The sequence below is a fragment of the Apodemus sylvaticus genome, chromosome 10 (genome assembly GCF_947179515.1).
Source record: "Apodemus sylvaticus chromosome 10, mApoSyl1.1, whole genome shotgun sequence".
NCBI classification, from domain to species: Eukaryota; Metazoa; Chordata; class Mammalia; order Rodentia; family Muridae; genus Apodemus; species Apodemus sylvaticus.
In genome coordinates this window covers 10,983,897-11,128,075 of record NC_067481.1, presented here as the reverse complement: position 1 = coordinate 11,128,075, position 144,179 = coordinate 10,983,897, and positions in this window count along the sequence as shown.

Below are 144,179 nucleotides of genomic sequence, written 5' to 3'. Positions count from 1 at the left end.
ATGAATTGACTACGAACATTTTTGACAAGAGGATTCATAAATCAAGTTTTCTAAAAAAAAAATGCATGAAGTTACAATCTATTTGGAGCCTACTGGTGACTTTTGTTGTTGTCGTCTTTATTTTGTTTTGTTTATTCTTGTTTTGTTTTGTTGTAGGTTGCTGTTGTTGTTTTTCCCAATACCAAAATTTAATAATTGTTCTCCATACATGTATTTTTCCACCTATTTGATGACAACTGACTCACCCCAGTCATTGTACTATCATGTACATGTATGTATTTTTCCAATATTAATTGTAATGATTAATAAGAAAACAGGCATCCCATTATATAATGTCCATGCTTTTAAAAAGTGATATGGATTAGAATGCCTTATAGATGTGACTGGAACTCATAATTCAAAGTGTATTTGAAAATTCTAAGCAGATCCTTTTTATTTTTTTCTCTCTTTGGGAATGTCAAACCTTAGTGGCTGTGTATCTCTGATGAGCTGCCCCCTCATCCTCTCCATATCTTTACCTCAGACATAAATGTTTTCATAGATGTATTTGCATACATATTCCATTTCCACCCCAGGCAAAGCTTCTGCCATCTTTCAGCCTTCTCTCGACCTGCAGAGAGACTGTCAGCTTCTGCCACTCACGCTTAACCTCGAGTTTTAAGAGCGATATTAGCATTCTTCTGCTTGAGCAAATAGATTCCCAGTTTCATACATTTTTCTATTTTCTCATTTGCACATTTTCTGTATTCATTTCATTTCATTCTTTCACACACATCTTAGAATGAAAGGGGAAAAAAGCCTATCTCAGCTGATTCTACTTCAAGCACTATACTTGCCAATAAGACACTAAAAACAAAATAACACTCTCAAACTGTGGGATATTTTATAATCACAAATTTGCTCATTCCCATCGTCCTCAGGGGGATAGAACACATATTATTATTCCATTATGGAAATGAAGACTCGCAGAGCCAAGAAATCCCCTCTTCAGCTCCGTCGTCCCATTCCCATGTTCTAAAACTTGCTCTGCATAAATAGCTCACAATCCTTGTTAGCCATAATCATGTGACTTACAAAGGATTCTCACAGGTCTTTCCAGCAAGAACCATCAGTGGGCAGTCCAGGTAGGGACAATTTCTACTCTCTTTAGAATTTAATTTGCTGGGTTGGACTTGTCTACCATCTGAGGTGTATCTTATATGTTTGCCTTATAATGATGCTCAGAAGAATTTACTTGCTGTTAGAAATAGCCAAATTTCTAACACCGACAGTGAAATTTCTCTCCATGAATGTATTACGTTCTCCAATACCTTTTGTCCTAGAGGCTACCCAAATAAGCAGAAGGCAAAGTAAATGGTAAAAATAAAGAGGTCAAGTAAGAATGTATTTTAAAATACTATTATTTTCCAGTGAATGTAGTATAAAAGAGGGCCTTTTGATTCTTCCGTCTTTCATTTATGGACTTATGTAGGCAGAATGGATTTTTCTCACCACTCCAACATAAAGTTGACCAAAGCCAGAGGACCCAGTTATGTCACTGCTGCCTTGAATTGGATATTTCATCCAAGATTCTGATCCAAAGTACATATTGAGGTTGGATTTGTCTACACAGTTGCAAAAGAGAACATAAGGAAATCAACAAAATTATTTCAAGCTACATGCTAGTAACGTCTTTCAATGTCACTAGCATCATAGAGGAAAATTGAAAAGTTAACAAAGAGATTTATCTTCTCTTCCTGTCTCCCATTTGCCAAAATTGGAAGTTCACATGGAATAATTATTGAAAACAAAACAAACGAAAAACAGAAAAATAACTGTTTTCAGTTGTTTATATCTGATTGTCTTTATGATTACTTTTTCTTTGCTATAATCCAGTCAAGGCTTGTGTGCTGGCTAGATTATTGTCAGCTTGACACAAGTTGTCTTCATCTAAGAGGAGGGAACCGCAGTTGATAAAATGGTTTCAGAATATTAGGTTATTTGTGGGTGGTGCCATCTTTGGGTTAGTGCTCCTGGTTCTTATACAAAACCTGGCTGGGCAAGCCATGAAGAGCAAGACAGGGAGCAGCACACTTCCATGGCCTCTGTATCAGCTCCAACCTCCAGGATGCTGCCCTGCTAGAGCCTGTATGGAAGTGTCAGCCAAATAAACAGTTCTTCCTCAAGTCGCTTTGCTCATGAAGTTTCATTCTACTAACAGGAACCTGAACAAGCAAGTTGGTGTTTACAACTTCCTGATCCCACCAGCACGTGACATCTCTCCAGACTGTCTTTTCTTTCATGACCTAGGGTCAGATGAGTGGTAGTTTCATGCTAAATTTTTCTCAGTTTGACTGCAACTGATACTTTTTCAAGTTTAGGACAAAAATAGGCATTTGGGGAAGTATACTTATAATGGGACATTTTGTAATTTTTGTGAATCATATTAAGAAAGCCTGCACAGATGTCATGAGGTAGCCATACAATTCCAACGTTGTCGCAAGGGATTCTAAGCCAAGATGAATATACCAGTTTTCTTAAGAACAAATATGCTCTTCTTTCTTTATTGAACATTACATCCAGAGAGAAATGCCTTGAATACATGCAAGTAGATTGTGTGGTTTTCCTCACACTGGTTGTAGCTCCCATGATCATTTTAAATATTTTTACAGTACTTTGAAATATTTATGCTTTACTATATTAGTTGTATATCTTCCAATTAATATTTTGTATTTAAAATACATAAGTGCATGTGCATTTTATAGTGTTTGTGTGCAAATTATTTGCATTTGTTGCTCTAGCATCTGCCAATGTGGAATTTCTTAATTCTATGATTTTTAACCATTTGAATTGGTACTATTATTTTTAAAAAAATTGACACATTTCACTAATATTTTTGTACATGTGACTTTTTATGTAGGGGATGTGGGCACACGTGTGATATAAAACTTGCATGGAACTCAAAGAACACCTCATGTGTGCACTTTCCTTCTGCTATGTGAGTCCCAGTAATCACAGGAATGTCATTTGGCTTGGCAGCCAGCAGCTTCATCTACTGAGTCTTCTCACTGACAATAATTGTTCATTTTTATGGGATCATAAAGTATTCTATTTTCTGTGACCTAGTCCTGAACATATCCTCCACATGGCCCATGATCTGGCCCTGCTGTTGGAGAATGGCATTAAAAGTCAGTGCCTTTGTGATAGACTAGTGCCCAGGTCAGTCACAGTACAGAACATATGCAAACATGCTAATCTCTCTATGACTCATTCATATGAAAAATGACAATCTCCAGGCAGACTGAAAGCAATGGTGGTTTCCCATTTCTGTTCCCATTAGCAGTTCGAATATTTCATCTGGACTCACGTCAAATTACTTGAATAATTAAAAATCCAGCTAACTAATGAGCACATGGTTTCTTTTTAATGAATTTGGCTTACTGAAACAGCTTTCTTTGCTCTCTTAAGTAGAAAACTACGATCTATCTCTCTTTTGTTATGCTTTTCTGTCGATTTATTTTACCTTGTTTTTGTTAATTTTAATTTTAAATGAAAATATAGTCGTATCGTCTACCCCATTCTTTTTTCTCCCTCTTACCCTTCTGTTGGATCCCATCTTGCTCAAAATCATGAACTTTTTTCTTTAGACACACACACAAACACTCACACCTAGATATATTAATACAACCAGTTTGGTTCTTTTAGTGTTACTTGTATGTATGTGATTTCACAGCTGACCACCTTGTATGAGCAATTAGAAGGCCCATTACATGTGGAGACTATTTCTTCCACTAAAGGCCGTGTTAGTTGCCTGTGGTTGTCTATGGGTGGGACCTCACGAGATTCCCCCCTCCTATGATAACCTGTCTATGGGTGGTGTACTTCTTCAGGTCTTGTCTGACCAGGTGTACTGCTGAGGCATCATAGGTGATGCTCCCCTGTTATTTCTAGGAGACACAATCTCACGGTTTGTTCGTTTTCCTGGCTTTTAAAATACTTCTTCCTCTTCTTCTCAGATGTTCCCTGACCCTTAGCTGCACATTGTATTGTAAACGCAGCAGTTGGGGCTGGGCACCCTACCATCACCGGTTTCCTGTATTTTCACAGGTTGTGGTTTTCTGTATCCGTCCCTGTCTGCTGCAAAGAGACATTTCTTTAATGATGGGTGAGAGATAAACTTATTCTGGGGATTGAGGGTGGGTATTTAGAATGTGCTGAGACATTATTCTCTCTCGTCTGTGGTTCCCAGTTCTAACTCTAAAGATGTCGGTATAGAACCTAGACTAACGACCACTTCCCTTTGCTTTTTTTAAACAATTTTATGTATTACTGTGATTTTCATACAAGTATACAGTGTATTTTGATAATATTCATTTCTCATCAGCCTCTTTCAACCTGTTCTGGCACTCCTTATATCCCTTGCATTTCCCTGCCACATTGTTGATATATATGCATATGCACGACACTTAGTGGGCAGGGGGCTGCTCAGAGAAGACAAAGAAATATATGGGAAAAAGGATAACACCAAGGATAGTTGAAAAAATCAAAGCATAGGCACACAATTTTAAGACTCCCGACAAATATATTCAAAAGAACTTAAGTGCGATTGTCTGACATAGGGCACTGCAATTCTTCTAAGTAGCTATAGGTTATCAAACAAAATACCTAGTGCCAAAGATACTCCCTTTGGGTGGTTGGACAGGAAGATCCCAAAAGCATCCCCAAGAACAGTACAAGCTATTGGCATTTCTCTTGATTTCCCAACAGGACCTGTGGTCACACCCTATTCATAAAAGACATCAAACTCTTTAGTCACAGGATATGGAAAAACCCCTTCCTCTCTACTGGTGAGTTTCCACAGTGCTTGGGAGGTTCTATAAAGGCTGGAAGCGGGGAAAAAAAATGAACAGTGTTGCTCAGCTGTGAACCATAAAAGCTATGGTAATGATCAGGCTGGCAGGATACGTGAATTGGAGCCACTGTGGCATGATTTTTATGGGTGTGACCAACCACGATTCTGATTGGAATGAAAGCCCTTTCCAAAGGAGGAACCTCATGACTAAAGCCAAGCTAAGAACCTGTAAGCAGGTAGCTCATACGCCCTAGGGGAGAACCTACTACTGTTATTGTGTTAAGTGTACATAGTATCAAACTTCCTTAAATGTAGTTGCCATTATAACCAAGGATAAGTATAGTTTTCATTTCTGACCAGAGAGAAGCTTCACTTTGCAGTGGAGAGTGACTGATTTGGCTATCATTTGAGGGATTAAATTTCTACCAAGCACATTACCAAGTAGGAAAGATTCCCTCTTTCTAGCATCTAACCTTCAAAAATCTATACAAATTCGAGAGGAATATATCAACAAGCTCAAATTTTCCAGTTCTCTGTAATGAGAAAATAATGGCAGATGTGTTAGCAAATTGTTTGGAACATTTTTTTTAAAATACCACAAAATTTAATAATAATCCAATTTCCATAAACCAATTCTCTGGTTTGTTATACAGTCTTTCATCATTAAGAATGATTTAAAAAAAAAAAACTTGCAACAAACACACACTGGCAATTAATCAACTCCACACTAATTTACATTTTTACGTTACAACTTTTATTTTAACTCAAATCTATCATTGCCCATATGGTCACGGGTAGTATTTATTTAGGAATAAACCAATGTAATTTTAATTTTGAATCTGTTGTTGATGCTGAAGTCAGAGACCTAAAATAGCTTCTTTCAGCATATGGTAAGCCCACTGGCTCTGTGAAACACACCTGATTCTACAGAGTCCTTTGAAATTTTCTTTTTTAAAGTTTTTTAATTGGATATTTTCTTTATTTACACTTTGAGTGTTATCCCATTTTCTGGTTTCCCTCCCCAACCCATTTGGAAACCCCCTATCCCATCCTCCCACCCCCTGCTTCTATGAGGGTGTTCCTCCACCAACCCTGTTCCTACCTCCCCACCCACTGGGGAGATTCCCCTACACTGAGGTATCTATCGAGCCTTCATAGGACCAAGGACCTCTTCTCCCATTGATACATGACAAGGCAATCCTCTGCTACATATGCAGCTGGAGCTGCGTGTACTCCTTGGTTGATGGCTTAGTCCTTGAGAGCTCGGGGGTCTGGTTGGTTGATATTGTTGTTCTTCCTACAAGGTTGCAAAGCTCCTTTAGTACTCTCTCTAGCTCCTCCATTGGGCACCCATCCCTCAGTCCAATGGTTGGCTGCGAACATCTGCCTCTGTATTTGTCAGGTTCTGGCAGGGCCTCTCAGGAGACAGCCATATCAGGCTCATTTCAGTAACCATTTCTTGGCATTTATAATAGTGTCAACGTTTGGTGACTGTATATGGGACAAATCCCCAGGGGGGGACAGTTTCTGTATGGCCTTTCCTTCAGTCTCTGCTCTACATTTTATCTCTATATTTACTCCTATGAATATTTTGTTCCCTTTCTTTGAAAAACCGAAGCACCCACACTTTGGTCTTCCTTCTTCTTGAGCTTCATGTGGTCTGTGAGTTATATCTTGGATATTCTGAGCTTTTGTGCTAATATCCACTTACCAGTGAGTATATACCATGTGCTTTTGTGATTGGGTTACCTCACTCAGTATGATATTTTCTAGTTCCATTCATTTGTCTAAGAATTTCATGAATTTATTATTTTTAATAGTTGAGTAGTACTACATTGTGTAAATATACTACATTTTCTGTATCTATTCCTCTGTTAAAGGACATCTGGGTTCTTTCCAGCTTTTGGTATTATAAATAAGGCTGCTATGAACATAATGGAGCATGTGTCCTTATTACATGTTGGAGCATCTTGTTGGTATATGCCCAGGAGCAATATAGTTAGGTCCTCAGGTAGTACCATGCCAACTTTCTGAGGAACTGCCAGACTGATTTCCAGAGTGGTTGTACCAGCTTGCAATCCCACCAGCAATGGAAGAGTGTTACTATTTCTCCACAACCTCTCCAGCATCTGCTGTCATCTGAGCTTTTTATTTTAGCCATTCTGACTGGTGTGAGGTAGAATATTTCAGGGTTTTGATTTGCATTTCTCTGATAACTAAGGATGCTGAACATTGTGTTTCTCAGTCATCCAGTATTCCTCAGTTGAGAATTCTTTGTTTAGATCTGTACTCCATTTTTAATAGGGTCATTTGATTCTCTGGAGTCTAATTTTTTGAGTTCTTTGTATATATTGGATATTAGCCCTCTATCAGATGTAGGATTGGTAAAGATCTTTTCCCAATCTGTTGGTTGCTATTTTGTCCTATTTACAGTGTCCTTTGCCTTACCAAAGCTCTGCAATTTTACGAGGTCCCATTTGTCGATTCTTGATCTTAGAGCATAAGCCATTGGTGTTCTGTTCAGGAAATTTTCCCCTGTGCCCATGTGTTCAAGGCTCTTCCCCACTTTTTCCTCTATAAGTATCAGTGTATCTGATTTTGTGTGGAAGTCCTTGATCCACTTGAACTTAAGGTTTGTACAAGGAGGTAAGAAGGGGTTGATGTGTATTTTTCTATATGCAGACTGCCAGTTGAACCAGTACCATTTGTTAAAAGTGCTGACATTTTCCCCTGGATGGTTTTAACAACTTTTTCAAATATCTATTTCTTATCTTTCCACATAGAATAAATAGATCAGCAACTTCAAGATGCTTTCAATTTCTATTTAGGATGTTCCTGTGTTTACTTGATTCATAAGTCATTTCTCAACATGAGACCTTTTTTGCAGCAAGCATTTGTCAATAGCTTTCCTTGCATGGTGTGTGTGTGTGTGTGTGTGTGTGTGTGTGTGTGTAGTTCAGAGGTTGATGTTGGGTCTTTCCCTTGATCACTTCCTACTTTGATTTTTCACACAGGGTCTCTCACTCAATGCAGAACTTACTGATTATGTTAGACTGGATTGGCAGCAAGTATGCGGGCTTCTCCTACCCTCCTGTCCCCAGGACTGTGATTACAGGCTCTTGCTATTGTGCTTAATATTTTGAGCTTGCTGGGAATCCTAACTCACGTCCTCCTGGTAATGGTGCATGACTTTACTTATTGAATCTGGGGTCTCTCTGCCTCCTTTTAATAGTTTCTGAAGCTAGTGTGTGGGGCAAACTATCTTTATAAATGAGAATTTTATTTCACTAATTAAAGCTTAATGATTTATATTACAGATATACCAAACTTCTGTTTCCTTTATAATTCATGTGAAAATACAACTCAGTCCTCTGAGAATCATAGAAATGTGTATCTAAGGTGAAGATTGAATTGGTTAGTTAGTATCTAAGTAACAGGCAATCTTCAAAAACTGTACACTGGCATTCCCTTCTCTCTCTCTCTCTCTCTCTCTCTCTCTTTCTCTCTCAATATTTTCTTGTCTTCCTTTCTTTTTTATTATTAATCAATATCTAATTCATAATTATTATCTATAATTTATAAATCGATAAGTAATCAATTAATAATTGATTTTATAATTAATTAATAATTAATTATATCAATTAATTGTTTAATTGATTGGTTGGTTGGTTGATTAATTATTTACATCCAAAATGTTGCCACTTTTTCTGGGTTCCCCCTTGCAGAGTTCGTTCTTTCCTCTGAATCGTCCTCCCTTTGGCCTCTGAGAGCATTACTCTCTAAGTGTCCCCTACCCTGGGGCATCAAGTCTCTACAGGAATTGGTGCATCCTCTCCTACTGAAGTCAGACAAGGCAGGCTTCTGCCTACATACATGCCATCAGGCTTCTTTATTATGTATGCAGTGCTCTGCCTACATGTATACCTGCATGCCCAAAGAGGGGCATCGGATCCTAGATGGATGCTTGTGAGGCACCATGTGGTTGCTGGGAATTGAACTCAGGACCTCTGGAAGAACAGCCCGTGCTTTTAACCTCCTACCCATCTCCGTAGTCCTTGTCCCTTATTTTTAAATAAACACACATGATTTTTTCTGAGTCTCTCAAAAGTAAACTAGAGCCAAGCAACACTTCACTAAGGGTAAAAGATGAGAAGTACTAACAGAAAGGTAGGACTTTAAATTTGCAAAAGGCGATCTTATTTCGACTCAGGTACCAAAAATGCTTGATATTTAATGTAACACAACAAAACCTCATTTACCTGAAGGTTGATAATTCTACGTTTTGAAAAGCTTGACACTCTAAAGGCATCTGCTGAAATTAACTTCTGTAATAATCTATGAAAGAGAATACATAAAGAAAATTAAAATCAGGGACGTGACAGCTCGGCGGACACTGTAATTTCTTTCCTCTATTGTGACTGCTTAGTTTCCTAATTAAAAATCTCTCTTATCTACTTGCTGAAGCGTTCACAAACTCAGAATAACATCAAGGCTGAGTAAGCTCCCCCTATGCCAGGCTCTGCGCAAGAACTGGAAGACAACGCTCTGCAGAGAGATGCTTTGAACATTCCTTCTTGATTAACACAATGACACAATGTACCTTTCATTTCTTTAATAGAGTTGCTCACTCAGAGTTCTGAGTCTATGGATTCTTTGTCACCTTGCCTCTGGGGTCAGCGGGAATATGCAAGGTATTTCTGAAGACTCTAACAATTAAAGAGTCTACAAATACAACTTTTAATCTTAAAGTTTGCCTTGTTGTTACTTAGATGATCATGGAAGAAGGGTCTAAATTCCCTGAATGGCTAGCATGTATAAGGCTTATGCAAAAAAGTTCAGATATATATCATGCCTGTTAGAATTTCTCTAAAGTAACACCTCCTTTTTGCAGGACAGCAGCAGCATAGGAAGGTCAGGTAGCCAGTAACTGACTGCTTTGGATTTGAATGCCCATTATTTTGAGCACTTCCGTGTTTATAATTCTTCAGAGAATAGTTGAAATAGTCTCTACTTCCATGACAGAGAATAAAAACAAAAAGAGGTTCATTATAATAACACTATCCTCTTAAACGTTAACCTTTGAAGAAATGGAAAACGTGCTACTGAAATGCATTCATTCTTTTCACTTCTTGATACAAACTCTTTCTTTATAGTCCAGGCTGGCTCTTAACTCCTTGTGTAATTAAAGATCACCTCAATCTAGTGATCTCCTGCCCCAGCCTCTTGAATGCTGTAATGGCAGCCATACACAATCCCTGTAGAGAACATAGGTTCTCGATGTTTTCTTCCTAATAATTTGTTCTCTGGGTAGTACTGAGGTCATTGCTCCCATTATCCCCAGAGACCTTTCAGGATACAGCAAAGTCCCTGTATTGCATTTAATGTCCTTTTCCCCAATATTCAGTAAAGAGGCAATTGGAAGAAGTGAGTTCAATTGCAGCCTGATTCTGGAACTCCTTGGACACTCATGATGTGATCCTTGTTTTTTCTTTTGAAGAAACTCATTGTTCTTGTCATCATTCCCACTGAGAGAGAGACAGAGAGACAGAGAGACAAGAGAGAGGGAGGGAGGGGGAGAGGGAGAAAGAGAGCGAGGGGAAGGGGATGAGAGAGAGGAGAGGAGAGGAGAGGAGAGGAGAGGAGAGGAGAGGAGAGGAGAGGAGAGGAGAGGAGAGGAGAGGAGAGGAGAGGAGAGGAGAGGAGAGGAGAGGAGAGGAGAGGAGAGGGAGAGGCAAGGAAAGTGAGAGATATTGGGGAAGCATTTCAGCCAGGATTTATTTACTCTTATAAGTATTACTTATGGAAATTGAACCCAATGTAAATCAGGATACTGGCTATATAGTAGGGGCAGGACACTAAAACAATAACAATGAACACTCTATGTCACTGAGAAGCATCAGAATAGGGTGTGTCTGCAGCAGATGCAGACAAAAGCAATACATTTAGCCTGCTTGCTTACATTCTGTCATCAAGGATACCTGCACATTCCTGTGTTTTTCTGTTGTGATTTCTTTTATACTCTGTTCTCTCTAAGCCTGTGAAAGCTCATGATAAATTTTTATGTTTACTCGTTTCCCTGCATAGCCTCACAGAGCCTTTTCTCGATTTGTTAAAACAACAAACCAACAAGGGAGAACAATACTTTATTGTGCCTCGTCCTCTCCCTTAAGAAGAGAATAGAAAGCACTTTGTTTTGGAATGAATAGATGAATGATAATGCGCTTCTCAATGGGACACTGTTTCAAAATCTTTTTTATCTCTGGAACCAGAATTTCATTTGTTTCCCAGTCAGCTGGTCGACCAAGGGCAAGTGCCAGGCTTGTCCAACAATAGAGTATAGAAGAGGTGCCTTGAGATCTCAGGAGGATAGCAGCTGCCGCATAGTCCCAAAGACAGGTGAAAAGCCCAGAAACTGACCCAAAATAAATGATTTTCATATGTCATTGAAACTATGCAAAAGAAGGTTTACCCCATTCATTCACAACTGTTTTAAATCCAGTTTGTACTGAAAAAGTATTTTGTGTATTTTATCCATAGTATTTGTTTTACAAAATGATCCTTATATTCCAAGGTGGAAAAACAAGCTGACAATTAGTCACTGTGTATACTTTATATCAACCTAATCTGGTCATTTCTCTTAGTAATAATGTTAGCTTAACCCTTTGTTTAATATGAAGATAAATCTGAGCTAAGAAACCAGTAAGTTTACAATCAGTTCCCATGTGTTTAGCAATTAAGATGCCTTATTCTATTAGAATTTGTTCTCCATTGTCTTTGTCCATTTCCTGATAGAACAGAGTACAACAGACCTGCTGGTTTATAAGGAACAGAAATGCCTTCAGCTCTGGAGAAGTCGCAGCACACAGTGCCGGCCCCTAGTGAGAAGCTGCCTTCTGTCTCATTCCAGGCTAGAAGCTTGAGACAAGACACAGCAGAGAGAGCAACATGTAAGAGGGCAGTACTAAAAATGCTTCATTGAAAAAAAATGCCCGAAGACTACAAACATATTTTGTCAAATAATGCCATGGTTCAGTTCATGAAGTTGCTATAGGTATCTTTCAATTGATCTTGCTTGATGCCTTCAAATGCCCAGGTTTTGATTGACTAGACCCCATGGTATCTGCGTTCTGTCTTGTGAGGCTCCTTTATACTCATTTATACAGTGTCTAGGCAAAGTTGCAGTCACATCAAAATGTGTTAAGATTCCTTTACCCACACCCTTATTAGCATGTCCTTTTTTTTTTTTTAAGATTTATTTATTTTATATATGTGAGTATACTGTCACAGTCTTCAGATACACCAGAAGAGGGCATCAGATCCCATTTCAGATGGTTGTGAGCCACCATGTGGTTGCTGGGGTTTGAACTCAGCTTCTCTGGAAGAGCAATCAGTGCTCTTAACCTCTGAGCCATCTCTCCAGCCAACCCTTTTGTTTTCTTGGTGATAGGCACCCTGATTTTTCTCAATAACATTTTCATTTGAGTTTCTATAGTGACCAAAGACGCTACACATTTTTTCACATCTTTATAGACCATTTGCATTTCCTTTTTAAATGAATGTCTGACCATAATTGTTTCATCATGGATTGGTCCTGGATATTCCAAAACTCTTGGGACAGTTTTAAATAGAGCAACTTTGAACCCTTCCTAACATCTATAATATTCTTCAAACGCATGTACCTGAACATATTTTTTTTCTAAGATACTACAAGAAGACCTACAGAGTCACCTAACTTGGATCCATGGGGGTTCACAGAGACTGAACCACCAACCAAAGAACGTTCAGGGACTGGACCTAGGCCCCCTACACATGGGTAGCAGATGTGCAGCTTGGTTTTCATATGGTCCCTTTAACTATTGGAGTGGGGGACTGTCAGACTCTGGTGCCTAGTAATGGATTCTCTTCCCCTACCTGGACTGCCCAGTTGGGACTCAGTGGGAGAGAATGTGCTTAGCCCTACTGGGTCTATATGTACCAAGGTGGGGTTGTACCCAGTGGGAGCTTTCCCTTCATTCACATAGAGGAAGGAGGGGTCTCTGATTGGGATGTAAAGTGCATAAATAAATAATTTGTGGAAAAACACAATTTAAAACTCACATGTACTGAATTATAATCTAGATTTTAATAAGACCTTAAGATGATTTGCATGAATAATACATTTAAAACTACTAATAAACACCATATTATATTTTGTTTTAAAAAATGAAATGGAAAAGAAAAAAAAAGACTAGAACATTGGAAAATAGCCATGAATACAAGCAACTAGATGTTTGACTGAGCAAACCCAAATCCCTTTTCCTGGATTCTCATTCTTTTTTTAGTCTCAGATATGAGCTTCAGTGTCAATTTTTCTCCCTTTCATTTACTTCATCTTAAAGCAGAAATAGTAAATAACAATGCTGGTTATTTTAGAATGATGATCATCAGCCCCACTCCCAACTACTTAAACTAATCTCCTCTGAGCATCAAGAAAAATCCTCCTTCAGTTCTCAGTGGCCTCTAGTTTATTGATTTCCAGCAAGGAAGCTGGTATCAGCAGCCCCCAGGGCGGAAAATTATTTCTTCCTCCCTGACTTAATCCAATCCTCCACCGAGCTTTAATTTTTGGTAGCTCGTTCAGTGAATGAAGGGAAATGTGCAACATAAAGACATTTTCAAATTTCTAAACCTTCCTCTGCCATCATTTTTATTTTTAAAGGATAGCATTTTATTTAATATTTGAATATTTCAGCATGGCACAGATACATATTTTAATCATATCCAACTCAGACTACTCCTGTCCAGTTCCTCTATGCCTGTATTCTAGTACAGTGTCTCCTAACCCCATGATTTTTTAAAATAACCCACTAAATCTAGTTAGTGATGTTCATATATGCATGGATACCAGGTTATGCCCTGAGGTCTGAGTAACTGGTACTGGTAGCCACTTTTCAAAGGAAAGACTCTCCTTCCTTTAGCAACCATGAACTGTCAAAATCTTTGGAGGTCCCACCCTAAACTGAACACATGTATTTTGTAAAGTACATTTATAATGGAGATGATATCTAGAATTCTCTTATCAATGAAAATGAAAGAAAAACTAATGCTGTGTAAGACTTAGGCAAGGGCATTATTTTCCTTCTCTGGACCACGGAAGTTATGCCTAATTTAGAAGTTCTTTTAATTTTCATGATCCTTTTGTTAGCGGCTATGCAGGGAAAACTCCTAAATAAACACACCTTCAAGTATTCATTTCATCTACTTTTAAACCAAGAACTATTTGAGAAGGTTAAAGATGATCAGAGGTTTCTTGCTGTGCTTAGGTTGAGTATGTCCTCCGTGCAGCCTGACATGACTATGAACGCTTCTACCTCCTTTTTCATTCTTGAATTATGACCTTATATTGGCTGTGATCATACTTAGGAAAGCAATCCTTTACTGAGCATGCTCAGGAATGTGTCACACCCAGATGGCTTTCCTATAGGAGGATACCCAAGTGAAAACCACAGTCTTTCTTTGCTCCAGAAGGAAGTGGACCCATAAATAATCTCTGAGCTTTCCTTACCTGCTGCAGGTGATCACTTTTTCCACTCTTTCATTTCTTAGCTATGTTCATTTTGGCTTTGCAATCATCAAGATTAGAACCCACTGTTCTTGTTTATACGTTTGCTGCCATGGAGAGCTAGCGAGGAGAGACACTTGCAATAAGCCCACCCTCTCAAACGCCTTCTCCCCCACTGCATCATGCTCCTCTCTCCTTTCTCCTCCTCTCCCTTTTCTCCCAGCCTATATCAGGCCCGCCACCCCCTCTAAGAATGGCAGAGAACTCTCAAGCCATGTATATCCATGGTTCTTTATTTGGTTTATTACCAAATAAGTGCCTAATTTATTTACATTAAAGACCTGATTTCATTAAACAGGAAATAAAACTAATATTCAATCCAGGAACAAAGAAAGAATATATTAATTAATAGGGTGGATAAGAGTTCAGATAGGGCTTGCAGACAGAACAGTCACCAATTATCTTCTTTGCTAATGCCATGAACTTGGAGAGCTGGCACATTTTCAAAGACCCACTTTCCTTTGTTTTAGCCACAATACCTGGAGGCACTCTTTATCTGGGAACCTCCTAGCTATGCTGGCCTTAGAGTCAGGGAGGCTATCTTCATTGCTCTTGCTGTTCTCTAATGCAGATTCCACAGGCTCATCTCCAGCCTTTGTGCAAACCATGTGCAAGGGCTATCCATCTCTCTCTGCCTCCACTCCTTTGGAGAATTCATGGATACTCACAGCAGACCCAGATTCCCTCCTTGCTCTGGACCCTCTCACCACCTGCCCCCTTATAAGGGTAAGTCTGGAAAATGTATGGTAAGTTAGTTCATCTCAATTTCTTTATGTCAATGCCTAACATCTGAAAACACAGTCTACCTGTGACTCCCCAACTTTCAGTATCCATACCAGACAAGGACTCATTACCAGTCAATCCACATCCACCACATTCTCCTAAAATCCAGAGAGGATAACAAAAACCAAGGAACAAAATGTTTATCCAACATTTCTTCATATTTATTTTTGGATAAGCTATTTAACTTGTCTTTGTGAAATAACAATGAAGGGACAAAAAAAAAGGATGGAATCTATACAATCTATACAAGCTTCATTGAGAATATTCTTTGGAAAGCTTAATCTAGTATCATTAAATGTATGGTAAGTCTGGAAAAAGAGCACACCTATAGTTGGGTAGAGCAATAAACATTTTTGTGTGGTTCCTTGGGTTCCTCCAATATCAGCCTGATCTCTTACTACTTAATGATCTCCAAGTAGCTAATGTTTTGTCCCAGATGACACTGAAATGGTTCAGAAGAGAATAATAAATGAAGAGTCTCTTAGGGGACCATTACCCAAGGCATCAAGTTTTCACACTCTTCTCCATCACATCTGTAACCACGTCCAACAGTCTGGGCACTAGACAAAGAATAAATGACAGCCTTATAATCCATAATAAAAAAAATTCCCATAAAAATTCTAGAAGGGAATTAGTTCAAATATTATGATCCATGTGTTATGTATGTTGAGTTTGGTTATTCTTATAAAGCATATTAGCATCAAAAGTGCTAATTATCAAACTGTCTTTTCTTTTACTAATTATGAATTTCAAATCAAAGACTACATACAGAGTTATGTTCTTGTACATACAGATGTACATGCATGTACTGTGTAATATGCTCAACTGGGAATAAGCTTCTTACAAATGGACTCTGATATGGAACATTTTTTTATTGTCCTTTTGACTGTCTGTCTTCCTGTCTGTCTGTCACCATCTATCTCTTATCCATTCATTTACCTACCTACCATCTATCAGTTTGCCTACCTATCATCTACCTATATATTATTTGAGAATTATATACATGTGTAAAATATGTTTTGATCACTTTGACTCTCTCTCACTCAACTCTTCCCATAGCATCACCTTCACAGTTTTGCATCTTCCTTTTCAGGCCTGCTAGGTCTAATAGTTCTGGCCATGTGTACATGCATATAGAACCATCTACAGAAGCTCTAGAAACATATCAGTGACCAAATTTTTTAAAAAAAAGAACTATCCCTCCTGCAGATAGCATTCAGTAGTTCCTCAAATAAGGGTGAGGATTTAGGAACCCATCACCACCCATACAGAAATTTTATTTGCTTTGAACGTGCATATTTCTAGGTTGTTCCTTATAGCTGAGCACTGTTTTCTGCATTTACCTAGTATATTTATAAAAATATACACAGGCAAATGGACAACTATGAGATACTCAAATTCGTTTTTAGCTATACCACTCACATTGAAACAAAGTCATATTTTCCAAAGCAGAACTGACCAGTCATTATCGATAAACCTAAAGCCAATGATCTGCTGACCTGCTTTGAAGTGGAATTTTCTACTCATGAAAGCTGCCAATTGCAAAGGCTACAACCTTTGGAAGCAAGCCATGGGTGTTGGCCTAAAGAAATATCTGATAGTGAATAAAGATCTGGAAGGCTTTGTTGGGTAAGTCATGGCAACTGTACAGAGTTACTCGATGACAGATAAATTATGTGTGAGGGACAGACAATACCTAAAGGATAATTGTGTGTTTTGAAACAGGAAGAGGAAAATACAGAGGAAGAAAGCAAATCAATCCTCTGAATTCTTAGAAACAATAGACGAAATATGGCACCTACTACATCACATATAACAGATTTAGATAATACTACCATCTTTTCTTTTGCTTTTTGCCAAATAAATCCATGATAGTACTAGAATAAATTCAACATGTGCTCAATTCATCTATAAAGTCTATCAAATCCAAAGTCCCTACATCTCAAAATCAGCTCAATGGCCAGTTTTTTTTTCTTCTTCTTCTTGTTAAGAAATAAAACAGTTGCCTCTGCATTTATTTTAGACAGGAGGAATTCTGTATCAAAAATTTTGAAGTTGGATTGGTGACCCCATCTCTCCCCTGGGGGCCCTGTCTATCTCCCTGAGGTTGTCTCTTCAGGTCCCAACTGTTGAACATTTCACCTAAGGTCACCGCCAATGAGTCCTGAGACCTTTTCACATTGCAGGTCCCTTGGAATTTCTAGAGATTGCCCCTGCCCCTCACTCCCAGAAGTTGCATATTTTTATTCATTCTCCTGGCCCTCTAGGCTTCTCTCTTTTTTGTCTCCCCCATTCCTGCTCCTCCCCCTCCCCTTTCCCACCCAGATCCAATCCCCACTCTGCCTTCCTTGATTATTTTGTTCCCCCTTCTAAGTGGGATTGAAGCATCGTCACCTGCTGATTCCTTCTTGTTAAACTTCTTACAGTCTATAGATTGCATCATGGGTATTCTGGATATTTTGGCTAATATCTACTTATCAGTGAGTACATACCATGCATATCCTTTTGGGTCTGGGTTACCTCACTCAGGATATTTTCTAGTTCCATCCATTTGCCTGCAAAGTTCATGATGTCCTCTTTTTAATAGCTGAATAGTATCCCACTGCATAAATGAACCAAAAATTCTGTATCCATTCTTCAGTTGAGGGACATATGGGGTGTTTCCAGTTTCTGGCTATTATGAATGAGGCTGCTATAAACATAGTGGTGCATGTGCCCTTGTGGTATGGTGGAGCATCTTTTGCATGTATGCCCTGGAACAGTATAGCTAGGCCTTTGGGTAGAACTATTGTCAGTTTTCTAAAGAACTACCAGATTGATGTCCAGCATGGTTTTACCAGTTTGCAACCCCACCAGCAATGTAGGAGTGTTCTCCTTCTCCACATTTGTCACCAGGTCCTGTCAGTTGAGTTTTTTAATTTTAGCTAGCCCGATTAATGTAAAGTGGAATCTCAGGAGCAAAAATGGAGCAGAGACTAAAGGAAAGACTATCCAGTGGCTGGACAAACTTGGGATCCATTCTACAGGTGGGTATCAAACCATGACACTATTATTGATGCTGTGTTGTGCTTGCAGACAGGAGCCTAGCATAGTGAGTCTGTCCTCTGAGAGGCTCTACCAGCAGCTGACTGGGACAGATACAGATACTTAGAGCCAACCATTGGACTGAGGTGGGAGACCCCCATGGAAGAGTTAGGGGAAGGATTGAGGAGCTATAGGGGATGGCAACCCCATAGGAAGACCAACAGTGTCACCTAACCTGTACTACCTGGGAGCTCCCAGACACTAACCCACCAACCAAAGAACATGCAAGGACTGATTCAAGGCCCTGATACGTATGTAGCAGGGGGCTATCTTAACTGGCCTCAATGGAAGAGGCTGTGCCTAATACTATAGAAACTTTATACTGCAGAGAAAAGGAATGACTGGGGGCAGGGGGAAGCACTCTTTCAGAGGCATATGGGAGGTGGAATGGGGTAAAAAACTCTGGGAGAGGACACTGGGACTGAGGGCAACATTTGTAATGTAAATAGATGTAATAATTTTTTAAAAAAAAATTAACACAGTTGCCTGAAACAGAATATAAAGTCCCCCCTTCACAATCTCTACAGTATTAATGTGCGGTATGTGGGTTATTTAATAAAGCAATTGTCAGTCACTGGAGGAAAACACATAAATAAATTCTCATGTCTGAAATTCAACTTCTATGAAAGACGCAATAATGACAACAGACAAACTGGTAAACAAATGTTAAATTCTGTGAATTTCTGCAAAAGCTTGACTTTCCTTTCTTCACTATCAGTATACCTATTTCTTTATACTGAAGATTTTTCAAGTTGGACTGCTGTCTTAACTGCGTTACTGGGCAAAATGTAGCAATCTGGCCAACCATTCAGAAGGCTCTGTTTGTATCATCTAGATGGGCATTTTTAAAACTGAGTCCTAGTGACTTTTCTCTAGAATTCAGCAATTGTTATACTAGAGTAGGCATTCTAGTGTCTCCCACAGAGGATGCCTTCAGACATCCCAGGATGGATCATCATGCCACATCGGGCTTTCGGTGTCTCTCATTGCTTTTCCTAACCTATAGGGCTCTGATTAGACATCCTGCGTGGATTTTCCTGTTTTCTCAAAATCTTACCCAAAACCAAATGTGACTTCTCTCAATATTCTAGTGAAACGGAATGATGGAATTACAAGAGGAACTCTGACCTTCCCTGGTTTAGTGTTTTACATGTTGAAATCGTCATACAACTGAACCTTCTACTGGATTTGGCTTTTTATGCATAGTTGGGGAAAGTTTATGGATATCATCTTGTTAATAAACAAACAAACAAAAACATTGTGGGTCACTGTGGATAAGTGAATACGATTGTGAACTTCAGTTCACCATGACCATCTTTGTCTTTTGGATAATTTCAGTGTTTATCCAATGTGAATATATTATATGCTTTCAAAAATGAAAGTGAAACAGATTACTATGGATTTAGCTTGCAAAGTCACCTCCCACCTGCACAGGACTGACCACTCTCGGTTTGTTTGTCCAAAGTTAAACTTCATCTTCTCGGTTTCGTGTCCAATCTGACTGGACCAGTACCACTGGTTTCCTAGGAAACTTGAAAACCAATCTTTACATAACTGCCTGTGCCCACTGTTGGAATCCAGCCACTTCTGGGGACAGGCAGAGCAGCTGGGCCTCTGCCTCATAGCAACACTTCACAACAGCGTGGGAGGAAGACAAAGAGGAGCAATATCCCTAAATTAAACCGCCCTGGGGAGGGTGAGGGACAGGGCAGGAGATAACAGTCAACAGACTTGCCCAGAAGGAGAAAACGGTGAATTTTTAATGAACAGAGAGAAGCAGTCTGTGGTTTCATCTTCTGCTACAAAAGCTAGGCTGCATATTTAAATACCACCCTGTCAGGTCTTTCATTTTAAACACACTACCAGAGAAGTAATTATATTTTTAATTTGATGGCTTTTATTTCGGAACGAAGCAATAAAATAGACCACTAATCGCAAAGAATAAAAGTCACTGTGTTATGCTTTTGCATAATTTCTATTTCTCCCCAAAGTCTGTGACATTTCAGTCAACCACCACTTGTCTGGCATTGCCAAAACAGAGATGATAATAAAGATGCCCTAGTCTCTCTTTAACACAGAAAGAAGAAATGCATTATATTAATAGCCACCGTTCTTTGAACCGCGATTCACAAAACATGGGTTAGAAATAAGAACAGTAAAGTCAAACTTTCAAGTAAAGGGGAAACAGAATAAATGGAATTGAGAGCTGTGCAAGGTGCTGTCATTTGTTTTGCATAAATGCTCCTACATCAGTGGACAAAAGGGAAATTGATCCTCAGTTGAGCTCTGAGATCTCCACACCCGGGATATTGGCCACCATTTGCCATAAGGGAGGGTACTCTTCCCCCCCCCCAGCACAATGGCGCCACCTGTCGGCCAAACCAATCAGAAATGTTTTCATTTGTTTTGGGTGTTGTGGAGCACCTGAAAAAAAGCCACTGCTTTCCTACTGAAACTCTTTCATGGGATGTGGATTCTAAGAGAATCTCACGTACAAAAACATAAATTTTATTAAACAAATACTAGGGCACGCTCCAAGATTTGTAGGGACTCAACAAAAGATGAAAATTGAAATCTATACTTCTAAGAGCTGAAAGTGATATTAAGTTATTTGTGTATAAAACATTTCTTTTCTTTTGCTCAGTGACATCTTTCAAAGTGCCAGTGGCTTTTGTGTTCTCGAAATAAATTGCCATTGATTTGCTATACTTTTAGTTTTAATAAGTTACAATGTATAATTATCATGAATTATCTGATCAACTGTGTTTAGCAATGCCAATTTACAAAGTAAGGGAACACTTCACTGTGATTCTAAATCCCTGTATTTCCTCCTTTAATTGATTATTTAGAAGTAAAAATAAAAAATTAAAAGAGTTTTCATTCTGTTAAAAGGGTTTTTATTTTTTAAGATTTATTTATTTATTATATGTAAGTACACTGTTGCTGTCTTCAGACATCCCAGAAGTGGACATCAGATCTCATTACAGATGGTTGTGAGCCACCACGTGGTTGTTGGGATTTGAACTCAGGAACTTCGGAAGAGCAGTCAGTGCTCTTCACCACTGAGCCATCTCTCCAGCAAAAGGGCTTTTTGAAGTAAAAGAAAGAATGAAAAGAATTTGAAGTGTGGATAGTGTTTCCATCTCTGTGGTTATTTCAGAATTACTGGTTATCTGGTACATGGAAGAAAGCAATGCCTAAGGAAATATGGGATGTGAATCTTTGCCCTTTGTGTTTTCTAGAATGTCATAATTTGTTTCCCTGTGCTAGTTAACGACGTCTGACTATGCTGCAAATCTGGACTTTAAGAAGGTAGGAAGATCCATCCTACCCTCTACGTCTTGTACATTCCTGAAGCCTTCTCAACCTCAAAGGCCTAACTGGGTACTATATTCAGCGCTCCTTCCCTCTGTAGTCTGAAGAGCACTACTTGAACTTCCCACATCCTAAGCCATTGCCTATGTTGCCCCCTAGCAGCGCAAGGTAAGTCCCTCTAGCCAAAGACACCATGTACTTCATACACAGGACCTGAGCTGGATCTGAATTTTAAGTCTCTTCCCCCAGTACTAGCCTCTATGCTACTAGAAGCTTCCATGCAAGCTATCAAGCTATCAAAACAACCAACTTGCCTATCCAGATATCAAACCTATAAACTACAATGACCAGCAATGTACTATAACCCTATGGGTGCAATAGTGGTATGTATTTCTTGGGGGGGGGGGGTAACCAACAGCTTTCTAATGGGACTTAAAGCCTGGTCAACAAGAAAGAAGTTGTGTCTGGTACTGGAAACTTAACTACTCATGTCTAGTGAGGTCATGGATCTTGGAGAAGAAACTACAACTATCACTTTACTAAATGAGAGTAATTCCTAACTGCATTCTAAATACGTATCTGTATGACCACAGGTAAGTGTAGGTCTCATCTCTTATCAAAGGAACTCCCATTTGCAAATGAAAGAGATCATTACAGAAAATCATTACTACTTAAAATGGAGAGAATGGGGATCCATCTAAAATATGCCTCCTGTACAGAGGACCTAGGGATTGAAGCAGAAATGGGGCTGTGGCGTTTCCTGTGAGATTTCATGTCCTAAAGGTGTCCGAGAAACTACAGCCAGGCATGAAGCCTCATGGATATGGCTGCCTAAATAGGACCTGCACAAGGACACCAACGATATATATGCTAACATAGGAGGGGAGAATCTCATAGGTCTCTGATCCTAGACACTGAACTACAGGCTGTCAGGAAATGCTGATAATACTCCTCTTCTGCTCTTCAGGGAGGAAGTCCACAGAAGCCCTCAATCAATTATCCCATGCAGTCATTCCTGAAATCACACATACACACACACACACACACACACACACACACACACACACACCCATAAATTTGAAAGAGAGCAAGAGGCATACATGGGAGAGCAGGAGGTGAGGGGAGAAGTAATTATCTTTTAATTTTAAAAAGAATAAAATTAGTTTAAAAAAGTAATGTTGGAATACCTGATCACTAAGTTGGGAATGAAAAATGGCTGCCTGTCTCTAAACTTCCTCATATTGTGAATTGACTGGAGTTTTGTGTCAAGGAGCACTGCAGATGTTCCAAGAATACAAGGAAAAAGCCCTCACTCCACCCAAGAGATGACTGCACACCCCTCCTCTGCTCCCAAGAATGTTCCATATCTCATTTGCCACTTAACTTATAAAATGTGAGTTAAATGACTGAGTTTTTAAGTTTTTCCAGACATTGAAATTCAGGAATACATTTAACCTGGACAGATCCCTTGTGATTTGACACTGACTATGAAAAGATATTTGTCTGGTAACCAGTGTCTTCCAAGCTCTAATGTCTTAATTCTATCTGCTCTGCTTTGATTAACAAATTAATGCCCTAATGATGCTTAGTGTTTAACTGATTATTCAGTTAATGATTGATAAAATACAAATGTCTAGAAGAGGATGGATGCTAACAGCCATTAGGTAAAAATTGCACCTTGATAAATACATGGCTTTATTCACGATTCTAATGGTGTGATGTAGTAATGAATTCTTAACTGATATACAAAACTTTAGAGATAATTGCTAACTCAGCATTTCCTGCTGCCTATTTGATGAGTAAACATAATAGTGATACAGGAACCACTGGAGTTGTATTTCTGGCAAGAATCTATAATGTAGTCTTTCCATGACTCAGCATAACATCTTGGCTGGTCCTGTGTTTCTGCCCACTTATAAGTATTAGGTTTCCTCCAAAAACATCTAGATAATCAATTTAGTTTTGAGGTTAAAAGTGGGATTTCCAGGCTTGGATAAAATTAATTTATTTAGATGGATTTAATCTTAAATCGTCTCCCGTCTTCCATCTGTGTTGTTTGAAGGGATGGGACTTCTCATTTTCAGATGTACCTTTTCTTCTGTGTACTATCTGAAACAAAAGTGCTTATTACCTCTGAGGTAACAAGTGGAACATCGGAAGTATGAATAACAGGGGATGCAGCTGATAATTTGCAAGTGCTCTGTGCTGGCATAGAGTTCTCCGTATCTCAAGGAAGATACATTAGACCTGGGCTCTCAGACAGTAGACGTTGCATGATTCCCTGGGACTCATGACTTCATAACAGGAATGATCTTACCTCTGGGACCTGAAGGAAAGTCTTATGTCCTGGGCTTTACAATACAAGAGAAAGGAGAACCTGTAATTTCTTGCTACCCCTATCCTTACAAGGTTCACTTTATAAGGCATAAGCCTTCTTGGAGCTCCTGAATGAATGTGAGTAAAAACCAAATGTGTTCCTACTGAAATATCCCAGAAAAGCCCAAGGTGATTAAGAAGCATGTGCCTGCTCTGGAGGTAGGTAGCGAGCACCAGGACACATTTGTGGGTAGTAGTCATGTTTGCCCTGACCCATCTCTGAAGCTATGTCTAAATCCAAATGATGAGCACAATTTCAGATCTGAGAAGAAACATCAGATGATGCTTCTATGGGGTTGTCTCCCACTCTTCAGATGAAGGCCAATGTGGGCCCTTCAAGCCAAGGTCTACAGGCATGATGCTAACAATTCCTTTTCATAGGGTCCTGTCTCCTTGTTCCTTGTCCTGGTGGGTTTCAGAACATGGTACCTTTCACAAATGGGAAGTACTATTTCTTCCTTCTTTTTTTTATTGAAAAGGGAAGTAAAAACACTTTATGATAAAATTAAAGATTTACATGGAAAATATTTCAGATAAAATAGAAGAGATACATAGAAAAACACGTTAAAATTGACAATTTTCATAGATTATTAAAGAGTAAAGTGGTACACATAAAACATTGCTAAATTAGTTGAAATATAGGAATTCGGTGGCAGCGGCAGTGCAGCAGTGGCTGGTCCAGCTGAAGGGCCATCAGCAGTGGAACCAAGGCGACACAGGGTCCAGTTAGGCCCTGCGCCCACGACCACTGACCTTCGCTGACCAGCCGGGCTGCAAGCAGCTGCGGATTTGCAGCGCCTTTCGCTGCACGGAAGCCACTTCAGAACTTGGCCTCCCGCCAGTCAGGAGAGGCTCACCTCCATCTTGGTTTCGGACTCCAGAGAGATCTGACAGACTGAGGTACACAAACATAACCCGAGGCCAACATCGCGGGGGTCTGAGCCCGACGGGCGTTGGCCTGCACCCAGGCCCTGGGCTGTTCGGGGGGGCCATCGGGGTGCCAACCCAGCCAGGAGGTTTTTTTGCCCGGGCCGGCGCGCGCCACCATTTTGCCTACAGGACGCCAGAGAGCTCTGGCAGGCAGAGCCCGCTAACAGCCATAGCCTGAGGCTAACAAAGCGGGGTTCTAGGCCCCAACATGCCCTGGACTGACCCCAAGAACTGGGCGGCTTGGTGGGCCATCTGTGTGTCAACCCGCCCAGGAGGTTAGCACAGCAGACTCTCCCGGCGCTTTCGGAGAGCGCGAGCGCGCACGCCCGCCATCCTGGTCACCTGGCGAACCCAGTTGACAGTCATAGCCCGAGGGGAACTTTGATCAGACCTTGGCCTCCCAGGCTTTTGCCTGGATCCAGGGCCTGGGCGGCCAGGCTAACCTTGCGTGCGCCAGCCTGGTTGGGGAATCGGCTGCCCAGTGGAGTGATTAGCACGCATACACCATCGGCACTCCCTGGGGGTGCACACAGGCTCCATCTGGTCCACAGACACAATCTGGGGCAAAGCACACTAGACCTGCAAGGGCACCCAAGAGGAGGACAGCACAGCAGCAATCTGCTACAGGGGAAACCCAGCCATTTAGTGTTGCAGTAATAGCCCCAGAGCCCCTCAGGAGGCCCAAACACCAGCCAGGGACAAGACCAACTAAATCCAGAGAACAAGATGGCAAAGGGCAAACGCAAGAACGCTACTAACAGAAATCTAGGCAATATGGCAGCATCTGAACCAAACTCTCCAACATCAGCAAGTCCTGGTTATACCAACACACCAGAGAAACAAGATTTGGATTTAAAATTACAGATCATGATGCTGCTAGAAGAACACAAAAAGGACATAAATGAATCTCTTAAAGAAATACAGGGGAACATGAATAAGCTAGAAACCTGTATAATGGAAACAGAAAAATCACTTAAAGAAATGCAGGGGAATAAGGCTCAAGAGATAGAAGCCAATAAAGAAGAAAGGCAAAACAAAAAAAAAAAACAAAAAACAAAAAACAAAAAGAAAAAAAAACTTAAAGAAATGCAGGAGAACTTGAGTCAAGAGGCAGAAGTCATGAAAGAGGTAACACAAAAATCTCTTAAAGAATTACAGGAAAACACAAACAAACAAATGATGGAACTGAGCAAAACCATCCTGGATCTAAAAACAGAAGTAGAAACAACTAAGAAATCACAAAGGGAGACAACTTTGGAGATAGAAAACCTTGAGAAGAAATCAGGGGCCATAGATGCAAATATAAACAACAGAATACAAGAGATGGAAGAGAGAATTTCAGATGCCGAAGATACCATAGAAACCATTGACTCAGCAGTCAAAGAAAATGCAAAATGCAAAAAGCTTGTATCCCAGAACATCCAGGAAATCCAGGATACAATGAGAAGACCAAACCTAAGGATTATAGGTATAGATGAGAGTAAAGATTTACAACTGAAAGGGCCAGCAAATATCTTTAACAAAATTATGGAAGAAAACTTTCCCAACTTAAAGAGAGAGATGCCTATGAATATACAAGAAGCCTACAGAACTCCAAACAGACTGGATCTGAGCAGAAATACCTCTCGCCACATAATAATTAAAACCCCAAATACACTAAACAAAGAAAGAATATTAAAGGCAGTAAGAGAAAAAGGCCAAGTAACATATAAAGGAAGACCTATCAGAATCACACCAGACTTCTCACCAGAGACCATGAAAGCTAGAAGATCCTGGGCAGATCTCATGCAGACTCTAAGAGAACACAAATGTCAGCCAAGACTACTATACCCAGCAAAACTCTCAATCACAATAGATGGAGAAACCAAGACATTCCTTGACAAAACCAAATTTACACAATATCTTTCCACAAACCCAGCTCTACAAAGAATAATAGGAGGAAAACTCCAATACAAGGAGGGAAACTACACCCTGGAAAAAGTAAGATAGTAACCTTCCTTCATCAAACCCAAAAGAAGATAATCACTCAAATATAAAACTAACATCAAAAATGACAGGAAGTAATAATCTCTATTCCTTAATATCTCTTAACATCAATGGACTCAATTCCCCAATAAAAAGACATAGACTAACAGACTGGATAAGGAATCAAGACCCTACATTTTGCTGCATACAGGAAACACACCTAAATGTCAAAGACAAAAACTACCTTAGAGTAAAAGGCTGGAAGACAACTTTACAAGCCAATGGTCTCGGGAAACGAGCCGGAGTAGCCATTCTAATATCAGATAAAATTGACTTTCAACCTAAAGTCATCAAAAGAGACACTGAGGGACACTTCTTGCTGGTCAAAGGAAAAATGCACCAAGAAGAACTTTCAATTCTGAACATCTATGCGCCAAATGCAAGGGCACCCTCATTCATAAAAGAAACTTTACTAAAGCTCAAAGCACACATTGCACCTAACACAATAATTGTGGGGGACTTCAACACTCCACTCTCCTCAATGGACCTATCAGGAAAACAGAAACTAAACAGGGACACAGTAAAACTAATTGAAGCTTTGGACCAATTGGATTTGACTGATATCTATAGAACATTTCACCATAAAGCAAAAGAATATACCTTTTTCTCAGCACCTCATGGTACCTTCTCCAAAATCGACCATATAATTGGTCACAAGACAGACCTCAACAAATACAAGAAGATCGAACTACTCCCATGCCTCCTATCAGATCACTATGGTGTAAGAGTGGTTTTCAATAGCAACAAAAACAATAGAAAGCCCACATACACATGGTGGCTGAACAATACTCTACTCAATGACACCTTGGCCAAAGAAGAAATAAAGAAAGAAATCAGAGACTTTTTAGAATTAAATGAAAATGAAGGCACAACATACCAAAATCTTTGGGACACAATGAAAGCAGTGCTAATAGGAAAACTCATAGCACCGAGTGCCTCCAAAAAGAAAATGGAGAGAGCATATACCAGCAGCTTAATGACACACCTGAAAGCCCTGGAACAAAAAGAAGCTATTTCACCCAGGAGGAGTAGAAGACAGGAAATCATCAAACTCAGGGCTGAAATCAATCAAGTGGAAACAAAGAGAACCATACAAAGAATCAACAAAACCAGGAGCTGGTTCTTTGAGAAAATCAACAAGATAGATAAACCCTTAGCCAGACTGACCAAAGGGCACAGAGAAAGTATCCAAATTATCAAAATTAGAAATGAAAAAGGAGATATTACAACAGAAACTGAGGAAATCCAAAAAATCATCAGATCCTACTACAAAAGCCTATACTCAACACAACTGGAGAATCTGGAGGAAATGTGCAATTTCCTAGACAGATACCAAATACCAAAATTAAATCAGGATCAAATAGATCATCTCAACAGTCCCATAACCCCTGAAGAAATAGAAGGGGTCATAGAAATTCTTCCAACCAAAAAAAGCACAGGACCAGATGGTTTCAGTGCAGAATTCTATCAGACCTTCACAGAAGACCTAACACCAATACTTTTCAAACTATTCCACAAAATAGAAACAGAAGGAACCCTACCCAATTCCTTCTACGAAGTCACAATTACGCTGATACCAAAACCACACAAAGATCCAACAAAGAAAGAAAACTTCAGACCAATCTCCCTTATGAACATCGATGCAAAAATACTAAATAAAATTCTTGCCAACCGAATCCAAGAACATATCAAAACTATCATCTACCATGATCAAGTAGGCTTTATCCCAGGGATGCAGGGTTGGTTCAATATACGGAAATCCATCAATGCAATCCACTACATAAACAAACTCAAAGAAAAAAACCACATGGTCATTTCATTGGATGCTGAAAAAGCATTTGACAAAATTCAGCATCCTTTCATGCTTAAAGTCTTGGAAAGAACAGGAATTCAAGGCCCATACCTAAACATCGTTAAAGCAATATACAGCAAACCAGTAGCCAGCATCAAACTAAATGGAGAGAAACTTGAAGCAATCCCACTAAAATCAGGGACTAGACGGGGCTGCCCCCTTTCTCCTTATCTTTTCAATATTGTACTTGAGGTACTATCTCGGGCAATTAGACAACATAAGGAGGTCAAAGGGATACAAATTGGAAAGGAAGAAGTCAAACTATCATTATTTGCAGATGACATGATAGTCTACCTAAGTGACCCAAAAAATTCCACTAGAGAACTCCTACAGCTGAATAACAACTTCAGCAAAGTAGCAGGTTATAAAATCAACTCAAGCAAATCAGTGGCCTTCCTATACTCAAAGGATAAGCAGGCTGAGAAAGAAATTAGGGAAATGACCCCCTTCACAATAGCCACAAACAGTATAAAGTACCTTGGGGTGACTCTTACCAAACATGTGAAAGATATGTATGACAGGAACTTCAAGACTCTGAAGAAGGAAATGGAAGAAGACCTCAAAAAATGGGAGGAGTGGCCCCTTGTTCTGAAAAGACTCAGTGAAGCAGTACAGAGCAAAATCAGAACAGGGAAGTGGGAAGGGTTGGATGGGAAAACAGGGGGAGGGAAGGGGACTGATGGGACTTTCTGGGGGTCCAGAAAAGGGGAAATCATTTGAAATGTAAATAAATATATCAGGAAATTAAAAAAAATAAAAAAAATTAATTGAAATATGAAATAGAAACATTTTATGGTAGAATTGAAGATTTATGTAGAAAATATTTCTGATAAAATTGTAGAAAAAATGTAGAAAAACATGTTAGAATTGAAGATTATCATGGAAAATTTTATATAGATATAATAATGGTAGGCATATAAGTATTCCTAAATTGATTGATAGTGGAATTATAAACATTTTCTGATAAACATGAAGATTTATATGGAAAATATTTCTGATAAAATTGAAGAAATATATAGAAAAACATGTTAAGATTAAGGATTATCATGGAACTTATACAGATAAAATGATAGGCATAAGGATAATTCCTTATAGGCATAAGGATTGAAGGTGGGATTATAAACATTCTCTGATAAAATTAAAGATTTACATGGAAAATATTTCTGGTAAAATTCAAGAAATATATAGATAAACACGTTAAAATTGACTATTCATGGAAAGTTTTACATATAAAATGGTAGATATAAAAACTCTTTCTAAATTAATTGAAGGTAGAATTAGAAACATATGTGATAAAAATCAAAGAAAACATTCTGATAGAATACAGAATTGAAAACATTTCTGATAGAATAGAGGAAATATATAGAAAGACATTAAAATTGAAGATTATCATAAAAAATAATGCAGATAAAATGGTAGACATAAAAAATTACTAAATTAATTAAAAGGGGAATTATAAACATTTTCTGACAGACTGGACCAGAACAGAAACTCCTCCTGGCATATAATAATCAAAACACCAAATTCACTAAACAAAGAAAGAATATTAAAAGCAGTAAGGGAAAAAGGACAAGTAACTTATAAAGGCAGACCTATCAGAATTGCACCATACTTCTCACCAGAGACGATGAAAGCTAGAAGATCCTGGGCAGACCTCATACAGACCCTAAGAGAACACAAATGCCAGCTCAGGCTACTATACCCAGCAAAACTCTCAATCGTCATAGATGGAGAAACCAAGATATTCCATGATAAAACCAAATTTATACAATATCTGTCCACAAATCCAGTCCTACAAAGGATAATAGATGGAAAATGCCAACACAAGGAGGGAACTACACCCTAGAAAAAGCAAGAAAGTAATCTTCTTCCAACAAACCCAAAAGAAGATACCCACACAAACATATAAAGAACATCAAAAATAACAGGAAGCAACAATCACTATTCCTTAATATCTCTTTAACAGCAATGGACTCAATTCCCCAGTAAAAAGGCGTAGACTAACAGAAATATTTCTCATGTAAATCTTCAATTTTATTTCTTCCTTCTTGATAGTCTTTAAACCAGGACCTACACGACTCTTTCTCTTACTTGAATCTTCTCTCTCTTCTGGGAAATTACCCACATTTTCCTGGGTCTGCTGAGGAAGAAAAAAAAATGCAGTTGGATCTGAAATAAACAAAATCTCCCAACTCCCCCAACCTGAGCACTTTCCCAAATGTCCTTTCTTGTCTCCCACTGTTCACCGGGCAGAAGATAGACATTGATCTATCATGCTTCCAGACAAAATGACACATTGCTCACAATGGAGCCTCATGTCAAAGATGCTGCTCCTCTCAGTAAAAATTCACGTGCTTTCCTTGCTGGTTTTATGACCGTAGGCATATCTGAAAGCATCAGAGGCAAAAATACTATATATGACTCTTCTCAATGGGTGTAAGTCCCAAGGAAATTGTCTAAGGGACTATGGATGCTGGAGACCTCTCCCTGAAGGCTGCAGTAACCCCTGCCTTCTCTGGCTGAAGACGAGTCTCCTTAAACTCATTGGTTCTGATCTCATTCCTTCTGGTTTCAGAAAGTAACGGATCCCCATGGAAAACACATATTTTAAGTTACATAAAAAGTCTTTGATTTCTTTCCTTATTTCTTCCTTGACCAGGGTATCATTGAATAGAGAATTGCTCAGTTCCATGTGTATGTGGACTTTTTGTTGTTTTTGTTGCTATTGAAGACGACCCTTATTCCATAGTGATCTGATAGGAGGCATGGGATTAGTTTGATCATCTTATATCTGTCGAGGTCTGTTTTGTGACCAATTATATGGTCAATTATTTTAGGAGGAGGGAACTTTGAGTCAGAAGATCCCTTCACCAGATTTGGGTGCGGGCACACCTGTGGGGCATTTTATTGTTTAGTGAGTGCTATGGAAGGCCTCAGATCACTGTGAGTGGTACCAGCCCTGTGAATGTGGTCCTGGATGGTATTTAAAAAAATAAGCTGATCAAGCTATGGGGGAGCAAGCCAGTAGGCTGTGTTGCTCCATAACCTTTCCTGCCTCCAGCGTCCAGACTTCACTTCCTGCCCTGAGGTGCTTTCGTGAGAGACTGCATGCTACAAGTTGAAATAAACCATTTCCTCCCCAAGTTGCTTTTGGTCAGTATTTTGTTATGAGCACTAGAAACTCTAACTATAATAAAGCCTGCCTATGACTTCTAATAATACAGATACAAAATTTAAAAGAAAAAAAAGTTTTTGGTGAATTCAACTACATAATTAATTACATAAATATGTACATAATATCTTATGGTGATGATCTTTATAAAAAATTTCATAAGAAACCATTTTTCTGCATTTTTTAACTTTTATAATTGGGGAAGGTTTAGGAATAAAGGAAAATACCAATGCCACTTTAAGACTGCCTGCCGTTGGGGAAAAAAAATGACCATGTAGTAAGCCAGAAATGGTGAATGTTAAGTGAGGATGGCAGAAACTGGTGGTCCTTCTACCAAAACACGTTCAGGCATTCTGTAACATAAGCAGTTCTTTGGAACAGTGGTACTGGCTAACCGAATCAACAGGCTTTGTGCGTGTGGAACCCTGACTTCATCCCTGAGGTCTGTTCTTTCCAGAGGAGGCTAAGTCATCAGGGGACAGTTACACTGATGTTCTTACCAAGCCAAGCAAGGTCGCTCTCATTTCAAAGCTGTTTATTATTTTAATCACACCAAGAACCTCAGGAGGCAATCCTCTTTGCCAATGACCTTGTTCACCTTTGTTTAGAAACCGGGCGGATGAGGTGTTTCTCAGAAAAACTGTTTTCATCACTGTAAGTAAGTAGCTACTTTCATTAATCCCAGACAAAGGATAATTAAGAAGACATCACCCACTGTTATTTGGGGTCTCATTTTCTCTTTGTATTTACTGGCTAAAATGCTAATGTTTTGGAAGAAAACATTGTTTTATTATGTTTTCCCCTCCAAAAGAATTGTATTATTTAAGCAATCACTCTAGGAAAGTCCTCATGTTTTGTAAGAGGCTCATTAGCTAGCCTGGAGTCTGCTGCATGCAGTAGATTTATTAACATTAATAATCGGCGAAGAAGAGTCTAGTGTCTGCAAATGGCCCTCATCCCTTCCCAGCTTGAACTTTTATTTGGGGTGAGCGTCTCTCTCTCTCTCTCTCTCTCTCTCTCTCTCTCTCTCTCTCTCTCTCTCTCTCTCTCTCTCACCTACACTGGTCTTAAACTCATAATTCCCCTGCTTCTACCTCCTACATTTTGGAGATCATGACATGCACTGCTATCTTTAACAGCAGGCACATTGTCTTTGGACAAGGTCAAGATACTTCACGTGTCAACCAGAAAGCTTTAGATGAACACGAGGGAGGTGACTTTTCCATATGCAGACAGGTAGCCATTTCAGCTTCACTGCAGTATTCTTTTTTTTTTTTTTAATTTTATTCGATATATTTTTTATTTACATTTCAAATGATTTCCCCTTTTCTGGTTCCCCACTCCCCGAAAGTCACATAAGCCCCCTTCCCTCCCTCTGTTCTCCCACCCTCCCTTCCCACTTCCCTGTTCTGGTTTTGTCTTATACTGCTACACTGGATCTTTCCAGAACCAGGGGCCACTCCTCCGTTCTTCTTGTACCTCATTTGAAGTATGGATTATGTTTTGCATATTCCAGTTTTCCAAGCTAATATCCACTTATTAGTGAGTGCATACCATGACTGATCTTTTGAGACTGGGTTACCTCACTTAGTATGATGTTCTCCAGCTCCATCCATTTGCCTAAGAATTTCATGAATTCATTGTTTCTAATGGCTGAATAGTACTCCATTGTGTAGATATACCACATTTTTTTGCATCCATTCCTCTGTTGAGGGATACCTGTGTTCTTTCCAGCTTCTGGCTATTATAAATAGGGCTACTATGAACATAGTGGAACATGTATCCTTATTACATGGTGGGGAATCCTCTGGGTATATGCCCAGGAGTGGTATAGCAGGATCTTTCAGATGTGACATGCCCAGTTTTCTGAGGGACTGCCAGACTGATTTCCAGAGTGGTTGTACTAATTTGCAACCCCACCAGGAGTGGAGGAGTGTTCCTCTTTCTCCACATCCTCGTCAACATCTGCTGTCTCCTGAGTTTTTAATCTTAGCCATTCTGACTGGTGTAAGGTGAAATCTCAGGTTGTTTTGCATTTCCCTGATGACTAGTGAAGTTGAGACAAACATCTTAAAAAATGCTCACTGCAGTATTCTACTGGACCACAAGTGTCTTGGAAGAAGGGACTGAGCAGGACAGTTCACTCTGTATCTCTCCACCTCCCAGTGAACCTTCAGTGACTCATAATCAGATGTGGGAGGTTGACATCTCAAACTCACGCGGCAGGCTGTTTGTCTATGTGGAGCTGAAAATTTCATGTTGCCTTTTTTAACATCCGTTTATTTACTTGGATGAGGGTGGATTGACATAGGTTCTCTCTGTCTCTCTGTGTGTATCTGTCTCTCTGTCTCTCTGCTGTCTCTGTCTCTCTCTGTCTCTCTGTCTGTGTCTCTCTGTCTCTCTGTCTCTCTCTCTCTCTCTCTCTCTCTCTCTCTCTCTCTCTCTCTCTCTCTCTCTCTCTCTCTCTGCTACACCGGTCTTAAACTCATAATTCCCCTGCTTCTGCCTCCTACATTTTGGAGATCCAGACACGCACTGCCATCTGCAGCTTCCATATTGTTTTTTTAACATTATCTATTCATTTTTCTCTTCCTGAAAGGGCTACTCCAGCTGAATTTTTAAAGGATTATTTTAATTGTGTGTGTGTGTGTGTGTGTGTGTGTGAGAGAGAGAGAGAGAGAGAGAGAGAGAGAGAGAGTGATGTAGGTATATGAGGGTATGTGCCTATGAGAGCAGGTGCTTGCAGAGCTCAGAAGAGGAAGACGCTATAATGCTATACCCTCTAGAACTGGAGTTTCAGGTACCCAGGTGTGAAAGGAATTACATAATTTCTAGCTACCCACATAAAGACACACAATCCTGGTATTTCATTTACAATCTGGAAGTCTAGATTGGGCAGGGTTTGGAGCTGTTCTAACTTACATTCCAGCCATATGTCCCTTGTCACTTGCTGGTTCTCCTGGACACGTGCTCATGGTGCATCTGCTCTCCTGGTGGCCTTCTCCTCTCTCCTTTCCTCTTTCTACTGAAATCTCTCCTGAGACTCCTCAATGGATCCTCAAGTTCTACCTTTCTCTCTCTTAACAGGAGAGCATGGTTCACCATAGCATCACTTGGTGTGCATGAGGAGTTCCTCATTGGGGACAACCAGATCTTGGGGGCCAGTATTTAGTATTTGAATACATAGCAGCACCCGACCAACACCAACATTAGGGGGCCATTCAGCATGGATGCTGGAATAGAACTCAGGTCTTCTTGAAGAGCAGCTAGCTCTTAAGTTTGAGCATCTCCCCATCCTAACCCTGCTTAAACATTCACTATACTCTTAGTACATAAGGACAGCAGGGAACAAGGCTCAGAGGACTTGAAGCAAGTTAAAGTTCTTTTTTCTGTCAATGCTAAATCTTGTAATTAATTGTTAAAAAGGAGCACTAGAAATTTCTAGAATGTTTAGTATTTTGACTGTAAGGAGTATCTTTGTCAGGTCTGCTCCTTCCCAGCATTCAGAGGTGGAGGCAGGAGATCCCACACAACCCAAGTCTCTCACTCCCATACTCACTTGTAAGAATTTTCCCCAGATGCCGAGGACAGCTGTAAATGGGATCGTGTTCCTCGCTCGGCTGATCTTCTCTGTTCTGACATCAGAGCCCTCAGCTAGTGATTATATAGGCATCCTGACTGTCTGTCAAGCTACAGGGAGTCACTGGTGAGGCTGGGGAACATAAGGAACTTGGTATTAGAACTACGAGAGAAAGATCAATTTAAAATTTGTTTGTGAGGATAGAACCAGCTGATTGGATGATTTTGCCCTTTAGAAATAAGCAACAGCACAAAGATAGGATAATATCACATACATATGCATATGTACACACACAAACAGATGTCCCACATTCATGTGTGTGTTCACACACATACATGCATACACATACACATGCACACACATGTACACACATATACACACACATGTACTTGCATACAAACAAATGTTCCTGTTATTCACGCACATGCTCACACATACATATACACGCACACACATGTACACACATATACACACATGCCTCTGTCATTCAGGCACATGCTCACAGACATATACACACATACACACTGTCTTAGGGTTTCCATTATTGTGAAGCGACACCACAACCAGAGCAACTCTTATAAAAGCCAACATTTAATTGGGGCTGGCTTGCAGTCTCAGAGATTTATTTCATTATCATCATAGCAGGAACCATGGTAGCATACAGACAGACATAATGCTGGAGAAGGAGCTGGGAGTTCTGCATCTTTTATCCAAAGGCAAGCAGGAAAGACTGTCTTCCAGGTAGCCAGGAGGAGACCCTCCCTTACAGTGACACACTTCCTCCAACAAGGCCACACCCACTCTAACAAGGCCACACCTCCTAATAGTGTCACTCCCTAAGTTAAGCTTATTCAAACCACCACATATACATATAAGAGACATAAACAAGCACATAAGGAGATGCACAAATATGTATACACACATACAAACATCATAAAGGGTGGCTTTTAATTTTGAAATTTAGCAGGCAATATTAGATTGGTATTTTCTGGCTTCGGCTTCCCCAAAATTTGAAATATGTGCATCTACATGTGTGACTGAAACTTTGCATGGAATCATGGCTACTGACATTCCAGCAAGGCAGATAAAGCAGTGCTAGTGCCGTATCTCAGGAGAATTTTCCTTAACTAACCCTTTTTGCCACCTAGCACATTTGCCGGTATTACCTTCCACATTAATTGATACTTATTGTTTAGGAAAGAACATGAAGCATAATGTATATACAAATATTATATAGACGTGTATATATACATGCATATGCATTTGTATATACACACATGCAGGCATATAAATTATGTGCAGGCACACACACAATACTACTCTGCCATCTAGTGGTCGCATGGAACTTGATGGATCATGTTTACATTTTATTCTAATGCCATAAATCTATTGTATACACACACCCAAAATAATCAAATAAATTCATTCTAATCTCACAAATAAGAATTGCTATTATTTACTTTTTTCTTTTTGGCAAATAATTTAAAGAGTGGTCGATTCAATGATGAAAGGGGCCTGTTATTTATCACCTCCCACAGAGTCTTAGACATTGTTAGGCCCTAGAAGCACCTAGGTTAACAAGAGTATGTGTTTTTCTCCATGGTGTAGCTGAAGATGTTACTGCTACAATTTAAGAAGGAGCTGTGATTAAATAAAGCTGAGGACATCCTTGGCTGAATTCTCAAGAGATTCGTCCTCAGAATGGAGTTGGAGAAAAAATAAAAGTGAAGTAAGCCAGAACAAACCCTTAAATAGCAGAAATTAGCCAGACAGATTAAAATAGGGGAAATGGGACATTGGAAATGGGACCAGGAGAAGGGCTACATCATGGGTAAGGAGCAGACTTTAACTTAATATTTGATGTATTCACCACTGCTTTGCTCGGTGTTCTCCTAAGTCCATCCTACCTCCACCATCATAGACAATGTAACTATTAGTTCCGTCGTGTGATACATTGTGTTTTCCAAGAAAAGAAGCCAGAGATGAGCTTGAGAATAACAATGAGGGGCCTGTGGAGCGTGCTGGGGTAAAAAGACCTGGTGTGGAGAGAGTGAAAGCAGCCGTGCTCCCATCCCACACAGGAGCATAGCAACAACGCTAGTTGGACTCAGTAATTATAAAACATTACCTTCTGGATTCTGCCTTTAATCTTGGTACTCAGGAGGCAGAAGCAGGAGGATCTCTGGGTATTCTGGATCAATCAGGGAAATATAGTGATATCCTATCTAAAAAAAGAAAAAGAGAGAGAGAGAGAGAGAGACAGAGAGACAGAGAGAGGGAGGGAGGGAGGGAGAGAAAAGAAAGAAAGAAAGAAAGAAAGAAAGAAAGAAAGAAAGAAAGAAAGAAAGAAAGAAAGAAAGAAAGAAAGAAAGAAAGAAAGAAAGAAAAAGAAAGAAGGAAGGAAAGAAAGAAAAAAAGAAAGACGAGAAAGAAAGAAAGACGAGAAAGACAAGAAAAAGACATAAAGTAAATACGCAATAATTTGGAGGGAGTAGCAGGGTTTATATATGTTCACATGCCATTGTATACATGTATGAAATTCTCAAGAATAAAGAAAACAATTAAAGCTAAGTAAATGATAACAATATATCAGTGCTGCTATCGAGTATTGAAATGAAAATAACCATGATAAATTGGCCTTAAACGTAAAGCATAAAGAAAGCATGAGAGATACTGAGGTACAGGAGACATAGACGGCAGAGATGAAGGCTCTCGGAGGGACAGTGCTCCCGGCTCACTCAGACTCATGCTTAGCCAGCAGCCCTCTACAGAGGAGTACAACTAGCCTGGGAAACAGTAACCACCCACTTTGGGGTGGGCCCTCCTATATCAATTAACAATCAAGAAAACCCTCACAGACATGCCCAGAGATTCATCTGATGAAGACTATTAATTAGTTAAGTGTGACTCTCTTTCTAGGTGATTCTTGCCCTTGCCAAAAACAAACAAACAAACAAAAAAACTAAAAACAAAAACAAAACAAAAACAAAAAAGCTAAACATATTTTTTCTTTTTCTTTTTTTTTATTCGATATATTCTTTATTGGATTACCTCACTAAGTATGATGTTCTCCAGCTCCATCCATTTGTCTAAGAATTTCATGAATTCATTGTTTCTAATGGCTGAATAGTAGTACTCCATTGTGTAAATATACCACATTTTTTGTATCCATTCCTCCGTTGAGGGACACCTGGGTTCTTTCCAGCTTCTGGCTACTACAAATAGGGCTGCTATGAACATAGTGGAGCATGTGTCCTTATTGCATGCTGGGGAATCCTCTGGGTATATGCCCAGGAGTGGTATAGCAGAGTCCTCCGGAAGTGTCATGCCCAGATTTCTGAGGAACCGCCAGACTGATTTCCAAAGTAGTTGTACCATCTTGCAATCCCACCAGCAGTGGAGGAGTGCTCCTCTTTCTCCACATCCTTGCCAACACCTGCTGTCTCCTGAGTTTTTGACCTTAGCCATTCTGACTGGTGTGAGGTGAAATCTCAGGGTTGTTTTGCTTTGCATTTCCCTAATGATTAATGGTGTTGAACATTTCTTAAGGTGCTTCTCAGCCATCCGAAGTTCTTCATGTGAAAATTCTTTGTTTAGCTCTATACCCCACTCTTTAATAGGGTTATTTGGTTCTCTGGGTTCTACCTTCTTGAGTTCTTTGTATATATTAGATATTAGCCCTCTATCAGATGAGGTGTTGGTAAAGATCTTTTCCCAATCTGTTGGTTGACGTTTTGACCTTTTGACAGAGTCTTTTGCCTTACAGAAACTTTGTAGTTTTATGAGGTCCCATTTGTCAATTCTTGATCTTAGAGCGTTAAAACAATACCTTAACTATACCAGAGAATATGCTGTGTGTGTAGGAGGAACAGTGGTGGTGTAAATGTCGGGCCCACACTGCCGCAAAGGCATTTCCCGGTAGCACCAGACTGAAGAGACCCGGGATTGCTGATGCAGAGAATGTCAGCCAATCAGGAACTGCTGTTTAGAAGAGATGCTTTCTTGGGACCAATGGCACTTGGGTGGAGGGTATTAAAGGAGCTTGCAGCAGCGTTCAGATGAGCTAGCCACAGCATTTCTCACCTGTTCCAGAATCTGTGCAATGTGATACCTCACCTCCAACCCCCAAGGGCAGGTAGGGTCGGCAGCGACTAAGTCCAGGGGCCAGGCAGCAACTCTGTTCACTTTCTTTTTTTGTTGATCTCATTGTTATTTTACAGGTGTCAAAATAACAAATATAGAAAGGTATAGTAATTAGTTCACTGTAATGAGTAAAACAGAAATAAGGAGATACTGAATGAAATGCAGGGTGCTAATGGGGGATTGAATCCTGTTACGGAGCCAGCAAACACAGTGGAAACTCCAGAGGCAAATGACACCTGAAGTTACTTAAAAAATAATTAGTACCATACCAGACTCAATTTCATGATCGTTACAAACAATCAATCAAACAAACAAACAAAGCTAATAAAAGAACAAACCGACTATTTTGTCTCTTCAAGTTTTACATGAATAATTTTCCAGTGGAAACAAAGTATTTTTTAAAAACATAAAATTTGGAAAAGAGTTAACATGTATTTTGATAAGTATATTGTTTTACAACTGATTAACTTTAAATTTTCTACTACTATATTTTTAGTTATTTTTATTTTTCCTCTCATCTATTTTATCCCAACTACAGTTTACCCTCCTCGTTCTTCTCCCCATCCCTCCTACACTCCATCTATCCACTCCTACATTTTCCTTCAGAAAAGAGCAGGCCTTTCGGGGCAAACAACATAGCACGTCAAATTCGAGTAATACCAGGCACCTTGCCTCATATCAAGGCCGAATGAGGCAACCCAGTAGGAGGAAGAGGGCCCCAAAGCAGGGAGAAGCATCACAGACAGCCCCTGTTCCCATTATTAGGAGTTCCCCCCAAAAAGCAAACTACATAACCATGTGATATATACAGAGGACCTAGGCCAGTCCCATAATACAGGCTCCTTGGTTGGCAGTTCAGTCTCTGTGAGCCTGTGTGAGGCTAGGTTAGTTGATTCAGTGGTTTTTTTTTTTTCCTTGTGGTGAATCTTTCCTCTCTATAAATTCACCCTTCCCTGTCCTAATGTTTGGCTGTGGGTCTCTGCATCTGTTTCCATCAGCTGCTGGGTCGAGTCTCTCTGATGACCTTTATACTGGGCTCATATCTATGAGTATAGCAGAATATCATTGCGAATTTTTTTCTGGGCATATTTGTTTCTATCCTAGGTCTCTGGGCTATCCGGCCTCTGGTTTTTGGTGCTCCAAACAGTGTCAGGGCCAGCTCCTTCTTGTGGCATGGATCTAAAGCTGGACCAGTCATGTGTGGGCCACTCCCACTATTTCCGTGCTGCCTGTGCCCTGGCACAACTCGCAGGGGGACAAATTGCAGGTCAGAAGTTTTTGTGGAAAGATTAATGTCCCAATCCCTCCCCTGGAAATCTTCCCTGGTTACAGGAGATGGACAGCTCAGGCTCCATATTCTCAATTACTAAAAGTCTTAGCTAGGGTCACCCTCATAGACTCCTGGGAGTTTTCTACCACTGCTATTATTAGAGTTTTGTTGTGTGTGAGCAGGTGAGCCCTGATACACAATGAGGAAGTCGAAGAACAATTTTATGCCATGAGATCTCTTCCACATGGATTTCAGGGATGAACTTATATAGTTAGACTGGCTTTTTTTCCCTGCGGGACTATCTCAATAGTATCCTCCAACTGATTGTCTCACTGATACTTCTCCTGTGACATTATTTTCCTCGTTACGTTTGGTTCATTGTGTGTAACACATGGGAAACGATCAAGATGTATTTGGCCATTGAATTGAAATCTGACAAGAAAGGTGTACTCTCCACTTTTTACCGCCAGAGAGCAGCATGCACACACCAATTAAAATTAGTTCCTCTAGAGGCTGAAAGTTAGCCATTGGAAACAACTGATCTTGTTAGGCTATGACTTAAGTGTACCAAGAGTAGGAGGAAGAATTCTCAGTGTCGTGATGAAGGTTAAAAGAGGTATATAAACTTGTTGGGGTTAGGGCTGGAAGATACCAAAGTAGCCAAAGATAAAAGGAGGGGGGAATAAGGCTGGTCAGTTATTTAAACATTTCCAGACACGGCTATAAATGCATTTGCACTGATAGCAAACACATCTGGGAAACAGCGGACATCTATCTTTCCCGAGACATAAGTGTGGCATGCAATGTCTAGAGCTACCAAGGCATGGAGAGTTGAATGGTTCCGTGTGCAGGGGCAGGACTTCGGGGCAGGGGGCGTGATACTCCTCATACAAACAAACCGTTTAGATCAAGTGCTACCACGGATTTTCCTGACGGCACGTTCCACGATGCAGAATATGAGAGGTCCTTTGCAGTCTCAGCAGACACAGCATACAAGCAGAAAGGCAAATTACAAAACAAGGAAGGAGTCAGAGAATACGCAGATCAGAAGTCAATAAACGAACATCGGCTTGCTTGTGTGGCCTCTCGTCTTAGTCAAGCACTTGCTACGTTTTGCGTATGTAGTCAGTCAAATCCCCAGCTCTCTTTATAACCTAAAGACTGACCGAGGTTAGCGAAAGAAAATCAGGTTGTTTTGGAAAGCTAAGCACTGATGACAAAATGGCTGATAGTATTGAATAAATGAATGAATATTAACTAAATAGATCTTTATGTGCCGCTCTAGTGTGAAGGTCCAGTAGATACAGGAAATTAATCTCTGTGCTAACTGAAGCAAACTATACTCCCCAGGGAAAGAAAATTTGGGGTAGTCTTTACCAGAGAAGACCCATCATCATCTTGACGAACTGTAATGTTCACAGCTGAAAGATGGTCAAACTGTGTAACACAAGCGCTTCTTCAGAAGAAGCTTCTTGTTTTTATTGATGTACTGGCATATCTTCTGATGTTGGTGGTTGGATAACGTCCGTGCTCTATTCTCTGTTTACTAATTGACACTGCATGTCCATACATATCTCACGATGTGCATTTCTTCCTTAGGGAAGGATAATGATATGCCTTTTATTTATGCTCCAGTTCTTACATATTTAACCGCAATTCTTTGTCCTTGACAGAAGAATTTCAGACAAGTGTCACTCCCAAGATTCACAACTTGCCGGGATCAAGTGTGTAGCTAGAAAATACTTTAACCCTGGTGTAGATCCTTCTAAGCCATTCTTCCTTGAACAGAAGGACCTTGCTTCTGCTTTTTCATTTACCAGTCATAATGAATATATGTGGTCATCAATTATTGCTTGCCAGGCTAGAGACCATTAAACTTATATCAACAGACACGTTGGACATTTTGTATCAGGAAAGGAAAATATTGTGTAAAGCAACATGTCACCAGCAGGTGGCAGTGCAGTAGACGTCTCCAGAACTGTGGCCGAAAAGGAAAAAGACCTACAGCCTCCTGAAGCTGTATGGTGGGGAGAAGGAGATGCTGGTGGTTCCTCCACAAATGGTCCTTTTCCAATGTCTTCTGATACTTTTAAAGGGAGACAGTGTCCATCTTTGAGGTTGTTTCTGTTGTTCTTCATGTTCAAGTTTTTGTTTCAATTTTCTGGCTGCACTGGAAAACCTTAGCTTTCCTAAAAGACATGTATCGAATACACGATACAACAACATTTCACTCAGCCATTTAATTTTAAAAGTATATTAAATTTGTTTAAATACAAGCAGATATACTAAAATAAAGAAAAATCAACCTTTTAAGTTGGTTGTTTGGGGGCTGTTTCTGGAATGCTGAAACTTTCCACAAACGTCATATTTCGCTTGAAGAAAATGAAAAGGATAAATATTGAGTTGGTAAATTTTTTTTGTATGCTTGTCTGTTTGTTTCATTTTTGCTAAGGACCATTGCTCAATTGAGACCTTAATTCACAGGCTCTTAAAACAGCTAAAACCCACTGGCTTCTGAGATACCCTTCTTAACAAAAACCTATCAGGTTTGGAAGAGCATTCTTTGCTTTAAATGTTCATTATGACTTTGTTTAGTTGTCCCTCCCACTTCATTTTAATTGTTTATTCAGGACAATGTTCTGTTTAATCACTGTTTAAGATTCTACCACTTAGTACACACTGCTAGGAAAGGTCATTTCTTGGAGTAACTGTCATAAAGTGCAACAAAAAGTATCTGGAAAGCAAACTTTTACCTGAGATATCTAAGCCAGAAGGCTCTGTGCTCGATCAATATGTGTTCGGGTGTCAGTATAAAGATCTAACCTTTACCTTACTGGGATATACTCTACGTCTGCTGAACAAAGAGGAAGCGAAAGAGAGAGTGATGAATGTGAGTCTGTGTCTGCATCAGTCTATTTCAAAAGGGGTAACACTAACCAAAACATTAGTGAGCTGAAAATGTAGTGGACCTCACCCTCGGACCAGGTGAGTGCAGAGACCCTTCACCTCCACTGACCATGAATAAAGAAGTCTGGGCCATCCCTGAATTCACAGCCAGGGTGGTCGTCGCCCGTGTGCAGATCTTAAAGCAAACAAGACTAATCTGTAGCCAGATGTGGGGGCTTTCAGGTTCACTGATGGTTCCTGGGGTACGCGAGCGAAAGCCACGCACTGCACGTTCCTGCTTTGCCTAAGGGAGACGTGGAGACAGGGAGGCAAAAGGAACCGGATCTGTCCCAAGTTTCCAAGTTGGTCTCTTTATGCCCCCAAAGCCATTGCATTTGATCTTCTCCAGAATTCATAAGGAATTTGCATGCTTTTGAAATATCAGCAACTATGGCTGATTTCAGAATGGTCCATCAAATCCGATCAGGTACCAGATCCACCCTTTGGGCCATACTCTGTTTGGGTATTTTCCCAACAGAGATTATCGCATTGCTTATTCTATGTGGGGACTGATGGAGATGAACCACCAGATATTTATGCTGAATAAACAGCATTTTATTATCACATCATTGGAAAAGTGGAGAACTCTTCTTTCAAGGCTGGCTAGCTTGATCTCATCTCCCTCTTTCCCACTTTCTCAGTGTTAAACCTAATCACTCATCTGTGCTGTTGATGTCTGGCATTTCGTGCTCTTCTGATTCTTGCAATCTCGTGGACCTTATGTCCTATCCAACAAGCAAAAGTTGTGAGCAACCTTGTCTACTGGCATGGGGAGGTTCTACCTACCTTTGGCCATACATTTCAGGAAGTCACAAAAGCCTCTCCTATGTGTTTCTGAGTCAGGAGCTCAACTTCTTTTGTGCTTGGCATTCAGAGCCATTTATTTATCTTTCCATTTATTTATCTTTCGATTAAAAATAAATTGGCAGCATCATTTTATCTGCAGTCTCTAAAACTTTCCCATTCATTATTTAGAATGAAAAAGCTGTAAGCATCAACAGAAGACCCACTTAATGAAGCTAAGGACTGGGTCATTCAAGCTGTTCACTTTCTGAGCTCTTTATTGATATCCTCTATATATGTGCAAAATGAAACCAAACGTATTTGACTCCCCTGCAAGTCTGTTTGCTGAAGTCACTAAATCACCTTCTTTCTGACCCCAGCTAGAGGTTGAAGTCCGCGTGCACAGTCATTGGTTTCTCCAACATTCCTCTGAGCAGATGTGCACTCTGTGACTTAATCTTTTCCAGATTGATGCTACAGAGGACTTCCACCTGATGTGGGCTCGAGCTACGGTGTGAAAAAAACCCCAATCATCAAACATCATCTGCCACTCTCAAAATTCACAGGTTCCAAAAATAGATAGTAATAATTAGGGCTCTGTAGCAATTAAAATTTTTCCCTGTAGTTTCAACTCAAATAAGTTTTAAGAATGACCCTATTCCGTTGTTTGACTTTGCATAGTTGGATCAAATGCATATCTATTTGTTACTGATTTTCAGGAGGGTCAAATAACTTTTTAAGTATCATCTGTCTTTGTCACTCAAAATCATTTTCATCAGAAATTTTTTTGAAAGGCTCACACATATTGATAAAATGTGAAAGCAAAATAAGAAATTGGAAGCATAAACTGAGATCCTGTTCATCTACCCCCATTGGCCTAGAACAGATGCAGACAAATTATACTTCTCATTTTGATTGAGAATCCTAATCATTAATTTACCTTTAGTTTGGATATAATATGTAATGGTAAGATTTCTGTTACGTGTGGCCAGAACTTAGATCCCAAGATGTCTATTTACAATGGTGGATTTGGTTCTTTACAAACAACTCTGAGATGCCAGCATTATTATCCCACTTAACAGATGAGGAAGTGAGGAAGCCAGCCTTTTAGCAGAAGAAAAGAGCCTTCTCCCATATGCAAGGGGAAGCTAAATGTCCCAGTCGTTCTGAAGTTTTGGTGACAGAGAATTCAGGAGGTAAGGGGTGGCATCTTGAACTTGAAAGGCCTGAGCCCTAGTTTTTAATCTTTCAAAGGTGCCGCGACTTCTTTGGGAATCTGGATGGCTTAATTGTTCCCTTAGAGAACCTGATTACAGTCATACTTACATAGTCCAAAACCTTTTCCATCACTGGTCACTCAAATATAGAATATAGAAATATATGGAAGACATATGCTCCCTTCTCAAATTTGTAAGTTGTGACAGCATAAAAGATATTTGGAGAGCTAGAGAGATGGGTCAATAGGCAAGATCTTCTTCTTCTTTACAAACAGGAAGATCTGAGTTAGTATTACAAGCACCCATGCAAAAAAAAAAAAAAGCCAATTGGAACCTCTCGTTGCTTGTAGCCCCAGGATTGGTGAGTGGGATGGATAGAGGAGTAAATAAATCTAGGGTTTGCTAGCCATCCAGGTTAGCTGTGAACCTCCAAGCTTAAGGTTCATTAATTACAAGGGAGCAAAAGAAGAATGAGGAGCCAGGATACCTCATGTCTTTTTCTGGTCTCCTGTCTCCCACATGGGTGGATTTTTCTACACATGAATAATAATACAGACAGATGAATATATAAAATAAAAAATATGTAGGAAGAGTTGTAAAGCATCTGGAATCTCACAGTCACTATGGTGCCTTAGAGAAAAATAATTACTATAGATTCTCAGCTGACTCTTCAAAAATGTAAATGCTACACGTTTTCTGTTTCTAATTGGAAGTTCCAGACGCCACAGGATTGAGTTTTCCTGTTGTTTATATGTCCCCAAATTCTCTGTAAAAGATTTTATTTCGCTATGTAGCCAGCTGGTTTTTCACATAGATAAGGTCAATTAATTTGACCTCTGGTCCAAAGTGAAATGTATAATAAAAGCTGGTGCCCCCAAAGACCGGATGTTAGCCTTCCAAAAAAAAAAAAAAAAAAAAAACCCAGCAACTTCAGCAACTTGCTAGGACAGGAACAATAATTTATTACCTCATAAAGCCCAGTTGAAATGCTCCGTGCTACACAAGGCAGTGAGAAGGACCTGTCTGTCCTTGTTTATTCATTTATTTAGTTTTTTTCTGTGTAATAGAAGAGAAATGAGGGAACGACCCACAAGCACCTGCCCTATTTTGTCCTTGGAAATAGCCAAAAGCAAAAACACAGATCTATTCACAAGACTTAACTGTTGTTTTCCCCAGCAGCCCTTCTTCAGTAGACAGGAGTATGCAAAGGCTCTAAAGAATTTCACACTGATTTTGTTGTTGTTGTTGTTGTTGTTATTTTTAAAAGATTTCTTTATTTTTATCACACAGTATGTATGCTCACATAGGTACAGATTCTTTTGGAAACCAGAAGAAGACATCAATTTCCCGGAGCAGAAGTTGCAGGCAGTTGTGAAACTCTTGGTGAGGGAACTGGGAACTGAAGCCAGGTCCTCACCAAGAGCAGCCAGGCTTCTTAACCAATGAGCTATCTCTCCAGCCTCTGCCTTTGTTGTCGAATTTTATTTCTTAACTTGAGTTGTGGAGAACTTTGGATCTTTCTGCTAGAAATGTGGATTGGAGCCATTTTTGTTTCTTCTCTTGCTAAGATCAAACCCAGGGGCTTCATGCAAGGTTAGAAACAGTTCCTAGAATGAGATACATACCCAGCCCCAAGAAATTACACCACAGAGAAGAGTTTCTTTAGAGGTAGGGCCACTGAGAGAATGAATTAGCAACTCTACCCAGTCACTAAGCAAATACAATTACAGCCATTTATTTCCAGAAAATTGGAGTGAATTAGAAACTAAAATCAATGAAGACAAAACCCATGCATGCAAAGCCCAAATCTCCCAGCAACATAAAATAATGCTGTGTATTTTACTTACCACCAGTCTCTTCACTTACCCTAATAGTGGTTTGAGGTTTCTATTGCTAAACTTCATTGTTTAAAAAAAAAAAAAAAAAGATTTGTGTTTAAGATAAAATCAACCAGCAAGGATTACTTCCCTTTATCTGTGGAAAATTTAGGAGTATATCCTTAAATCAGATATGTTTTCTCTCTTCCTTTAGGCACGGATCCCCCTAGTCCAATGCAAGTATGAGAAAGAAGAAAGAACTAGAGTTAACTACTTTTCATTGTAATTCAGATCCATTCTTAGATAACTAGATTTTTTTGTCCAATACCTGAAGATATTACCCAAATTTATTTTATTTTAATTGGGGGAAGCTTTCGGAGTATGTTTCAAATGAACAGTCTAAAAGCAGATCCAACCGGTTTGTGCATGTTTTCGTTTCCCTCTATTTGTTTATTTATACTACTGAAAGCTAGGAGATGCCCTGAAGTCATTAATTATCTGAAAGCACAAAATAGCCAGAGCCAGAAATTGCAACCAGGTCTGCTTTTGACCTTCCCTTAGAAAAGAATTTTCCTACATCATTATCCTGTGCCAAGTATCCATTCTATAGAAATCAATTTCTTAGTTTATTCTTTTGAAGATTATCAGTTTCAATGGTGAACTCTCTTAAATGTGAACTGGTGCCAAAGATTACAAGAGAGAAGAGTTATATTTAAGAAGTCTACTTTATTCTTCACTAATTGATTTCCTAGTCTAATGGAAAGAAATTCACAGAAGAGCTAGGGCTTCCAAATATGCTATATATCTGTTTCCAAAGACAAACTAGCTCAAATAGAGATTAATATAATTGTCTGAATAGACTCACAGGGAAGAAAAATCTCACCAAAATATTATCATCTGTGTATTTAGAGTGTAACTCATATGATTGCTAATTCTCTAGGTACATATGTGTATATACTGCCAAGTGGTTCTTAAGAGTAGTTGAGTCTCAATACAAAGGAATGTAAAGTTGCGTAGCAGTACAGAAAAGCCCAGAGGAAGATAGAGCTTTTCGAATCTCAGGAACATAAAACTGTCAGTTATGTGCCAAAGAATTGCCATGACCCTAGATTTGAACTTTGTAAATAGGCTTGGCATCAGTCCCTTGACAGAAAGAAAGAAAGAAAGAAAGAAAGAAAGAAAGAAAGAAAGAAAGAAAGAAAGAAAGAAAGAAAGAAAGAAAGAAAGAAAGAAAGAAAGAAAGGAAGGAAGGAAGGAAGGAAGGAAGGAAGGAAGCCTGCTACCCAGCATGTTCTCATGTCCTCTGTCTGTGGGTCTGTGAGTCTGTCTGTCTGCCCCTCTGTCTCTGTCTCTCTCTGCTCTGTCTGTCTGCCTGTCTGTCACACACACACACACACACACACACACACACACACACACACATACTGCATGTGAGTACCACTTCATTTCATAAGACTGTATGTGATTAGCCCACTTCACATTAAATTAACCCTATTACTGATCATCAGGATTGATGACTTTTCTAATACAGGGCTTCTAAACAATGCTTCAAATATCCACACTAGTGATATGAATCTGTATACTTTGGACAACTATTTCTACTCTTACTTGTGGAGAGGCTATTTCCATATGATCATCCCACTAAACTTCCCATTATGAGAGGTAAGTATTGTGTGTAAAGAAATCCCTAGACTTAGATGTTATCAGTGAGCGTCAAATGGACTCATTTACTCAATTTAAATCTAAAGTTATTTGTCTTAACACTTTTTTCCTTACAACTGTGAAAACAGTACTATGTGATTACCTTTATGTCTTTAAGAAGACATAAGAGACATCTCTACGAACCTGTTGCTTTAGGAATGTCGATGCTGTGTGCAATGGGATTTAACCTTTTCAAAAAAGTAATATTCGGCAAAATTGGTATGAAATAAAAACAAAATCTTGGTAACAAAACAAGTAGTTATAGGGTGACTTCATGATCATTTGCCTCCAAATTCTTTCCTTCTAAGTTTTCAAATGTATGGAGCACACCTGATTTGTAGGGAACAAACAAGAGGCTGAAAAAGAAGAGGGTTGAGCCGCATTTAGGTGTAGAATATAGCATCTCAGCTTTAGGGCAGGCCTTTTAGTTGATGTTTGGACTCATTATTCCTCCCTTATCTGGGCATGTGTAATCTCTTCAGTGGTCTTGCTTTTATTCAAAGAAGTAAATCTTTTCTCCAAATGTACAGAAGCTATGGAGCTATGATTTAAACCCACAAATGACAGTTTAACAACAGGAACAATAAGCCAATAAGTTATGTCTATGCACAGGAAGCGGTGACTCACCTTTGGGGCTCTTATACCATCTTGGTTAAGGGCTGTAAATTGTGGAGAAGAAACAAGAAGAGGCAAAACTTGAGGATGTAAATACCAGGAGAGGTGGAAATTGGAGATCATAGTGCATAGGTCCTTATCAGATGGCCTGGCTTTGGTGGATGCTCCACTGATAATGTAGTCTCCCAGGTCAGAGTTGACTTCCCTCTCCAATTAAGAGGGCAAAACCTTTAAATATAAACTTGTTACAATTACAAGGGGGAAATTCATGCTCCATTTTAGACAGAAAAACAGAGGACGACTGGCCTTCCTGAAACCCCTGCTTCTCCACAGATCGCCTCAGCGCAACCTCTATCGCATGCAGTGTATACGAAGCAGGTGCACCCCCTTCCCTCTCAGCTCATCTTCCCTTCTCTATTTCTTTTGTTTGTCTGTATTTACACTCTAGTTCTACAACATACCTGGTACCTGTGTATCTCCGCATATGCTTTAAATCTGGCACGCATTTTATCTTCCCAGATCCTTAAGGAAAGGGTGATATTTTTATTTCACATGCACAAGGCACCCTACAAATATTAGCAATGTGCAAACTCTCTAAAATGTTAAGAAAACAAACAAACAAACAAGCAACCCTTTCTGCCACAAGCCAGTGATGGTGGTATTAATGAACAGGCTGTTGTGCTTTGTTCTTGATACAGGTCTATATTGTTGGTTGGTATAGGCATCCACAAACCCACCAGTGCTTCAACAGCTGTGCCTCATTCCTCTTTGCTTTTGCATCATATAGGGACCTTTCTATCTCTGTTCTCTCCCTCTCCCCCTCCCCCTATCCCTCTCTCTCCCTCCTTCTCCCTCTCTCTCCTTCTCCCTCTCTCTCCCTCCCTCCCTCCCCCTCCCTCTCCCTCTCTCTCTCCCTCCGTCCCTCCTTCTCCCTTCTCCCTCTCCCTCTCCTTTCCTCTTCCTCTTCCTCTCCCTCCCCCTCTCTCTCTGTGCATTTATGTGTATACACATGTCTATGTACATGGTTATTGGAAACCAAATCACAAATTTTGGTGTTCTTCTCCAGGGGTCATCCATTGTTTTATTGAGGTCCAGTCCATTACTGACCTGGATAATTGTCAACAAGGCAACAAATGGTAGGGCTCCACCTGCCTTCTCTTCACCTGGACTAGAAATATGTGCCATCCTTTTTTATTATTATTGTTTTATCTTTTACTTTAAAAAGTATTGTTTTAGTGTCATTTATGTGTACTGTGTTTCTATCATGTCTTCCTCTTACCATACTCTGGTGATCCCCCCAACTCCTTTCAAACTCATGGCCTCTTTTTCTTGAGCTACTCCTGTTTTATATATATATATGAGAATAAATATATAAATATAACCAGCAGAGTCCATGCAGCGTTGCTAGTGTGTATATGTGTATAGGACTGACCACTTGATGTGCCTGTCCCTAAGTCTTGAGCAAACTAAATACACCTCTGTGCTTGCCTCAGTTGGACCTTAATGACCCAGGTGGAGTCTTCAGCCTTACTGCTCTTGCAATTTCCTACAGGAGTAGGCTGCCAACTGAACTTGCTTTGCAACACAATCCAGCTGAAACAAAGGATGGGTCTGTGGGCTCTTCCTATATAAACACATTGTATCTCCAATAATAACAGAGATTTTTGTTTGAAAAAAATCATAAACAATGAGATTATATTTGAGACATTTCTTATGAGCAACATCAGAGGCTGTAAGAAGTAAATAGCATATTGTTTAGGGTTAAAGTCTTAAATTTTAAATAGATTACTGGTTCTATGAAGCCCAGAGAACTTCCTTACCCACTCTTATAAGATGTCCCTTCCTTCAGATCATTGCACAATAGACATAATTCTTAGTCAAGCCTTTAGCAGACTAATATATCCATTGATAAATGTGTGCTAGCCCTGCCAGTTTTGATATTCACTAGGCTGGTGTTATATATAAGGTGTTAAAATAAAATCAAAACTAATACCTCAAAGACAGAGGTAGGGTGAAAGAGAGGAGGGAAAACAGACCATGGTATGGGGGTTGGGACAGGAGAGAAGCCCTCCGAGCCAAAAGAATGAATGGAAACATGGGGGTGGAAGATGGGGGACCCTCTAGAAAGCACCAGAGACCTGGGAGGTGAGAGTCTCTCAGGACTCAAAGGAAGGGTCCTTAGATGAAATGTCCGACAGTGGGGAGAGGGAACTCATAGAGTGTACCTCCAGTAGAAAGACAGGGCGTCAATGAAGTGAAGGGGTTTCCATCCCATAGTCAAAAACTCTGACCCAGAAATGTTCCTGTCTAAAAGACCTGCCGGGACAAAAATGGAGAAGAGATTGAGGGAAAGGTGGTCCAGTGACCCACTCAACTTGGGATCCACCTCAAGGGGAGGCTCCAAGAACTAATACTATTACTGATGCTACGGTGTACTTACAGACAGAAATCTAGCACAGCTGTTCTCTGAGAGGCCCAACAAGCAGTTGACTGAGACCCAACCATTGGATGGAAGTTGGGACCCCTGTGGTTGAATTGGGAAAAGGCTGAAAGAAGCTGAGGAGGAGGAGGAGAACAACCGCTAGGAAGATCAGCAGCCTCATCTAACCTGGAACCCTGATATCTCTCAGACACCAAGCCGCCAACCAGGCAACAAACACTAGCTGCTCCGAGAGCCCCAGTACATATACAGCAGAGGACTATGGTCTGGCTTCAGTGGGAGAAGATCTACCTAAGCCTTGAGAGATTTTGAGGTCCCATAGAGTGGAGAAGACATCTCCCTGTAGGCAGGGAAAACATTCTCTTGGACTTGAGGGGGGGGTTGTGAGGGATGGCGGTGGGGGTTAGGGGGAGGGGGGAGGGGAGGTGGGGGAGGACGAATGGGATGAGGAACTGTGGAAGGGCAGACCACGAAGGAGGCGATGGCTGGACTTAAAAAAATAGAAATAATAAAATTTAAAAAAAAAAACTTGTCAGAGAGAGAGAGAGAGAGAGAGAGATTGTGCTGAAGCCAGCTGAGTAATTTTGGTCTAGTAACTCCATTGTTCCAACACTTTTAAAAAACAGAGGTAGGCAAAGGATGGCTACTTAGTGGGCCAAAGTTAACCCAACATGAATTGGAATTAGGCTCTGGACCTGTATCGTTTAATCCTCTCTGCAATCCTTGACCGCTGAATAGATTCAGCCATCAACCCTACAAAAGAGCCAGGAGAGAGCTAAGCTTACTTCTTGAGACTTTGATTCGCAAAGTTGGCATGGATTGTTGATGTGTAGCTTGCCTTTTCTGTAAACACATAGCACTAGTTCATTTTATGTAGAATGCTCCAGATAACTATTGTCAACTACCCCTCTATCCTGTATCTTCTGGGCTTCCATCCAAAGACTGCAACCGTTCAGAAAGTGATGATAACCACGCATGCGCCAATCCACGTTCTCTTTCTCATTTGTTTAAGTAATATCCGACTCATCCTTTTCAAGACAAACATCAGCATTCTCCTGTAATTCAGAAGTTCTCCATGATGGCTGTGTTTTAATGAGTGTTGAGGTTTGTGAAGAAAGAGAATACACACAGGAAGTTGTTAGGAAAACAACATGACAGCTGGAGGCACCAAGGCTGCACATGGGCAGATAGATATTAATGAATCCCAAATGTCTTTCCTTCAGTTTATGGTTTTATTGGGAAGCCGCGGAGAGGAGTTTAAGCTGAAATATTACAATTGGAGCATATAAAACTACATGAAAATATTCTAAGTGACAAACAATAAACAGTAAAAAACTGTGCCTATTTTAATTAAACCTCCCCTCTTATTCCAGTCTGGGTCCTGCTTATTTTTATGATGATGATGATGATGATGATGTTAATTGACTGGCAGTCTCGTTCCACTTCCTTTAGACTGTATGTGATTAACTTTAAAATCTATTGCATTTATATGGCTATTGGCTGGTGAAGGGGACCGTGCGTGATAAGGAGGACTACTTGTGACTTCAGTTCTCTCCTTCTACCACCTGTGGGCTGATTCACTTCTTCGATGGTTTGAGTGAAGACATTCCCTGAGTTGAGTGGAGCGGCCTTCTCATGGCCGAGTAGCCTATGAATAGTGCTTTATTGTAACACAGCAACCAAGCTCATTTGCATATCATCCGCAACTTCTGTCTCTCTTAGCATCCCTCTTGCTATGATGAAACACCATGACAACAAGCAGCCTGGCGAAGAAAGGTTTCATTTCATTCACATTTCCGTATGATTGTTCTGTGATATAGGAAGTCAGGGAAACAGTGCCAACGGGACTGGAACCCTGAGCCAGCTGAGCTGATGCAAACTCCACCGAGGACTGCTACTTATTGGCTTGTCCTTCGTGGTATATTCCCTCTTGCTTTAAAGCTCCCAGAAGCACCTGCGCAGAGATGGCGCCATCCGCAATGGGCGGGGCTCTTCCACATCAATCGCTAATTAAGAAAACGCACTACCTGCAGGCCGATGTTATGGAGACATTTTCTCAACTGTAGCTCTCTCAGACAACTGCAGCTGTGTCAAGTTGACCTTAGAGTAGCCAGTACAGCTGTCTTTGTCCTGCAATCACAGCACTAAGCCTGCATTCAGCTTCCATATAGGCCTTTTTAGAAAAAAAAAGTCTTTTCATGAAAAGTAGAGAGAAGCGATCATGATAAAACCACAAGGGACATAAAATTTAACGCATCAAATCACAAAATTCTACATTGCGGAGATAAGAGACAATAAGGAGAGAGAGAGAGAGAGAGAGAGAGAGAGACAGAGACAGAGACAGAGAGACAGAGAGAGACAGAGAGAGACAGAATGAAAAGGATCCCGTCACAGGTTTGAGAATTGTTGCTCAATCCTTCAATCGACTCTGCACATGGGGGAATGTAGGGAAAGAAACAGTATGGGAGGGCCTGCTGATAAACTGGAGCTCAGATTTCTTCATTTTCTGTCTTCCTCTCTCTCCTTTTCTCTATCTCACTATGTTTCTCTGTCCCCCTCTCTGCCTGCTCTCCACTACTTACCACCTCGCCTGGTCCCCTCCCCTCCCCTCCCTTCTCTCTCTTGTCCTCCCCTCTTTCTTTTCCTCTCTGCCTTCCTTTTCCCCTCCCTTCCCCCTCTACTCTCCTCCCCCTCCCTCTCCTCCTCTCCTGCACTGTCTCTCCACATCTGTGTCTCTGGAATTTGGCCCAGAAGAGGAACACACAGTTGAGACAGAATGCCTTGTGCCAAGAAAGCCCAATGTTCAGATCAGATGGGATGCAGATGAACATCTGGGCTGAGCCCAGAAAGCTGAGAGCCCTTTTCTTCAATACAGCTCTGCAACATTCTGCCTCTATCTAAATGCCCCCTTTTTGCTGTGGTGAATTTTTGTCTCTTAAAGAAAAAGTATCTCTTTCAGGACTAGATGTATACAGTGTATCCAGCATCTCCTTTGCAAGGGACTTGATTCTTCCAGTTTACCAACTCAATGGCCCAGGCAAACGTCCTAGTACTTTGCATTCCTACTTAAAGAGGGCTTGACAGGATTTTTACTATGACGGGAGCACAATCAAAATCATGTACTGTCACTAGTTCTCGGGGCAGAGTTATTCGGTAACAGTGATCTTCGAGACTCCCATGTTCTGTGTGCTCAAAGTCAATTGTCTTTATTTTAATAATTAAACCCAACTGACAGCGGATGACAGCTGCAATTGGTCTCACTTGTGAAGCAGGCTCTGCTTTCAGAATCACCACGGACTCACTCTGGCTGGATGTCAGGTATTTTAAGTGATTGAATGTAACCCGAATTCAGTCTGTGTTCACATGTTCAGACAAATGTGCTGAAATATAGCTGAAACTGATGGACAATGCTGGAAGCTGGTACATGCATGCATTTGTGTGTGTTTGTATGTGATTATGTGTATATATGTATATGTGAGTGTATGTGTTTTTGTGTGAATGCATTAAGTGTGTCTAGTTGTGTGTAGGTGTGTGCTTATATGTATATATGCTTGTGTGAGTATGTGTGTATGTGTGTGCATGTGTATGTGTGTACATGTGTGTATGTATGTATGTGTGTGTCAGTTTGTAAGTTGCAGATCTTCACAGTTGATAGATGTTAAGGACATTTCCTGTGAGGTATCTATGTTCACATGTTCTCTCCTTAATCCAAGAGTTGACCATCATTTCCTGTATTGAGTCAGACAATACATACTCTTCCTGTGTAGACCATATGGTTTCAGCTAAAGCTTCTGAGCTCTTGTAATTTGAAAACAGCGAGTAGGTCTAACTCTAGTGAAATAAAGTTGTATTTACAAATACCAACAGCAGGAAGCATTTGGTCTACAGATTCCTTTACATCAAATAACATAATAAACATCAGTTTACTTACAGGCTTTTATTCCCCTTTAGTTAGTAAAACTGTGAATTGCTAGTATTGCTGAAGGGAATGGATGTGGTTTAAGAGTGACTTATTACAGAGAAATCCAAAGGGAGTCAACATAAATATGACAGGTAAGAGACACAGACTGCAGCTGATATGACTCTTTGACTTAGGCTTGCTTCAGCATTTTAGTAAAGACTTCATAACCTGTGAAGGTCAAGTGTGATACTCTGGCCCTGTGTAGCTCCAGTACAAATTCAGAGTTTTCCTTGATGTCATAATTGAGAAGGGTAAAAATCAGGATTTTACACTTTCCGTTAGACACCAAACTAGGGCATTTGGACCTGATTTTTGTCGGTGATTTTGATTGCATCGAAATGGTCCTAATTTGGCCCTTGATAGGCAATTACCGCAAGAAGAGAAAAAGAAAGTAAGCATGCTTTCTCAATTGGTAGAGACAGCAAGACTGGATAATTTATGAAAAAAGCAGAAACACACCTAAAAGACTCAGTTTTTAAGTTAATAATTGCATCTCTCTGCCTGAATTATGAAGGTAATTTTCTCAAGGATTTACTTCACCTTCCCCCATGGGGAGAACTCGTTAATACCTTTCCATTCAGGAGTCCTCAAATGCTAGGCAGTCTTTGCATCCATTCTTGGCTTGGCAATTGGAATCACCACAATACTCTAGATACATCTTACTTCTGTATGGCTTTAACAGCTACAACATTTATTAAGTAAAAACATAAAGGGGAGATAAACTCTAACACTCTATGTTGTGGTCTAGAGGCTAAACTATGGTTACAGATGATCATTCTCATGCCTTCCCTTTTTACCCAAGAACGAATCACCTTACAGTATTTCCTTCTAAAACATGGAATATTTTCCTTCAACAAGAGCAAACTGATTTGGACAAACTGTCTAAAATATCTTGGCCACACTGGTCTATGATCATAGGGTTTATAGTTTCCACTCTGCGATTATTATTTTTTCTCTTAAATGGTTCTTTTAAGAGGAAAACCAAGTTAAACTATTTGGAAGTTGTATGTGTGCATAAAATCTGACACTCATGGGCATTTAGCTAGTTTTTTTTTGTGATGAATGACTGTATAAGTATCAAGAGCTATGATCCTATTTAACATGCAGGCTGTAGGGATAGGTCTTCACACACAAAGATGGTTATTACTAGATAGTATTATTCAAACATAACATGAAAAAGCAATGGGAAAGACACAGGCAGCTGTTTTCCTTTGCAAACAGCTGTCAAGAGTAAGGAGTGGTGGGGCTGGTGAGGAGGCTCAGTGGGTAAAGCTCTTGCCTCTTAACATAAAGACCCAACTCAGATGGGCGGCCAGTACCTACTTTAAAAGCCAGAATGACTGTCCGTACCTGTATATACAGTGCTGTGGAGCCAAAGAGAAGGGGGTCTAAGGACTCAGTGGCCAGGCAGTCTAGCCAATTGGTGAGTTTCAATCTTAAAGAGAGAACTTCTCTCATCAGCAACAAGATCATCAATAACAAGTATTATTATTATTATTACTACTACTGTAGAAAGTAATAGAAAAAATTTCTGTTTATCCTCTCACTTTCAGACATATGTACACATTTACATACATACCTACACACCACACACACACACACACACACACACACACACACACACACACACACACACGATGGCCCTAAGACAAGGACATGAATCACATAACAACCACCCACCCTCTACATACATCTTTGGTAGAGGTAAGACATTATTTCCTGAATTGTCGAAAATGTCACTTAATCAAGGAGACAGTTTCTCACTCCATTGCATATTTAAAGTGATTGCTGGGGCTTTGCCTTGTGTCACTAGGGGTCTCTAGCCATTGAAATCTATGGGCATGCCATGGGGAAAATGGCTTCCTAGTACAGGAGCATACTTCATTTCTGAATCATTTTGCTCTATGTTTGGAAAGCAAGGATGTCCATGATTGTCTCCCTCCATGAGCTGAACTCAATAAAATGCCCAAAACAGTCACAATGGAACCATCACTCCAAAGCAACTTTTTCTCTCTCTGTTTCTTGCAAAGATTAAAATCCATCACCGGCCATGTAACTATTCGGTCAGCTGGTGCTGGCAGGACCCCTAAAACAGACATGTGTGAATATGAACCTGACTCCAAAGGCTGTTTTCATGGTGTGGGGGTGAGCCGCTGGGTCTAGTCCAAGGAGACACTGTGAGAAGGTTCCTTAACAAAAGCCTGTCAGATATGATTGAGTGGACTGGCTTACGCTAGGCAAGCATCACTAAGCACTTTGAATCTCAACGATCCACACTGGCAGACGTTTCCATAGTCAACAAAGACGTAGAGTTATAGGCAGTCCATAAAAGTGATGCCTTTTGTTTAGTCCGAACAGTGTCGCTCAATGGGGAGTCAAGTCGATTGAAGCTCTAAATATAATCAGGGATCAATTTCCCTTTTCATATGAACGTCAGTACAGAAACGCTTTTTGTTTTCCTGAGTCTGCCAAAAGCCCAAAGGCCTTCCGGCAGCGAGAAAGGAAGACCAAGAGAATTCAAGAATATTTTTAGATTAATTACTTCAGGCACTTCATTTTGAGACGGGGTTAGCACATACTCTGTCTGTTTAAAAAATCACAGGAGGCCTGGGTGAGATGGGTTTTCCAGATATAGTGTGAAGTAGCGTGAGAGAAAGGGGTTACACTTGATGAAGTCCACTTTCAGAAAAGAAATTGTTTTAGAGGCTAAAGAAAGGGAGGATTAAGCTACACGCTAGGACCTGGTCGAAACACTTAGGGTGTTTCCTAAGCAGGCTGGTACAACTGCAGGTCAGAAGTTAACATAGCTGAGACTGCTGGATAATTCCATAGATGCATATACATACATATATACACACATTTTTATATATGTACATAAATATAACGTGTATGTATTTTTGTGTATGTGTGTATTATGTTTGTGTGTGTAAGTATGTGTGTAATAGTTTCATATATGTGTCTGTGTAGTTTCATACATGTCTGTAGTCTCATATATTTGTGTGTGGGTGCACATTTGTATGTGTATTCATATGTATATTTCTTAGAAATAAGGATACTTTGCTATACTATTATGTAAATACCTTTTTATTTCTAAGATATTTTCTTCATAAACCACAACTAGTCTGTATTCAGTCAAAATCACCTATGACATTTCTCTTCTTTTCAAGTGATAAATTGTTTAATAATGAAGATAGTATCTTGTTTTAATATTATTTTTCCTTTTTGTGGGGAGGAGCAGTACAGGAGATTGAATCATTGGCCATGTTGCTCTGCTACTGAGCTAAACTCCCAGCCCATGTCATCTCTTATTTAATTCATTGTAGATAAAGGAGACAAATTATTTGAGTAGAAGAATAACAGTAAAAGTCAGCTAAGGGGAGGGAAATCCCAACGTGAAATTATAAAAGAATAAGATTTATTAGTGAATACTTAATGGGAGAGCAAGATTCGAGAGAGGTGGACATGACATTCATGCAGTGCGTAAGGGACAGAAGCCTAGGGTAGAAAGAACTCATCCTATTTAAACTGGGAGAAAATCTCTACCAGGCTAAGGGGAAATCCAGAGGCAAGAGAAGGTTTGCACTGGAAAGGAGCACCCAGTCCCACTGCCTAATCCCCATATGTCTGCAACCCACCATGTTCAGGGCCAAAGAAACCCAAGGTGTGGTAGCTGCAAGCTATCTGCCTCACCGTTCTGCTCAACAGACTGCCTGTTGAAGAGACATATTAAAATAATTCTCCCTTTTCTGCAAGAGCTTGGCAACCCATTTGAGTATCCCAAGGAATGTGGGCATAGTAAAAAATGAAAACTCTCTCTCTCTCTCTCTCTCTCTCTCTCTCTCTCTCTCTCTCTCTCTCTCTCTCTCTCGTGTGTGTGTGTGTGTGTGTGTGTGTGTGTGTGTGTGTGTGTGAGAGAGAGAGAGAGAGAGAGAGAGAGAGAGGGGGGGGGGAGAGATCATGGAGATCATGTCACACAGCTGATTCTAGCACGTTCCACTCACCCTAGGTTATCATGCTTCAGCTTGGTGATTATGTAAATGGTAGCCTGTTGATTGTTCTCACTAACAGAAAAATTTCAGCTCAAATGTGAAAAGAAGCCCATGTGTGATTGCTTCCTTGCCTCATTGCTTTAGCTTCATGGCAACATTCATTAGCTTGTGCAAAGACCCTGATGTCCCATGCTTCATGTCGTTCCTGTGAAATCACCACAGAAAGCAATGTTCAGGTCCTTGAGTCTTTCTACAAATATCCTTTCATCTGGATTCTACTTGTGCATTTTGCATTCATTATTAATGATCTTTGTCTTGGTCAAGATCCTTGGGAAACCATGTTTATTGTGTATGTCCTAAATGAGGAAAGAAATGGCTACCCCATCTCCACCACTGAACTGTTTAAGAATAGATGAGAAAGACGGTGAGAATCAAAACATCACATTTTTCTCTGACCTCTAGTCTCATACCAAGGCATATCCATACCAACATTCACAGATAAGAGCATGCACACGCATGCATGAATATTTGCTCAATGTGTGTGTGTGTGTGTGTGTGTGTGTGTGTGTGTGTGTATAAGCCAGGGTGCATGGACTCTGAGTGCAACAGAATGTAATGCAGGCTTCATTGAGAAAAAAATATATTCCTCTGATTTATTTAGGATATTCCCCATTCTCAAGTATATTATTTTATTTTCTATAATCAAATGCCAAGGCCAAAAGCAACATGTAGAAGAAAGAGTATATTAGGCTATGGTTCCAGGATGCTAGAGTCTATGAAGAGGGAGTGTTTACAGCAAAAACAACAACAACAACAACAAAACCCCCAAAATCCAAAACCTAAAGTTGTGACTTTGATCATGATCCATACATAACTGATAACAGAAAGGAAGGAGGAAAGGACAGACACACATAAGAAATCTGGGGTTCAATGGGGGTGTGCTTGCTCTGAGGAAAGGCAAGAAGAACCTTCACCATCTATTCTTGTTAGAGGTCACTATAGGCAAGCAGTCTCAAGCTGCAAACATCTGGGGGCAGAACGCCGCAGCTGCTCATCTTTGCATATGGCAGTAACTCCCTCACATTTGGACTCCTGAGGAAAGCTTTGCCATTACTCTTGAGCCTCATCCTGAAAAGATTTTACCACTATTCTAGGGCTGAGGCTTGGAATCCTGGAAATGGCTACAGTCACTCAAGGCTCCTTCTGCTCCCCACAGGAAGAGCAAGAGGGTGCAATCATGCTAGCCAGGTTAGAGAGACCTCACATTTTGAATCACAAGCTTAAAGCAGAGAGACTGAATTAGAAATGACATTGAGTCTTTAAACTCTCAAAACCCACCTCCAGTGACATCTTTCCTCCAACCAGACCCACTTCCTAAATCTCCCCAAACAGCACCACCAAGAGAGGATCAAATATTAGAATGCCCAGAACTATGGTGGACATTCCATTCAAAACACAACAGTAAATGGTATTCTCACACAAGATATGCCTCATACTCTCATCTCTTAGAAAAAAAAAAATATCTACCTAAGTCAAATCCTGCAGCCACTCAGAACTTTGGGATGTTCGTGTAGATGTGCTGGTCCTACTACGCACCTAATTTATCCTTTCACAGGGGTGGCCAGATCATAGTCCCCTTCTCCAGTCTATTTTAGCCATGCTAGAAGAGTTTATGTTCTCATAACAGCCTTGGCATGAGTCAGAGCTGCTCCGTGCATAAAGAACCTCTTGGGGCTGCTTTCTGTAGAAGAGGCCAATTAGAATTTTATGGACTCTCCAGTACAAGTGTTAATGTTTGATAAAAGCTAACTACACTGCTTCTTGTGCTTAGCTGCATTTATGTATTGTTGTAATGCTTCCTACCCAAAGGACCATGCTTACAATACAGTTTCAGAGCGCCTACTAGCCTCATGTTGTGTAGTATGTTGTTTGGAAAAAAAGAAAAGGGGAAAGGAAGAAACAAAGGAAGGAAGGAAGGAAGGAAGGAAGGAAGGAAGGAAGGAAGGAAGGAAGGAAGGAAGAAAGAGAGAGAGAGAAAGAAAGAGAGAGAGAGAGAGAGAAAGAAAGAAAAAAGGAAAGAAAGAAAGAAAGAAAGAAAGAAAGAAAGAAAGAAAGAAAGAAAGAAAGAAAGAAAGAAAGAAAGAAAGAAAGAAAGAAAGAAAGAAAAGAAGCTGACAGAATTGTTTAGCATTCATTGGCTTCCTGCCCTGGTCTAATCACAGCACATTTCATTACTTAAGTGAACTTTATCTCTCAATCTTGTCATGGACTTTAACTTCTGTTTCGAGTTCAGGATCCTGAACATTTTAACAACAATTTGGCTCTAAATTCAGGTTGCTGTATGATTTCTCAGGACACCAAACTCTTTGCAGCTCATATGTGACTCCACACCATGAACGAGAAAGGGTGTAAGGCTGTGTCTGCCAATAACAGGAGCCCAATAAAGTTAATTGTTTCTCCGTTAGGCATTTTGCTGGTGCCCTGAACACATGGAACCGATTATCCTGCACTGCAATGTTGTTAAATAAAATGTGCAAAAAAGAAAATACAATTATTGCTAAAGTAAAAACATACCACAAGGGGTTATTAAAAAAGCAAGATGTTTTACATTTTAAGGATGTCTCACTGCTGTAGGAGTGTGTTTGGTGAAAAACGATTAGCTTAAGACACTACCATGCTGGAGTTAAACTTTTCCTGCTGCTCCATTGTCCTCCCTTGCCTGGAATAAATGGAAGCAGATTTCCCTTCTTATTTTGACAAAAAAAGAATACTTTCAATGAAATTAAAGGCATACTTTCTCATTGTAGGAATATAGACACCACTGCCTTAAGACATAGATATACTGTAATAAGAGCATGATTCCCTTAGGTCCTTAGGACATCTCTGGGTTGCTTAATATAATTCATTTATTCCCAACAGTTTATACAGATCACTCATTTGAAAAGTGGTTATCATCACTGAAGTGACTGGGTTCTGTATGAATGACTGTTAGGACAGAATAAAACCAGAAAATCAGATCCTCTTTCAGTTGTGCTGAGGAGAACAGGGGAGGTTAAATACAATGTGTTTACAAGACACAGAGCCATCGGAAGCTTTCATTTAGCTTCTAAAATGCCTTAGGTTTCCCAACACCTCAAATTGCATTACACTTTCTAAAGGTGGGGTATGTTTTGATTATTTCAACTAGTTAAGAAAAACTTCCCCTATATTTGAAATAACTATGATCATACAACATTTAGCTAATGCCAACAAAATACTGGCTATTCAAACATGTTCGGGGGAAGTTGTACTTTGTGTGTCTGCAATTCAGATGTATACAGTTCGTAGTATCTCTATGTTACTGCACTAAGCCTTATGGAGTTGTATATATATTTTAGCCTGAATAGTTTCCAGATCAGGAAAAAATTTAAAGATGTATTTGGATTTTAATATCAATATCTATAATGTCTTACAGAATCAAAACGTATGGCTATCTATTTTTCAGTTGAACATGCACACGTTTGAACTCATAGACTCAGTTCTTAGTTTTGTGTGTCTTGTTACAGTTATTCAGACAAACTGATTAGCAAAAGGACTTGAGCTTCTAACACAGAACAGGGGCACTCAAAATCATAATTACATTATGATTATGATTATACATTACAAAGCAAAAATTGTTATAACTGTGAAATACGATACTTGCAAACAACCAGTATTCTGGTTACCATGTAGCTTACTAGCATCAACAACAACAAAAATAGTGACCAAGCTAGGAAAACCCTTCAAAAGCAAGAATGAAGTGCTTTCTAAGATCAGTTCCTGTAGGATCACTGCAAACTGAACTAGGCAAAGACTGTAGAAAAACCTGAACTGTCTGCTGCAGAAGCAGGCAGTCTTCCTCCCTTTGTACTGGGCCAGGCTTGGTGTTTGTCCTGGGATCTTGCCTTGAAGATCACTGGGGTAGCAATCATACTCCCACAATGATCTTTAGGACTTAGTAGGCCCAATGCATACTTCTATAGTATTTTCAACTTGGTATTGGTTCCGATAGCATCAGAAGGAGGCATCTGAGCATAATGAAGACTCTGCGTGGGTCAAGGCACAACACATCTTTAGAACTACAGTCTTCACAAGTTCACATGGAGAGCAGAGGAGAGAAATCAAATGGGTAGCCTGGCTTTCATGCCTGGGGAAGAGGCTTCCCCTTACTAAACGTCCATTAAGTTTCCAAGGCAAAGAGGTTTTATTGAGAAAATAGCCCATTAAATGATTTTCAATGAGGTCATGATTCATTCCTGATAATGCGGCTTTCTTTAAACATTTTATTCCGTCTACTTATTTCATGTGGATAAATATGGCTGAGTGTGGGCAGACATGTCACAGCGCAGAGAAGTCAGAGATCAACTTTGTGGAAGTTCATTCTTTTTTCCCACCATGTGGATCAGACTCAGGTTGTCAAGGTTGGTGGTAAGTACCCTTACCCACTGAGCCATATAACAGCTTCCCCATAGCCCTACAATGATTTGCTTGAGAATGTTTTTATATGCAGTGGACAGGATGAACTGACTTTTACATTATTTTTTTATTTTACTTTATTATTTTTTCATCTTATATATTTTGCCTGGTGCATATCTGTGCAACATGTGTGCCTGGTACCTGGGGAGGCTAAAGAATATCAAACACCTTGGAACTGAAGTATGGGTGTGGACTGCTACTTGGGTACAGAGGGCTTGAACTAGAGATGGGGTGAGGCTATCAGCTCTCAAATCCTCCAGTAATGCATTTCTTTCAAGAAGGTAGGGCCTCCTTAAGGTTCCATAACATCTCTCAACAGCACCAACTACCAAGTGTTCAAATTCCTGAATCTGGGTGGGACATTTCTCATTCAAACCACCACAGTAAGTAAACTAAATCATCCAATTGACTTACAAAATGTGTTCTGTCGTGTAGTGTAAATGCATAGCCTATTTTCGATTTCACATCACCAACACGATTTCATCTGATAACATTCACATTGCAAGACAGGTTCTCTACTCATTTCAAGGAAGTTCAAAGCATGTTGAACGTGAGATTCTAACATGTCAATACATTCTATGAATAGTGTACTCTTCTGTAATCCTTTAGAATCATTCTATGTTGCAATTATTTTTTAATGTCAGCTACATCATTTCCTTCTTCCTGATGTCAGGTCTAATTAATTCTGTCTTATGCTACTACCCCAGTGCCTTGGGGCATTTGGCATGTGTTTTGTCCAGAAGTTAGAGATGTTACTTAGGAGAGGCTGAGAGCTTGGCCAAATGAAGGTTGTCACTCAGAGCTGGAAATTTAAGTGTGAAGACCAATACCAAAACCTCTGAGCCATTGCTCCAGAATACAGTGGGGCTTCTTTTGCTACTGTGTGGTCTCATCCACAGACTTATTTTTATTTATGCTGTGTACTCACAGAGAAATAAACCAGTTCCCCCAAGTACCCAGTGAAGAGCATTTACTCAGTGTTGTTGAAGCGATGGCATTGTTTTTCAGATATACTTGTGTCCTATTCCTTGATATGTGACCATTATCTTTATCCAAAATATCCTTCTCATGGAATACAGTTCTGTGGACTCTGCTTGGGAATCATAAGGGGCAGTCACCTGCTTCATTTTCTCAGAAGAGAATTCACACAGTGATACTAATTCCTGCTGCTTCTTGGCATCCCTAAATTCTCTGAGCTAACCAGACTTTGTCTTGTGACCAGGCTCTCGAGAGCTTTGAAGACCCTATCAGCAACTGAGCTTCGGAACGTCCCATGTGCAGCTTATACCTCAAGTTTGTAGTTCCAGATTTGTCTTTTTATTTTATTTTCCGATGCCTGAAGCATCAACAGCACCTTTTCCTCTTACCGTACTAACATTACCTTATTATCATTTCAGTGGCATTTGAAGAAGAAAAGGAGATAAATACAAATGTTCCCTCTGTGGTCATGACTTGAAAGTGCTGCTACCAATGTTTTTTGTTTTTTTGTTTTTTTTGTTTTTTTGTTTTTTTGTTTTTTACCCCCACACATTTTATTGTATTCAGCCCGATTATCTGCAGGCATCTCCACTTGTCAAGTAGAAGAGAGGGTTATGTGTGTGTGTGTGTGTGTGTGTGTGTGTCCATCTGTCCATCTGTCTGTGTCTGTGGGTGATCAAAGATCCTTGGGGGCCATGCCCTCATTATCTTTCAGCTCAGCATCGTTGATTAAGAACAGGTGCAACCAAGCTCTTGCATTTGCCTCCCATTTCTGTCTGCATCAAATAAAAAGCAGAAGTATGACTTTTTTGTTGGATCTTTCCCTTACTTTTAATTCTCTGGTGCTGAAGAACATGCCAAGTCATGGGCAAGAATCTAAAATTGTGGCTGACCAAGGGTCCCACATCCCGGCATGGTCCCCACAGTTCTGCAGTTGTAAGATAGGAGGTTTTGATGTGGTTCTGTTGCACTTCTATCTTCCATGTAATTTCAATTTAACCAGCTTCCGTACATGCTATAAATTATGGCCTCCCTGATCTATCCTTTTTATGTGCATGCGGTGATGTAATTTTCTTCTTCAGATTTCTATACTTGGATGACAGCATCCTCTTATTTCTTAACCAGATACAAATGCTCCTTAGTCAGTTCTTTGTGTACTCCTCTGGCTGTTAGATTGATTGTGAGTTAAATCATGCACCCTAATGCCCACTTCACACAGGTCAGATCTTCCACATAATTAATAACATGCTATCTACTCTATAATTGGGCTCCACAGAAGCATAGCCATTGTGATACTATTTGACCCTCAATCACAGCCTAGCTTATAGATAACTCTATTTTCCCCATGTGCAATGCTTTTGGTGGATTCTGGAATATTATTGTTGGAGTTTTGGTCAGCCCAGTTATCTCAGAACCTTTACTTTGACACATGCCACTTTTTAGAGCATAGCTGGAAATGTTTGATAAATGCAAGCAAAATAGTTAGGGAAGAAAAGGCAAAACTGAAGCTAAATCTTCTTTTTTAATTTAACATAAATAGAGTTGATTCTAGGGAGATAAATGTATTTTTAACGATAGGAGAATTCTGCGTTCATAGATAAATCATGACATCTTGAGCTAAGAGAAACAGAAAATGAATAATATCATATTTAGCTGTCTTCACCAGAGAGTCCTAATTCAAAAGTATGTCAAAACTGGCAAGGAGAAGCTCTGAGAGAAAGAAACATGGAAGTGCAACAGACAGAAACCGGAGAATGGGAAATGAGTGTCAAAGAGTTTCCAGAATAATGTCGACAGGAGCCAATGCACAGATCTGTGTGCCAGGAAAGATCGGTCCCATGGAGAGAGAACTGGATCTGAATAAAGGAGGTATCAGTACTAGGAATTACACAGACAGAGCTTTATGAAGAGAAGATATACAACCCTTCTTGCTCACTAGAACTGCTTGGCCTTAATAAGCTACAAGGATAATTAGAAAGATGACCAGTCACATGAAAAACTCCTGTGCAGATTATAGGGTTTATTAGTGAAGCATTTAACTAAAGATTAGTACTTGAATAGGTTCATGGACTGGTAGAAGAATACAGATTTTTTTAAACTGGCTTAAGCCCAGATGAAGTATGTTCATCTTAATTTTGTATGGCACTTCAGTACAAAAATCTCCAAACTACCATTAACACTTCTGTAGACTTTAGGACAAATTCTCATAAATAACATCTTCTCATGAGATCAATAGGGAACAAACAAACAGACATGAACTTTTTTCAATTGTATTGCATTTAAAAAAAAAAAGGATTCCCAGAAACCATTGGGAGATACCACATGCCTTCTGGGGCCAGGCAGCTGGGAGAAAGGGGGAAGAGATTAATGCAGAATGGGTTGGGGACCATCCCAATCCTATTCTTCAGTCTCTTGATTGAAGGCATTAAGTTTTATTTTATTAACTTCTTTCTTGCCCTCCCAGCGTTGAGGGTGCTCACTCCAGGGCTCCTGTAGAACTGCCCCAGGGAACCTCAGTGCAAAAGGTTTGGACTCACAGCTGGCTGTGATTAGTAGGATTGGGAGAGATCACGGCTTGATTGGCTTTCAACTGCTCTTGGTTTGCTTCAGTTCCTGCAGGACAATTAATCCACAGGTTCGAGTAAATGTTGAATCTTAATGGATACCAGACACATCAGGCTCAACCAGACCACCAAGGCTTTTCAGCCCCTTTCCTCACATTTAATTGTACAAATGAATCCATTCCTCCTTACCCAATGGCCACAATAACACTGCTTTGAGGGTTTTCTTCATGACATTTACACTGTCCTTACTTCTGTTCCATCTGAGTGCCACCCTCTTCCAGGTAGTCTGCAGGCCTCCTTGATCAGGTCTTGAGAAGTAGGAAGTTAATCGTTTGCACTCAGAATAATGTGTTGAATGAAGGACAATGCATCCTGTACTCCTTGTATGTGATATATATGATCACATGCCAGCTGTAATGTTAATACTGCCACTGTTTTGTTGTAATTGTTCAGTGCTAAGAACCGAACCCAGGACCTTGTGCCTGCAAGGGCTGTACTATTAGATATTGTTCTTTATACATTTCTTCTCAATGGCTAGATGTATGCTATTCAGGTTTTAAATTTCTGAATATGAGCTGTACTTATGGTCACATTTCATAAGTACATTTTCATTTACTATTTGTGTGTGTATGTATGTGTATATGTATATGTATATATATGTTCATATTTGAAGAGATACATGCATGTGTCCAGGTGTAAGTGTATATGTGTTCATGTTCATTCATGTAGCAGTGTAGCAAGGTGGGGACCTATGGTTATTCCTCTGGAGCTGCCTCCTCCTCCTCCTCCTCCTCCTCCTCCTCCTCCTCCTCCTCCTCCTCCTCCTCCTCCTCCTCCTCCTCCTCCTCCTCCTCCTTCTTCTTCTTCTTCTTCTTCTTCTTCTTCTTCTTCTTCTTCTTCTTCTTCTTCTTCTTCTTCCTCTTCCTCCTCCTCCTCCTCCTCCTGCTCCTTCTTCTTCTTCTTCTTCTTCCTCCTCCTCCTCCTCCTGCTCCTTCTTCTTCTTCTTCTTTTCCTCCTCCTCCCCCTCCTCCTCCTCCTCCTCTTCTTCTTCTTCTTCTTCTCCTTCTCCTTCTCCTTCTCTCTCCCTCTCCCTCTCCCTCTCCCCCTCCCCCTCCCCCTCCCCCTCTCCCTCTCCCATTCCCCTTACCCCTCTCCCTCTCACCCTCCCCCTCTCCCTCTCCCCTTCCCCCCCTCTCTCCCCCTCCCCCTCTCCATCTCCCCCTCTCCCTCTCCCTCTCCCTCTCTCCGTCTCCATCTCCGTATCCCTCTCCCTCTCCCTCTCCCCCTCCTCCTCCTCCTCATCCTCCTCCTTCTCCTTGTCCTCCTCCTCCATTTCCTTCTCCTCCTCCTCCTCCTCCTCCTCATTATTACTATTATTATTATTAATTATTATTATTATTACTTTTAGGAGACAAGATCTCTCATTGGTTTAAAACTCACCAAGCAGGGTAGGCTGTCTGTTGGCTGTACAGGGAGAATCAGAAATCCTCTTGCCTTTACTTCTGCACAGCTAAATTACAAGAGGATACTCTCACACCCACCTTTGTCAGATGGTTTGTGAGGATATCACACTGTTCCTTATCATTTCCAGACAAATATCTTGCTAACTGAGCTATCTCCTCAATCCCTCACCACAGTCTGATAATACAGCAGCAGTTATCTTGTTTTTCTGAAGTAATTCTCTTTTTTGCTATTGTTCTATCATAATCCAGTTTTGTAGACTCTTAGTGACTTCAGTGGATCAACTCTTGTCCTATCAGCATGAAGTTCTTCCTTGCTGACTGAACACTCCTATACTGATTAATTAAGGATCTTCAGGCTAAAGGGAAACTTGGCACAAAAGTAACACAGAGACTTGTTTTAACCTCAGGAATTTTCTATTTCTCTGATTCACTTTTATGATTGAAACCCACATTGCAAAGACTGAAACCATGTAAGTTAAAATAAAATATTAAGCATCCAAAGGATATTAGGAGCTTTCTTCTAATTTTTAACTTGTTCCACTCATGAATCTTATGAAGATGACAGAGGAATCAGAAAATGAAGATGAGATTAGGTAATTATATCATTGCTCAAAATAGAATCATATTAATTCTATGTGTGGTGGTTTAATGGAACAATGTTCCCTGTAAGCTCTAGTATTTGATCAGAATACCAGGTCTGTGTTTCTGAGTACTATTTGGAGAGTTGTGGGTGAAGCAACCTTGCTGGAGGATACACATCACTGGAGGTGAGCTTTTAAAGCTTAAATCATCCAGTCACTTCTAGGATGTTCTGTTTTGGGTTTGGGACTGAGGATGTGAGCTCTCAATTTCCTGCTCATATCTCCATGTCTGCCACTTGGTGCCACACCCCCTGCCTGCCATGATAGACTCTTAGCCCTATAGAGCTGCAAGTTCAAATAAACTTTTACTCCTATAGGTTTCCTTGGTCATGGGAATTTATCAGAATAACAGAAAAAATTCAAATAAGATACTATTTTAGCTATGAAAGGTTCATTTTCCATTTCTGCCTTAGAGAAGTACATAAACTGCTTTCAGATTTACAGCTACATTGTTTTCAATTATGAGATCTTCATTTAGCCTTCTAGTGGAGCACACATGCAGAACTATGTATTAGTTGGGATGTCATGGTAGTTGGATGCTACTGTGCCTGCGGAAGCTTCTACACCAGTCTCAGACATACTGACACATATTGCTAAACCCTATCCTTCTGCCAAGGCTTTACTCTCAGAAGTCTGGTTCTTGTTGAATTGGCAATTAATTATTCTCTATGAAGGAGCATTGGTTCTGCATTTTGCTGTGGTGCCAGTCATTTCCCCTTCACTGGATGCCACACTCCTTACCTTCTGCTAGGTTCTAACTTGCAGGTTCTAAGAACCACCATTTGCAAAGAGTCACATTCCAAGTTTGCCTCCTGTTCCTCACCTCAATGGAGCTTTTCTTGGAATCACAGAACTGGCGCGCTTAGCAAATGGTTTCCTTGGTGTCAATTATCTTTATCTGTTCCCTGAAAATTAGTTGTAATTTTATTTATTTATTTATTTATTTATTTTTTCATTTTTTTATTCGATATAATTTTTTATTTACATTTCAAATGATTTCCCCTTTTCTAGCCCCCCACTCCCCGAAAGTCCCGTAAGCCCCCTTCTCTTCCCCTGTCCTCCCACCCACCCCTTCCCACTTCCCCGTTCTGGTTTTGCCGAATACTGCTTCACTGAGTCTTTCCAAAACCAGGGGCCACTCCTCCTTTCTTCTTGTACCTCATTATTTGATGTATGGATTATGTTTGGGGTATTCCAGTTTTCTAGGTTAATATCCACTTATTAGTGAGTGCATACCATGGTTCACCTTTTGAGTCTGGGTTACCTCACTTAGTATGATGTTCTCTAGCTCCATCCATTTGCCTAAGAATTTCATGAATTCATTGTTTCTAATGGCTGAATAGTATTCCATTGTGTAGATATACCACATTTTTTGCATCCACTCTTCTGTTGAGGGATACCTGGGTTCTTTCCAGCATCTGGCAATTATAAATAGGGCTGCTATGAACATAGTAGAGCATGTATCCTTATTACATGGTGGGGAATCCTCTGGGTATATGCCCAGGAGTGGTATAGCAGGATCTTCTGGAAGTGAGGTGCCCAGTTTTCAGAGGAACCACCAGACTGATTTCCAGAGTGGTTGTATCAATTTGCAACCCCACCAGCAGTGGAGGAGAGTTCCTCTTTCTCCACACCCTCTCCAACACCTGCTGTCTCCTGAATTTTTAATCTTAGCCATTCTGACTGGTGTAAGATGAAATCTCAGGGTTGTTTTGATTTGCATTTCCCTAATGACTAATGAAGTTGAGCATTTTTTAAGATGTTTCTCCGCCATCTGAAGTTCTTCAGGTGAGAATTCTTTGTTTAACTCTGTACCCCATTTTTAATAGGGTTGTTTGGTTTTCTGGAGTCTAACTTCTTGAGTTCTTTATATATATTGGATCAGATTGTCATTTTTCTTTGTCCTACACTTCTTGTCAATCATCCCCTTAGAAATCTTGCATTATTGTAAGAAGACAGGGCTTTCATTCTTTTAAAAACATACTTTTTTATTTTTTGAAGACAGCTTCTTTTTTCATACAATATAGTGTGATTATAGCTTTGCCTCCCTTTACTCCTTCCTCCCAGTTCCTCCCTGCCTCCCCTCTCCTCTGGATACACTCCTTTTTCTGGTTTTCATTAAAAATGAAGTCTTCTAAGAGATAACAAGCAATATAACAATGTAATAATGAGGCAAAAACTATCATGTCAAAGATGGACATAGCAATGATATAAGAAAAGAGTCCCAAGAACAGGTACAAGAGTCAGAGACCCGCTCATCCTCACAGTCAGGGGTCCTATAAAATATTAAACTCATAGCAATAATATATACATGCACAGAGGACTTGTCACACACCCATCTAGGCTTTGGTCTTTGTGACCTTATATGTGACTTGCTTAGCTGATTCAATGGGTCTTCTTCTCCTGGTGCCCTCAGTCCCCTGTGTTTTATAATCTCCTGGAGATTCCCTGAGCTCTAGAGGGAGGGATTTGATGGAGATCTCCAATTCTGATGTTCTTTGAAATGTCTGCTTGTGAGTGTCAGTACTTGTCACCATCTGCCCCTGGAGGAAGAGTCTTTGATGATGACTGGATCTATGAGAATTGCATTTATTAATACTCTTTTTGGTTGGTATCTGCAGTGTTTTACTTTACCATATATCCTTGGGTTGCCTTGTTTCCTGCCCTTTGTTATCTTAGAAGTGTGTGGTATGGTTCCTTCTCATGGGGTGGGCCTCAAATGAAATAAGACATTTGTTGGCTATTCCCACAAGTTCTGTTCCAGAATTGCCCTAGAATATTTTTCAGGCAGGACAGATTGTATGTTAAATATTTTGCGGTTGGGTTAGTGAGCACACATCTCGTTCGGTAGCCTTCAGAGTACCTTCAAGCACCAAAGAGGCTAGACCATTGGGGTGAAAGTTTTGTGTAGGCACAGCTTTACTTTTCCATGTTCATTGAATATTTTTGCATCTATGTTCATAAGGGAAATTGATGTGCAATTCTCTTTCCATGTTGAGTTTTTATGTGGTTTGGGTATTGGGATAACTACAGCCTCATAAAATGAATTGAGCAATTCTTTTTGTGAAATAATTAGAAGAGGTTTAGCATTAATTATTCTTTAAAAGGCAGGCTGAATACTGCACTAAAACCACTTTGCCCTTGCTATTTATTTATTTATTTATTTACTGCTTGCTTGCTTGATTGATTGAATGACTTTAATCACTGCTTCTATCTCTTTTAGATTTTTTTTCAACTTGGTAGACTAAAGGTTTTTAAAGTATGTCCCCATGACTCTCTGGACTTCCTTGGTGACTGTTATATCCCACTTTCTGTTTCTGATATCATTAATTTGGATATTCTCTCTCTGCCTTTAGTTTGTTTGCATAAGGGCTCATCTATCTTGTTGATTTACCCAAAGAAACAACTCTTTGTTTTATTGATTATTCTATATGTTTCTATTTTATTTATTTCAGCTCTCTGTTTGATTATTTATTATCCTATACCCCTCTTAGGTGTGACTACTTATTTTTTTTTTAATGTAGACACTTATTGGTAAGAAATTTCCTATTACTTATGTGTTTGTGTAGGGGTTTGGGTGTGGGTAGGTGTATGGCTGTGTGTGTGCTGTGTGTTTCCATTGTTTTGATTTTGCTGTTGTGAATTATGTTTTATTTTTGTTTTTATGTGTATAGTTGATCTCCTTAGGTTGAAGTTTTCCTTCTAGTATCTTTTATAGGGCTGTATTTGTAGACAGATATTATTTAAATTTGACTGTATCATGGACTACCTTATTTTCTCTATGATGATTGAAAGTTTTGTTGGGTATAGTAGTCTACTCTGGTATCGGTGGTGTCTTCGAGTCTGCCACACATCTGCCTGGACCCTTCTGGATTTTAGATTCTTCACTGAAATGCCAGGTGCCATTCTAATACGTCTGCCATTGCATATTACTTGGTCTTACCCACTTGAAGCTTTTAATATTCTCTCTTTGTTCTCTGTGTTTAATGTTTTGATTGTTACATGGTGAGTGGACTTTCTTTTCTAGTCCAATCTATTTAGTGCTCTGTAAGCTTCTTGCACAAGGTTATTGGTGCCATCTTCTTTAGGTTAGAAATTTTTTTCTATGATTTTGTTGAAAATATTTTATGGTTCTTTGTGCTGGGTTTCTTCTCCTTTCTCTTTACCTATTATTATTATGTTTGGTCTTTTCATAGAGTCCCAGATTTTTTTTTTTTTTTTGGTCAGTAGTCTTTAGGTTTAAAACTTTCTTTGACTGATATATCCATTTCTTCTATTGTCTTTAATGTCTACGATTCTTTCCTCCAATGTTTTGTGTTCTATTGGTGAAGAATGTTTGTGTAGTCCATGTTCAAATTCTTAAATTTTTCATTTCCAGAATTCCCATAGTTTGTTTTTTTTTCCTAATTTCAGTTTCAGGCCTTGAATAATTTTATAATTTTCCTTACACTATTTATTTGTATTCTTGGATTTCTTTAATTGATTTATTCTGTCATACTAGTAAAGGCTAGTTTAAGGGCTTTTTCTTATACTTCTTTGTCTGGGTACTTGGGCTTCTGTGTTAGGATAGATGGGTACTAGTGGAGGCATATTGTTCTCTCTATTACTAATTTTATTTCTACTTTAGCATTTGGGTATCTGGGTATATGATACTTTAGGTCTTTGTGCTAATTTCTGGATTTGTCTTTGTTAGATGGGTGTTTTTTTCCCTATGTTTCTGTTTCCCTCTATATGGTTCCCAGTCACCTTTCCCACAAACCTTCCTCCATCCCTCTTCCCTTCTCTCCTGAGCAACTGGGGGCCCTCTGAGTATCACCTCACACACACCATGGTACATCAAGTCTCTGCAAAGCTAGGCACATCCTCTCCCATTGAGGCCAGACAAGGCAGTCCAGCTAGAAGAGCAGGCAAAAGCTTTTGGGATAGCCCCGGCTATTGTTCAGGAGCCACATGAAGACTAAGCTGTACATCTTGTACATATGCACAGGGATGCATGGGTCCAGCCTGTGTATGCTCTTTGATTGGTGGTTCAGTCTCTGAGAGCTCCAAGGGTCGAGGTTAGTTGACACTGTTGGTCTTTCTGTGGTTTTTATCCCCTTTGTAGCTGCAATCCTTCCTCCTGTTCTTCCTTAAGAGTCCCTAAGTTCCATCTACCATTTGTCTATGGGTGTCTACATCTGTGTGAATCAGCTGCTGGGTGGAGTCTCTCAGAGGACAGTCTTGTTGGACTTCTGACTGCCAGCATAACCCAGTATCATTAGCAGTATCAGGGATGAATTTTTCCAGCAATTGGATGCAACTTGAGAATATCATCCTGAGTGAGCTAACCCAGTCCTAAATGGGTATGTATGGTATGGACTCATTTATTAGTGGGTATTAGCCATAGCAAACCAGATACCTATGCTACATTCCACAGGCCCAAAGAAGTTAAACAAGGAAGAAAACTCTAAGCAAGGATGCTTGAATCTCAGAAGGAGGAATAAAATAGATATAAGAGGCAGAAGAAGAGAGAAACTCTGCTGGGAAGGAGAGTGGGGGCTTCAGGATTGGGTATGGGTGGAACAGATGAGATGGCCACATGGCCATGAGACTGAATGGAAATCTGCAACTTATGAGGGTCAGGAAGAGGGGTGCCTCCAGGACAAGACAGAGACCTGGGATAAGGGAGGGCGCAAAAACCAATGTGAGTGATCTTAGCTCTAACTCACAGAACTGGGGATATGGAACCTAAAGAGACTACCTCCTATAGCCAGGCAGGAATCTTAGTGGAGTGATAGGGACAACAACCCATCCACAAAACTTTATGTGCAACATTTATCCTGTCTACAAGAAATATAGGGGCAGGGAGTGGAGCAGAGACCGAAGGAATGACCAGACAATGACCACCCCAACTTGAGACACATCCTGTGGGCAAGTGGGATTGTTACAGTGTGATGGCTGAGTGCTGCCCCCTTTTCTGGTCTGATGAGCTGGTGTGTTTTCAGGGAATGTCTGATGGTATAGAAGGCTGTGACACTGAGGTATGTTGTAGGAATCAAGGTTAGAAAGACAGTCTTTATGATCCCTTGAGGACCATGTCATAGACGAAAAGGAAAAAACGCAGCAGATTTCCTACTGTAGAGATTGGAATGAAGTTTCTCTCTCTCTCTCTCTCTCTCTCTCTCTCTCTCTCTCTGTGTGTGTGTGTGTGTGTGCGCGCGCTCTAGATTTCAGAAGCAGTATAAGAAGTGTGGGTCCTCTATTAGCCTACTTTCTTATGGGAAAAACCCTTGTTTTAGCAGGGTGTGCCCTCTGGGTTAGGGTCTGGGACAAAGCAGCAAGTAGGAAAAGGAAGGATAGAAGGAGAAAGATCTGTAGAATCTCTGGGATATGTAAGCAGGGTAAGATGGCAGCAGGGAAGTCTGCCAAAGGTGTTCTGCTGCAGAGCTGGTGATCAGATTGGAGGGTTTCTTATTTAGGAAAACAGAGAGAGAAGGTCTGCAGGCATCCTGCCTGGTGTGCATCAGAAACTATTTTATAAACTCTTTGAGAATCCCATACTTCCATACAATGTGTTTTGATTATATTCCTCTTCTTATCTTCCCAGGGCCAATTCCATCTCCCAGCCTTTTCACTCCTTGGTGCTGTCTTTTAAAACAATGTAATTCACAGAATCTAATTTGTGCTGATCATATAGTCATGGTTGCGAAGCAACTAAACTGGACCATGGTCGATACATCAACAGCCACGCCCTTGAAGAGACCAGACCTTCCCACAAAGCCATCAACTGTCATTTGTTAGAGGAGGGGGGGCCATGACCAGCCCACCTACTACCTGGTAGAGTGTTGGCTAGGTTGATCATGTGCAGATCTTGTACAGATAACCACAATGGCTTTGAATTCATGGGTGCAGCTATTTCTTTCTCACAAAGGCATAGAACCTGCCTAGAGATTCCCAGTGTCTTATTGGGCTAGACTTTACAACAATCTGCAGAGAAAACTGGAGGGACAAAGGGATGCAGTGGTGGTGGCAGTGGTCTCACAGCTAGATAGTATACTCTACTTGTGTTTGGGGGAAAAAGGTAGACATTTGGAAAGGGATGGATATTTCTGGGGAATAAGTGCTAATTGGACTAAGTTGAACCTTAAATAGTTGAAAAATTCAAACAAATTTAAAAAAAAAGAAAAAAAGCACCATCCCACGCTATCACTGGCTACTCTCTGGCCCCAGTGGTCTTGCTACCTCCATGGCTATGCCCAGGAAGCAACCTTCCATCTTGCAGTTCTCTTGCTAAGAATTCTGCTCACATTCCCAGCCAACTATTAGAATGATTAGAGGCATATTCAACAGAAGGAGGCTTGGTGTCAAATAAGACTTGCAAATATATGGTCATCCCTTTGATCTTGGTGGGCTATCCTAGTAAGTCTCGATTGACTATTACTTCACTTTTCTCAACTGACTTACATAAAAGCAACATTCTTCCTTTAAATAAAGGCAGATAACATGGCTCCTTGATTATACATAAGAAAACCTAAGGTCCTATGATTTTTACAGAACCCACATCATTGAATGGAATTGTTCCACATTTCCCCTCTGGGGTCTCAAGAATTTTTATGGCAGCAAATGAGCTTCTGCAGCTAGATCTAGGACTCTCAAGAGCAGAGCCATGTAATCTGGTAGAATAACTATAAATTTTTTCATTTATTGAAACTTAGCCACCAATCAAAGAGCATGCATAGGCTGGTCCATGGTCCCTTGTATATATGTAACAAAGCACTTCCTTGTCTGGCCTCAGTAGGAAAGGATGAACCTAATCCTGTAGAGATTTGATGCTCCATGGACCAGATATGGGGCGGGTGTTGAGGTATGGGTGGGTGCATGGGTCAGGGGAACACCCTCTCATAGGCATTGGAGGGATGGGGTGAAGAATTCTTGGAGGGGGGGAGCAGGAATGGAAGAAACATTGGAATGTTAATAAATAAAACTTTAAAAAAAGAAATAAAAGCAAATAGATTTTTTAAAAATAATATATCATGGTTATGATTTTCCCTCCCCTACTCCTCGAAAGTTTTCTGACCAGCCTTGTCTCATCGGGAACCATCCCATTTGTGTCTCTCACTAGGGAAAAAAAACTAATATGGCTTAATAATAAAATAAATAAAATAAAACAAAATCAATATTTGCCTTCACTGGTTGCCATAGAATGAAACTAACAAAAGCCCCAGTCCCAGAATTGAGAAATACCTTTTCAAAGATTTTTTTCTTTTTTTTTTGAATAGCCCAAGTTACTCTGCAAATAATATAGATTAATGTGGCCCTTGGTTGCTTCTCAAAGGTTGATAGGAACCTGTAGTTAACGACAGAGGACACACAACTCACACACTGGTTAGAGGTGTATCGAACTTGAAAGCTTCTTTTCTACAGTCTAGCTTCCCAGGTTCCAGAAAATACTAGCAAGCTTCCAAGCAAGGGAAGCAATTACACAGCTCTATCCAGCTGCAACACCTACAAAGCAAGACAATTAACAGCCTAGCAAGATGTGCATGAAGGTGCAAGAAATGGCATTCACATGTTGGTGCCAATCAACAGCTGTCTAATTAGACTTAAGTCCCACTCAACAGGAGGGAATTCTTCCTTAGCCAGCTTCCCAGGACTCCTGAGGTCATGGCCCCTTGAAAAGAATTTATTACTGCCACTTTGTTAGACAAACACAATTTCTTATTACTTTCTAAATCTTGTCCTTGTATTGACACATAAGTGTAGCTACTACTCCCATGATGTACCAGGGTTGCAGGGGATACCCAGGGGACTCCACCCTCTAAAACAGAAGGAGCAGGGGGGACAGGGGGAGGGTCTCACAGGAGGGGGAGCAGGACAGCATTTGGGATGTAAATAGAAAAGGTGTCTCTAAATCCCTTTTGTGTTGTTGGTCAGTATTGTCCTGGGAGTGTCCTGGCAGATCCCAAAACATTACAGGCTATTGCTTTTGACATTGATTGCCCCACAGAGGTGGAAAAAGCCCCTGTTGCTGAAGACACCATCCCATCCAGGCACAAAGCTCAAATGGTTAGTTCTGAAAATATACCTACAAGTAAAGTTGTACAGACTAAGAAGATTGTACTTATGTATTTGAGAATACACACCCATAATATACCTCTCTCTCTCCCTCTCTCTCTCTCTCTCTCTCTCTCTCTCTCTCTCTCCCTTCCTCCCTCCCTCCCTTCCTGTGTGTGTGTGTGTGTGTGTGTAACCGCAATTAATGAAAATAGAGGCAGTGAATTTGACAAAAGTAAGGAAGTGTACGTGGGAGGGATTGAAAGAAAGAGGGGAATGATGTAATTATATTATTCCTTAAAAAATAGATAGAAAAAAAGCAAAATAGAAACTTCTCATTACAGCAAATAGAAAGCACCACATGAAACTGCAACTAGACACAGTGCAGAGATCAACAGATCACGGAAGCACAGTCCCAGCAGATACATCTACATCAGAACCTCTGCATCTGTAGATCAAAGAACCTCTGATACATCTGCATCAAAGAACATCCTGGAAGAGAGTGGGAAAAAGACCTGAAAAAATAGAAAATTAGGGGCCTGCTCTGTAACAGTCTTTCCTAGAAATGGCAACATATACAAAACTGACACAATAACTATACCATTAGACACTTTGGCATTGAAATGGGGATTCAAGGGGAAAACCCATAGACAAAGAACTACAGGCAGTGATTGAGAGTCAAAGGAAGGAGAATTAGCCTCTCACAAGAACGAGACCGAGACCCTTTGTTGGTTGTCCAGTGCAGAAGTCAGCCTTGAAAACATAAATAATAAACCTGGACTCACCAATGTACACATATATTAACACCAAACAAAATCAAGACAATGATAGCATGTATCAAGAGGTGGGGAAAGGATGGGAGGCGGTAAAGGGAGAGTCCCTGGGGGGTGGGGCTGGAGGGAAGAAAAAGTAGGGAGAAAAGTAATGTAACATTAAAATGTAAAGCAAAGATTGGGGAAAGATCTTTACCAGTCTTATATCTGGGGCTAATATCCAATATCTACAAGGAACTTAGACTCCAAAGACTAAAATAACCCTATTAAGAATTCTCAACTGACAAATATTGAATAGCCAAGAAGCACCTAAAGAAATGCTCAACATGCTTAGTTATCAGGGAAATGCAGATCAAAACAACCCTGAGATTCCACCTCACTCCAGTCTTTCAACAGAGGAATGGATACTGAAAATGTGGTACATTTACACAACAAAATACTACTCAGTTTTAAAAACAATGACTTCATAAAATTCTTAGGCAAATGGATGGAACTAGAATATATCATCCTGAGTGAGGTAACCCGATCACACACACACACACACACACACACACACACAACCACAAATGGTATGCACTCACTGAGAAGTGGATATTAGCCCAAAAGCTCAGAATACCCAAGATACAATTCACATGAAGCTCAAGAAGAAGGAAGACCAATGTGTGAGTGCTTTGGTCTTTCTTAGAAGGGGGAACAACATACCCATAGGAGCAAGTACAGAGACAAAGTGTGGAGCAGCAACTGAAGGAAAGGCCATCCATAGACTGCCCCATGCAGGATCCATGGGGATTCATCCCATAGACAGTCACCAAATGCAGACACTATTGTGGATACCAAGAAGTGTTTGCTGACAGGAGCCTAATATAGTTGTCTCCTGAGAGGCTCTGCCAAAGCCTGACAAATACAGAGCTGAATGCTCTCAGCCAACCATTAAACTGAGCATGGAGTCCCCAATGGAGGAGTTAGAGAGAGGACTGAAGGAGCTGAAGGGGTTTGCAATCCTATAGGAAGAACACAAATATCAACCAACCATATCTCCTAGAACTCCCAGAGACTAAACTACCAACTAAGGAGTACACATGGAGGGACCCATGGTTCCAGCCACATATGTAGAATAGGATGGCCTTGTTGGGCATCAATGGGAGAAGATGCCCTTGGTCCTGTGAAGACTCAATGCTGCAGTGTAGGGGAATTCTAGGATGGGGAGGCAGGGGTGGGTGGGTGGATGGGTGGGTGGCGGAACACCCTCATAGAAGCAGGAGGAGGGGGATGGGATAGGAGATTTCATGGGGGGAACTGGGAAATGAGATAACATTTAAAATGGAAATAAATTATAAAAAAGAAATTAAGCAATTAGTATAAGTAATTAATCCCCTCAACAAATTGACCTTGTCTTTCAATTGATCATGACATGCATCCCAGTAGAAGTTAGTAATAAAGGGAAGAATTGCTACCAGATGCATGACTTTTTGGACATGCAAATGAACTTTTAAAAAGCAAAGAATTTATTATCTGAAAATATAAGAAAGACACTTTTTCCTGTGCCAATATGTTTGAGGATATTTCCCACTTTCTCTTCTGTTATATTCAGTGTATCCGGTTGTATGTTGAGGTCCTTGGTCCACTTGGACTTGAGCTTGTGCAGTGTGATAAGTATGGACCAATTTGCATTCTTCTACATGCCGACTGCCAGTTAGACGAGCTCTGTTTGTTGAAGATGCTTTATTGTTTTACAACTGGATGGCTTGGCTTCTTTGTCAAAAATCAAATGTCCTTCAGTATGTGGGTTTATTCTGGGTCTTTGATTTGATTCCATTGATCAACCTGGCTGTCACTTGTTTTTTTATTACCACTGTTAAGTAGTACAGCTTGAAGTCAGGAATGGTGATTCCTCCAGAAGTTCTTTTATTGTTTAGAATTGTTTTGAGTGTTCTGGGTTTTTTTGTTTTTTCGATTTCAAAAGTTGAGAATTGCTTCTTCAAGGTCTGTAAGAAAAATGTGTTGAAATTTTCATCGGAATTACACAGAATTTTTAGATTGCTTTTGAAAACATGACCATTTTATTATGTTAATCCTATCCTATTGATACATGAGGATGGGAGATCTTTCCATCTTCTGAGGTCTTCTTTGATTTCTTTCTTCAGTGACTTGAAGTTATTGTCATACAGATTTCACTTGCTTAGTTTAGAGTTACACCAAATATTTTATATAATTTGTAGCTATTATGAAAGGTGTTGTTTCCATAATTTCTTTCTCAGCCCATTTATTATTTGTATAAAGATAGGCTATTGATTTCTTTGAGTTAATTTTATACCCAGCCACTTTGCTAAAGTTGTTATCAGCTATAATAATTCTCTGGTAGAACTGTGGGTGTTGCTTATGTATATTATCATATCATCCACAAATAGTGATACCTTGACTTCTTCCTTTCCAGTTTGTATCCTTTGACCTTCATGGCTTTGAACACATTGGAACAGGAGAAAATTTTATGAGCAGAACACCAATGGCTTAGGCTGTAAGAACAATGGGACCTCTTGAAACTGAAAAGCTTCTGTAAGGCAAAGGACACTGTCAATAGACAAAATTGCAGCCTACAGAATGGGAAAAGATCTTCATTAACCCTATATCCAACAGAGGGCTGAGATCCAAAATATATAAAGAACTCAAAAATAGACACCATCAAACCAAATAACCCAGTTTTAAAGTGGGGTACAGAGTTAAACAGAGACTTCTCAAAAGAGGAATATCAAATGGCTGAGAAACAGTAAAAGAAATGTTCAACATCTTTAGTCAACAGAGAAATGCAAATCAAAATGACCCTGAGATTCTACCTTATATCTATCAGAATGGCTAAATGATCAAAAGCTCAAGGGACAATACATGCTAGTGAGGATGTGAAGCAAGAGGAGCAAACACTCCTCCATTGCTGGTGGGACTGAAAATTTATACAACTCTCTATAAATCAATCTGGTAGTTTCTCAGAACACTGAAAATAGTTCAAACTGAAGATCCAGGTGTACCACTTCTAGGCATATACCCAAAGGATCCACCATACCACAAGAATACATGCTCCACTATGTTCATAGCAGCCTTGTTTGTAACAGGCAGAAACTGGAAGCAAACCAAATGTTTTTCAACTAAAGAATGGATACAGAAAATGTGGTTAATTTACATAGTATAATAATAAAAACAAGACATGAATTTTTTAGGCAAATGAATGGAACTAGAAAATACCATCCTGAATGAGGTAACTCAGACACTAAAGGATGTACATGGTACATACTTATTGATAAGTAGATATTAGCAAAAATGTACAGAATATCCATGATACAACCCCCAGACCCAAAGAAGGAAGGCCCAAGCAGGGCTACACTTAGAAGAGGGAAACAAAATAGTTATGGGATGCAGAGGGAGGAAAGGACCTGGGTAGGAGAGGTATGGGGCAGGGAATTGGGGGGCCAGGATCAGGTATGGGGAGAGATATGAGAGGCCCAGAGGGCCAGGGGAATGGATGGAAATCTGCAGCTTGTGGGGGCAGAGTGTATTGGGAATCTCTAGGAAGTCCCAGAGACCTTGGATGGGGAGGCTTTCAGGACTCAATGTGGGTGACCTTAACCAAAATGCCAAACATTGGAGAGATGGAACCTGAATATACCACCTCTAGTAGTCAGGACCATCAGGGAAGGGATGGGGACACCAACCCACCTTCAAAATTCTTGATCCCAAATTACTTCCATCTAAAAGAAATGCAGGGACAACAATGGAGCAGAGACTTAAGGAAGGAATGGCTGAGCAGGCCAACTTGGGATCCATCCCATGGAAGGGCAACAATCCCTGACACTTTTACTAAATGCTTTGTTGTACTTGCAAACAGGAGCCTAGAATGGCTGTCCTCTGTGAGGCTCTATCCAGCAGCTGACTGAGATGGATGCAGATACCTACAGCCAGGCATTGAATGGAGGTCATGGATCCTTATGGAAGAATTAGGGGAAGGATTGAAGGAACTGAAGAAGATGGCAGCCCCATAGGAAGACCAATAATATCAACAAACCTGGACCCCTGGGAGCTCCCAGAGACTGAGCCACCCACCATTTGCACAAACAGACTGGTCTAAGGTCCCTGGCACATAAGTAGCAGAGGGCTGCTTTGTCTGGCCTCTGGGAGAGGATGTGCCTAATCCTGTAGAGACTTGATGCCCCAGGGGATGGGGGAAACCCAGGGAGGAGCATCCTCTCCGAATCAAAGGGGAGGAGCAGTGGGGAGAAAAAGTCTGTGAGGGGGTCCAGAAAGGGGTACAGCATTTGGGATGTAAATAAATAAAATAACTAATACAACTGTGTAAAGCTAAAACATAGAAATGAAAAACAGAATAAAATATAGAAAATAATTTTCAAGAAGAAAGAGTATAAGAAAGACTCTAGAATTGGGAGATAAATTCAAAGATGATTCAGTAAAGATATCTAGTATGTGCATAAATGCCTGGAAGTTGTGGTGGCCACCTATAATCATAGCCTTGGAAGACAGAGAGACATGGGATTCAAGATGCAAACTAAATGAACCAAATTGGTAAGTGCTTGGTTCCAGCAGAGAGTAGGCCTCAGTATATAAGGTGGGGAGCATAAGAGAGGCACTCATTATCAAACTCTGAGTTCAAAAGTATGCACATGGCACACACACACACACACACACATATATGTGTCTGCACACTCATCACCCACAAAGAGAATATACTTGCACACCCATGCATATACAGACATGCATACCAAGAATAATGCAGAAATGTGACTCTCTCCCTTACAGAAATGCTAACAAGGTTGCTGCTTAAACAAAGGTATTTCTAGAAGCTTTTGAAGAGAATGTGCTGTAAACTGTTTTCAAGACAAGATTAAAAGCAGTTTCTAAAGAAATATAATTGCCAGCAAGAATACATGACAACAGCATCTTAGTGTGTGTTAACCAGACCAGAAAGGATTAGAGGAAGACCCCTTGGTCTCTGGAGGAAAACTGCTAAGTGAACATTTCCATCAACCACACAAACTACCATGTTGCTTATTTCTCCTTGCTCAAGAATTTTTTCCTTCTGATCATTAGACACCTTAAGGGTCACTGGCAAGCAGTGGTTGTTTTATAGACATGAGGGTCTAGCATGAAAGTGTCATGGAGCTAGAATAAATTTCCCTTTCCCTAGGATCCAGCCAATCAAGGTTGAAGTCCATTGCCAGAAGCCTGGCTCAGCTGGAGGCAGCAACTTAAAGGAGGGGGGGTGATCTTTGCACTGGAGGGTGTCCTGGCTAGATCTTCCCTGCTGGGAAACTCCAGTGTTCCAGGACCACTAGCCCTGGTGCTTTCATCAGCTAGCAACTCACTTTTAATAACAACCTTGGGGGAGTCTGGGGAGTCTTTCAGGAATTTGTAAGACTCAGGCAAATGTCTCCCAATGCTGCCTGGTAATCTCCACTGCTGTTTTATTCCCCATGTTTCTTCTCCAGCATCAGTTCAGAAGGTGAAAGCAAATATCACCTTATAGCATTAAAGTCACAAATAAAAACAAATGACCCCCCCAACACAAACACACACACACACACACACACACACACACTACCCTCGCCACCTCTGGAGGTATATTGTATCCCAGTGTTTGTTTGAATGTTCTGTTTTACAACGTTTTGTGTTGAATTCTTTGGATAGACCCCCTTCTCAGAGGGGGTGGAGCCCTGACATGCTGGTTCTCTGTTAATCACCAGGCAGAGCCGGACTTCATGATCTCAGAGCAGGCTCCCTTCTCAGCTTGCAGCCCTGCTTGTTGCAACAAACAGGACTGCAAACCGTGTTTACCTTACATGTCAGATGTGGTTAGCCTTGAAGGGGGCATGCTTGTGTAAACCAGTCTGCGAGCCCATCACAGTGGGCTCCGGTTTCTCTTCCGTGATGGAACAGACACCAGCTTTTTTGAGCACTGTGATAGCGGTTCGGACGGAACCACTTGCTGATCACGTCTGGAGATTTCAGTGATGGCTTAGCGGAGAGTCAAGATGTCGAAGTTCTGAAATCACTGTTTCCTCCTGGGATTTTTCTCTGTCAAGATCAAGAGAAGAAAACACCAGGGAGGGGTTCAGATTGACTGATATGGTCTCTTTCTTGGAATTCACAGGACTTCTGTTTCTAAAGTGTTTTCTCATTGTTCCCTGAGGTGTCTTTCTCCTAGGTTGGCCCTGTCTGTCCCTGTAAGCAGGGTCACTCTAGCCTTCTTGCATTGGTTTCTGTTCCTGTACTCAATTTGCACTAGTGATTTCTCACCTTCCTGGAATCCTCACTTCACACAAAGTTAACATTAAGTGTTAAGACATTTCCCCAGTACAAGTTTAATAAAATGGATGATCTCTCCACGCTATACCCAATTATCTGGTATATTTTGGGAGTCACTATTAGAGATTCCCAAATAAAAAGGGTAGTTGGTTCCACCAGGTGATTTTTTAAGCTAACATGCAGGTCCAGGACTGTTCTACAAAACAGTGTACAGTTGAAGAAACAAATCTTTCTAAACTGCATATGACTCTGGTCCTCAGCAAGACATCTCTAACCCTATGTCCCAGTAGTTTTCGTTAGGGCGACACTTTTTTCCCTTTCTCTCATATATGACATCCTAAGCTACATACATTTCCCTTCATTCCTCCCTGCCCCACCCTCTCTCCCTAATCCTCCATATCCACTCCTCTGTTTCCACTCAAAAGAAAGAGCAGGACTCCCAGGGGCATCAAAGGAACATAGCTTAACGAGTTACAATAACACTAGGCATGCACCTTCATATCAAGGCTGGATAACATAACCCAGTAGGAGGAAAAGGATTGCACGAACAGGCAGAAGAGAGTCAGAGAGAGTCAGCCCTCCATATCCATTGTTGGGAGTCTGAGTTTTTTTATTAGATATATTCTTTATTTACATTTCAAATGTTGTCCCCTTTCCTGGTTCCCCACCCCTTGAAGATCCCCTAACCCATCCACCTCCCCCTGCTCACCAATCACCCACTCCCGCTTCTCTGTCCTGGCATTCCCCTGTAATGGGGCATCTAGCCTTCTCAGGACCAAGGGCCTCTCTTCCCTTTGATTTCCAATAAGGCCATTCTCTGTTGCACATATGCCTCTGGAGTCATCAGTCCTTCCATGTGTACTCTTTGGTTGGTGGTTTAGTCCCTGGGAGCTCTGGGAGTACTGGGTGTTTCATATTATTGTTCTTCCTATGGTGCTGCAAACTCCTTCAGCTTCTTGGGTTCTTTCTCTAGTTTCTCCACTGGGGACCTTGTGCTCAGTTCAATGGTTCAAAGCTATACAAACCATAATGTATATATGGAGACACTTAATAATTTTGGAAACATATTTTCCTTGATATGGCTGGGGAAGAAGAATGCAGCGGACCTACTGTAAGCAGCGCAGTGGCCATCGAAACAGCCACACATCCACAATGCACAGACCACACCTTCATCTTGTTATTGGAGACTGTAAGGTATAAGCCTAAGCCTTGGGAGTCCTTAAAACCTAGTTCCCATCACCCATTTCCAAAAAGTTAACCAAGGAGACAAATTGTAATGAAAAACAGAGAAAGCTCTGCTCAACATAGTCACATTGGGCCAGGGGAGACATGGAAGGGAGTCCACCGAATACCAGTGTATCCCTGGTGTGCTAACAAGAGGTTTAGGTGTTAAAAGAGTTTTGCAGTTAAGGAGTCATGACAAAGGTGTAGTTTACCCATCACTGAACCATCTTTGGCTCAGTTCCACTGTCTCCTGGAATGTGTTCCAATAAACTGTCTTTAAATGTGCAAATTCTTTCTGGGATGCTGGTTCCTCCTTGGGTTGGCATGAGGTTTCAGCTTTTCTTTTCCTCACGGCATGAAATTCTTGGGGCAATGACAACTCTGTGGGTTCAGTTTAATAGTCTGATAGCCAAAGAGAGAAGTGTCTCTTCTTATAGTATTTTCACTTGTGCTAAGAGGGTTGCAATCTCTCCCAACAAAGAACCAACTCTTTGGCCAAAAAAAAAAAAAAAGGTCAATTATAGTGAAGGTGAGAGACCCTACCTCAGCCTATGTAAACAGTAATTGTAAAGATTTCCTGTGTTAAACACTCAATAAATGCTGGACAAATAAAGATCCTGGAACTAAAATCATCACTCGGTTTGATCAGGAGAGTTCCCCTGGAATCTCTTTAACCTGGTCCTTGCCAGTCTCCCTGGTCTAGCCTTGCTTTCTGTCCCTTCTTAATGTCCCTAACTTCCCAGGCTGTCACCCTTCCAGTTAGGTGTGTGGCACTCATGTTGCTGGTGGGCCACACCAATCCACTCTCAGTCTCTAGCTCATCTGAATCCGAAGATCATAGATGCTGGCTCAATAGAAGAGCTGGGTGCAGAAGGGGCTACAGTCTCCACAACCAACTCTAAACATTAACGGCAGTGGACGGGCTTCGGCAAGGTTCCCATTTTATGCCAGGTCCTGTTGATACAAGTGCTGAGACTGTAATGAAGTTAAACTCAATATATTTTTTCCTCTGGTTATAACTGGCAATAATTTTGCAAGTTCCCAGCTACCGTGGAATCCATTTGGGGCAGGCAAAAAAAAGCAAACAATCTGGGGTATGAAATGTAATTGTGGTTGCCACATGTGAAACACTGTAGCTACCAACATTTCTTGCTACTCTTACCTAGCTATGGACACTAGACATTCACTTTTGCTTAATCCAAGTATATTTTGCTAAATGGAGACAATTATCTGGGTATTTTATTTAAAGGAAAAAGAAAAGGGTTTTCCTGGAAACGTACAGATAATGGAGACAAAATTATACTTAAAATATGTTTCCAGAGGGTGTTTTGACATTTTTCTGATTATTTTTCAGAGAGAGATATAAGTGCTCTTTATGCCCAGATCTGCAAATGTGACTAAGGACAGTTTATGAATGCACACATGCTATATGTTACCACATCAGCCTTCAATCATGTTACCTATTCAAGTGACCCTGTATGTTACATAATCATATCTAAGTTTCAGATTTAAGAATATTGAAAATGAGTGAGGTTGACTCAGTTTTAAAAAGACACTTTGTAAACAGGGCTTACCTTGCTATTGCTATATTCCTGTATACAGACCACTGGTTTGCTAGGATTGTATCGAAAACGTAATCAGTCATTAAAAGTGTGGACATAGTGGATATCATGAAATGTCCCTAATTTCTTGGCAATGGTTGCAGGTTTTATTTTTTAGCAATGACAGATTCCCACCACTTCAGAATTTTGCCTCTAGGTGTGGAGTGTAACTCACCAGTAGCTGAGATACTGTGTAAAACCTGATGTTCAGTTTTTAGGGACAAAGAAAAATTGCTCAGTTTCCCCTCACATTCTTACTTCAGTGACCAACTTTAGAAAACTGCAATTTATCTCGACATGTTATAATTATCTTTGATATTAATGCAAAGAAACTCCCTGCTATTTAGTATTGTGTTCATCATAAAATATTCTTTCTCTAAATCAAAGTTCCAGTAACCGAATTGTATTTGGCATCTCAATTATAAATTATTATTATAAACACTTCATTGTATTTAGGTGGGAAACCCCAGGCACTTTAAAACAAATACTTGAATGCAGTTTCATGAGAAAATTAAATATTTCCATGGCAAAGGGTGATACAGTGGAAGAAAAAAAACTCAAGGCACTTAAAAGCTACTGCAAGTTATTTTTTTTCTTAACCATACTTAATTCATCTTATAAATAGGCTATATTTGTGCAAGTGAAAGCCCACATTTTATTTAAGTAGGCCAATTTGCACAGAGTCCTGCACATACATCTATAGCACACTATAAACACTGAATACAGAGGCCTTTTATGCTTACACACACATACATATACACACACATGCACACAGTCCTTATCAAAGATACCTACTGACGTCAATGAAACTCTTTAGACAGGCACTGGATAAGGGAATTTGTACGGCATGTGCCAAATACTAACACAAAAATGTCATCCATATGGATCATTAATGAAAAACTGATAAAACAGAGATTTGAATAAACTACACTAGCAATAAAAATAACAAGAGAGGGTTATTGCATTGTTTTAATGCCATGAAAACATTAATAAATCACTAACTAATCTGCATGTCTTCTGTTTGTTTTTACATATGTGCATGCATGTGTGCATGCATCTGTAGATGGCAGCCTGTAGTTGATGTTCAGAATGTTCCTCAGCCTATTTCCTCCTTTGATTTTCTTTGTTTGGTTTTGAGCCAGAGTCTCTCACAATAATCTGCTTATCTCTGCCACTCCATCTCCGGGATTACAGGCACACAGCCCTACAGCTGGGTTAGTATAGGACAATGCAGACCTAACCTCTAACCATCACGCTTGTCCATCAAGCATGTTGACCCCTGAGCCATCTCCCAACTCTTTAAATATGGTGCTTTTACACAAATTTAATGATCAGATGGCCATAGTTCTATGACAACACAGGAAATGCAGACAATTCATTCATAACTTCACAATTCAATTGAAAATAATAAAATAGCATCTATCCAAATATCCTTACCATTTCCTCTGAATGCATATGTGTTTGTGTGTGTTCACAGGGGCCAGAAGAAGAGGTTAAATACCTGGAACTGGAGATACAGGCCCATATGGGTGCTGAAATTTGAATTAGGGTCCTCATGATTGTTCAGGAAACACACTTATCCACTGAGCCATCTCTCCAACCCACCCTACAAGTTACAACTAGAGATTGAACTGAGTCAGGAATTCCATTCATGGACCCAAATTGATTATAGGAAAAGACATGCATTGAAGTTATTCCTCCTTTAAGCCCTAAAACACCTTCTCCCTTTTAAAACTCATGCCTGAAAGGTGACAATCTACCTGAAGGACCAATAGTAATAAATATTACTTGTAAGCCCTCACCACTTCTGTTATGAAAGGCAATTCAAAATGTTTTCTTTCTCCTAATAGTAATGGCACTCACAGTTGGCCTTCATATGAAATTTGCATGAACTATGAGCCAAGGCTTTGCTGCTTTTTAGCCATACACAGAGGCTCTCATGTATTTTGGGGAAGGATAAAGTAACATGCACCTACGTTTGCTATATCTAGCTCCCCTTGTAAACTATTACACCAAAAGCATCTCTGGTATCTGTATCTAGGGTCACATACCCCAAATCCCCGGCATCCACACTTATCTGTTATCTTGGGGGTGGTGGAAATATCTGGCTTTGAAACTGATCTGGGTCTTGGCTAAAGGGAGATTGGTTTTCTCTTGTGGAATCCCCAGGGCATCACGCTACAGAGGGAAGGACACATTCCTCTTTTCTCACCTCACAGGAAAGAACAATATTTTCCCTGTGCCTCATGGTGAAGTTGAAACAGCCAATCTCCCAAACCTGGATTCCCCACGCCTTCCCCGCTTTTCCCTGGACATATCATCCTCTTGCTACCATCTGGTCTTCTACCACCCAGCTCATTTGATCCCATGGAAGATGAATGGCTCTGCCTAAAGAAATTAAACAATGGCAAGGCCAAATTGCAGACTGGAGTCAACCCTAGCACACTTCGTAATTTCCTCTATTTTTCCTGTTTCTGAGACCAGGTCTGGGTTTTGTTGCCATGCGCTCCTCTTTGCTGAAATTCTTTTCTTTGCTCGTGTTTCATTTTCAGAACATTTTAAAATTATGGTCATTTGTCTTTCTTGTTTCCATTTGGGTAGGAGGAGCACCCTTTTTGCATCTCCTACTAGACATGAAGGAGGAGAACTCAGAGGTCTCGAGCATGTTGAATTACTGAGCTCTTGCTTCTAGCTCTGGGATTCAGAATATGACATTTTCTCCTTTGCGTCTTGTCAATACTGCTTGATTGCTTTGATTCTTAGAGCAGCCTAGAAGATATGAAAATATCGATGATCAAATATGTGAATGTGAGAGAGAGAGAAAAAAAATTTAGGAATCTTACCTATAGATGAATAACTACAAACAAGAACTGCTGGGAGAGAAAGAATTATCCTCTCCCAGGCATGAGCCCCAATATAGGTTATCCAATGCAAAGCAGTCACCCTTAAAACAATATACATAGCACCAACAGAAGTGGATTCTGCAGGATGGGTTTACATATATTTGTGCACATGTATATACACACACATGTATGTATAAAACAATAATAAATAAAAAGAAGTTTATCAACTTGAGAATTCAGGGAATGGTAGGTATATGATGAGAGAGGGTAGCTGGAAGGGAGCAGGAAAGTAACAGAAGTATATTTCAATTTAAAATATTTATACAAGTATATGAACATATATATCCACACATAAATATACATATATATACATGCAAATCTCTATAAATATGTATACATAGCTTACACTGAAGTGAATTCCTTCTTGAGTGCTGGGAATTGAACTCCATGGGTACCAACCATGCTTTGTATCATTGCACAGCACCTCTGATCTAACTTGTAAATTTGAAAATGCACTGCACATGAAGGAAATGGGATTTTAAATAAAAATTTACCCTGCATAATGTTGGAACTCAGATCTACTGCACAGAACTTTTTAAGACATATAAGACTCTACTTTTTGACTCTACAAGAGAGGAAAAAATAGGGGAAAACCCAGTTGTTTGCACCACTGTTTCCTGGAGTACTAGCTACTATGTAGAAAGACTATGTGTTTTACTGGCAAATAATTATTTGATACTTCTGTTATGAACGCTCGTGTAACTGGATCACATAGATATTATTGGCCAGGAGTCCTGATTTGATGCAAGACCCAGTCTTCATTATGAACCCAAATAGTTTATCACCAGTTTGCCTTCTCTTGAGTCTACAACCTTTAACATACATTTCTCAGCAACTATTAAGATTATGGAAATCTGTGGGACATTTTGCTGCTTGCTCATAAGGGACATAAGTGGGCTTGTATTTAGTTTGGCTGCTAAAATAAAGAGCAAACAGTACTTATGGGTTGCAGAGATTTGTGAATCCTTATGATGGTAAGGAGCTTCAAGAGGGTAGAACATTTTATGCAATAAACATCTTTGGAATATTTTTATCTTTAATTTTCTTTTATAGTACAGTTGTTATCCTCCTCCAGTTCTGCCCTCCAACACTTACTCATCCCATTCCTCCTTATTGTCTCCAAGAGGATATCTTGACTCCCCCCACACCTCAACTTCTCTACTGCCCACTCCCCACCAGCCCTCCCCATTCCCTGGGGCCTCAAGTCTTTCAAGGGTTAGGTGCATCTTCTCTCACTGAGGCCAGAGCAGGCAGTCCTCTGCTGTATATGTGTTGGGGGCCTCATATCAGCCCATGTATGCTGCCTGGTTGGTGACTCAGTGTCTGAGAGATCTCAGGGTTCCTGGTTTGTTGAGATTGCTGGTCTTACTATGGGGTCACCCTCCTCCTCAGCTTCTTGAAAATTATTAAAGGAACCTTTTTGGTTTTCTCAATGACCTGAATATCTCTCCAGTCTTCATTTTGACAAGGAGATAGATCACCAAAGAGCACTAGGAAGTTTCCATTGGAGGTCACCTAGACATTCAGAATCTAAGGCTGACATGACTCATATAAGCCCAATGCCCCGTGCATTCTTCCAAATACGTTGGGTTGTTTGCCTTTTCTAGTCCTCTTAATATGGGCAAGTATAATATTGAAAGAAGTGCCTTCTGTTCATCCTTTAACAAAAAGTATTTCCAGTACAAAAGACAGTAGATCCAGGGTTGCCAGAATGGCCTTTTCAATCATGATGTAACCTGTCTTCAACAGTGGAAATTACAGAGCGGATATGTTCTACATAGACTATTTTTTACTCATCCTTCTTCATTCTTAAAACTTCGTGAAATTGTCAATGAGCCCAGCCTCTTGTATCTCATAGCTTTGCCTCTCAATTTAAACTCAAGACTTCTGCTCTTTGGTTCCTTTGTTTAAATAACACTATAGTCATATGGGAGAACTTTCGGCAGTTTTGCAAAATCTAGATAATAGAGGCTGATGGAGGAAAGGAACATTGACAACATCCTGATGATGTCATCATAGCTTTAGACTGTTTCACATGGCATGTGGGTGGAAAAGCCACAAAAATATGCATAATATAGATGAAAAGCTCAAGGTTTATGCACTCGATTAGGCATGTAAAATCATGGAAAAATTAGAGTTTACTTATATCTACATGCCTGGAAGATGACAGTGGAAGATTTGTAATGCATAGAATGTCCTTCCTACCTAATTATAAATATATAATATGTACATATATGTATTAATAGATATCAAGAAGTCTATAAAAATGATTTAGGTGGAATAAGGCAGAAGGTTATACTAACAGTATTAATGGAGAATGTAAGTTGCTTAGACAAATTATTAAATAACAAAACTGAAATGTAAGGCACATCACATACCCTCATGTCAAGGGTGCATAAGGAAACCCAGTAAGAGGAAGAAGGTCCCAAGAGTAGGCAAGAGTCAGAGACAACCCCCAATGCCACTGTTAAGAGTTTTTCAAGTATACCAAACTACACAATTACAACATCTATGAAGAGGACTTAGCTCTAGTGCATATGGGGTCCATGTTTGTTGCTTCAGTCTCTGTGAGCCCTTATGAGATTTGCTTGATTGATTCTCATTTGCATTGGCATGTTCTCATGACTTCCACCCCTCTCTCTCATATAATCCTGCTTCCAGCCTCTTCTGCAGTGTTCCCCAGGCTCTGCCTGGTGGGTTTGGATTTCTTTGACTGTTCCTATTAGTAGCTGGATGATGCCTCTCTCTCTCTCTGATGATTAGGTAAGGTACCAATGTGTGAGTACAGCAGAATATCATTAGGATTTATGAATGTATGCATGTATGTATGCATGTATGTATGTATGTATGTATGTATGTATTTACTTATTTATTTATCTATTGTCATTTGAACTTGGTTCTACCCTGGGTTTCTGGGCTGTCCTGTTCTGGGTATCCAGATGATGTTAAGCATGCTCTCCCTCTCATGAAGTGGGCTTCAAGTTTTATCACTCATTAGTTGGCCACTCTAAAATTCTGTATTACCATTACCTCGGCACATCCTATAGGCAAAGCAGATTGTAGGTTGAAGGTTTTGTAGTTGGGTTGATGTCCCAGTCACACTAAGAGCCATGCCTGGTTTTAGAAGATGGCTGGTTTGGGCTCTGTATTCTCCATTACTAAGAGATTTTTTCTAGGGTCACTCTCATAGATTCCAGGGAGTGTCCACTGCACTAGATTTTTACATTGTCCTCAGATGCCCTAATTCCACTCATCTCTCCCAGTACTCTCTCCCCTCTCTCCCTCAGTCCTTACCATCACCTACCTGGTCCCTCTTGTTCCCTTTCCTATCGGCCCATCCCCAGTCCACCAGCAAAATCTATTCTATCTCTTCTTCCAGGGAGATCCATGTGAACAAAATACTTTCTAATGTTTCCATAGCTTAAAGTACTTCTATGTTCCAGGAAAAGTCATGGTGTGCATTGAAAATGAAAATCAGAGTTTAAAATTAAAATTTTAGAATTCCTGGCTCATCGCGGTAAATATAATTTGTTAAATATTTAAAAAAATCACGTTTTAAAAATATCATAAATCATTAATATATCTGTCATAAAGTAAAATTTTATTGAGCTTAAATTAACAGTTTTGCAATTTGATAAGTGCACGATGTACAGTTTGTTAGATAACCACACACCTAAGAATAAATAGTAGCATACATCAGATTCTGTGAGTTTAAATTGTGAAACACAATTGAGTTGCCGTGAAAGAGAGATAGACCTTGGATGAGCTTGGGATGAGATGAATATATTCCAGATAGAGTATATGAATTCTCACAGTGTATAATAAAAACATATATTTATTGTATTTATGTGTATGAGTGATTTACCTGAATTATGCTTGTGTGCCTGGTACTTGGAGAGACCAGAAGAGATATCGAGTGACCTGGGACCAGAGTTACAGATGTTTGTGACCGGCCGTGTGTGCTCAGGGGATTGGACCTGAGTCTTCTAGAAGAGGAGCTGGTGCTCTTAACTGCTGAACCATCTCTATATCATAAAATTAATTTTTAAAACATAAACCATGGCAAGGATTTTTTCCAAGTAATCCATTGTCTAGAACTCAATCAAGTTGGGGCTGACATTCTCCTCAATAAGTGAGATTTTTATGTTGATTGTTTTTCTCAATTTTAAAATTTTAGCTAAATTTGTTTCTGATTAAGATGGGAATATTAGCAGCAATTTGGTTTTCATTTTATTTATGCATGATATTTTAGGTTGTTTTAATAGTTTCCTCTTTAGACTTGTCTTCTCTTACCTAGGAAATCATGCTGTTTTATCCATAAATATGTTTCACAGTCTTAAAAATTAAAGAACACAAAGATTTGTCTGGAAAATTTAGAACTTTTAACTTTAATCAATATTTGAATATAGTTCCCTCATTGAAAGAGTTGTTAGATATTATTAATGCTACAATAGGAAGAAAATGTTTGCAATGACAACCTCATCTTAGAATTATTTACTTTTTTGTAGTATGTTTTAGTATTGTTCCCTCAATGAATTTAACAAAACCCAGCCATATGCAACCCTTACTACAAAAAGAACTCTGTGAACTCTCTTTGACAATAGATAATGTACCTGTCATTGTCATCTACACAAAATCAGATGCTGCATACAATTTATAATGACAAAAACCTAAATGACTTGAAATTTCAGACACAGGTGACCTGACCGTGAAGAAAACCCATATTCCTTTCACAGTTCCACTCCTGGAACTCAGCAAGCAGAATCTCTGCATCATAACCATGCCTCAAAGCCCACAGGGTCTGCTTATTCATCTTCTCATATTTAAAAACTGATATTCAGATGAGTTGTCATCAGAATGTAGTTCTACTTTTACAATAACTTTTCCAAATAAAAATATGTTTATCAGTGAAACTATATTAGATATGGTACTATATGGTAATATAATATATTAGATATGATCCAGTAAATTAAGTAGATGTTAGAGCTCTTTAGAGTCTGCATTAGATTTTTTTCTTTATGTTGCTGTGACAAGATATTCCAACAGAAGTTTCCTTAGGAAACAAAGAGGTTATTTTAATTTATAATTTCAGATCCATCATTGTGGTTCATACTGAGAAGAACTCAAAATATCCAATCACATCATATCTACACCTAAGAGCAAAATTAATGCATGAGTGTTTCCTTGTTCTGAGCATCCTCTCAACACTTACACAGCCCAGATAACCTGTCTAAGGTATGGCATTGACCACAGCTGGCTGAGTCTTCTCACTTCAACTTGATAGAGACAATTTATCCTAAGCCTCATCCCAGGGGACCCCAGACTGTGCCAGTTTGGTGCTTGGAACTAACCATATCATTTATGGGCATTTTTTTATTTCATAATATTTCAATCAGTCTCAGCTCCTTAGGTTGTAGTTCTGGAGTCGTGATGGAGCAATGAGGGGCAGATGAAGCAGAGAGAAGTGAAACAAGCAAGCAAGGAACTGTGGTGATGGAAAGAAAGATGGGCAGTCTTCCCTGCATCCACCTTCACAGCTCCAGGTTGAAACAGTTTACTGGAAATGTTCCCAGCAGCCCCAGCTTGGTGTGCAGCAACAGCCCTTCTTATTCTCTCCCATGGCTTTCTCCATAGGCTTTTCTCTGTAAATACTTTCAGGTCTTCGCATGCTCCTTTCCCATGTTTTCTGCATTTTGAGTATTTATGAGAATGGTTGTCCTAGGACAGCTCCAGTTACTGATATCATTAGATGAGGCACACACCATTCATTCAATCCTACAACTATCTGACCTTTTTTCCTCATGCACAGGGAACCTCGAACTCCAGTTGCTACTCCATGTAGCAGCTATTTTTTGAAACTAAATCCTTCCCACCATTTCCTGCATTCCATTATCAATCTACTGACTACAAAGCTCCACCTGGAGCCCACATTAGTACCTGCCTCATGAACCTCTGCTCTAGGTCCTTCTTAAAAAATTGTGTTGTGAGCCCTTAACTTCATGGTCTTCTTCAGGCTGACTGAAAGAAGAAACCATACTGACAAGTGAGGAAGAGTAAGGCTAGAGAGAAAAGTCAGTTGGCAAACTATTTGTCTTGGAAATGTGGGGTCCTGTGTTTGATTACAATACCCTACATCAAACAAGCTGAGCTTGGTGGCTTGTAATTAAAATCTTAGCATGAGGTAGGCAGAGACAGGTGGGTGCCTAGGGCTGACTGGTCAGCCAGAACAGTCTACTTAGGGAATTCCAGGTCAATGAGGTGCTGTGTTTCAAGGGAAAGGGAGAGGGCAAATGAACAGAGTTGTTCTCTAACATACCCCCCCACACACACACACACCACATTCTAAAAGACGTGCCTGCACCTTCACATGAACATAAATATGATGGAAAATGGAATTAACAATTTTGTTTAGAACTATTTAAGGAGAATAGGTCCTGTCTAGTTGTTTACAAACACAGTATACTTCATCAGATTTAGAATCATCTGAGTATCTGCCTCACTTTGTATGCACTTAAAAATGTAACAACATAGAAGAAGAGACATAAAGATCATAAGAACCAGACAGATACATTTGCTGCAAGATAACACCTTTTACATATATAATAGGAAATTCACCACTGAATCTCAACAATATGGTCACCTAAACAAGACCTGCACAATGATACTGCCATTTGACATCCCAACCTGGGGAAAGGGTAAATCTCAAAAGGTCCCACCTCTAGACAAAGTGGTATAGGCAATTGATGACTGCTAAGAGAGAGAGAATCAATCCTCTCCATGGACAAGCCTGATAACCAACAGGTTATACAGCTTCAACTGGTCATCCATAAACACATATACATACAAGCAATATTAATGTACTTACTAGACTGTATTTGTATCAACTTGTAAATTGATGTAGGCATGTAAATAGTAATTAATGTAGAAGAGACCATGAATTTTAGAAGTGGGGGACCACAGGAGTGGCTGAAGATGGAAAAGAGATAAATTCAGTACTCATTATACTCTTGAAAAAATTTTAAAGTATATTAAAATCTATAACCCTGCCTAGGTGACTTGTGGGAGGGTGTCGGTGTCTGAGACAGGCTTTCCCTGTGGAGCTCAGGCTGTGCACAAGCTGGCAATGCTTACACCAAGGGCTGAGATTTCCTGTGTGTGCCACCATGCCCAATGCTAACGTAAATATTTAAGCACATAATAAATGAGGTAGCACTAATGTTTATGCCTAATTGCTAAGAGCGTTAGCTTTTGAATTAGGCATATAAAATATAAAATTTATTTTATTATATATTTAATGATCAGCACGAAGCTTTGGAGCAGAAATGTGTGTTTCCAGGATCCAAGAAATTACGAAGCTTTTTAGACCTGACACCTAATACAAGCCTACAAACAACTATAAATGAGATGAAGAATCTACGACGCCTGCTATTTCTGAGAGCAATTAGCGAATGTGTGGTCTTCTCCTCTCCACTGAGCTGCCAACTCAGACAGGGAAACAGATCCTCTTAATATGAAGAGGCAGCTTAATTGTTTTGAACATCTCTCGTCTTGTTTCCTTCAGATTCCAGTAGGGTATTTGAATGGAAGGTCAACAAAACGAACGTATATGTAAACAATTTTTTTATTTCTTTCTTCCCTTCCTCCAATTCAAGAATTTTAGACAAAGATACAAAATTAGTACACATATCATCTCACCATCCAATATGTAGCAAACATCACGATGAAAATGCAATTTATCCTAGGAGAAAGATGGAGCTGCTTCTGCTGAACTGAGAATAGTCATTGCAAAAAAAAAAAATTCCAATATGGGAGACTTCTGAACATATGTATTCAATTAAAATATAAGATAGGGTATAGGTAGCTAATTCATAGGCTATGAGGAGAAATTAAGCAAAAAAGAGGCTAATTCTTTGGAATTTAATGAGAAATGAAAGAGAGACACACGCAGAGAGACAGAGAAAGAAACAGAAATATACACAGAGACAGAAAGAGAGATGAATGGATGGATGAACGAACGAATGAATGAAAGAATGAATGAATGAATGAAGAGGTAGAGAGGAATATGTCCCCATGTCAGATGGATGAAAGAACAAACTAATACTTCAGGGAAATATGACCCAGAAAGTTTAAAGTGTAGCCATTATCCATCAAGAGGAAACATTGTGACTTAAGTGAGACAAAATTGTATATCACATATGTCTGTGTAAACACATACTTGCACCTATAAAACCACATAGATCTAAATATATATACATATGTATATGTAAACACACACATGAATACACATGTGTTTATACACACATATACACATTTTAATCTCAGGACTTAGCAAAATGTCACTATTTTACAATTATTCAAGCATACTAGCTAATGCCAGAAGGCGGTCTCTCTTTCTCCTGCAGCACTTCCTGCTTCCCTGAGTCTGGGACCACAGTCACATCTACCTTTGGCTTGAAGACAGAGCACTGAGCGGCAAAAATGAATGCTTATGTATCTAATATAATGAGCCTACAGATTCAGGTTAATCTAAAACGACTCCTTTTCCCTGTGAATTTTACCTAAATGTCAAAAGCTATGTGCCAGGACTAGCTCCAAATGTTTTCCTTGCCACCCTGATCTGGCTTCGAAACAAGAACATAACTTACAGAGGCTCCAGCTGCAGTGAGCAGAGGGTGGATCGCTTTTATTTTTACAGAGGTTTCTCTGCCAAGTTCTAAAACATGGAAACTTCCATTAGCATGTTGGAGACACACACTGGGTGGGTTGTGGGAGTGGGGGTGTCCCCCTTCACTTTTCAACACTTCTGCAAAATTAAAAAATGCCATGATTTTCAACTTAGAAAATTATTTTAATTCTCCTTTTTGATCTTCAGGATGAAGTATGTCAAGACCCTGGTTAGCTGTCTATACATTGTGTTCTTGTTTAGATAAACACTTGGTGCTATTATATGCTTTCCTACTATAGATAAGTTATTAATTTTGGAATGTCTCATCTTCAAGTCTTATAAATTCTTTCAAAAGGCAGATATTTGTTTGTTGTCAAAGATAAATCTATGATTACGGGACATCCAGAAATCTATCTTGAACTTACCAAGCAATTTTATGCTTGCTGGCTAGTTTTCAGAATGCTGGAAAATGCTATGCAAGCTACCGAAGAGGAAAAGACATCAGCTGTTTAATCTAGCACTGGATACTTTGTCCTTCAATACTAACCTTCCAGGCAAGATATGCACACTTGTAGTCACCAACTACTTGCTCTCTTGATTATCAAGAGGGAATCCATGCTTGGTACTCTAATGATCAGAACTCATGGCTAGGAAAGTCAATGGTCCAAAGGGCAATATTATTGCTAATGTTGTAAAAATGTTCTTTCACTTAAGGGTTGATCATGTGACCAAATTGCTCCTTAACTCTTCATGTTTATAATCATAAATTTATATTGCCCACCATCTCTGCCAAAGAACCTTCTTATTATAGTGGGTGTTAATTAATGTACTCTAAACTGTTACAAATTCTGGGAATCAAGTCCAGTGACTACTTAGCTACAGAGGGAACTGTATATCAATCTTTCCATTTCTACAAGACTCAGAGAACTTTGTAGAAGAGGCAGAAAGAGTGGAAGAGGCAAAGGGTTATGAAAAGTAGAACTATAAAACACTGTCCCCTATACATGATGTAGCTGTTGTACCCAAGAAATGAAGGAACTATGTTTATCTGTACACAACCTTCAGAAACAAAACTTGGTTTAAAAATCTAGCATGAATTACAGAGGGGCTCCCCAGATCTCACAGCAAGCTAGGGAGCTATTAGAAGTTCATGGTTGCTGGAGAGAGACAGAGCCTGCAGTGTAGCCATTAGTAGGCAGTGTGTGTCTCTGTATATAACTCTGTACCCATTGACATATGAGTGGCAATAATTGAACACACTATGTTTCCAATAAAGAAAAAAAGCATGGAGGCATGAATTTGAGTGAAGCATGTGCTGAGGGATCCTACAACAATGTTGGAGGGAGGGAACCTCGGTGGGTGGGTGCTGGCAACATGAATAAACTTTTCTCCAAACTTTTTCTAAAAACTTAAAGTCTCCCAAATAGGCAACTTTGATACTCTAGATTTTTATTGTAAAATGAGAGAGAGAGAGAGAGAGAGAGAGAGAGAGAGAGAGAGAGAGAGAGAGAGAGAGAGAGACAACTAACTTTAGAGATACAGGACCATTTGTTAACATTTTGGCAAAAATAAATGTTTATTTATTTGTTTATTTGTCTTAGTTGAGGTGTCAATGACTTGCCAAATTAAGGACCCCACTAAAATTCAACTTGGCCACCAATGAATTTATAGGGCTTTTGTAGGGCTTATTTTAAAAAGATCTAATTATTTATTATATGTAAGTACACTGTAGCTGTCTTCAGACACCAGAAGAGGGTGTCAGATCTCTTGACGGATGGTTGTGAGCCACAACATGGGTGCTGGGATTTGAACTCATGACCTTCTGAAGAGCAGTTGTTGCTCTTACCCGCTGATCAATCTCTCCAGCCCCTTGTCGGGCTTACTTACAGCAGATGAGTGAGGCTTTATTTGTTGGAGCATGGGTGAGTAGGCTTTTCAGATTGTTAGTAGTGTAGCTGGTGTCCAAGTCATTTGTCTGAAGGTTGAGAGCAAAAGAAAAGACACATAGCACTGATGGGTCTCCAAGATTTTTTTTTCTTTTTTTATTCGATATAATTTATTTACATTTCAAATGATTTCCCCTTTTCTAGCCCCCCCCCCACTCCCCGAAAGTCCCGTAAGCCCCCTTCTCTTCCCCTGTCCTCCCTCCCACCCCTTCCCAGTTCCCCGTTCTGGTTTTGCCAAATACTGTTTCACTGAGTCTTTCCAGAACCAGGGACCACTCCTGCTTTCTTCTTGTATCTCATTTGATGTGTGGATTATGTTTTGGGTATTCCAGTTTTCTAGGTTAATAACCACTTATTAGTGAGTGCATACCATGATTCACCTTTTGAGTCTGGGTTACCTCACTTAGTATGATGTTCTCTAGCTCCATCCATTTGCCTAAGAATTTCATGAATTCATTGTTTCTAATGGCTGAATAGTACTCCATTGTGTAGATATACCACATTTTTTGTATCCACTCTTCTGTTGAGGGATACCTGGGTTCTTTCCAGCATCTGGCAATTATAAATAGGGCTGCTATGAACATAGTAGAGCATGTATCCTTATTACATGGTGGGGAATCCTCTGGGTATATGCCCAGGAGTGGTATAGCAGGATCTTCTGGAAGTGAGGTGCCCAGTTTTCGGAGGAACCGCCAGACTGCTTTTTTCATTTTCTTCCTTCCTTCCTTCCTTCCTTCCTTCCTTCCTTCCTTCCTTCCTTCCTTCCTTCCTTCCTTCCTTCCTTCCTTCCTTCCTCCTTCTCCTCTCCATCCTCCTTCTTCTCCTCTTTCTCCTCCTCCTCCCTCTCCTACTTCTCATCTCTCTCCTCCTCCTCCTCCTCTTCTTGTCTTCCTCCCTCCCCTCATCTCTCTCTCTCTCTCTCTCTCTCTGATCTTTCTCCTTGCTTCTATAACTCAATGGAGCAAAATTTTGCCTCTCATTTCATGTGGGCATGTGGTCATTCCCATTGTCTACCAACCAGTGACCACACTCTTAAAGAAAACTGACTTTCCCTCAACTTAGAACTTAATGTTATTATAGTCTAGATTTTTTTTCCATTTAGGGTAATTACATTTACATTTAAGCAATTGGTATATTAGATGAGTGTGCAATCTGGGAATTTTTAAAAGTTTGTTCAAAGTCTAAGGATATGATTCTAACTCTCCCCCCAAGCTACATACTAGGGTAGATGGTATCTCCCAATCTTCCAGTGAATTTATAGTACATATCTCATGTTTAAGAAATTCAGGATAGAAATTTTGTTTACATATATGTGTATTTAGTTACCCATTGCTTCTAATAAGCTGTGTACATACATGTAAATTTGGCATGTTATCTACCAAATTGTTTTAATTGATCACAAATAAGTAATCCCTAATCAGAATATTTATCTTAGAATATGAAAGTTGATTTAATGAGATAGCTTAGCCGTGTTTACTACTGAAGCTGATGATTATGTTTGATCCCCAGAACTCACACGATGGAAAGAGAGAACCACATCTTGCAAGTTGCCATCTGAGTTCAACATGCTATGGTACACATGGCCCCACCTTGCCCCACAGAATGTGCAAACAAATAAATGTAATTTTTAAAATTAGAAATATGACCATGAAAGAATTAAATTTACATATAAAATAAGTTTGTGATTTTGAGTATAATGTGTAAAAAAATTTTGCTAGTCCATACACAGTTAATTTTGAATTATTTAATTTTGTAGAGATGTTGGCCATATGGTCTATTTCAGCAACTAACTCAAACAAATATAATGATAAGATAAATGAGTCTAATTATGTAAAAGAATATGTTCTGTATTTAAAAATAAGTTGAGTGGATATTTAAATTTATCCCTCTTCATAACATAAACAACCATAATGTATAACACCAGAAGAATCATACCCTCCTTAATTGATAATCTAAAATTCAATCATAAATTATATTTTTTTGTTCAGGCTCATGTATAAATATTTATTCTCTTTTAAAATGTTTTACTAAATATGGTATGTTTATATGCGTGTGTGTTTATGTACATATATGCACACATATGTGAGTATGCACATATTAAGACTCAGAAGACAATTTGTATGAATCTGTTCCCTCTTTCGATTACATGAATTCAGAGGATGAACTCAGTTTCCTGAGCTCAGTGCTCACTTTCTATACTCCGAGCCATTTTCTCATCTGCATAAATTGATTTCCAGAGATAATTTGTCATTCCTAACAATGTCTTAATTTCCCTTTTCACAAACGACTAGCTTTTCTTTCTATGAAGACAAGCTATTTCTCATCTTGTGCTGTGAAAACTCCAGAAATTCAAAGAAGATTCAACTAAGTTTACTGAATTTTTTGAGACCTGAATTAAAGTGGGACAAACTTCTCTTCTTTGAAGGTTTTCTCCTCAAAGTAGTTGCTGCTGCTTGTCGGAATTGTCTTTAGAGTAGCAAAGATTATGTAGAGTATTAACCTGAGGATTAAAATGGATCTAGGACCCAAGGTGAGTTCTCAAAGTAATAGTCCATTAAAAAGGAATAATAATGACAATAATAATAAAGAAGAGAGAAACAACAATAAAAATAACAAACAAACAAACAAACCAAAACACAATTTCCCTTGCTCAAGGAGAAAGGTGATTAAATATATTATGTAATAAAAAGCTTCTTAAATTTAAAAAATGTGAACGATGAGCCATACTTTCTGCCCATTAATCTTAATTAAACAGACTCTCAAATTTGTAGTTTTCACACACTCAGATTTTAAATTAGAAAAACGGGTAAAAGGGGTGAAAATATTCTCCATGACTATCTGTCTAAATAGTTTCTGAGAAGCAGACATAACTATCATTTTATGCTGGATGATTTTTATTAACCTACATTCTAAAACGATGTGGCAGAGGAGTCACACCACAAAGCTCACCTTGAATGTTGACCTTTAACTGTTTTTATTTTGTTTTTTGCTTTGTTACCACTTGTCTCTGTAGTCCTGCATTTTAAATTAAGCAAGAGAAATAAAACAAAAACCAGAGGGAAAACCAGTTAAGCTGGGACAGGATGGTTTTATATTATGTATGAGTCTAAATGAGATTTTTTTCTTTTGGGGGGGAAATGGATACTGTATTCCTTAAATGGATCTGTGGTGGTCAAAGACCATTAGGTAACTTTGGAAGATTCCGCAGGGACACCTGGGGCCAGACATTTCAGCCCCACTGGACTAAGTCCACTGTTTGTCTTTCTGCATGGAGAATTAATAAATGTATCAATCTTCTACCAGCTGTCCTGAGCCAGGGAACACAAAGGAAACAGAGATGTGGGAACAAAACTACACGCATGCGCCTTTTCCTTCTCCACCCCCTGATCCTCACCTCTCTGTCTTGAACTTATTTTCCTTTCAGAATTTTTTTCAATATTATCCTCCCCTTTCCTCCTTATTACTTGTGTCTCTTGGTGTTCCTGACTGCCTCGCTCTCTGTCTATGTTAAGCTGATGTCTTCCAACCTGGACAGCGGCGATAATTTAATGGAATTGGCGGCTTCTGCATACCTTCTGTTCAGAAGATCAGTCGGTGGCCTTCACGTGTCAGATTTCATTAAATGATTTTTGTTTCAACTAGGGAAAAATATGAAATGGAAAGTTAAAGGAAACCAGTCAGGAATCACGCATGGTGCCAGTAGCCGTGCAACACGGGATTCCAGGAGTCATTTTACCATTTCTGAACCGATAAGCTAATTAATTATTAAAACAGAAACAGTCCTAAGATACCAATGACCAAGGTTATAAATACAGTCCTTTTCAATTCCTCCTTCTTCTTTTACTTCAGTGTTCCCCTCACGCTGCACCAAGGAGATTCTAAGGCATCCAGCAGGAAGTTTTCAAATCACAGTGAGGAGTCAGAGTAGCTGAGAAAATCTGATACAAATTCCATTATGAGAAAAAATTAATAGAATTTTTAATATTTTATGTTTTCCTTCATATCAATTAGTTTAAATCTCCACTGAAGAAAAACAGAAATGTTCTTATATCTAGTGCCTATGCTGTGCTCTCCTTGTATGCAAACTGAATTTCTCCATAGCTTTGTTTACACCAGTTTATCAACCTGTGGGTAGCAACCTTCTTTGCCAGTCATATATCAGATATCCTGCATATAATGTATTTATACTATGATTCATAACAGTAGCAAAATTACAGTTATGAAGTAGGATCAAAAATAATTTTATGGTTGGGGGGGTTAACACACTATAAGGAACTGTATTAAAAGAATGCAGTGTTAGGAAGGTTAAGAACCACTCTGTTGTTCTACTATGTTCATAGCAGCCCTATTTGTAATTGCCAGATGCTGGAAAGAACCCAGGTATCCCTCAACAGAAGAGTGGATGCAAAAAATGTGGTATATCTACACAATGGAGTACTATTCAGCCATTAGAAACAATGAATTCATGAAATTCTTAGGCAAATGGATGGAGCTAGAGAATATCATACTAAGTGAGGTAACCCAGACTCAAAAGGTGAATCATGGTATGCACTCACTAATAAGTGGATATTAACCTAGAAAATTGGAATACCCAAAACATAATCCACACATCAAATGAGGTACGAGAAGAAAGGAGGAGTGGCCCCTGGTTCTGGAAAGACTCAGTGAAACAGTATTCAGCAAAACCAGAACGGGGAAGTGGGAAGGGGTGGGTGGGAGGGCAGGGGAAGAGAAGGGGGCTTGCGGGACTTTCGGGGAGTGGGGGGGCTAGAAAAGGGGAAATCATTTGAAATGTAAATAAATTATATCGAATAATAAAAAAAATTAAAAAAAAAAAAAAGAACCACTCTGTTTTACACTGTGGTAGTTGTTGGTTCTTTAGTCACTCAGAACACAAATGCATGCTAGGATCCTCATAGAAACATGTCACCTACACCAAACAGGATTAAAATTTTATATATTAGTTGGTTATTATTAAAGGTTTCTTTGTGTCGGTTTGCGGTCTTAAAACCTAGCACCGCCTTAAATTCTCCTTAGGGATCTGTTCTTAAGCAAAGCTGACAGTCACTAGCGTGAAAGAGCATGCAAGATACAGACAGGAAGGAGAGAATAAGTTCATAGCAACAGCTGAACTATTCTGCTACAGAAAATGCATGTGAATTCTGCTGTCAATGCTAAGGAAAAAACAAACACAACATAGTGAACAAGCAAACATCATGGCTGCATCCTAAAATCCAGGTTTATTAAAATGAGTAAGGGAACATTAAGTATAGGTACATGCCTTCAAATGTGGATGAAATGGCTATGATAGAACACTAGAAGTCAATTTGACAGCTTCTAAAAAGAAAATCAATTGTAAATCGGAGCACTATACCGTTCCTGGACCTTTAGCAGAATAACTCCTTGTCAGCACATCACAGAGGCACACGACCAGGTTCATTTCAGCAGTAGTTAAGTTATTTAACTAAATTACTATATAGCTCCACATGGAACTAAAATTAGGTGTCAAAGAAGAGAGATGGAAAGTGTGATAGACCCACACAGCAGAATATTTTCAGCCACAAGGAAGAGGAATATCACACTAGCAGTATTTGGGGAAGTTGTGGAAACTTAAGCAAATGAGCCCATTTGTAAGAAGTTGGTCACTCTTTGGGGTCTTAGAAAGTTAGTCTTCTTCCTGTCCCTTTGTGCATTTTCTTCATAATTAACCAAACAAATCTCTCTTTTGTATAACATTTCAGTGCCATGATGCCCTGCCCAATGCACTGGCCCAGGTGTTCATGGACTGAACCCTCTTAAACCATAAGCAAAACAAATATCTTCCTCCTCCTCTACCTCCTCCTTTTTTCCTCCTTCCTCCTTCGCTCACCCCTTACCTCCTCTTCCTCTTGTTATTAATATCCTTGAGTAGTTTCCCACAGTGACCTAACACATCAAGCTCTGCAATAATTTACTGCTGCCTCCACTGATATTAGAGTGTATTTTTAAAAATATTTTACAATCTACTTATATGTTAAGGTACAGTCCACTGTCTACAGATAATATTCAGAGCCAAATGCAAAATTTGGTTAGACCAACCTTACTTATATATTGAGTTGTCAAATTTAAGATTCTATCCTATCTGGGAAGTGGATATTTCTGGATGACTACACTTCTAAATGGTTATTCCCAGATACTTTAAAAACATATTCCAGGTAGGAAAATGGGGGAGAGAAATGTTTAAAATGATTAGTCTCATGGGAGAGATCCACGGGGGAAGCTACACTCCTTTTTATTCAGGTTCATGGTGTCATTTGTAAAATAATTTCTAGATGATTGAAGTGGGCCCACAAATATACTCTATATTTATGAGTAAGTTATTGATATCAAAATGATTTGCTCAAGGGGCGTTAACTAGGAATTGCATAATTTTGGTACTAGGAATGCGATGGTCCCATGTCGAAGATCTTTGAGACCATGGCTATGATTAGTTTTAAACATTTACTCATACCAAAAGACTGTCACAACAAGAGGGTCAGATATCAGTCAAGTTTGACAAACTTCCCATGATTTCAGAGTTTGTCTGACAGCAGTTTTGAAATTTAGGAAAGGTGACTCAACAACAGTTTACTTCCTCTCATTGACTGGGTGAGAGATATCGCGCATTGATTTCATTAGAAGAAAAAATAGACACAGGTAAATGAGGGGCTTGGTCACTGAGAAAGTTAAATGACAACTTGGTTGTTGTGCCTAAATAATGGCATTTGCATAGCAACCCTCCCTTCATCGTCTTTAGAATAACTGCTCTAAAGGACGACTGAGTCCTGAAGTTGGAATAAAACCTGTGTATAGTCAGAAGAGAAAGGGAACAGTAAGACCACCTTGGTAAAAACATTTAAACAAAAGCCATTGCCTTGCCTACAAATACCTGAAGCTTAGAGATCCAAACTGAAGAGAAGTGGGCTCAGCTAATTTCTAATAATTCTAGGATTCCTTTGAAAAGCAAGGCAGTCCATAAATTGCTGAGACGTGTCGCTGTCTCGTGAGAAATGAGCAATGTGGGCTGGTTCTGAGAATTCTAGCATCTGGACTGGAACTGATACTCTGATATAGGGCAGAGGGCAGATACACACGGAGCCTGGGTAGGACTTTTTACCGAGGAAGCAGCAGACTCCTTGTCCCCAAATTGTCCCTGCTCAGAATCCATGCTCCTTTTAGCATCATTTTCTGAATCACATTCACCAGAAGCAGAGCACTGTCCTGTGGTCTGTGCAGTGTCACAGCAAAGACTATCAAAACTAAGTCTTAGGAAATACCCTAATGCCCTGCCAGTTTGCAAAGCATCCATCACCAACCAAGACAGAGCTCTACGAACTAGGAGGTATGGAAAATAAGAGTGGGTCTTAACCCCCATTACAAGAAGGAATCTCAACATGGTAAGAATTATTCTTCTGGAAGAATTCAGTTTAAGTGCGCCTTTTTTGAATCTCAAAGGACAGGTATACCTACCTACACAGGTGACACTGAAGAGATAGAAAGTGCACAGTAATGAAAAGAAATAAACCTCATTTGGCAACTTTTTACAAAGGTTTTTGCACATAAGCTATTTTGTCAATCATTTATATCCAGGAGTTTGTATTAAGGGTTATTTTAACTGCACACATGTATGGTATTTAATGTGATAGCCTGATACACATATATCATGTGGAAAGATCCACTTCAGGGTGCTTAGCTGAAAATTAAGGAAGTAGGTTTTAGAGTTCCTAACACATGAGAACTCTATAAGAGGATACACAGAAATGTAGCATTGAGGCAGATGCGCAGCCACACAGGTCCCAATATTTGAACTATAGGTCTCAGTGTTCAAACATGTGTAGACCCCCATATGACTGTAGGACCTTAAGCAAAGTCTACTTCACATTGGCCCAGCCACCGTTCCTTGTCTGTAAATTAAATATGTAGCCCATGCATTTTTGTATCCCAAACTTAAAATTAATTTCTAGAGTAAGAATGTGAAGGTTCTAGCTGATTATCATATTGAGTTCTTTACATTTCACCCAGTGAGGTAGGCTAACAGTGCATTCTTTGTTGATATATGTATATTTAATTGTCTTAAATATTTAAGGACAATAATATCTGAAGATAATATGCTATTAAGCATATTTTTAATGCAGAATATTATGAAGACTTTAGTGCTGAACCTTCATTTTCTTTGTTTGAAAATACTTGTGATTGTACATGGCTAAGGAATATTTTTGTAGTGCTTTCAGAATATAAGTCACCCAGTGTTCTATCCACACTTTTCATAAACTGACTCACAGAATGTCTCTAAGGTCAATGCTATACAGTCACTCTCTCTCTAATGTTTAGAATAGATACACCCTTGTCTTTAGACAAACTAATATGTGGCAAATGTTTGATGATGTGTCTTCTAAGTAACCATCACAAGAAAACTGTAGAGTTTAAAAATGCCTGAAAAGGCTACAGTTTAAACGTGCATTGATTGAGTGCCTGCAGAAGGCACAGCCCTCTCCACCATGAGTCTTCTTGCACGTCTTTCTTCCTAGCCCCATACCAAGCAGAGCAAACAAGGTGGGGTTATCTAGTGCACTGGGCTAATTACTGGGGCAACTCTAAATGTTTGGACCATCAAGAGAAGCTTCACCTTTATATGCCATAAAAACAAGGCATCTAAGACCAGACTAGAGGCTTCGGGAGGAACATTAATGAAGCAATCACAGACAGAGGATGAAAAGATTCTAGAGTCTTAATTCATGAAGGGTCATGGAAATGAAAGGCAATTGCCCTGACTTCCAGGCCTTTCTGGTCCAGGGCTCCCTCCGGCTGCCCCGTCTGCAGGCTTTCCAATACCCGGGGGCAGTCATATTTTCTTTCTCTTTTGGCGTCTCATAGATTTAATGTTCCTCTGTTGAGGCACAGTGAGGTGATTTGCCAAATAACTCCTTTTGGCAAAAAGAATGTGCTGGGTTATTATTCTTAGTCCAAATGAGCCAGACTGACTGTCTACACTGTGGGAATATGCCAGATAATTACTTTAACCATGTCTTCCCCTTCAGCCCTGTATGCATGGTCCTCACATTCTAGATAAACTTGCTTAAACCTCTCACTGAATAATTCCTGGCAAGTAGCCATGCACTCGGGGTAATTTAATGTTCATCCTTGGTTTCTGCAGGGTGCCAGTGACAAAGGCAGGTTTTGTTTATACATGGGCTAAAAGGATTTTCTTTTCATCATCCAAACGAAGTCTCCAAAACATGAAGCAAACAAGCACTCTGCTAAAGAAAAGAGTTTTCCATTCCAAGCTTTAAGAAGGAGTCACAGAGAACAGTGCTAAGGAAAAGTTGACATGGCTTAGCTTTGAAAAACAGAAAGACACTCTAAGATGGGATGGTGTATACTCATTACCCTGCCTGTCAAGTCAAGTGGTTGCTAATGCATTAAATCATGGTTGACCCGTTACTGTTTTCCCTTATGAAACTGAAGACTCAAATTGTTTCATTTTATCATGGGAAATAAATGATATCTTTGCAAATGAATTACTGTGTATTGCAATCCAACATCATAAGGAAAAGCTCTGGAGTCAAACACAGGAGGTGGGGATTCTACCTGTGTTGTTTGCTTAGCCCAGAATCAAGAATCCGCACAACTTTTCTTTACAAAAATAACAGCAACATCATCTTCACATTTAAACAAATGAAATGTACATAGAGAAATGTAGAAAAAATTTTATAAGCTTCCTAACACCTTACATTTTACATCAAATGACAGAAAATCATTTGGAAATGGTTCTAAAATATGTATGCTTTTTAAGATTTTTTTCATTTAAAAACATTTACATGTATGGATATTTTACCACCATGTATGTACATGCACCATATGTGTGTCTGGTATTTACAGAAACCAGAAGAGGGCACTAGATCCCCAGAAAGTTGAGTTACGGACAATTTTTTATGATCTGCCATGTGTGTGCTAGGAATTAAATGCAGGTCACCTAAAAAAGCAACCAGTGTTCTTTCTGACCTGTCTCTCCATCCCCCAAATTTTGTATACATTTCCAGAATAAAACACAAGGCCTGTGGCAAGGATGGGTTAGGATTCTGAAGAATGTAAGAGAGGAGGTAGACCACCCTAGAACCTGGAATTGGGATGAAAACAATCTTCCTACTGCTGCACATTTTCCTCTTCAGTTCTTCAGAGAAAACTTGGGATCTCAGGGAGAAGAGAGAAAAAGTGCGAGTTGGAAGTCCATTTCCTATTTGAACTTTAAGCTATGAATAACTCACTGGCTTGAATCTGCAAGACTGTGACTGCCTGAGACTGGTTTGACGATATGTGTGCAGAAGACTAAAAAACTTTAGAATAGATTTAACAATCTACCCTGAACATTTCCTGGAAAAGAATGGTAACCAAGGAAAACACTTTGTAATCCTCACCACTGTCTTGTCATCCTGGGCTGACTGGCAGGTCACATTTCCCTGTGATCTTCTATAACTTGTTAGAACACTGGGGTTGACAGAAATTGGAATAGAAGAAATATTTGTTGGAGATGGCTCAGTGGTTAAGAGTGCTCCCCACACTTGCTAAAAACTGTTATGTTTCTAACACCTGCACCACAGCTCATAACCATCTGCAACCAGATCCAGGGGATGCAATGCCCTCTTTTCTCCATGCAGGCAAACACTAAAAAAGAAATAATTTTCTGGGTGGCGGTGGAATATGTCTTTTAAGGCAGAGACGAGTAGATCTCAGAGTTTATGGCCAGCCTGATCTATAGAGTGAGTTCCAGGACAATCAGGGCTACATACCCTGCCCCAAAACCAAATAAAGCAAAACAACTACACACAAAAGAAAATTAAAAAAGAAGGCAAAGAAAAAATGATTTAATAGCAAGTTCATGAGCTTACTTGGCAAAATCTCATAGGCCAACATTGTCAAGTAAGAAGTAGATGATTTTTTTAAAAATAGATATTGCCTAAAGTTTATTTGTAAAAACAGCCTAGGACATTGGTCATTTGCAAATAGTGTGTGGGTTGGTTTGTCCCAGCAGTCCATCTGTCTTGATATTGGCAGGAGCCTTTTCTATGGGGCCTTCACAGGGGCCTGGGCACCTTTGGGAGCCTGGGCTGGAGCTGAAGCCTGGGCCTTAGCTGGAACTGTGGCCTCTGCCTTGGCTTGAACCCCGGGCTTTGGTTGGCTGAGCATACGCCCCTTGGCCATGTAGCTTCAAATATGCTTCCCAAGCTTGGGGAGAGCGATGAAAGTCAGATGGCTGAGTTTGTTTGACGCAAAATTGAGTTTCGCTTTCTTGTTTCTTCTAGATTCGAACCCATCCTCTCAGTGTCCATAGTACTTCCCTTTCAGACTGTTCCCTGTCTCATGAAATGCATCATGACAAGTCTGCTCTTTTTCCTTCTGCCCCATGCTCCTTAATATCCCATGGGTACTCCTCTGTAATTTTATTCTTTCAGACATCATTGAACCTATTGTACATTGATGACTTTAAATAATTGTTAATCGATTTGATATTAGGATAAAAGCAGTATGTTTCCCACAGATTTCTATATGTAATTAGTAAACAATTAAAAGATTAATTATTCTTCCATTGTTTCAAGGGTGCATGACATATTGTGAGGATCATTGGGTCTAGGTAAACCTCGGAATTTCTGGATAGATTCAGGTTCATGTTTCTGAAGGACTTGTGCACATATCAGGCAGGCAGTTTATAAAGCAACTCTCTCATGGCTTTCAATCTGCAAACACCTGCCCTACCTCAAACATTAATAATAAACTTAGGAAAAGGACCCTCTACACACCCTTTCCTCCTTTCTAATTTCTTAGGCAAGTTCTTTAGTTATCATGCCAGTCTTACCTGCTAAAATCTGCACGGGGAATGGGGATAGGTGTTATTGCTTCTGCTACTATGAAGATACCTGAGTCCAGCAGGAGCATGGGACAGAAACATATGAGGCAGCTTTGTGCCTTTTGAGACTGATATTTGGTCCTGTCCATCAGGATCGTTTATAATTGTGCAACAAGACAGGTTTCTGAATTTCATGGAAAATCATCCTGAATCTTACAAGGGTCTTTATCCTTGCCTTTCAAAATAATTCTCATTTCTTTTCTTTTTTTTTTAATTTTCTTTATTCGATATAATTTATTTACATTTCAAATGATTTCCCCTTTTCTAGCCCTCCACTCCCCGAAAGTCCCGTAAGCCCCCTTCTCTTCCCCTGTCCTCCCACTCACCCCTTCCCACTTCCCCGTTCTGGTTTTGCCGAATACTGCTTTACTGAGTCTTTCCAGAACCAGGGACCACTCCTCCTTTCTTCTTGTACCTCATTTGATGTGTGGATTATGTTTTGGGTATTCCAGTTTTCTAGGTTAATATCCACTTATTAGTGAGTGCATACCATGATTCACCTTTTGAGTCTGGGTTACCTCACTTAGTATGATGTTCTCTAGCTCCATCCATTTGCCTAAGAATTTCATGAATTCATTGTTTCTAATGGCTGAATAGTACTCCATTGTGTAGATATACCACATTTTTTGCATCCACTCTTCTGTTGAGGGATACCTGGGTTCTTTCCAGCATCTGGCAATTATAAATAGGGCTGCTATGAACATAGTAGAGCATGTATCCTTATTACATGGTGGGGAATCCTCTGGGTATATGCCCAGGAGTGGTATAGCAGGATCTTCTGGGAGTGAGGTGCCCAGTTTTCGAAGGAACCGCCAGACTGATTTCCAGAGTGGTTGTACCAATTTGCAACCCCACCAGCAGTGGAGGAGTGTTCCTCTTTCTCCACACCCTCTCCAACACCTGCTGTCTCCTGAATTTTTAATCTTAGCCATTCTGACTGGTGTAAGATGAAATCTCAGGGTTGTTTTGATTTGCATTTCCCTAATGACTAATGAAGTTGAGCATTTTTTAAGATGCTTCTCCGCCATCCGAAGTTCTTCAGGTGAGAATTCTTTGTTTAACTCTGTACCCCATTTTTTAATAGGGTTGTTCGGTTCTCTGGAGTCTAACTTCTTGAGTTCTTTATATATATTGGATATTAGCCCTCTATCTGATGTAGGATTGGTGAAGATCTTTTCCCAATTTGTTGGTTGCCAATTTGTCCTCTTGATGGTGTCCTTTGCCTTACAGAAACTTTGTAATTTTATGAGGTCCCATTTGTCAATTCTTGCTCTTAGAGCATACGCTATTGGTGTTCTGTTCAGAAACTTTCTCCCTGTACTGATGTCCATTCATTTCTTCCCCAGCAGTATTTCATCCTGCCAGCCCATCTCAGTTATCTTTCCGTGTTCCTCTTCCTTAACACTCCTTTGGGTTGATAGCATGTATCTTTGATTATATTTGTTGTATTTATATATTTAATTGTGCATGTGGGGGGAGTGTTTATGTACTAGTAAAATATACACAAACATAACTTTTAGTCTGTTTTTGTTGCTTTTGTTTATGTGATTTCAAGGCTGACCCCATACATTAGACAGCCAACAAGTGGACTCATCCATGGAAGAAGCTCCTTCCTTCCTGGCCGTCAGTCATTGCCTGTGGTTCATTGTTTAAGAGTGGGACCCTGTAACAATTTTATCCTCCCAATCCTTCCATGTTCAGAGATAAGCTCCAACAATCCATCCTTATCGCAGCTCTTGTGTCTACGGACAGAGAACATTGAGGAGGAGTGAGCACAGCAATTTCAGAACCCCAGGATGTCCTCTGTGAAACAATATCTCCTAGTAATAGCTGCCTAAATAAGTCTAGAATAATAGTAATAGCGACTCACTTATGTTTTTTATCATTCACATACTATGTGTTTATTTGACCGTTTTCTTTTAACGAAAACTTTTTTTTTTCATACAACACATTCTGATTATTGATTTCCGCAACCCCAACAACTGGGGGATCCTTTCTACCTTCTCTCATCCAAACACAATGACATCTTTCTTTGGAGGTTCTTTGTTTCATAATATTTATTCATGGCATTTATTTGCTTACTTATTTATTTGTTACTATTTTGACCATTTTCTTAAGTGTTTACAGGAAAAGTAGGACTTGATCCACATTGTTCTCTCTAGGCAGGCACCATTTAAGATTATACTACCTATTCTTACCATATTCTTGTTAATTCCTTGTTCTATTTCTCTTGAATGGCAACCCACAAATAAGTATGCTTTACCAACATGTGTATATTATTTCATTTAAATCAAAGGCACAGAAGATTGGATATGCAACGTTCCAGGATTTCAGGGAATCTTGAGGTGACATCTTTGCACTCATTGTTGATGAGCTTCAAATCCATATTTTCACATTAAATCCTTTTAATTTTTTCATGTCTTTAAAGCCAACCCTATGTCTATGTAGATGCTCACATCAGAATTTCAAAAAATAAAAAGCTATTAGCTTATAGTTTGTTTGTGTCAACATAAATGTTCTTGTCCCATACCACTGCCTTTACATCAAAGCCCAAAAGATGAGGTCTAATTTATACCTGTCAATCACTTTAGATTCTATCAAAAGTGGAGAAAATACCAGATGTTCTGACTCTCTCTGTAACTTGTGAATATGTGAATAAAGTTGTTTCTCTCTCTCTCTCTCTCTCTCTCTCTCTCTCTCTCTCTCTCTCTCTCTCTCTCTCTCTCTCTCTCTCTCTCTCTCTCTCCATCAATATCAGTATACATATATGTGCATGTTCATAGGGATACCAGAAATATTGTTTCAAGGGCACTACATCTCACTCCATATTTTGAGACGTGAATTTACTAAATAAGCTAGGCTGGTTAGCCAGCAAGCCCACAAGAATCTGCTTGTCAATGTTAGTGCATGCTTGTACCACCACAATCAACTTTTTCATAAACTTGTGGGTTCTAGGCATTGAATTCAGGTCTTCCTGCTCTCTTTGAAAACATGTTACCAACTAAGCTGTCTTCTCAGTGCCAGGCTTTTACTTTTAAGTTTTAAAGACATGATCACCAGTCATTGATTTGGTAATGTCAGATTATTGTATCCTTTCAAGTATTAGTATGACATTTCTGAGAGGAAGCTGTAGACACCTATGTTCTATTCCAAGCCTGAGAGATTTAGCTGTAAACTTGAGTCTGCTCTCTTATCTCTTCATTTTCTTCTGAGTTCCACTCTTGTCATCTTCCAAACTAGATTTCTTATTGGTGTGTTTTCAAGAGAATTTTTTTTCAAGGTAAATATCCAATAAGATAAAGACTGAAACACTCTCTCTCTCTCTCTCTCTCTCTCTCTCTCTCTCTCTCTCTCTCTCTCTGTGTGTGTGTGTGTGTGTGTGTGTGTGTGAATGTGTGCACACACATGCATGCACTCTTTTTAAACACCTGGGCAAAATTTAAAATGTAAAATTTCAGAATTATTTACCAAATACAGAATAGACATACCAACTCTCTTAAACAATTCTGACTAGGAATGATTTTTCCAAATTACTTGAACAATTTTTCTCATAAAAACAATTTATGTAACACATTAAATTATACATATATCTCATCCATTAATATTTTATACTGTAAGAAAAATAAAATGAAAGTCACTTAGCATAAAAATAAACTATAAAACAAATGTTTGTATATCACTAAAACTTTTCCTACATTGATAACATTTTTGAAGAGGTTAAGATGTTCATTTTCAAAAGTTTATTTTTAAGTAAATTAGAACAAACTATTTCTGGAGTGAACAAACTATTATAATTCGAATTATAATTTTACTTCTACAACCACTAAGTATTTTATGCATTTTCTATTTTCTTTTTTTCTGATTGTTTGAGACAAGGTTACTCTGTGTAGCCCTGGCTGTCCTGGAACTCACTCTGTAGACTAGGGTGGCCTCAAACTCAGAAATCCACCTGCCTCTGTTTTCCAAATGCTGGGATTAAAGGCATGTGCCACTACAACCTGGCTATTTTATGCATTTCAAATATTCCTTTAGTTATGATTTTTATTGAATTTTAGAAAATATAACCTGTTTCCAGTGGTGTGAGCCTCAGCAAAGGTCACCCCCATTTTTTCTTTGTGACCTCCTTTATCTCAGGTCTCTCAGTAAAACATTAGATGAGGCTTGGGGACTCATAGAAGAGTTAGGGGAAGGACTGATAGCTCTGAATGGGATTGCAGCCCCAAAGGGGATAAGAACTCCACAGGAAGACCAACACAGTCAACCAATGTGGACCCTTAGGGGATCTAGAGACTGAACACCAACCTAAGAGCATAGAGAGGCTGGACATAGACAGATGTGTAGCATAAATGCAGCTTGGTCTTCATATGGGTCTCAAACAACTGGAACATGGACTATCCCTAAAACTGTTGCCTGCATGTGGGATATGTTCTTCTAGCTGGGCTGCCTTGTCTGGCATCAGTGGGAGAGGATGTGACTAGTCCCACAGAGACTTGATGTCTCAGGGTTGAGGGATACCCAGTTGACCCTCCACCTTCTCAGAGGAGAAAGTGAGGGAGGGGAAAGTGTGGAGGGGGTGACTGGGAGTGGCAGACAGCAATAGAGATGTAAAGTGAATAAATAAAAATAAATGAATAAATAGATAAATAAGTAATAAAATAAAAGAAGTTGCTGTAATATACTTCCTTAGAGTTCATACAGAATGCAGAATAATTCCTTTTAAGTAATAGCTCTCTGTTCATGTTGATTGAAACAGAACCATTCAGCAAAAAATGTTTGACTCCAATTCAGTAGCTTATCAGCTACAACAGAGTTTAACTTAAAACTTATTTGAACAGGAGGGAAATTAAATCACCAACTACATCGTTCACCAATACAGTTGCACTGTTAGTACAGTCAGACATATTGGCAAGTTCATGGGCTTCAGAGTCAGAACATACTCAAGTCAAGGCTAGATTATCAGTCCGTTCAACTGTGCCCTTGTATTTTATTATTTTCACAGATAAATTTCTGATGATATCCTTTTTTACTGTAAAACAATGATTAGTATTGCTATACATTGTTCCAGAAAAGCCAGTGAGCAAAAGAGTAATTCCCATGGGAAGAACGAATATCCATTCATAGGATAGTTGTCAATGTCTGGAGATAGTTTTGTTTGCCACAGCTAGAAGTATGGGCAAACACTATTGCCCTCATAAACACAGTTTCTAGAATTTGTTTATCAACAAATGTGCAGTGCACATGAGAGCCCTCACAATTGTCAATGTTCTGGCAACGTGTGTGAACAGGGTTAGGTATGTCAGCTTTCCAAATGTGATTCAATTAAAAAGTCCTGATGACAAAAATGTCACTCTTCTTGCCTGTAAGAAAAATGAAAGAATATAATTATATCCAAATCAGGTTGTTAATACAAACATTTGCTTCATACAAATGATTTTCAGGCATTATGTCTAATTATCCTATATGGTGAGTGACCTTCACTTAAATATCACTAGTGATATATTTGTCGAGAGAGAAAGAGAGAGAGAGAGAGAGAGAGAGAGAGAGAGAGAGAGAGAGAGAGAAGAGAGAACGAGAGAGATGTGTATGTATGTGTGGGTATGTGTGTGTTATGTTATATATGGATAAATTACACATATATGGTACAAATAAAATGCTGTAAATCTAGATGTGTTTTGAATGTACTGTGTGTATGTGATAGGAGCGCTTGTTTACACTTATCTTTAGATGTGTTTGTATAAATGTGCATATACTTGTGTGCACAAGTGAGGGAAAGCCTAAATCTCTCAAAATTACAAATTGAAGAAGGGTCTCTTGACCAGAGTCTCTTGACCATGAACTCAGAGTTCAATGACCAGCATGGTACATTTTAAATGTCAACAGAAGTATAAGCGATGCATGACAATATTTTAACTTGCAAAAACTGCTTTTCTATTGAAGATCTATCTTCATTTTAGGCATATTGGCATTTGGTTTGCATTGATGTTTGTGTACCACATGTATACTGTAGTCATTGATGGCAAAAGAGAGCACCAAACCCTCTGGTTCTAGAGATATGATGGTTATAAAGCTGTTTTGAGGTGCTTGGAAGCAAACCTGCTTCTTAATTTTCAGTGATCTTAACCACTGACACATCTCTCCAGCTCCCCAAAGTTGTGAGACTTGTGTGTTTATAATTAATTTTTTCTTTCTTTTCAGAGAACAGCTTTGGGCACTCAGAAATCCTAGTGCACAGTAAGATGACGGAAGACTACCAATGTTTCTAATACATAAAAGAAGGATATAACAAACCTGCCAGTAGCTAAATCAGAACTAAATGTGTGAGCACACATGTGTGCTCCCGGCTTTCAGAGCATGCTGCTATAAAGGGCAGTGGTGCTCCCAGAGTTCATCCTCATAACAATTTGGAACAGCTTCAAACAAGAAATATCTAGAGAAAATGACATCTGAGCCAGTCACTCAAAAAACAAAACCAAAAGACTTTCAAATCTTTGAAATTCAACCTTTGAAGTACATGCCTAGAAAACCCATTTTTTTTCCATCCTCTTCTTGTTCAGGAAATCACTTAAAATTTGCTAGATTTATTCCATGAATTTGAAACAAAATACTATTTCTTACATTGAATTTGTTTGAAGGATTTTTTAAAAACATTTGTCACAATTTGTAAGTAAAATAAAATATAGAGGGTTTTCATACCCAAAATATTTTTTCTGGTGTTCCTTAGAAAAAGCCTCTGAATTAAGCAATTCAGGCAAAATAAATTCCTCTCTACATTAATTAATTATTCATTCTGCTTAGACCTTTTTTAGAGCCATGAAGATTGACTTGAAACTTCCCAAACTGGCTATAAATTTAAAATACAAAGAATCCCTCTTTATAAAATAGAACAGTATTGATTGCTTAGAATTATTCTTTGCATCAGAAAAAGTTATCAAAAATATTTCCTGTTATGAAATGGGAAAAAGTATCAGATTCCAAAGTTTAATATCCATATTTTGTGATATATCCTATTAATCAAAGTTAAAAACTAAATAACAAATAAATCCCTAAATTTTTACCTAAGACTTTAAATAATAATTGAGTTATTGGGAAAGTTTTCACAACCTTGTACCAATATTGAAAATCTATAGGCAGAAACTGGAAGTAAAATATAAATGATATTGTTCTGATGGAGGATGGAGACATAAACTTAGGGACAGTAGTCACTGGGCAGTTGCCCATGATAATACAGAAAGCATTATTAGACTCAGTAAGTTATTTAAAAACAAAAACAAAAACAATACATGAAATTAGGAGATGATTGCATTCTGGTTGAGGGAGAATCAGGCAAATGTTGGGGAAGTATATGTGTATATGTGTATATGTGTATATGTGCATATGTGCATATGTGTGTACATGTATATGATGTATACATATATTCATATGCATATATGTATATGCATATATGTATATGTATGCATCATATATATATACATATATATACATACAAACACATATGTGCATATATGGAGCAATAATTATAGAAAATGTCATAAATTTGAGTGGAAGTTTTAGCAATATGAGACGAGTTAGAGGTGGAAGACAGAGGGTTGAAAATGATTAATACAGTATTTGTGTATGGAATTTTCAAATAAAAAACAAGCAAATGCATATATATATATGTATTATGCTAATGTAAAATGTTAGGTTATACATTTAAGAACTTAGTTCAAAGGTTAAGGTAATTTGTTCTTTTTCTAAATTACTTTTATTTTTTTACAGTCCAGCCATTACCCTCTCTCAGTCTGCCCTCCCACTATTCCTCATCCCATTCCTCCTCCCCTTGTCACCAAGAGAATGCCCACCTCCCAACATCCAGGCCTTCCCACTCCCTGGGGCCTCAGGTCTCTCAAGGATTAGGTGTGTCTTCTCCCACCGAGGCCAGACCTGAGGTAATTTGTTCCTACAGTGGATCTGGGCTCTATTACCAGCACCCACATGGTGACTCTCCACTCCAGCTTCAGGGGATCTGATACCCGCTTCTGACTTCCATGGGCACCAGGCATGAGTGTGGTGCAAAACATGCAGGCAAAACATCCATACAGATACAAAAATTAAATAAATAAAGATCTATCTCTACCATAAAAGAACAAAGGAAAATGTAAATATTAGGGGAGGAGGAGGAGGAGGACAAGGAGGAAGAGAAGCAGAAGAAAAGGAAGAAAAAAGAGATTCAACATAATTAGGGAAGGAGAGTTTTACTTAACTCTTATTTACTCTTATTTGTATTTTGCTTATTTTGTCTTCTGTATCTCAACTGCTTGCCTCCCCATATTCTTGGGTGAAAAGATGCTGGGATTTGACTACAAAGTAGATGGCTTCACTCTGCTTTATTCTTAAATCCAGTTCCACAATCTTATCACTTGGCCTTTTACAGAATTCTCAAACCCGTGCACAGTCCTCTGTTGCTGTCACTGTTGTCCCTTTGCTGCTTCTGCCATCTTCAACCTTCAGTATTTAACAAAGAGTCTCAAATGGGCTCTCTGCCAACACTAATAAGTTCTCTTCACTATCATCATCACAATAGCAATCCAAGTACTCACTCCACCAAGTAACCATGGTCTCCTGCTTCCAACATTCTGATAGAACAGCCCTGGCAAGTAAAAATGCAAGCTTATTATCAGGGCACAGAAATCTTCATTAATTTTAATTAGTGGTGGTTTCATTTTTAATCTCTGTTTCTTTGATTGTTCTATAGGTATTTCTCAAAGGAAGAGGAAATGAAGTAGAAACTCAAAATCATATATCTGTTATATCTTAGGTTCGTTTGTGACCTCTAGTGCTTCAGATACTGCTTCTCCATGCATACTTTTTAAACTCTCTTTCACATACCACACACTAAAACACCTTGCTCATGTATATTTAAGGCATTAGTTTCTTATCAAATGCAGTCAGCACTAAGTTACAATTTCCAGATAAGGGGAGATCAAGGAGAGAGCCTTGCAGAAATCATTGGATTAAAAATGTGAAGAACACAGCCTTACATTTCATTATTAATTGGATCCATTCACATGCCACTAATATTCTCTAGTCTCTTATTATAACTGGAATTAATTTTGCCTCTGGGAGGTTAGGAATTCCACAGAATCTTGTTGACCACAGTTCCTAGGAAGAATCTGAAAACACGCATATTCCATGCGGCTTGTGATGTGAGGAAAGGCTTGCAGCCTTCAAATACTTTATGAAATTAAATATTATCTTAAGAAATCCTAATTAAACTAATCTTCTTCCCTATCTTTGCTTTCATTCTGTGGCTTCATTCCAGGCTCAGAGCACATTGGCTTAATATTAAATGGAATTCCACTAAAGCCCCCCCAAAAACCTTTTATTTACCTTTTAAACTCTATAAAGACAGAGTCTGCCCTCCAGTGTGACATCATACCAGTCTAGGGTACTTATTTTGCTCCTTCATGGCACTAATTCCTCTCAGTGGACAAAGATCACCATCCAGATGTCAAAAATAGGTTATCTCTATGCATTCTGACACTAGGATGTTGGAACCAAGAAATATACCTCAATGTTTCTGGAAGATTTTTAAAATGTATTAAATATGTATTTGTTTTATGGCTTCTAACAAAGAGTGCAACATTAGATGGCAAGACCACCAATTTTCAGAGGAGATTAAATATCTATCCACTCCTCGGGGACACATTGATAAGTGAACACATTAATCAGAGCACCAAGAGAGTTCCACAGTGACATATGTAGATCATCTCAAGAGTACCTTTATTTTCACATATGAAAGTTGTTACTACATTTCACAAAATGATACTTATTTTCCCCTGAATAGTAAATGTAACCTAAAATCCAAATCTTAACAGACTCGATACAAAATAATCCATTTAAAATGTTTAGTCTTCTTTTGCTCCTTTCTCCTGCACACATACACACATGCCATTTTTTTCTCCACTTGGAAGCATGAATATTTCAAAGGAACTCCTGATTTTCCTGTCTCCATTTAAAAGTACTGGAATTACAAACATGGGTCATCAAATTTGTGCTTTATCTCAGGTTTGTGTGGTGCTGGGTGTCAAACCCAGGACCTCAAATGTATTATGCAAACCTCTGTCCACTAAGCTCCATGCCTAACCCTCTCAACTTCTAAATATCTGGTGCACTTTGGCTCCACCCTCTCTCTAAGAAATACTGCTTAGATTTGTCAGTCAGTTCCTAGGAGCTTTGTCACAGGTTTGCTTTAGTATTCACGATTACCTCTTATTTTAATTTAAGTGAAGATCACATCACCCTTTCTATAGTGCACCTACTAGCCAGAGGTTGCTGCTCAGTTGGCAAAATTTAAAGTCATATTTATCCTGAGAGCCCATGGGGCTCTTTAATGGAGAATGACTCCCTGGAGTTGCAAGAGGCTGTCTTTCTCTTCCATTTAAGTTTGATTTTATTTGTAATGCAGTATGGATATAGCACAGTATGTGTGATTCTGTGCACATGAGTGTAGTTGCCTCCGCACTGAAGAAGAGGGCATCAGAGCCCATGTAGCTGGCATTACATGTGTGTAAGAAGCCTGACATATGTGCTGGGAGACACACTCAGCTCCCCTGTCAGAGCAGTACATGATCTTAACTACTGAACCACTTCTCCATCCTCAAGAAGGTTTATTCTTGTGTCTTATTAATAACATCTCAAAGCATATGGGTTATGTGCTGGTAAAAATTTGTGAGGCTAAAAGTAGAAAAAATACCAATTCCTATTACTCTATTCTTTATTTCAAGTTTTTACTTAAATATCTGATAAAGAGTAATTGTTTTTCGGGACACCATGCTACTTTACATCAGTCTTTCAAGAGGCACTTGCCATCTGAAGAGACAGAAAGGCTTGTTAGAAATGATTGAAGACCCAGAAATGAAACCACACACCTATGGTCACTTGATTTTCGACAAAGGAGTTGAAAACATCCAGTGGAAAAAAGATAGCCTTTTCAACAAATGGTGCTGGTTCATTTGGAGGTCAGCATGCAGAAGAATGTGAATTGATCCATTCTTATCTCCTTATACTAAGCTCAACTCCAAGTGGATCAAGGACCTCCACATAAAACCTGACACACTGAAACTAATAGAAAAGAAACTGGGAAAGACCCTTGAGGACATGGGCACAGAGGAAAAGTTTCTGAACAGAACACCAATAGCTTACGTTCTAAGATCAAAAATTGACAAATGGAACCTCATAAAATTACAGTTTCTGTAAGGCAAAGGACACTGTCAAAAGGACAAAATGTCAACCAACAGATTGGGAAAGGATCTTCACCAACCCTAAATCTGACAGAGGGCTAATATCTAATATATACAAAGAACTCAAGAAGGTAGACACCAGAGAACCAAATAACCCTATTAAAAAGTGGGGTACAGAGAACGTTGGATGGCTGACAGGAACCTTAAGAAATGTTCAACACCATTAGTCATTAGGGAAATGCAAAGCAAAACAACCCTGAGATTTCACCTCACACCAGTCAGAATGGCTAAGGTTAAAAACTCAGGAGACAGCAGGTTTTGGCAAGGATGTGGAGAAAGAGGAACATTCCTCCACTGCTGGTGGGATTGAAAGATGGTACAACCACTTTGGAAATCAGTCTGGTGGTTTCAGAAATCTGGGCATGACACTTCCAGAGGTCCCTGCTATACCACTCCTGGGCATATACCCAGAGGATTCCCCAGCATGCAATAAGGACACATGCTCCACTATGTTCATAGCAGCCCTATTTGTAGTAGCCAGAAGCTGGAAAGAACCCAGGTGTCCCTCAGTGGAGGAATGGATACAAAAAATGTGGTATATTTACACAATGGAGTACTATTCAGCCATCAGAAACAATGAATTCATGAAATTCTTAGACAAATGGATGGATCTGGAGAATATCATACTAAGTGAGGCAACCCAGTCTCAAAAGATCAATCATGGTATGCACTCACTGATAAGTGGATATTAGCCTAGAAATGTGGAATACCCAAGACATAATCCACATATTAATTGATGTCTAAGAGGAACGGAGGAGTGGCCCCTGCTTCTGGAAAGACTCAGTGCAACAGTATAGGGGAATACCAGAACAGGGAACTGGGAAGGGTTGGAGGGGGGAATAGGGGGAGGCAAGAGGGCTTATGGGACTTTCGGGGAGTGGGAAGCTAGAAAAGGGGAAATCATTTGAAATGTAAATAAAATATATTGAATAAATAAATAAAAAACAAAAAAAGAAATGATTTAAAGGTAAAGTGTTTTGATCGTTAAAGGATTTAAAAGCAAATTCTTAGGTACACAGGGCCAATTGACTATTAAGCACATAATAGGTGTTTAATGTCTTACTAGTTCAAGGGAACACAAAGATGCATACGACAATTTCAGTTTTTAGTTCATGTTCAACATAGGAGTAGAGTCCATCATTTTTTAAATCCATCAATAAACTGAAGCTTTCTTTAAGGACCCTGTCAAGATATTTCATCTTGGTAACAACACTAGTAGGATAAATATTTAATAAAACTATATTCTCATGTCTTACTTTGTATTTTTCCATATTCTAAGTATATATATATATAGATATAGATAGATAGATATAGATATAGATGATATAGATATCTTATCTTTCTTTTATTATAAAACCCTTTAGAATCAGAGATCACTGTGATTAATCATGCAGGAAGCACTGTGCCTGAATGGCTTTATATCAGATTCTCTATGTATATGTTGTGGCTCTTAGTTCAGTGTTTTTGCGGTACTCCTAACAGTGGGAAAAAGTATATCTCTAACTCTTTTGCCTGCTCTTGGGGATCTTTTCTCTTATTTGATTGCCTTGATCAGCCTCTTAATGAGGGCTTATTTATTTTGTTTTATCCTGTTTGGCTGTCATCACCCGGAGGCCTGCTTTGCTCTGAAGAGGAAGTGGAGGGGGATGAATCTGGGAGAGGAGGGAGGTGTGAAGGGAAGTGAAACTATGGTCAGCATGTGCTGTATAAAAGAAGGATGTATTTTCAGCATAAAAGTAAAATATAGAAAATTTGAAATAAAATTGTACTCACTGTAAATAATCATCATTCAACTTTATTAAATATGAGATCAACTAAAAACTTGCCCCTCAGCAAGTATGTGAAGGTATTCCTGCATGTTAAGAGTTGCCAGCCCCTTGAAACACTGAGCCAGATATGAAGATACCTGAGAGATAAGCAAGGTTGCTTTGATCTACCCACTTCTGTTCCTTGTTAGTAAGTGTATCTACCTGGTTGCTGTTATTACTGTTGTTGCTGTTGCTGTTGCTACTGTTGCTCCGGCTGCTGTTGTTGTTGCTGTTGCTGCTGCTGTTGTTGCTGCTGCTGTTGTTGCTGCTGCTGCTGTTGTTGCTGCTGTTATTGTTGTTGCTGCTGCTGTTGTTGCTGCTGCTGTTGTTGCTGTTGGTATTGTTGCTGTTACTGTTGCTTTTGCTAGTGTTACTGTTGCTGTTGCCCTTGCCATCTTTCACTGACATGGGAACTCCGATTCTTAGGCATTCTAATGGATGCTAAAGACCTGAGTCTGTCTAGGAATACTGCCATGACTTGGGTTCTAGATTGGATTGCTGAGCCATTTGGCATGAGCTGTGACTGAGCAGAGTTTGCTAACCTCTACAGCATTCAGATAGGTATGGTTGGGCTACCCAACCTATATCATGTGATACAGTCTAGTATTTAATTTTGAAATCTATGTTCATCCTACTGATTCTGCTCCTCTAGAGAGCATATCATTACATCCACATCCTAGTTTTGTTCTGTTCCTCTCATTTTCCTCACTTACTACAATGCTAATTAAACATTAATTGTACAACTACTTTTTTGTGTCTGGCTTTCTTGCCAAATTATAAATTCCATAATCTTTCAACTCATGACCTATTAATCCTTAAACATCTAGAAACCACAATGCAATATGTATTTTAAGGGTCTTAATTTATTCTTGACTGTAGGCATTTATGTCAGAATACAACTAAGCCAGCTGATAATTTGCTATTTTTCTGGCCCTAAGCTATTTAGCAAATGATATTTTCATAAACAAACAAAGACCTTTTAGCATCAGTTATGATTTCAGAGCAAGATTTACTACCTCCTTGGCTGTGCAGTCTAGTGGGTGATAAATGAGATCTGAAGAGTTCATGCAGGTTTTTTCCTCATGCAGTTTTAGATAATGGTTCCACCATGGGCCCTGGCTTATTTGTAGCACATGCAAGTGATGTCTTTATTAACACTCATCATTTTGTGGTAATCTGGTTTTTAATGATCATTCATTTTCATCTCTGGAAAATTATTTTTTCTTACAGCTTTATCCATGAATGAGTATTTTGAGTTCAGAATAAGAAGACTTTTCTCTAGTACTGATGTGTCTGGAATCAGACAGATTAGGAGACACTCTGCCCAGAGCCTTGTGTATGCTCTTGAATGAGTTCTGCATATTCTATAACCCTTGCCTTCCAACTCATAGACTGACATTACTCTCAGTCTCACTGGCTAGCTATGAGTTCTGTACAAATGAATCAGCTAACATAATAATAGTGGTTAACATTTATTGTCACTGAAATTTGACACATTAATTGAGTAGGCAAGTCTATGACATACCATGACTTTCATGTGTACGTGGAAATAAATATCCAACTCAAGAGAATGCATGCATATGGACTGTTGATTTGTATTGCTGCATCTATCTCCATGGTGCTAGGCATATATCTATGAGGTAAGATATCAGTCCCTGGCCTACTGTGAAAGATTATTCACTCTGGGAACTCAGCCCCTACATTATTCATGCCATTCCATATGCAGCTAGATTTATGTGTCAGGAAAAACACACAAATGGAATCCGATTTACTTGCAGGAGTTCCTGGACCACTTGATTTATGTTTGAGTAAATAAAGACATATGTCTTAATAGGCATTGGCTTCCTTCTCTTTAGAAACTGAAGGCGCTTTGGTTTCTTTCCTTGGCAGGCCTTTGGCTCTGAAATTTGCAAGAGATACAGTCTCACCTTAGATGCTTTCCCTTTACAGCTGTGTTTTGTATTTGGTATTTTCAACACTGGGATGAGGTAAAATCTACAGCCCTGGATTACCTCCAAATGATTCAACCTTCTCACTTTAGGTATATATTCTATAAACACAATATGGAATATAGATGCAAAATTGGAGCTAACCCTCCATCAAGCAACCTAGTATTTTAACTACAAATGCCTACTCAAATCTCCTTGTCCTGTAGATTTTTAACACTGTCACTAAAACCTTCTTCAAGAACTTCTTAAACTGGCTTGAGTACCACCCTCTAGCATGGGCTATAGCATAGTTTTATATGGATATTTCAAACATAAATATGGATAATACATACTTTTGTCTCTTCTAGTCTCCTTATCTGTCTCTCTTTTTCTTTTTTTCCTCTTTTTTGGAAGGTGGAAGTTGATGTCTCACACAGCTCAAACTAGCATAAGTCTTCACTATGTATCAAAGGATGATTTTAACATTCAGGTCCTCCAATTACTTCCTCCCAAGAGCTGGGAGGCTAGGAATGCACCACGTCTGGTTTTGTGGAGTCCTACCATAGACCATCAAGTACAAATGAATATATACTTGATTATTTATGCTACTGAGTCCTTTGTGTTGTTTTGTCCAATGACATTCACATGCCATCAGCATTAATTGATTTAATTAATTTCTATGCATAGCCATAGAAATATTGAATTTAACAGCTTAAAGCATGTTTTGAATATCAAGTAAAACTTGAATTATAATTAATGAGAAACTACACATAAGCTATAAAGTAAGGTTTTGCTTAAATCCTATACTGTAACAATAGAAGAAATATAGAATTTGGGATTTCTGACTTAATGGGGGAGGAAGGGAATCAATTATTTCTAGCATTAAATAGCATCTAAAATTGCTTCTACCTACCCCAATTGTCATTGAAAACTTTAGAATATTTAAGACTCGTTAGTATAATAAAAACATCCAAAGATATTCCTATGCAAATACAACCTGAAATTTGTATTAAATAAGGTGATTTTAATGATTAAAATATTGTGTGGTCTAGATGTGTCAGAGTGCTCAAGCAATTCTCTGAATTGAATGTAAATAATGAAATGCAAATACATGTTCATGAAATATAACACTAAAGTAACTATTATTTGAGACACTGTGACTCCTAGTAGAAAAATATAAAATGCACTGAATTACATTTGGGAAATTTACATCTATACTTTCTCTCTCTGTGTGTCTCTCTCTGTCTCTGTCTCTGTGTCTTACTCTGTATGTGTGTGTGTGTGTGTGTGCATGTGTGTGTTTGGGGCACGAGCGTTCACATGTTTGTGAGCTAGCGTTAAGGACACAAGTCAAACTCAGGCGTTTTTCTCAATTACTGCTCCTCTTGTCCTTTTGTCTGTCTGTCTGTCTATTTTTGAGGAACTGTCTCTCACTGAACCCAGAATTTGCTACTTCAGCTAAGATGGCTGGCCAGTAAATTTCAGGGTTCTGCTTATCCTAGCATGGGAAATATACATGCACATTGTTGGTCTTGTGGTTGCTTTCTTGTTGGTTGCTTGATTATGTGGTTCTGGGAATCACACCCAGGTCCCCACACTTACTTTAATGACCTTGCTGTCTGTGCATTCTTCCAGAGCATTCTTCCAGCAATGCATGTGCATATGCTTAATGTGCATTGAAAACTATTTCTTAAATATTAATTTAAGGGTATGTGCTGCTCTTAGAATCTGAGTTTGGTTCCCAGCACACACAATGGAGGGGCTCACAACTGCCTACAAATCCTGCTCCAGGGGATCTGAAACCTTCTTCAGGTTTCTCTACAACCACTATATTCTTGTGTCTGTGCCCACCACATACATGCACACCTAATTAAAAATATAAATAAAAATTTAAATAATCCCAAGTTATTTATTGTTTGTTCTTTAGATATAGTCTTGCCATATTGTAATTTGTGCTCTGGTTTTGAACTCATATGCTTAAACCATTAGTGTCCTGTATATGCATCACAATGCCCAGATTTTTTAGTATTTCATATATTGAGTATGTATCATATTTTATTAAATAATTTCAGCTCTACTTATGTATGAATAAAAAGAAGCATCTAAGTTCATGTGATTTCTTTGTGTGTAAAAATCTGTGAGATAACAAAACTGTATCTAATCACAGTTAGAATATATAATTATGTCTTACAACTTATCAATAAGGCCCAAGAAACAAGCAGAATTTAAAAATTCCAGATTTCTTTTTTTAACAGTTTTTTTAATTGATATATTTTTTATTTACATTTCAACTTAAGTTGGCAAATGGTATGGTTTCTGTCCAGATTTTAGTTCCATTTGTATGATATAATACCTGTGCTCTAATCAGGTCTTATAATAAATATCTTGGAAACAAAATATCCACACCTGAGGAGAACGACTGATTTTCATGATGCAGTGTTTGTTCCTGTGTCTTACATTCCAGCTCATAAAAAGTTTTATGTCAGTCCTGAGTCATCTTTAAGGTCAACTTAAAAATACACTCTGTAGCAGTTGTGGGACCGGGACACCAACCCAGCCACAAAGTCTATTACACACAACTTGGCCTACCTACAAGATGCTTGGGGCAGTGGTGGCTCAGAGTTTCTGGGTGTGGTCAACCAATGACCATCCTAACCTTAGGCCCACACTACAGGAAGGAGCCCTTGCACAAATACTACTGAAATAAAACAATAAAAATACATCAAAACAAACAAACAAAATGTCAAATGATTCCTAGTGATATTTTGCCATGCTATGGATAGATTAGTACCTAGACCAGTTCCTCTAGCAGCCTATGGAAGAGATACAAAGACCCACAGTAAAGAATGAGGTGGGGCTCTGGGAAGTCCCCAGAAGGAGGAATGATTGTAGCAGCCAGAGGGGTCAAGGATATCACAGGAGCAATGCCCACAGAATGAGCTAAGTGGGGCTCATAGGGGCTCACAGATACTGAAGCAGCAACCACAGGGCTGGGATGCATCTGTACCAGACCCTCTGTGTATATGCTGTGGTTGTTCAGCTTGGGGTTTTTGTTGGACTCCTAACAGTTAGAGTAAGGGTGTCTGACTCTTTGACCTGCTTATGGGACCCTTTCCCCTCACTGTATTGCCTTGTCTAACTATATAGTCTTCATAAGAATGCTGCACTAAGGGGAGCCATTTGAGTTTATCAACAATATTAAGCAGATATAAAGGGAAGGTAGAGTTAATAATGGATTTTCCAAAGAGGGTTTGATATGTTCTGTATCTTTCTGTATGCATCCTGAATATACTGGGAAGACAGTTGACAAAAATATTAAAGGGATAAGGAAGGTTAAATATTTGAATTTCAAATTTTTTTCTCTCATAAAATACATTCAAGTCACAGCCTCCTCCCCCGACTCCTCCCAGCTCCCTGCCCCCACCTCCCCTCTCCTGGGACCCACTCCTCTTCTATTTCCCTTCAGAAAAGAGCAGGCTTTCAAGAGACAACCAAAGAGAACAAAACAGGATACAACACTACCAGGCAAAGGACCTCATGTGGCTGGACAAGACAGCCCAATGGGAAGGGTCCCGAGCATAGGCAAATTGTCAAAGATACGCCTGCTCCCACTATTAGGAGTCCCATAGAAACACCAAGCTAGCAGTCATAATACATGCAGAGAACCTGGTCAGACCCCTGCAGACCTCATGCTTGATATTTCAGACTCTGAGTCATGTGTACCCTGCCGAGTTATTCTATGGGCCACATTCTTCTGGTTCTCCATTTGCTCTGACTCCTACAACCTTTCTACAACCAATCTTCTGCATGGTTACTCTACAAGACGACAGATCCAATGGAGACTTTCTATTTAGACTCTTTCTCTATATAATGTCTGGCTTTGGGTCTCTGTACCCAGTCACATCTGCTGCTGGAGGAAGCCTCTCTGATAACAACCGAACAAGACACTGGTCTATGAGACCAACATAATATCCACTTTTAAAAAATTATGAATGCCAACTTCTTTCTGGAGTACACTCCTTAAAAGCATTCATATGAAGACCCTTAGGATTTTTTTTTTTTTTTTTGCTAAAATCTGTAATACGTAAAGGGAGCTGTATAACTTTGTTGAATTTGCATACCTTTGGTTTATGTGATAAGTGAGCTTTCTATGAAAACATGAAGGATTAGCTTTCTTTTAATTTATTTTTAAAAAACCAGTAGGTTCATTCTGTATGCCTAGCTATGGAATATATAACAACAAAACAGTGGGAGTATACATGTCACCATTTCTTTTAGGTGCTTAGATATGGGAGAAGGCTGCTGACATACAGCCCTTTCATTTCCCCTTAAAGCCAAGTGGTGGGCTTCCTTCAAGGAACTTGATTCAGTGTTCCTTCCCTGCTCCAGTTGCACTTTGTGACAGGAGAAGACAGCATGCCCTAATGCTCTGCCTTTGTAGTAGCTCTCATGTCTTTCTCTGCTGTGTGGAATGAGACTCACTTCACGTCCAGATGAGAACACATCCACTCCTACTCTTTGGAAACTTCTTGTGGCAGCGATGCTCATTTCCCTTTATAAATGGTAATAGCTTGCCAGTGGACTCTTTCATCTTTCGCCAGTTTCATGTGTGTTACATGATTTCGTTCTTGCCTCAGATTACTTCCTAATACCCACCACCTTGGGAATCTTTACTGTTTCCTTGGTGCATCCTCATAAGATTACAGGGCCTCTTATAATTTATGAACATAAGTAAATAAAATGTGCATGTGCCCTCCTTTGTTTTATTGAAATGCTCTGAAATATTTGGTACTGATAGGTTTTACTAAATGTTTGTTCAAATGGAAGCCACATTCCTACACCTCCTGTGATGGTTTGAAAATTGCCCTATATGTACCTCTTGCCTTCTAAAAACTGATACTATTATGACATGAAGTGCTTATGTCAAGAACCTTGGAGTTGAGTTTACTGCAGGGTAGAAGATGGGGATCTAGTTTTATCCTTCTAAAGATACCTGTCCAGCTTCATCTATTAAAGGTATGCTCCAACATGTATTTTTGGCTGCATTAGCTGCCTTTTTATGATTAGGTTCTAAATGATATTCTTTAGATCAATCTGTCTATTTTCATGCATGTTCAGTGCTGGATTTATTTCTTTTGCTCTGCAGTATGACTCAAAATATGACATGATGATTCTTCCATCCAGCCTTCCATTGTTCAGAATATTACTGGTTATACCTTGGGTTGTCTGAATTTATATGTGACATTTAAGATTAATTGTTCCTTTCCATGAAGAATTACCTTGGAAGTTTTGATAGGATTGCATTAAATCTGTAAATTACTTCTGGTAGGATGACTATTTTCACAACATTCATTCTGCCAGACTACGAGCATGTGGGTTCTCTCCATCTTCTGGTCTTTTCTCCAGTTTCCTTTTTCAATGTTTTAAAGTTGTCATTGTAAAATCTTTGACTTCCTTGATTATATTTATTCAGGATTATATATATATATAGTTATTGAAGAAGAACAACACATGAAGGTAGATATGGCATGCTAACACTAGAACTCTCTAGAGTTCCTGGCTAGAGTCTCCCTTTTCCTCTATGTCTCCACAGACTGGCCTGAATTTCACATTTTGGACTGTGTGCAGAGTCATTGACAATACTTGATAGTGAACACCCTTGCCAGTAGCAGTCTATGGTTGTCTCATCTCCATTGCAGATTTGTCCGAACAAGTATGTAAGCTCCCATAGTTCCTACTATGGAAGGAGTTTGCTTCATATAATATGGACAACATCATAGTTGTAGGGATAATCAAAAGGGAACTTCCTTTATATTCAAAAGGATGGTATAGAAGTCTAACATTTTCATTATATCTAATGTCTAAATAATAATTCAGTTGTGTTATTTTAGTAACAAAATTTATTTATTTTAAACACTATTAAAGTAATATAACTATAAAATCTAGAGACTGCTAGGGATAGAAAAAGTGTTGTGATAACTAATCAAGGCATCATTTCCAATATTAATTCTGGTGTGCAACTGGAAGAAATTAAAGAATAAATTATCAAGGTGAAACAATAGTCAGGAAAATATATTATAGGAGTAAACTTTTCTGAAATGTTTTCTTTACACTTCTTAAAAATTAACTCGTTAATATACATCAAATCATGTTCATTTTCAAACACAGAGAACAATATCTTGCAGTCTCTGGTAATTCATAAGTGAACTAGTTCTAATAAAATCTCTTTTGTTTTTGTAAAAATACCAATTTCACTGGTTATGTTTGGTTGTTTTGTCTTTCCATATTATAGTTGTGGGATTCTGCTAAAGTTACTGACTTTCACAATGACACTGTTTGCCATTTTTTTCAACTTCACCCTCTGCTTTTCTGTCTTCTGAATTCCATTATAACCTATATTCACATTTGTGGCTTTCAGAGACAGCCAAAGTGTACAGCAAAGGAAAATATCATAAATTCATGGTGAAATTCTACTCCACTCTCATATATATATTTCCCAGTCTGCAAAGGGTATATTAATGGACACTTCTAATTTTGTTCTTCAGAATAAACCACTGTCTGGTTGTTGAATTCCTGAGCTGCTAATACATTTTCAAGTCTGACACTGTTCATTTAGCATTTCGAAGGACATCTTTTAATTCTGTAAGCCAACTAATATTGTGCAAAGCAGTTGCCCATTTCTTTTGCTGTCTCTACAGGGTACACCAAAAATTTCTTGAGCCAGAATGAAACAAAATACACATATTATTCATTTCCAGGGTCTCTACTGAATTGTTATCTTTTCTTATTAGGCTGATTAATTATTGAAATGGCAAAAGGCATCATCTTCCATATAGGCACACATACTTAAATATTTCTTTTATGTATATGGGTGTTTTACCTGGATGTTTGTATATATAACCATGTGTATGACTGGTGCCCACCAGAAAAGCACATCACATTACCTGGAGCAGAAGGTTGTAAGTCATCAAGCGGTTGCTGGAATTGAACCTGGATCTTCGGAAGAGTAGACAGAGTTCTTAATTAATCAACAGTCTTTCTGGTTTTGTTTCAGTACATATATTTTAAACACCTACAATCAATCATCTTATAAAGAGAAGAGGTTTATCTTTAATCCCATTGGTTGGCTCACTGCTATGACAATATGGCTTCAAGTTGTGGTAGGCAATTGTGGAGCAACTCCATTGAAGTCACAGTTCCAAGAGAACAAGAAGGGGGTGGGGGGGGACTAGTCCTTGTACTGGCTGGTTTTGTGTGTCAACTTGACACAAGCTGGAGTTATCACAAAGAAAGGAGCTTCTGCTGAGATCCAACTGAAAGGCAGTTTCTCAAGTAGCGATCAAGGGGGAAGGGCCCATTGTAGGTGATGCCATCCCTGGGTTGGTAGTCTTGGGTTCTATAAGAACTCCAGGAAGCAAGCTAGTAACAACCCTCCATGGCCTCTGCACCAGCTCCTGCTTCCAGACCTGCTTGAGTTCCAGTCCTGACTTCCTTTAGTTATGAACAGCAATGTAGAAGTATAAGCTGAAATAAACCCTTTCCTCCCCAACCCTTCTTGGTCATGATGTTTGTGCAGGAATAGAAACCCTGACTAAGACAGTCCTACTATATGATTCAGGGGTATACTCCCCCAGTACTCAAGGGTCTTTCATTAGGAATCCTATTTTAAAGATGCTACTTCCTCTTTCAAATAGTGTCATGTCTAAAACCAACCTGTTTTGACACACAGGGCTACCTTATATGCTCAAGGTACCAGGGGAAATAAGCTTTACAGATTAAGAAATATTTAGCTTAAACCTTAAATGAGAATTAGATGTCTTAAAACAATTTCAGGGAAGAAGTTAAGAAAGTCAGGGGAGGAAGATCATGAGTGTTGAGCACTGCACATGAAATGACTTATTTATGGTAATTTTCTGACTGAACAAAGTCAAGGGAGATTAAAAATTGTTCTTTATACCATATTGAGATGCATGGACTCAATTGTTATAAAAATTTGTAGCTTTTCATGGAGATATTAGCAAAACTATTACCAAATTATTGTGATTTTTAAAAGGGGGCTGAAAGCATGTGAAAGTTGGCATTTATTGTTAATTTTAACCACATACAACAGAAAATAGATAAGGGTGTCCTATATTTAGAAATGTCTATGTTTTAATTTTATTATTTTGATTATTTACATTCAAAAGGTTGCCCCTCTTCATGAGTTCTTCCTTCTTCCTGCCTCCCCTTTGCTTCTAAGAGGGTGCTTCCCCACCCACCCACCCACTCCCTCCCACCTCATCCATCTAGCACCACCTTTCCCTGAGGTTTCATGTTTCTATAGGAATCACCTGATGCATTTCTTGAACTAAGAAAGTGCATACTGACTCTCTGACTATTAGGAGAGCACCCGTACACATTCACTGTCCCACCATCCATTATGGATCCCTATGTGCACATATATTTAATATGCTATAATGTAAATGCAGCACCAATGCACTTCGGACATGGAGGGCTCTGGAACATTAAGCAAACTGATAAGCTTTGCAAGTATGCAAAGCTGGACCAGGCTAGATGAGCTCACACTCTGATGCCAGATGTGTAGAGGTAAAGAACATGGACTGAAAATTATACCTACATTGAACAATCTCTACCTACCATCTCTGGACCTCTGGAGTAAATAATGTAACATCCCTGAGCCTCTATGTTCCTACCTACTGGTTGGAATTCTAAAGTCCTATGGAGGAAACATGTTGGTGATTAAATGAAATGATATACAAAAATAATGCAAACTCATGCAGATGAAAGAGGAGGAGTATCTTGTTTTGGGATACTCAAATCTGGTACTTTCTTCTAAATCATAGCATCTTAAATATTCCCATGTGGATGAGAGAAAATACAACAGACCAAAAAAACCCTAAATATATAATATTTCACATGCATGATAAAAACTGGCATTGTTAAAACCCACCAGGCAACTTCTTATACAATGTCCTTGTCCTTTCTACATTTAGGTAACTGGATTCACACTTCAACTTCATTTCCAAGACACCTAATTGCATCATATTATACTAAGTAGAGAAATCATCAAAAAAGTTAAATGCAATAATCAAAAATATGATATATAGATAGATGAGCGAGCAGAGAAACTAGAGATTTTTTTTTTAATTACAGACTTCTGTGCAGCCGACTTAGCTGCCTTCCTTAGATGGAAAAAGGAGCTTAATGGAAAACTCACTTCTATACATTAAAAATCAAATTTGTGAAGATTTTATTAAGGGAAACCAAAACAACTTTCCATTTCTGGTTTTTAACATACAGCCAAGTGTCCTATTCCTACAAGTTAGGGGCATGCAAGTGAAGGGACGCCAACAGAGCTTTGAGAAAGAACACTCATGATACAAAGACGGACTTCAATTGGCTCCTCAGGCTTAACTGCCGTGGGTCTCCAGTATGATCTCATGGGATACAGCTCATTAAGCGACTGTATGGAAACATAACAAAATTCATTTCATTTGAGCATTATCCATTTCACATTTCCACCCTCCTAAGTTAACCACAGTTCTTGCTGTTCCATTAGAATAGGGGTATGCTCAAATTTAGAAATTATATAAATTAGCCCTCCAAATAAAACCTACATCCTATTTGGTTTCTAGTTCTGGGAGGAATTTTATACAACTGTGCGTTTTATCAAAACTGACTCTAAATACCTTTCAATATGCATCCAGTTACCCTGTGGATCCCCGGAAGGGCAGTATGGTCTATACTGATGGGCACCGAGAGCAGCTTATAAAGATTCATATATTTGTCCTTTATATTTTAGCTCTGGAAACTTTGCCTGAATCCATGCTCTAAGACAGAAAGAATATTCAGAAAAAGGTCATGATTGCAGCCCACACCAATTACATATAGATGCTATCAAAAATTCATGACTAGAAAATATACTTGGGTCATATTCATGATACCAAGATTAAGTTTTATGCTCTCTCAAGATTTTGGTACTGAGAAGTAGCAATCAGATTTGGGAATAATAAATGTGTTGAAAGATATAATTTTTCAACCTCAAAAAGTTAGTAACACAGAGAGCCTTGAGATAAAGGAAATGTCCTTATACGGGCATCAGTGACAGAGAAACCTCAAGAAAGGGGATTCTATAGCCAACACAGAGCCTGGGTTTGCACTAACAGCCAAGCCACAGAAGGTGGAGAGAGAGAAAAACCATTTACAACTGGATTTACATGGACCCTAAAGAACTGAGGGAAACTTTCTTGATAAATGGTGCTTCAAAAGATAATCACAAACATATAAACAGATCATGATGAGTTATCTTTTCTATGTATTTCCATATTTTCCTTTCCATGTGTGTAAGTGCAAGTGTACTTACGTGTGCATGATTGTGGAGATTAGATGTTGAACTCTCTGTCTTCATTTTTAGGACAGGTCCCTTACTGAACGTTGAGCTTGTGAATTCTGCAGACTAGCTAGCCAGGAAGTCCCAGGATGGCTTGTCTCCCCTTTTCTAGGGATCTAATTGCAGACACAAACCACCAAGCCCTGATGTTACATGTTCAAACCAAAATGTTCTCTACTTACATAGCAAGCACTTAACCAAGTTACCTACCCAGTCCCATTAGCTATGTTCAAAAGTAGTTTTCCAGGAAGAAAATTTTATTATTAATTTGTTAAATGCAAGGCCACAAAATACAGCTTTTGAAGTATCCTAATGTCTTATGACATGCCATTTTGTCATATATATATATATATATATATATATATATATATATACACACACACACACACACACACACACACACACACACACACACATACACACAGAGACTACTAATTCAATTTTAATTTTGTTAACTAATGCTGGAAGTTTTCAAAAAATGTAAGTTTTAATGAATTTATTATGAGTAAAGAAAAATTCTAATCTGTAGCTGTTGTCTAACTACCTAAAGAGAAGGCTTGATGCACCAGCATAGGGGAATGCTAGGGTGGTGAGGCAGGAGTGGGTGGGGGAGCACCCTCACGAAAGCAGAGGGTAGGGGTGGGATAGGGGACTTGAGGAGGGAAATCCAGGAGATGACATTTGACATGTAAATCAATAAAATAACCAATAAAAATAAATGAATGAATGAATGAATGAATAAATAAATAAATAAATATTAAATTAAATTAAAAGAAGAGTTCTACTTAGTTACGTGTCCTTAAGTTAAAAGTTGGTCAAAATCTTCAAAGATTACATCAGATACAAATAAATAATCAATACTGGATTCAAAGCAGACTAACCCAAAAAGGAAGGACAGAGGAATTCTTTCAAGGAAATTATTCCTGTGTCATAGCACTGAAAATCTCAGTCTGTCTAAGTTGACAATTTAGGTTTTGCAATCTTGTTTTCCATGTCTATGAGACACTGTAACGGTTGTATTAACCATTATTACAGAAGCCACTTTTGAAATATAGAGTTCATATAATTAAATCTGTATTATACAATTTAAAATCTAGTTTGGTTTTTGTGTTTCCTCCTAATACAGCCTCAGATCTCTCCCTCTGCCCTCTGCCCCTCCACATTGTTGAGAATCTATTTAAATCTGACTAAAGCCAAAGTTTTGGGATCTATTTCTTCAGGGTATTCTAACTTGTGCTCAATTTGCTGATGTTGAAATGTCTCATATTCTACTGAGCACAAATATTCAAAACATTACTCACCAAAATTAAAGGAAAGTGGACCCTACTGAAATGGACTTATTCATTCAATTCAATGCAGTCTAACTTGACTAATTCCATGCAGGAGTCTTAAGTTTAAACAAACTTTCCATGGCAATCTATTTTCTGAAGACTTTTTCTTTGTTTGAATTCTTTTATAGAAGAACATTTTCCTCCATGTGTTTATTCTCAAAGACAAATACAGGAAAAAGCCCACTTGCTCTCCGTGACCCTCGTGCTTAACAACTATTACTTTTCTTAGCTCAAAGGTAATTCTTTATTCGAGAGGGCCTTATTTAGAACATATGATAGGCATTCCGCATTTTCCAGTAGCCTCTGAACATTACAGAGTATTTATTTACGTTGTATAAAATTAGAGGAAATGAAGGGGTATGTATTTGAACTTGAAACTAATTCTCTTTATGGAGAGGTTTCAGGCAATGTCACTTTAAGAAGTCATGGAAAAGAACTCAAATTACAGACATTTTAGACAATGTAGATTTTTGTTGCCTAACAATGAAATATATTATTCTGGTTTCTAAATAAGACCCAGGCTGTGGATTAGGGGCTATTTCTAAGAGTACATTTTGATCACTGTCTTATAAAACCAAGTTGTATGCAGCTATTTCTGTCAACTCAGCCCAAAGGAAAACTACATTTGTGGGGAAAAAACAAAAACAAAAACATAGTGTTCAAAGGAATTGAGTGCATCTAATTTGATATCTCATTTTATGTGATTCTGTATATTTTCTCATTGATCATTCATAAAATAAAATCAGACACAGAATAGATATGTATAAAATGTAAACAAGTCTTAAACTGAGACAGTATTGATTGACATGCACAAGATCTCTCATTCTCTTTGATGCTTAAAACATGATCACATTATTTATTGAGCTCAAATTTAAACTCCATTGCAATAAACGCTGCTGAAGTCAGACAAGTTTTAAGTCAGAAGGAAATGTTTATAAACAGCCATCTCAGTATTTTAAGTGAAATACTGAAAAATGATGATTAACTTCTCAAAGTCAAAATATTTCAGAATGACCATGCATAATGCCCATTACATAAAGTATATGACTGTGAAGTCAGGTGTTAAAAGACACTGCACTATAATGCCCACAAAAAATCCCATTACTAATACAATGGCAATAAATACATACCAAAGTGGTTTAAAATATCCCCACCCTCTGAAACAGTTAAGAAGAAAATTCAGTAGTCCTGCACATTTATATAAAAAACAGGCTTGGGTTACCTGTATCTTACAATCTCAATTGAGCAGAATCAGTTTTCCAATAGCTTAACATAGACAAAGTTCTGGACATGGAGAAGCATCTTAAAGAACATTCTATATGTAATTTTCACAGATATTTACTCATTACATGAACTGCATTTTCTGAGCTCAGGAATCACTTCTGAAAAAGTATATAGCATGAAACACAATCACTTGGATGCTACCCCAAACATTAAAATCCACAATAGTGGTATTTTTAACATAGTCGAGTAATAATTCCTAATAATGCATTTCTTTAAAATAATGAATAAATCATATATATTAAAATACAATTTTAAATACTCCAATGAATCCTGTCCTCTTTAAAAATCCACAAAATATGAAGCAGTCATCTCAGTAGATAGAGGCTTACCTTATTTTTCAAAAATATATGGAAAGTAATTTCTATAGGTTGAAACATATCCATTTTCTATTATAAATTACTCAGTCATATATTTACTGTTTAAATATGTTTGCAGGGATACATATGCATTTATGGACTTATTATATAGAGTTAACAAAGTAACATTCACTGTGCTTTGTGTGATGTGTTTATACAAATTTCTTCTCTCAATTTTCTTTGTTCTAAACATTCTTGGACTAACCCATGTATGATGCAAAGGTAATAGAGATGGATACCTTTTGTATACTGACAGGGGTGTCGAGATGTATTCAAACTATAAGAACCCTACTGTAAGACACATTTCCATGTATAATTATTATTTGACAACATAATATGTAAGATGTCATAAGGTTTTTTTTATTTTGCATTATGTAGGATTAGCAAGCCTTCTTTAGTAATATCATTTATTTTATACTCTTTTTGCCATGAAAAATAACCTGTTTTTATCTGTCCTTCTTTATGTTGAATATTGTTGTCAGCCCTATGCCTGAAAGGGTGAAGGAGATTGATACATAGATAGATCAATAGATAGATGGATAGATGGATAGATGGATAGGTAGATAGGTAGGTAGGTAGGTAGATAGATAGATAGATAGATAGATAGATAGATGGACAGATAGATGGATGGATGTGTGGGTGGGCAGATAGATAGAAAGATAGATAGATAGATAGATAGATAGATAGATAGATAGATAGATAGATAGATAGTTAGTTGGGCAGATGGAATGATGGATGGAAACAAAGAAACAAACAAACAAAGAAACAACGAAAGAAACAAAGAAGCTGAGTGGTGGTGGTGCACACTTTTAATCCCAGCACTTGGGAGGCAGAGCAAGGCAGATTACTGAGTTTGAG